This window comes from Engystomops pustulosus, chromosome 7 (assembly GCF_040894005.1).
Source record: "Engystomops pustulosus chromosome 7, aEngPut4.maternal, whole genome shotgun sequence".
Lineage (NCBI taxonomy): Eukaryota > Metazoa > Chordata > Amphibia > Anura > Leptodactylidae > Engystomops > Engystomops pustulosus.
This window is the reverse complement of record NC_092417.1, coordinates 181,011,407-181,153,866: the sequence shown is the minus strand read 5'-3', so window position 1 is coordinate 181,153,866 and position 142,460 is coordinate 181,011,407. Positions and strand designations below refer to the sequence as shown.

Here is a 142,460-nt window from a genome sequence, read left to right as displayed (position 1 = left end):
CGTGGATCACAGGGACACCCGGGAAATATGTTAGAAATGATTAGACCCTTTAAAGGTTAAAATACAGTTGGGGGTCTAAAAAATAGTAATAAAATTAATATATAAATAACTAAAGTAAAACTTCAAATCGCTCCCTTTCACTAGAACTGATAATAAGAAATAAACAAATAAAATCATTTACATGTTAGGTATCACTATGTTTAAAAAGTCCCAATCTAATAAAATATAAAAACTTAAATGTCCAAAATGCTATTTTTTCACCATTTAGAATTTTATAAAAAGTTATCAAAAGGTTGTACACTAGTAGAAAAGCAAAAGCTAGTGGGGGTCATTTACTAAAGGCCCGATTCGCGTTTTCCCGACGTGTTACCTTAATATTTCCGATTTGCGCCGATTGTACCTGAATTGCCCTGGGATTTTGGCGCACGCGATCGGCGCCGGCATGCGCGCGACGTAAACCGGGGGGCGTGGCCGAACGAAAACCCGACGTATTCGGAAAAACCGCCACATTTAAAAAACGAAAAAGTGTCGCTTGGGAAGCGCTTACCTTCACCTGGTCCAGCTCCGTGCATTCCGGTGCGTTCAGATGATTTTCAGCGCAGCAGCGCCACCTGGTGGACGGCGCAGGAACTACCTTCATATCCCGTCCGGACCCGAATCCTGTGCAAAGAACGCGGCGCTGGATCGCGAATGGGCCGGGTAAGTAAATCTGCCCCATTGTGTACAGGCTCAAAAAGCTTACAATTTTATTACACATAATACAGACAAATTGATGACACGCATCAGATATAATAAAAATCATTTAACAAATGTAGAAAAAGTGTCAAAAATGCATAAGGACCTGAGCTGATAAAAAAGGTCTACATTCCGCCACAAGTAAAGTCAAGTGAGAGACTGGTAGAAAAAAACATAATGGGGCAGATTTATCAAGCTGTCTGAAAGTCCCAGCCGAAGGAGCTCACCCGAAGTGCATTGTCCGTTTATTAATCCCTAAGATTGTGCGTCCTATATCCTGCATGTGTTGCTTCCCCGCTCAGGTCCCCGGAGTTCACCTTCTTTTTCCTGGTGTATGTAATTGCATTGTCCGTGTATAATGCGCTGTGTGGGGAGTCACTAAGATCCTGCGCCCGATATCCTGCATGTGTCGCTTCCCCGCTCACGTCCCCGGAGTTCACCTTCTTCTTCCTGGTGCATGTAAGTGCATTGTCCGTGTATAATACGCTGTGCGGGGAGTCACTAAGGTCGTGCATCCGATATCCTGCATGTGTCGCTTCCCCGCTCAGGTCCCCAGAGTTCACCTTCTTCTTCCTGGTGCATGTAAGTGCATTGTCCGTGTATAATGCGCTGTGCGGGGAGTCACTAAGATCCGGCGCCCGATATCCTGCATGTGTCACTTCCCCGGTCAGGTCCCTGGAGTTCACCTTCTTCTTCCTGTTGCATGTAAGTGCATTGTCCGTGTATAATGTGCTGTGCGGGGAGTCACTAAGATCGTGCATCCGATATCCTGCATGTGTCGCTTTCCCGCTCAGGTCCCTGGAGTTCACCTTCTTCTTCCTGGTGCATGTAAGTGCATTGTCCGTGTATAATGTGCTGTGCGGGGAGTCACTAAGATCCTGCACCCGATATCCTGCATGTGTCGCTTCCCCGCTCAGGTCCCTGGAGTTCACCTTCTTCTTCCTGGTGCATGTAAGTGCATTGTCCGTGTATAATGTGCTGTGCGAGGAGTCACTAAGATCCTGCACCCGATATCCTGCATGTGTCGCTTTCCCGCTCAGGTCCCTGGAGTTCACCTTCCTCTTCCTGGTGCATGTAAGTGCATTGTTTGCAACACAATTTGAATATTAAATCCAGTGCTCAATCCAAATCAGTCAGATCGATTGTGTCGTATGAAAGCCGGTGCCGATGCGCCAAAATCCAATCGCATGCGAAACAATCCCTTTCTAAATAGCTGTCACAGTGGCGAAAAATGCTGAAAATTTCCAATATCCTACGAAAGTGCGTTCCTCAGACCCTAAGTAAATAAGCCCCATCGTCTCAAGCTTATGGCTGGAGGCAGCCTGCGTGTTACGTCGCAGCCATGCGACTTCCTCAGGGTTACATTCCACAACATGGTGGCAATGACATTATAGACTGGTCCGTACACCAAAGCATGAAAAATTTGTGTCAGAATATGGAAAAATGAAAAAAAAATTTTTTGCACAGAAGTTAATTAAAAAAATATATATATATTAAAACATAAAACAACCTCTATAAGTGTTATATTCCTGCCATTACAGCGACGGAAGGAATAAACCAGAGGTGTCACTCGGAGGTCACAGTGAAAGCAGAAAAAGCTGTGAACATGAAAATGCGCCATATACGTTTTTCTACATTTTCACTGCACTGCATCGTTATCACTAGGAAGTGCAATGTGTTAGGCAGAAAACAAGCCCTCCTACAGCTCCTTACATGGAAAAATAAAAATTAGTGAAAAATGGAAATGCAAAAAGAGTAAATCTGGATCTTCAAGGTTTAACATTGAATTATTATTTTTTTTAATATAAATGCATCAGAGATCAATACATTCATCTAGGGATGTGTGAGGGATTGTTTTTTAGGCAGTGAGTTCTATTTTTCAATGTTACTGTTTCAGAAAATACAATTTACATTACTGTAAATGTTTTATGAACTTTTGACTTTCTTTTCTGAGGGGAAGTTTTGTCTTTTTTACAGCAAAACTGTTGAGTTTTTCCCCTTTCTTTTAAAATGGCTTACAAAATCTCTAGTGCATTATACATATGGAAAAATGTGCAGATAATCCTTAACTTCTATTTTTATTTTCTCTTTTTCAGATAGTAAAGATTGCATGAAATGTCCAGAAGATTCGTGGCCCAATGAGAACAGAACATCCTGTGTATTGAAAGACTTAGAATATTTATCTTATGCCGAGGATATCATTTCCATCGCTCTTTCTTGTTTATCACTTTTCTTCTGTATTATGACTGTTTTATTACTTTTAATTTTTGTTTTTTTTCATAACACCCCCATAGTGAGAGCCAATAACAAGAACCTGAGCTTCATTCTCCTGGTCTCCATCATGCTGAGCTTCCTCTGTGTCTTCTTGTTCCTCGGTCGTCCTGTGGATATAACCTGCATGTTACGTCAGATCTCTACTGGAATATTCCTCTCAGTGTCCATCTCCTCATTGTTGGCCAAGACCATCATGGTTTACATCGCCTTCAAAGCCACCAGGCCTGGAAGTGTGTGGAGAACATGGACTGGAGTGAGACTCCCTAATTGTGTGCTCCTGATCTGCTCCTCGGTCCAGGTTGTCCTCTGTATGAGTTGGGTGACCCTCTCTCCTCCCTTCCAGGAGCTGGACACACACTCTTATAAGGAGAAGGTCGTAGTTCAGTGTAATGAAGGGTCAGATCTTTGGTTCTACTCTGTCCTGGGTTATATGGGGGTTCTGGCTGCGGTTAGTTTTATTACAGCTTTCTTAGCCAGGACATTACCGGACAGTTTTAATGAGGCCAAGTACATCACCTTCAGCATGCTGATGTTCTGCAGTGTCTGGATCGCCATGATCCCGGCTTATCTCAGCACCAGAGGGAAATACATGGTGGCCGTGGAGATATTTGCCATCCTGACCTCTAACGCTGGGCTGCTGGGATGTATTTTCCTCCCAAAATGCCTTATAATTATTTTTAAGCCTGAACTTAATACAAGAAAATATATTTTGAATAATTAGCTTGATAGTCATCATGAATGAGACAGATATATAGATAGATAGGAGATAGATAGATATGAGATAGATAGATAGATAGATAACAAAAAGAAAGTCCAAGCGGCACAAACCACGTGTGTGGAGTTGGGTGCAGGCGCCCTAGGACTGGGCCATGAGTCCTCTAATTAGATAGATAGATAGGTAGATAGATAGATAGGAGATAGATAGATAGATAGATAGATAGATAGATAGATAGGAGATAGATAGATAGGAGATAGATAGATAGGAGATAGATAGATAGATAGATAGATAGATAGATAGATAGATAGATATGAGATAGATAGATAGATAGATAGATAGATAGATAGTAGATAGATAGATAGATAGATAGATAGATAGATAGATAGGAGATAGATAGATAGGAGATAGATAGATAGATAGATAGATAGATAGATAGGAGATAGATAGATAGATAGATAGATAGATAGGAGATAGATAGATAGATAGATAGATAGATAGATAGATAGATAGGAGATAGATAGATAGATAGATAGATAGATATGACATGTATGGATTATTTTCTAAACTTTCCTATTTAGCAAAATTATTTATAAGTAGAGATGAGCGAACATGCTCGTCCGAGCTTGATGCTCGTTCGAGCATTAAGGTACTCGAGACGGCTCGTTGCTCGGACGAGTATTTCCCCTGCTCGAGATCGAGCATTTAATTAAAAAAACACAGTGAAGAACAATGAAGAATAGAATAAAAACAGTGAACACAGTGAACACAGGATCATTTAAGTGAAAAACACAGTAAAGAACACAGTGAAGAATAGATTACAGATGTTCGGCACATCTGCTTACTTGTCGGAAGATACGCGCGGAACGGTGCGAACAAAATAGTATGTGAAGAACAATATATATGTGTGAAGAAGACATTGCAGAACACGGTGAGCAGGACGGAGACACAAGGGAGCAGCACAGAGACACCGGGGAGCAGCACAGAGACATCGGGCAGCGGCACGGAGACATCGGGGAGCGGCACGGAGACATCGGGGCACGGAGACATCGGGGCACGGAGACATATGGGCACGGAGACATATGGGCACGGAGACATATGGGCACGGAGACATCGGGGCACGGAGACATCGGGGCACGGAGACATCGGGGCACGGAGACATATGGGCACGGAGACATCGGGGCACGGAGACATATGGGCACGGAGACATATGGGCACGGAGACATATGGGCACGGAGACATCGGGGCACGGAGACATATGGGCACGGAGACATCGGGGCACGGAGACATATGGGCACGGAGACATCGGGGCACGGAGACATCGGGGCACGGAGACATAGGGGCACGGAGACATATGGGCACGGAGACATCGGGGCACGGAGACATATGGGCACGGAGACATCGGGGCACGGAGACATATGGGCACGGAGACATCGGGGCACGGAGACATCGGGGCACGGAGACATATGGGCACGGAGACATATGGGCACGGAGACATCGGGGCACGGAGACATCGGGGCACGGAGACATCGGGGCACGGAGACATATGGGCACGGAGACATCGGGGCACGGAGACATCGGGACACGGAGACATATGGGCACGGAGACATCGGGGCACGGAGACATCGGGGCACGGAGACATATGGGCACGGAGACATATGGGCACGGAGACATATGGGCACGGAGACATATGGGCACGGAGACATATGGGCACGGAGACATCGGGGCACGGAGACATATGGGCACGGAGACATATGGGCACGGAGACATCGGGGCACGGAGACATATGGGCACGGAGACATATGGGCACGGAGACATCGGGGCACGGAGACATATGGGCACGGAGACATATGGGCACGGAGACATCGGGGCACGGAGACATATGGGCACGGAGACATATGGGCACGGAGACATATGGGCACGGAGACATAGGGGCACGGAGACATCGGGGCACGGAGACATCGGGGAGACTTCAGTGGAAGAAGAGCAGCGGATCCCGGGACAGCGTATCTCCCGACAAGTAAGCAGATGTGCAGAACATCTGCAATCTATTCTTCACTGTGTTTTTCACTTAAATGATCATGTGGTCACTGTTTTTATTCTATTCTTCACTGTTCTTCACATCTGTTAACTTGTCGGGAGATAATATACGCGCGGAACAGTGAAGAATAGATTGCAGATGTTTGCATACATCTGCTAACTTATCAGAAGACATTCTTTTTCAATTAATTAACACATTTTATTACCGAACCATGGTCCCTTTGAAAAATGCTCGAGTCTCCCATTGACTTCAATGGGGCTCGTTATTCGAGACGAGCACTCGAGCATCTGGAAAAGTTCGTCTCGAATAACGAGCACTCGAGCATTTTAGTGCTCGCTCATCTCTATTTATAAGTTATTGTAACATGAATGAAGAGATTGTTCTAAGTCTCCACATGATATGTATTATAATTCTGCATAGAAAATAAGATGATATATTGGGTTTGAGAGAACATCTAATGCTAATCAGAGGGTTTCATGTAAGGTCGTGTCACCACGTTCAGTTGGATATAAATAAATGTAACCATAGACATTTATAGACCTGATCCCACAAAACTGACAGAATATTATGTAATTCATGTTATTTGGGTTGCGTTATTCTTCTGGATCATTAAGCATTTAAAGTGCAGTCAGATGGAGAATTTTGTAGTTTACCATTACTGTAAATACTCAAGTATAAGCCGAGTTTTTCAGCACAAGAAATGTGCTAAAAAAACCCTAACTCAGCTTATGCTCGAGTATAAAACAAAAAAAAAAGAGTGTACTCACCTACAGATGCCCCCCGGATGGTCCTTTTCTGTCCAACAATGTTCCGGGTCCCTCTGTCTGTGGGGTGCCGTCGCTCGAGCTGTGACGAGAAACTCTCTGACATCACAGTGTGTGCTGAAGGCAACATCCGGAACATCGTTGGACTGAAGAGGACCTCCCAGGGGGGAGGGGGCGGGCATCCGAAAGTGAGTGCACTTTTTTCTTTTTCTTATAGGCTGGACAGGGGCTGTATACTGGGTGAAGGGCTGTTTATTGGGGGATGCAGGCTGTATACTAGGGACAGGGGGCTGCAGGCTGTATACTAGGGACAAGAAACTTCTGGTTATATACTAGGGACAGGGAGATACAGGCTGTATACAAGGGACAGGGGACTGCTGGCTGTATACTAGGGACAGGGAGATGCAGACTATATACAAGGGACAGGGGGCAACTGGCTGTATACTAGGGACAGGGGGCTGCAGGCTGTGTACTAGGGACAGGAAACTTCTGGCTATATACTAGGAACAGGGAGATGCAGGCTGTATACAAGGGACAGGGGGATGCTGGCTGTATACTAGGGACATGGGACTTCTGGCTGTATACTAGGGACAGGGGTCTGCTGGTTGTATACTAAGGACAGGATACTGCTGGCTGTATACTAAGGGCAAGGCGCTGATGGCTGTATACTAGGGACAGGAGACTTCTGGCTGTATGCTAGGGACAAGGGGCTGCAGGCTCTATACTAAGGACATGGGGCTGCTGGCTTTATACTAGTGACAGGGAACTGCTGGCTATATACTAGGGACAGGGGGCTGCAGGCTGTATACTAGGCACAGGGGGATACTGGCTGTATACTAGGGACAGGGGACTGCTGGCTCCATACTAGGGACAGGGGACTGCTTGCTTCATACTAGGGACAGGGGACTGCTGGCTATATACTAGGGACAGGGGGATTCTGGCTGTATACTAGGGACAGGGGGCTACTGGCTGTATACTAGGGACAGGGGACTGCTGGCTCTATACTTGGGACAGGGGGCTGCTGGCTGTATACAAGGGACATGGGGCTGCAGGTTGTATACTGGGGGCAGGGACTGCATTCTGAGGGGCAGGGGCTACATACTGGGGGCAGGGGATGTAGGGTTTATAATGGTGGCGGGGCTACAGGCTGTAAACTGGGGGAAAAGGCTGCAGGTTGTATACTGGGGGGGCATGCACCGGCTGGCTGTATACGGGGGCAGCCTGGGACTAATGCATTTCCTACCCTTGGCTTATACTCGAGTCAAAATTAGAGTTTAAATTTAGGTACTTCGGCTCATACTCGGGTCGGCTTATACGTGAGTATATAAGGTATCTTATTTTAAGAGAAAAAGGTGGGCAGTGGGCAGGCAATAGAGTAAAGTTCCCCAGGGAAGGTCTTCACCTGGAGGCCACGTGATTGTTAAACATAAACCAATGTAGGTGTCCCTGGAGAAAATGCATGTGGCAAACTGTTTAACAAGGATGGCTTGGGGACAGGGTTACTTACTGGCTCCCCTAACAAACTCCAGAGAGGAGGTCAGAGAGATGAGTTCTACAGCCAAATAAACTTAGAAATGTCAATGCAACTATGTAATAAAAAGTTTATTGCAAATAAAATAAAAAGGATGATTCATTTTGTTCTTACATTCCCTTCCTGAAACAATACAGATTGTTCACTCCAGGACACATATATACAATTATTCACCAAAACAGCCAAATGGAGTCGAGATGTCCAAAGGTTGTTCCTTCTTCATGTTCTGTAAGACAATTCCTACATGAGGCATGGTGGAACCGTTTTACAAGTTCACAAATCATAGGAAAAATTTGTCAAACTGTGCAGAGACCGACTATTCCTTCGGGATACAGCATATAAAGAGTGATTGATGATTCCAATAGCACAAGCAGGTCTACACAAACTGGAAGTGCTGCAGTAAGAAAATAGACTGAGGAACTACTGGTTGCAGTGATAATAATAGACAGAGCACTGACTGCTGGTAGTTAATACACTAGACTGGTCATTGACAGGTGGTAATGATTATACTAGACAGAGGACTAACAGGTGGTAGTGGTTACAATAGACTGAGCACTAACTGGTGGCAGGGATTATACTAGACGGATGACTGACTGGTGGTACGGATTATACTAGACAGATGACTGACTGGTGGTAGGGATTATACTAGATGGATGATTGACTGGTGGTAGGGATTATACTAGAATGAGGACAGACTCATGGTACTGGTTACACTAGACTCAGAACTGATTGGTGGTAGTGGTTACACTAGATAGAGGACCGACAGGTCTTAGTGATTATACTAAATTGAGGACATACTGGTGGTAGGTAATACACTAGACTGAGCTCTGACTGGTGGTAGTGATAACACTAAACTTTGGAATGACTGGTGGTAGTGATTACAATAGACTGAGGACTGACCGGTGGTAGTGATTACAATAGACTGAGGACTGACCGGTGGTAGTGATTACAATAGACTGAGGACTGACCGGTGGTAGATATTACACTAGACGGATGATTGACTGGTGCTAGTGATTGCACTAGAGTGAGGATGGACTCATGGTAGGTATTACACTAGACCGAGGACTGGTTTATGGTACAGATTACAGTAGACTGAGAACTTAGTGGTAGGGATTACACTAGTCTGATGACTGACTGGTGGCAGTGAATACAATTTTTGATTCATCTCACCCTTAAGACCTGGTCCTTACTGGGATATTCACAAATTTGATGTGCTTTAATAAAGCTTCTTCAACATCCCCCACCGGAGCCTAGCCTTTTCATGTGGGCCTGGAGGCAGCCGGGGCCCAGAATTCCAGAGTTGCTGGCTTTTGTGGCCTAAGGCATGCTGATGTCACGGTGCTTGGTATGGGTACTGGAGGGCTGTTCTACAGCCTGGCAGGTCTCCAACAGGTGGTGTGTACAAAATTAAGGAGGGAGAGGCTGATGTACTGATTTCTCCCTGGGGCAACACTTCAGTGTCTGTAGGATGAGTCCCTGGGTAATGGTTAAGAAAGCCCGTGGTGGTGACAGCGGTATTCAAAGATCAGACGGAGGCAACGTTGTGCAAATCAATTTACAGTTTTGAATTGAACTTCAAACAGCAGGCAACAGCCAAACGATAACACGGCAGATTCTGGTTACTGGAGTGGTCATGGAGAGCGGTACGCAGGAATGGTGCACCAGCCTGATAGTAGATGCAGGCTGGGATAGTTGAGGTAGAGCTGTGTCCGAATTGTGAAAACTGCAGCTCTGGACTAGAGTCTCCAGACTTGCCCCTAGGGTCAGGCAGTGAGCCTGAGGCACTATATGTTCCTGGGAATAGTATCTGTGGTGTGAAGGTGTGCTGCACACACAGTCTCTCTCTTCACTCTGACTAAGAACCAACTGCTGACAGACCATGTGCTCTCACTAAGCAGGAGTTTTATACTCCCCTTGGTCAGGTGGTAGCACCCCTCCAATCACACTCCAGCTAACAATACAGCCACATCATTGGATAATTACTTACTCCAATATAATAATTTATTCAACCATTAATTTTTAATGTATTCATTTTTATATATTTTATTTCATTTCAATGTAATCTCCTTATTATCGCCATTTTATTTAATTGCATTTTTTCATTGACCTTGTTGTATTCAATTTTAACCCCTTCTTGTGTAAGCCATTTCAGGGCAATTTTTAAAATTTTTGTGAAAATCACAAAACCCTTACTTAGAGGCACCCTGTAAATTAAGCCATTTTATAAACTACACCCTTCAATGTGCACAAAATAAAACTTAAGAAGTGTGTTAACCCTTTTTTGTTTTTTACTGTATTATTTTATCCCAGTTTGGGACATGAACAACTGAGCATTTGATCACTTGTTCATTGTAATAACATACTGCAATACTAATGTCTTATTAGTATTGCAGTAAGGTTATTACCTAGTCAGCCTATGCATTCAGCACAATCGTAACCAGCTGCTACTGAAGGCAGCCATGGGGTCCTTATCGGACCACAGGGTTGCCATGGCAATGATCAGCACCACTGTGGCCTGCACGGAGGGTGCCGGTCGTCGAGGCAATCTATCCACTATTTAGGGTGGGACAGGCAATAGATTGGTCACAGTGCTCAAAGTTTCTTTCTGCGTCTCAGTCCAATTGCAGCTCCTGCATTACAGAATTATTTATTTTTCACAAGGAAATAAAATAAAAAAGACTTACAAAGAATTTAACAAAGAAATAAATTAATTAAAAAAAGTAAATTATTATCAGTAATTTTACCATGAATTACAATACAACATTCGGCATTGATAAAGTTAATAAGTTAAGATCATGAATTTCTCTTCTGCCAGCGACATCTGTCACCTCAGGGATTTTACAGTGTTAGCAGCTAATGATGGATTCAATGATGTTCTCACCTGTAAAGTCTCATTACGGTGACATCATCTTCCCTCCCGGATAATTACACAGCGTGAAAAATAGTCATCAAGAAATTCAGAATAAACTGTGTAGTCACCAGAGAAAAGACAGAGAGAAATCTATCATTATCCACAATAAGAACAGAGAGCAAAGAAAATCAGGAATATAATATCAATATCAACAACTATCTATGTGTTAGGTTTTAGGTTAAAGTCTTAATATAAGCTCCATATGGTATTGGCCTCAAAATAACAGGAACATATGTTTTTTTAATTCTATTATCTGGCACTAGTGTGAGCTCTACCTTATTCCATTACTTGCTTCTTTAGGGAACCTGTCACTATAGTATCCTGTGCTCATAATGTTCTTAGCTAAAAATGTGCAGTTCCTATCCCCAGAAAATAAAGTTTGTAAACTTACCCGACACACTGCCTGAATGATCAGGGTGTCCCAAGTGTGTGTGCTATCATGCAAGGCTGTGTGTCTCTCAGGTCACATCTGATCTTCCTCGCTCCTGTAGTGTAGAGCAGACCCTGAATCATAAACCCAAGGGAGGGAGAGGAGGAACTTGAAACAACTGGGGGTTTCTATCTTTAGTGCTCACTGCCCTGCTTTGGTGGGGGAGTGGTCATCTTTGGTAAAAGTTTTTGATCCTTCTGGGATATGTATTCTGAATCAGACCATGTAGAGCTTTTGGAAATCCAACTCCTAAACATGCCACACAATATCATATGGAGAACCGTAAACATGGTGTGATGCTGGGGCAGTGTGGGGTTTCCTTTAAAGAACCAGTTAAAGATATCAGGTTAGTAATCCTGACCCCTGTTCAGTAGGAAAGGCCATGGTTCTGGAAGTCAGAATAGACTGTAGCTTTAGGAACAAATGCAGTAGTTATTGATTGTTCTTCTGTTTCCCTCCCCCGGCTACCTCCAAACAAGAACCATTGCAATTAGGGGCTGTGGATGCTGAGGCCAGGAGAGAACATCACTTCACCACCACCAGACCCATGTAATCATCAGAAAGACTCTAGTACCTGAATAGCAGTGGGGGAAACCACTCAAGCAATACACTTTAAATCTGTTACTAAAGTTTTGCTGCAAGTTTCTTTGTGTTCTGGGTTTCAGTATTTTTCAATGAAAACCCAGATAGATTCTGGGGCTGTGACTTAATTTATGGATTTGGAATTTGTTTTCGCATTGGGCCTGGAAGAAATGGATCTGGTTTCTCCTTTCATCGTTACCGTATTAAACACCATTTAGAAGAGAGAATTAACTTGCAGCTCTGGGGACCTGGGTTCAAGTTCCACCCAGTTCAACATCTGCAAAGAGTTTGTACATTCTCTCTGTGTTTGTGTGGGTTTCCTACGTGTCCTCAGGCTTTCTCCCACACCCCAAATCATACTGGCTAAAAAACAAGGAAAAATAATAGTCAGCTCACCTGGTTGCCGAAGACGTTGATTTCTTCCGTGAATGTAGTGAGCACGGACAATCCTCAGCTCCAAGTATACTTAGACAAAAGATGCAAACGAAGTCCAGCTTCAAACGAAGTCCACATGAAGTAAAATCATGGCATTTTATCAGACAACTTTAAAACAGGTTGCAACACAGCATGTGAACATGGATATAAGCATAGGGGAGTGAGGAGATCGGGTAATCGCCTACTCATTTTGGAAAAATACTTTTCGTATTCATGGATGAGCCATGGCTGAGCCATGAATAAGGAAACTATTTTCTGAAACGCATGGATCCCATGGATTACAAATGGGATTTGGCAGGTTAAAGGGGTTTGGGTGGGTGTTTCTGTTAGACTTTTACTAAACTACCTTGAATGTTCTGTGTATTTGTTAAAGATGCTGAAGTGAATGCAGTTGCAACTGTGGTAAATTCTGGTGTAAACCACTGTTTGTTCACTACAGAGCACATGGCATTTTTAAACAGGTGGTTTGGACCGTGAGTAGTTTGAGCCATCAGAGGGTACAAGGACCTTGGTAGACATGTCCTCACCCCTATCTTCTACATTGCAGATTCTTCCCAAACTCCAGCTTTTGACCGGACCTCCCTTTCTTCCCTGGTGGCTTGCCGAGTCAAGGCACGTAAGATAATTAAATCAACCTGGTTATGCTTGGTACTCATCATAACCTGTTCTGATAATCTTGAGGCTTCTGTTTTCCTTGGCTTACTTTCCACTTCTTTAGCTGCTTTGTCTGCCTTGTCATGGGTGAGTGTTTTATTTGAATTAAGCTTTGTATGTTCTCTTACATTCCACAGAAGTAGCAAGGGCTTCATTAGTTGCTTGTTTAATAGGGGAGCTTGTTGATGTGAGGTAATCTCTAGCTTTCCAAATTGGGCCGTTTATTTTTTGATAACTCAACGTCATCTCATCTGGCATAGCAGTGTGCTTTCATTGTTGGCTAGAAAATAGCCATAGGAGAATCCAAACGGCTTACTTAGGCCTACAATAGCGTTATATATTTTATTTTTGGTTGCTTTGCTGGTGGCTGGCCTTGCTGTAGTGCAGCTAGTACCATATTGTGAGGAATTTGCAGGGAGACTTGCGACCGGTGTGTTTATCGTGTAGTGACACACATATCCATCTCAAACACCGAAGTGGGACAATTTATTAGGAGTTTGATTTTAATTAGGCACAGTCTGCAGATTTATTTTTTTTTACGTTTATTTTTTGATAACTCAGCGTCATCTCATCTGGCATAGCAGTGTGCGTTCATTGTTGGCTAGAAAATAGCCATAGCAATAGGATAGCATCGTTTTGTTTTAAAAACAAAAAAAACACAAAAAAACACAAAAAAAAAATAAAAAAAAAATTACAGTTACAACTTTAATTTTGAAAATGTTTAACCCGAGGGCTAGGGATAGAGGACGAGGGCGGGGACGTGGGCATCCAACTACTGCAGGGGTCAGAGGACGTGGTCCTGGGCGGGGTGAGACACCACCTGCTGAAGAGGGAGCAGGGGAACGCCGCAGAGCTACACTCCCTAGGTTCATGTCTGAAGTTACTGGGACTTGTGGTAGAGCACTGTTGAGGCCAGAACAGTGCGAAGAGGTGATGTCGTGGATTGCGGACAATGCTTCTAGATATTTGTCCACCAGTCAGTCTTCCACGCAGTCCACCCATGTCACCGAAATCGGCAATCCTCCAGCTCCTGCACCTCAGCCTCCTTCCCCCCAGTCTGCCCCCTCCCAGGAAAATTTGGCATTTGAACCGGCATACTCTGAGGAACTGTTTTCTGGACCCTTCCCACAGTCACAAACCACTTGTCTGGTTGCTGCTGAGCTCTTTTCCGATGCCCAGGTTTTCCACCGGTCGCAGTCTGTGGGTCATGATGACCTTCTTGACGTAGTGGAAGAAGCGTCTAAAGAGGTGTCCGACGATGAGGAGACACGGTTGTCAGACAGTGGTGAAGTTGTTGTCAGGGCAGGAAGTCCGAGGGGGAACCAGACTGAGGGATCGGAGGATGATGAGGTGACAGACCCAAGCTGGGTTGATAGGCCGGGTGAACACAGTGCTTCTAAGACGGAGGCGAGTCCTATACCAGAACAGGTTGGAAGAGGCAGTGGTGGGGCCAGACGGAGAGGCAGGGCCAGAGCTGGTGCGTCAGCGCCAAATGTTTCACGCAGTGAAGCTCCCGTGGCGAGGGCTAGATTTTCAGAAGTCTGGAGGCTCTTTAAAGAAACACCGGATGACCGACGGACTGTGGTGTGCAACCTGTGCCAAACCAGGATCAGCAGGGGTTCCACCACTACTAGCTTAACTACCACCAGTATGCGCAGGCATATGAATGCTAAACACCCCACTCAGTGGCACCAAGCCCGTTCACCTCCGGCCAGGCACACCACTGCTCCTTCCCCTGTGTCATCTGCTAGTCAGCCCCCTGCCCAGGACCCTGGCCCAAAAACCTCATCTTCGCCTCCACGATCCTCCACAGCATCCACCAGCGTTCAGCTCTCCATACCCCAGACGCTGGAGCGCAAAAGGAGGTATAGTGCAACCCACCCACACGCCCAAGCCCTCAACGTCCACATCTCTAGATTACTTAGACTGGAGATGCTGCCCTGTAGGCTGGTAGAGACCGAGGCCTTTCGCAATCTCATGGCGGCGGCCGCCCCTCGGTATTCGGTCCCCAGCCGCCACTACTTTTCCCGATGTGCCGTCCCAGCCCTGCACCAGCACGTGTCAGACAACATCATCCGTGCCCTGACCAACGCCGTTTCTGACAAGGTCCACCTGACCACGGACACGTGGACGAGTGCTGCCGGGCAGGGCCACTATATATTGCTGACGGCACATTGGGTTAACTTGGTGGAGGCTGGGACCGAGTCTGACCCTGCGGCTGGTCATATACTGCCGACGCCGAGGATTGCGGGGCCTACCTCGGTCCAGGTCTTTCAGGCCAACTATGCCTCCTCCTCCTCCCACCCCTCCTCCATCTCCTCCTCCGAACTACCATCCGTGGGCATGGCGCCATCAGTCGGTAGCTCTAGGCACAGCAGCAGTGCCGTCGCTAAGCGACAGCAGGCGGTGCTCAAACTGCTGAGCCTAGGCGATAAAAGGCACACCGCCCAAGAGCTATTACAGGGCATCACGGCACAGACTGATCTGAAGCCAGGCATGGTTGTGTGTGACAACGGCCGTAACCTGGTGGCGGCTCTGCAACTCGGCAGACTGACACATGTCTCATGCCTGGCCCATGTGTTAAATCTGATAGTTCAGCGGTTCCTCAAGACATACCCCAATCTGTCTGATTTGCTCAAGAAGGTTCACCGCATCTGTGCGCATTTCAGGAAGTCCAGCACAGATGCTGCCACTCTCAGGGCAGCGCAGCGCCGCCTCCAACTCCCCGCTTACCGACTGTTGTGCGACGTGCCCACGAGGTGGAATTCAACATTAACCATGTTATCCAGAGTTTACCAGCAGCGCAGAGCGATTGTAGACTGCCAGAAGTCAACTTCCACCAGAACTGGTAGTCAGATCAGTCAGCTTCCTCAAGTCTACAATGAGGAATGGACGTGGATGTCTGATATCTGTCAGGTGCTGAGTAACTTTGAGGAGTCAACACAGATGGTCAGTGGCGATGCCGCCATCATCAGCCTCACCATCCTGTTGCTTGGCCTGTTGAAAAACTCTCTGGTCAGCATGAAGTCGGAAGCTTTGCGCTCGGCAGATTCCCTTGTTGATAGCCAAAGCACCCTCAGGTCTGTTTCTCAGCGCATATCGGAGGAGGCGGAGGAGGATGCGGAGGAAGAGGAGGAGAATGTTGGCGAGACACAAGAGGGGACCATTGCTCAGTCCTTCACTGTTCAGCGTGTATGGGCAGAAGAAGAGGAGTTGGAGGAGTTGGAGGAGGAGGAAATGGAGAGTCAGGCCAGTGAGGGGAGTGAATTCTTGCGCGTTGGTACTCTGGCGCATATGGCAGATTTCATGCTAGGCTGCATATCCCGTGACCTTCGGGTTCAAAGAATTTATTCCAGCACCGATTACTGGGTATTCACTCTCCTGGACCCACGGTACAAGCAAAATCTTTCCACTCTTTTCCCTGGAGAGGAAAGGAGAGTGAGAATGCATGAATACCAGCAGGCCCTGGTGCACAAGCTGAAACAGTATTCCCCTTCTGACAGCGCTAGCGGCAGAGTGCGTACTTCTGCGGGACCAGTAGCGAGGGAGAGTAGGCGAGCTGGCAGCTTGTCCAGCACTGGCAGGGGTATGCTTTACAAGGCCTTTGCCAGTTTTATGTCACCCCAGCAAGACACTGTCACCTGTCCCCAGTCTCGGCAGAGTAGGGCTGATCTTTACAGAAAGATGGTGAGGGAGTACGTAGCTGACCATACCATCGTCCTAAATGATCACACAGCTCCCTACAACTACTGGGTTTCAAAGCTGGACACGTGGCATGAACTGGCGCTGTACGCCTTGGAGGTTCTTGCCTGCCCTGCCGCTAGCGTGTTGTTCGAGCAGGTTTTCAGTGCAGCTGGTGGCATCATCACCGATAAGCGTACACGCCTGTCGACTGACAGCGCTGACAGGCTGATGCTTATCAAGATGAATAAAGCCTGGATTTCTAAGAATTTCCATTCTCCACCAGGTGAAGGAAGCTCAACCTGAATAATTTATCCACTCCTCCTCCTCCTCATTTTCCTCCTTTACCTCCTCTTTGTACACGAAAGCAGAGGAAACTGGCTATTTTTTGACAGGGCCCACTGGCTCTAGCTATAGTACTTCATGCATTTAATTTTTCTGGAGGGCCACCTAACCGGTCCTCTGTTTTAAACAATTTTTGGGAGTGCCACATACAGGCACTCAATCTATTCAATTTTTCTGGAGGGCCACCTACCTGCTTCTCTGGTTTGAAAATTTTTTTTGGACTGCCACATACAGGCACTCAATCTATTTAATTTTTCTGGAGGGCCACATACCTGCTCCTCTGGTTTGAAAACTTTTTTGGACTGCCAAATACAGGCACTCAATCTATTTAATTTTTCTGGAGGGCCACCTACCTGCTTCTCTGGTTTGAAAATTTTTTTGGACTGCCACATACAGGCACTCAATCTATTTAATTTTTCTGGAGGGCCACATACCTGCTCCTCTGGTTTGAAAACTTTTTTGGACTGCCACATACAGGCACTCAATCTATTTAATTTTTCTGGAGGGCCACCTACCTGCTCCTCTGGTTTGAAAACTTTTTTGGACTGCCACATACAGGCACTATCCAAATTAAATTGTCTCCATAGCAGCCTCCACACGTTGTCTCCATTGCTACCTCCACACGTCATCTCCATAGCTGCCTCCAAAAGTCATCCATATAGCTGCCTCCATACATCGTCCCCTTATCAAACGAGCTGTGTCAGGCAGAAATTTGGGTTGTTTTTATGGCTTCCACATCAAACTTGTTAACTTTGTCGCCACCCTGCTGTGTTATCCACAAAATATACTGGCAAACTTTTATGATTTACCGATATTATTTCAGCGCTTCTTGCGCATCTGTTTACATTCCCCTCACCCGCCATAACCCAAACTTATAAGAACGCTACTACACTTGATCTTATACAAAAGGTTCTTAGAGGTGCTGTTTGGGGAGGAGCCGAGAGACAGGGGCATGGACAGGCGAAAGCTCGCCTGGCAGCGGAGCGCCAGCTCCATCCCAATATCCAACTAACATAGTTTTAACTGCAGCACCTTTAATCTACTACTACTTCACTGCCTCCATACATCGTCCCCTTATCAAACGAACTGTGTCAGGCAGAAATTTGGGTTGTTTTCATGGCTTCCACATCAAACTTGTTAACTTTGTCGACACCCTGCTGTGTTATCCACAAAATATACTGGCAAACTTTTATGATTTACCGATATTATTTCAGCGCTTCTTGCGCATCTGTTTACATTTCCCTCACCCGCCATAACCCAAACTTATAAGAACGCTACTACACTTGATCTTATACAAAAGGTTCTTAGAGGTGCTGTTTGGGGAGGAGCCGAGAGACAGGGGCATGGACAGGCGAAAGCTCGCGCCAGCTCCATCCAAAAATCCAACTAACATAGTTTTAACTGCAGCACCTTTAATCTACTACTACTTCACTGCCTCCATACATCGTCCCCTTATCAAACGAGCTGTGTCAGGCAGAATTTTCGGGTGTTTCACCAGATACATAGTGGAACTCGGCCCATCTGTCGCCGCCATGCTGGAGACCTGCAGTTGCAATCATAGCAGCGCAATATGGATGCCCCATACTGTCGCTCTTAATCATGGAAGTCGTCTCCATGGCTGCCTCCACATGTCGTCCCCTTATCAAACGAGCTGTGTCAGGCTCATTTTTCGGGTGTTTCACCAGATACTTTATGGAACTTGGTCACTATGTCGCCACCATGCTGTGTTATCGACTAAATATACCGTCAACATTTTGTTCACAGAGGAAATCATTTCAGCGCTTCTTGCTCACCTCCTTTGGTTCCTCTCTGCCACCTATTGGTTTGAAGCCTGAGTCCATTTAGGGTATGTCGTCATGCCACTCTCTAGCCTGCCGCTGCTGCCGCTGCCTCTGCATGCCATCCCCTATAGTGTCAGGGTCAATTATTGGATGTTTTAGATGCTATCTAGCCTCATTCTCTCACTCTGTCATGGCCATGCTGTTGCCCATAATTTTTGCATAATGGTGCATTTAAGCTGCCTCAGAGGCATCCATGCATGCTGCCCCTGCTGTTTTCTGTCCATTTCCGTGGTGTTTCCATCATTTTCTGAGGTTTCCAGGTGTTTGGCCAAGTTTCCCTGTGCAGAGCCTTGGTCCCCTTGAAAAATGCTCGAGTCTCCCATTGACTTCAATGGGGCTCGTTATTCAAGACGAGCACTCGAGCATCGGGAAAAGTTGGCCTCGAATAACGAGCACCCGAGCATTTTAGTGCTCGCTTATCTCTAATGCTAAGCCATGCCTGTGGCCCTCAGCAGCTGAAGAAGCCTTCGCAAAGTTAAAGTCCGCCTTTGCCATGGCTCCAGTTCTCTCTAGACTCAATACGGAGAAGCCTTTTATCCTGGAGATGGACACATCTTCTGTCGGTGCAGGGGCTCTGCTCACCCAGAAGGGGCCTAGGGGCCAAACGCTCACATGCGGCTTCTTTACCAAAACTTTTTCTCCCGCAGAGAAGAACTACTCTATTGGAAATAGAGAACTTTTGGCTATCAAACTTGCCCTGGAAGAATGGCAATATCTTTTGGAGGGAGCTCACCATCCAGTCTGTGTATACACAGATCATAAGAACCTCTCGTACCTGCAGACAGCTCAAAGTCTTAATCCCAGGCAAGGCCGTTGGTCACTATTCTTCTCCTGTTTCAACCTGATGATCCACTTCTGACCTGCAGTGAAGAATATCAAGGTGGATGCCCTTTCCCCTGCCTCAGATGTCGTTGGAGAAGAGCCGGTTCCTCAGCATATCATCTCTCTGGAACAGTTGGTTGCTGCTGCTCCAGTGGATCTTCGGCAGCTTACCCCTGGCAAGACGTATGTCCGACCTGCTCTGCAGAAGAGGATTTTGTTATGGGGACATTCTTCACGCCTGGCTGGGCACCCTGGGGTGCAACGCTCCGTGGAACTCATTTCCATCTACTATTAGTGGCCTGACTCGGTCAAAGAGTTTCGGGACTTTGTGGGATCCTGCACCTCCTGTGCGCGTAATAAGCCTTCTTGTCTAAAGCCAGTTGTTCTCTTGCTTCCGTTGCCAATACCCAGTCGCCCGTGGTCAAACATGGCTATGGATTTTGTCACGGACCTTCCATCCCCCTTGGGCAATACCGTCATCTGGGTGGTGACAGACCGCTTTTCGAAGATGTCTCATTTTGTCCCTCTTCCAGGTCTATCGTCTGCTCCACATCTCGGCAGCCTCTCCTTCCAACATATCTTCCGGCTACATGGTCTTCCGCTGCACATCGTCTCTGAGGGTGGAGTTCAGTTTGTTTCCCGCTTCTGGCGTTCTCTCTGCAGCCAACTGCAGGTAAAGTTGGTTTTCTCTTCAGTTTACCACCCTCAGTCCAATGGACAAGTGGAGAGGCTTAACCAGGGCTACCTTCGTCATTTTGTTTCTGCCCATCAGGACGACTGGTCCACTTTATTGCCGTGGCCAGAGTTCTCCTACAACTCTCTGGACTCGAAATCTGCTGGTGCAGCCCCATTCTTTGTTGTCTACGGAAGAAATCCACACCCACTGCTTCCTCTTTCAGTTCCCTCGGATGTTCCTGTGATGGAAGAATTTGTGCAGGACCTCAGTTCCCTCTGGGAACAGACTTATCAATCCCTACTTCTGGCGTCCACCTGCACCAAAATCCAGGCCGACAAGAGACGCAGCCCTCCTCCCATCTTCTCTTCTGGGGACAAGGTCTGGTTATCCTCCGGGTACATCCGGCTGAAGATACCCGGGTACAAGCTTGGTCCTAGATTCTTGGGTCCCTTTGAGGTCCTGACTCGTATCAATCCAGTATCCTACAAGTTGCGCCTTTTTCCCACCATGTGCATCCTGAACTCCTTCCATGGCTCCCTTCTCAAGCCTGTCATCCTAAAATGCTTCTCCCGGCAAGTACCTCCTCCCACCCGTGTCTGACTCCACTGACACCTATGAGGTAAAGGACATCCTTGACATGAAGACGGTAAGGGGAAGCGGTTCTTCTTGGTCGACTGGAAGGGGTTCAGGCCGGAACAGAGGTCATGGGAGCAGGTGGAAAATATCCTGGCCAATGATCTCCTGCAGAGATTCCTCCAGCCCAAGAAGAGGGGGAGGCTGAATGGGGGGGGTACTGTCAGGGGTGGTCCCGCAACCCATATCGTGGGTCACGAGCTCATCCATGCCCCTCGCTCCCAGCGCCAGCGCCACATACTTGTCCCAGCTCCTGAGTCCTGGCCTCAGAAGATTTAAGGGGCCAGCGCACCGTTAATTGGCGCTGGCCATTTTCCCATAGGGCTATTTAAAGCTGCCTCTCCGATCACACCCTGCTGGATCTTTGTGCCTTGAGCCTTTGAGAAAGCTGTTTTGATGCCTTGCGCTGTTTCTGAGAATTTCTGTTGTGACCCTGGTTCCGTTTCTGACTTCGCTCCTTTGCCGCCTGCCCTGACCTGTTGCTATGACTCTGACTTCAATCCTGTGCTGCCCATCCTGACCTCCTGCCTGTCCCCGACTACGAGATTGCCTTGCCTGCAGAAAAGTCACACCTGTGGAACGACTTGGTGGTACCACACCGCAGCAAGTCCAACCCGCTTTGCGGTGTGTCTGGTGAAAACCGGGTGCCACTTACACTCCTTTCCCAGGTAGTGGCTTGTGTTATCTTCCGCAGTGGCTCAGAGGATCCACAAGCTCTAAGCCTGAAAAGTCCTTAACTGAGCCCCCCAAAACTGTCACCTGCCTACTTCCCTCACGTGTCCTAGGATGATACAAGACAACCACAAAGACGGTCCCTCCCTAAGGCACAGTGCAAACACAAAACAAGACTCACAAACAAATAACACAGAAGAATCCGGAGCATTCCAAGTCACAATAGAGAGGGCATCGAAGATGTGAAAGGGATGGTCAGTATACGAAAGATAATCAGAGATAACAGAAGAATGTAGAGCTGAATCTAGAACTGAAGCTAGCTACTAAATGTAGAATCTACAACAGAGAATACATATATAGCCACTGCCAGTCTAACTGTGCATGAAGACTAAATAGGTGGTGAGTTGAGTAGAAGTGAGTAGAGCAGAGGTCTATCCATCAAGGCTAGTTCCTGGACAGAGCCAAACTGCAAGGAACTGGATGTGGTGCAATAAGTGTAACTCAGCAGCAACTTTAGGAACAGTTCACACACACAAGAACATGGATAATAATTAATGCCTTCTAAGCTGCATTCCACGGACAGAAGACGATGCTGTCGCAGATATTCCAGTAATATAATCATCTTTAAGTCAAAAGAAAATTCAGGACTGGGAAATAATTAGAGATGAGCGAGCACTAAAATGCTCGAGTGCTCGTTATTCGAGACGAACTTTTCCAGATGCTCGAGTGCTCGTCTCGAATAACGAGCCCCATTGAAGTCAATGGGAGACTCGAGCATTTTTCAAAGGGACCATGGTTCGGGAATAAAATGTGTTAATTAATTGAAAAAGAATGTCTTCTGATAAGTTAGCAGATGTATGCAAACATCTGCAATCTATTCTTCACTGTTCCGCGCGTATATTATCTCCCGACAAGTTAACAGATGTGAAGAACAGTGAAGAATAGAATAAAAACAGTGAACACAGGATCATTTAAGTGAAAAACACAGTGAAGAATAGATTGCAGATGTTCTGCATATCTGCTTACTTGTCGGGAGATACGCTGTCCCGGGATCCGCTCCTCTTCTTCCACTGAAGTCTCCCCGATGTCTCCGTGCCCCTCGATGTCTCCGTGCCCCTCGATGTCTCCGTGCCCCTCGATGTCTCCGTGCCCCTCGATGTCTCCGTGCCCCTCGATGTCTCCGTGCCCCTCGATGTCTCCCCGTGCCCCTCGATGTCTCCCCGTGCCCCTCGATGTCTCCCCGTGCCCCTCGATGTCTCCCCGTGCCCCTCGATGTCTCCGTGCCCCTCGATGTCTCCGTGCCCCTCGATGTCTCCGTGCCCCTCGATGTCTCCGTGCCCCTCGATGTCTCCGTGCCCCTCGATGTCTCCGTGCCCCTCGATGTCTCCGTGCCCCTCGATGTCTCCCCGTGCCCCTCGATGTCTCTGTGCTGCTCACCGTGTTCTTCACACATATATATTGTTCTTCACATACTATTTTGTTCGCACCGTTCCGCGCGTATCTTCCGACAAGTAAACAGATGTGCCGAACATCTGTAATCTATTCTTCACTGTGTTCTTCACTGTGTTTTTTACTTAAATGATCCTGTGTTCACTGTGTTCACTGTTTTTATTCTATTCTTCATTGTTCTTCACTGTGTTTTTTTAATTAAATGCTCGATCTCGAGCAGGGGAAATACTCGTCCGAGCAACGAGCCGTCTCGAGTACCTTAATACTCGAACGAGCATCAAGCTCGGACGAGTATACTCGCTCATCTCTAGAAATAATCCTATGAATGTAGCCTTAAAATAAATAACTACCACCCATACTCAAAGATAGATAGATATGACATGGACAGAATATGACGTGATCATTGTGGAATCGATCAATGTTCATTGGATTCTTCTTTCATTAAAATCTACTTAGACTCCTAATCACGATTGATTACAATTGAGTTGTCAGACAAATTATGACTTTTTAATGGTGCGAAACCAGTGAAGGAACCAGCAAACATCACTTTTTCTTAAGCTTCTATGGGTCGAGTCCCACCTCACATAATGGTTGTTGTCAGGATCTGAGGTAATGGATCCTCTGTACCACCGCGAGTGATGGTGTAAGCCAACACCTGGGAGCGGAGTATAAGTGGCACCTGGTTTTCACCAAAAGTGGGATGGACTTGCAGTGGCAAGGTATCACCAGGTCTTTTTACAGACGCGACTTTGCCCGCAGTGGTGGCCAAGGGGTGGTACAAAGTTGTGAGGCAGAATCATGGTCAGGGACCGGCAGCACGGGATCAACGTCAGGAACAAAGCAGGAGGTTAAACGAGGCACGGAACGAGGCATGGGTGTACCAGTGACCCAAGATGTAGGTCACGGGGACACCTGTGACAGTTTTGAAAGCCATTTGGAATTTTACCCCAAGCATCAAATTCTATAGAATTTCTAGAAGACAGTAAACCCCTTCATGCGAGAGATCAGGAAATGTTCTTGGAGAATATGACTCCGTCTCTGCAAGTGTTAATGAAATCATTTGACAATTTTTCGTATTCCTGTTTTAATTATAACCTCTATTTCTGATGAGTGAAGAACATTTCCAGAAATCACAGATGAGATCTGGGAATAAATTTAGAGCGCAGTGTGGTACAGTTCTCCGCACTCCCTATAAAAGATGGGGAGATTCAGCTCCGGCTGCATTGACACTAAGATGCTACAGAAGTTACTGTCAGTCACCACATTACTCAATGCAGCTGCTCCGGGGTTACTCCTTGTTATTCTAGGATGTTTTACTCTTTTCTTCATATTATCATCTTCAGCTTCAGCAGAATCATCTTCACTGAAAACTCTGCTGTGTGTGTTCTTCCTGTGTCTGTCGCCTTGTATCTTCACCGGGCAGACTCCAGCTCCAGCCTGTAGACTAAACATTGAAGAATTGTGGGAAGATTATGAATATGTTAAGGATGGAGATGTTATGATCGGAGGAGTTGTCTCTGTCAACCTTGCTGTTTTTGATCTTGCATTACTTTTTAATGGCTACAGGAGCTTATTATTTTGTGATAAGTAAGTGTTAGGACATGATATCAGGGGCCTGGGCTGGATGTGCAGGTCGGGGACGGTATATATTATATTATTGCTTTACTAGAACTGCAGAGTGTGAACCAGGAATGGCTTCAGATTCTTCAGTTTTCCATAATAACAGACAAGTAACAGGTCCATGCAGATTCCATTTTCTTTGTAGAAATGTTATTTTTCAGAGGAAACTCATGTGATCACAAAATTCCAGGATCCAGGTTACTATGGGTTCCACCACCAAGCTCCAGGGCTGAAGCTTCACAGTCTTTATGATAACGGAGTGGAGACACTGACCATAAATGGTAAAAGTACAAGTGTGGACCCGGACCCTGCTATGTTATGTTAGGATATTGGTTCACTGCACAAATTCTAATGACACTGTTGACTTACAGGGGCCCACATTTGTAGAAAATATCTTACATGTGATCTGAACAATGATTTTTATAATAAGTAGAAAAACTATGTCCCTTCCATGAGCCTCAGTGGGGCTCATTCACTAAGGGTCCGTCGGACCAATTATCGTCGGTTTTCCAGAATATTTCCGTTTTGCGCCAAATTGCCCCGGGATTTTGGTGCATGCGATAGGATTTTGCCGCACCGGCGCCAGCTTGCACGCGACAGCAATCGGGGGGCGTGCCGTTGGACAACCCGACGGATTTGGAAAACGCGCTCGATTTAAAAATTAGAAATGTGTCGCAAGATCAAGCACTTACAAACACCGGGAAGAAGAAGGTGAACTCCGGCAGACCTCAGCGCAGAAGCGACGGATGCAGGAACTCGGGCGCACGAGCTGCGTGAATCGCGCCGGACCCAAATCCTCGTCGGACAACGCACCGCGGGATTGCAACAGGACCGGGTAAGTAATTCTGCCCCAATGTCTTTTCAGTTGATTCCTGTGACTTTATGTTCCTTGTTAGCAGCTTCCCGACTCTGGTTCTTAAAGTTAAGTTCACAGTCTCTCAATGTCTCAGGGGTTCTTTTTTAAAAAACAAATATTTCAGTATTTATTACTGTGAGATGGTGATGGGGAAAGTCATTGAGGGAAGATATGTTTCCCCTAGGTTTATCTTACGTGTAGGGAAGTTGTTTTGTGTAATGGAAAGCAGAGACTTTCCAAGGCTGGGATTTTGTATAAAGGGGCCCTAGAACTGGATTGGGAGAAGAGATGAAGGGTTTTCCAATCCCTGGTCAATTTTAGGATTTTTGCATCAGGTGCATAAAAATATGACTGTGGGTCTCTGTATCCTGGTGCTGAATGTGAGAGCTGAGACCACAAAGTCTGGGACTGTAAACACTGATGTGAGCTTTGCCATCCTAGGGCCGGGTTCTGCTATAGTCAGGTGTGACTTGTGTTGAGTTAGAGCTCGTACAAGCACGGAGTGTTCATGGACAAGCTCGGACTGTTCATGGTATTCAGGATTTGTGCCCCTGTGACAGGGATTTAGATGGGGATTGTGTGGCACGAGATCAGATTTTGGCGCAGCAGCGACGGCTTTCATTCGACACAAATCGAGGGGTGGGCCGTCAGACTATCAGACAGACTGAGCACGGAATTTAAGATGAAAATGGTGTCAAAACCAATGCACTTATATGCACCAGGAAGAAGAAGGTGAACTCCAGGGACCTGAGCGGGGAAGTGACACATGCCGGATATTGGGCGCACAATCTTAGTGACTCCCCGCACAGGGCATTATACACGGACAATGCACTTACATGCACCAGGAAGAAGAAGGTGAACTCCTGGGACCTGAGCGGGGAAGTGACACATGCAGGATATCGGGACACGATCTTAGTGACTCCCCGCACAGCGCATTATACCCGGACAATGCACTTACATGCACCAGGAAGAAGAAGGTGAACTCCGGGGACCTGAGCGGGGAAGTGACACATGCAGGATATCGGACACACAATCTTAGTGACTCCCCATACAGCGCATTATACACGGACAATGCACTTACATGCACCAGGAAGAAGAAGGTGAACTCTGGGGACTTGAGTGGGAAAGCGACACATGCAGGATATCGGGTGCAGGATCTTAGTGACTCCCCGCACAGAGCATTATACACGGACAATGCACTTACATGCACCAGGAAGAAGAAGGTGAACTCCAGGGACCTGAGCGGGGAATCAACACATGCAGGATATCGGGTGCAGGATCTTAGTGACTCCCCGCACAGAGCATTATACACGGACAATGCACTTCCATGCACCAGGAAGAAGAAGGAGAACTCCATGGACCTGAGCGGGGTGAGTGACACATGCAAGATATCGGGCGCAGGATCTTAGTGACTCCCCTCACAGCGCATTATACACGGACAATGCACTTACATGCACCAGGAAGAAGAAGGTGAACTCCTGGGACCTGAGCGGGGAAGTGACACATGCAGGATATCGGGACACGATCTTAGTGACTCCCCGCACAGCGCATTATACACGGACAATGCACTTACATGCACCAGGAAGAAGAAGGTGAACTCTGGGGACCTGAGCGGGGAAGTGACACATGCAGGATATCGGACACACAATCTTAGTGACTCCCCATACAGCACATTATACACGGACAATGCAGTTACATGCACCAGGAAGAAGAAGGTGAACTCCAGGGACCTGAGCGGGGAAGCGACACATGCAGGATATCGGGCGCACGATCTTAGCGACTCCCCGCACAGCGCATTATACACAGACATGGCACTTACATGCACCAGGAAGAAGAAGGTGAACTCTGGGGACCTGAGCGGGGAAGCGACACATGCAGGATATCGGGCGCAGGATCTTAGTGACTCCCCGCACAGCGCATTATACACGGACACTGCACTTACATGCACCAGGAAGAAGAAGGTGAACTCCAGGGACCTGAGCAGGGAAGCGACACATGCAGGATATCGGGCGCAGGATCTTAGTGACTCCCCGCACAGTGCATTATTCACGGACAATGCAGTTACATGCACCAGGAAGAAGAAGGTGAACTCCAGGGACCTGAGCGGGGAAGTGACACATGCAGGATATCGGACGCACAATGTTAGTGAATCGCGGCACAGTACATTGTCGTCGGACAATGTACTTTCGGGAACTCCTCCGAACGGGTAAGTAAATGTGCCCCTATGTTCCTGTTAGACCCCATTTTCCTGCCTCTACCAAAGCTAATCCTCTACAATACATACATTTGCTTTTGGTTTTGATGATGCACCAAAATCACTTGGTACTCTAAACCCTTTCATAACATAATACTATCCTGTTCTGTAATCTTTCCTCTCCAGAGCTTAGTATTAAGTACAAATTTAAGTCTAAAATTTTGCCTTCATTTTTTTACATTTGCATTTTTTTTTCTTCCATATAGTCATACAAGAGCTTGGGAAAAGCATTATTTACTCTAAGATATTATTCAGTGCCCCATATAATGTACTGTGACATAGCTAAATAAAAGAAAATTTAAAAAGAACACGAAAAAACTTTTTACCTTTACATGGTTTCATTTTTTAATGTCATGCAAAGAAGTAAGATTTATTTTGAATTTTTTGAGATTTTTTTTTAAACTTTATTTCTTTGTTTTACACAAATCTTAAGAAATCTTCACTATCACCTACCTGTATGGCAAGTATTTGTTTCTCTTGAGGGTCACAGCCTTCCCTTCACACCTAGAAAATTATATTTCCCTTCCCTTCCTTGGTTGAACTTGATGGACAAGTGTCTTTTTTCAACCCTATAAACTATAAAACTGTGAAACTATGAAACTATAAACCATTGTATCTAAAGGATAAATGATGCAAATCAGTCCTTTCTTTCAATGATCTTGGCTGTTGAGTGGGATTTCCCGGAGTATTACATGTTAGTTTAAAAGCAGGGGTTAAAATAACAAGAAGCTTCTACAGTATCTCAGGAGGAACAATTCAACAACTGACACCAAGCTTCCAGAGTGGACACAGAGACCACTGGGCGATAGGCCCTCCAGCTCTCCTTATGAGCTCCATGGACACTGCCCTCCGTTTACCCAACAATATTGTTATTGTTCACCTCCCCTAAAAGCAATGTTTTTAGAAGATGCTCTTTTGAGTAGAAACATGTCAGGGCCAGTCTTAGGAACTTGTCAGGGCAGGAGCAATTTAGGGGACTTGTTATAGTATATACTTTCTATCCCTCCACCTTCGGTAACTGACTACCCGATTCTCTCCATGACTCCATACGACACAGGTGAGAAGGACCATGCTTATCCAGAGATCTGGTAAGATGTATGATTCCCTTTCCTTGTATTATTGCCTTACACTGGATTTCTGTATTAACTCATTTTTCTTTATTGACATATATGGACATTCCACCCAGTTGATTTCTATTGGTTTGGTCCTGATATTCCAAAAATTACTTAAAAATAAGGACCAGACGATTAAACAGTGGGTGCAATCTCTGAGATCCAAACCCTCGTCACTGCTGTAGAGGCTCATGGAAAATAATCATCCGTCATTGTACTGCACGGGCATTAGTCTCCCCCCGGCCGGGTTGGTACATTATACATTACATAACTGTTTTACCTTTACTCTACAGCCGCCACCACAAAAAAAATTCTAAATTACACTGCACATTTTTATTACAAAATTACCCTATAGGTGAGGAGTGCGACTGCATGGAGAGCATCAACCTCCAACACATATCTATGTCCTACATGCAGATGGTGTCCTCCCGACACTTCTTTACCTACTTTTAGGCTTTTCACATTCTTCCTTTATTTTGCAGTCTCCACGCTCCTTACTATAAGAATCTTGTGTCTTTCTTTTACGCTGTTGATGAAATCAATAAAAATCCTTTAATTCTCCCAAACCTGACTCTGGGATATCACATCTATGACTCATGTTCAAACCCCAAGAAGGCGATAAGGAGCATAATACAAATATTATCTGGACCCGGAAATGCTGTCCCTAATTATTCCTGCACCCGGAAGAAGGCTGTAGGTTTTATCGGAGATCATTTCTCATCCAACACTTTACCAATAGCTCAGCTCCTGGGGATATATCCGTACACACAGGTCAGTCATATGGTCATGTTTGATGTAAATTAATATGTACAACAATATATTATATGACTTCTCCGGTACTGATCCAAAGTTACAGCCTCCTATCAGCTCCTCTTAGCTCTTAGCAGAATCATACAGAACATTAAGGGCAATTAATGACAGGTACTGATGTGTATAAAGCACTTGGGGTGAGATAGAAACTCCCTATAATCTCCTGCATCATCTGTGTCTCAGATAGGACATTATAGTCAAGTACTTTATAAAAGTTCAGTTACTCTTTAGTCTTTAGTTTATCCCAGTCTCATGAAGACCTAAATTATATTTTTAGCCTTTGTTCACTCCTTGCTTGGGATGTATTTTATCTTAAAAGAAATCTATAACTGTGAATCAACTTACTGCAGTGGACCCCATGGTAGATTCATTATGGCTGTATCTTCCCTAAACTGTGTTTTATATACCCCAGTAAGGAGTCTTTGTCCTCAAAAAAACCTTATTTTATTTATATGTAAATTACCAGCAGAGGTGTGGAGGAGCCTCTGTGAGGTACGAAGGCTAAGACTATTCCATACCCCGAGTAGTCCTGGAGAACCACCGTCCTGCATGCCCATGCTGCTTGTGAATGTGGTGGCGGTGAATAAGTAGAAGCTCATGTTCCCCTTCTGACTTCACAAAGACTCCCTAAGACACCAGCAGCCACTGCATCTTCATGGTCCATGCAGCCCCATTCACATGGCCCATGAACACACAGGGAGGTGAGTCTGCAGGGCTACTTGGACTATAGAATAGTCTTTGGGTCTGGAGCTCACAGAGGATGTTCCAGGCCCCGTGTAGCCTCTGCAAGCTTAGGGTTGATGCAACCATGAGGAATCTACCATGGGATCTCCATTAGTAAGTAAATTATTGATGCTAGATTTTCTTTCAGTAATCTTGCTGTTTGTATTTTATCATGGGGGGGGGGGTTAAAATCTCATCAAATTCTTTATGATGTTTACTATGTTGGTGTATATATTTTTAGTTGAAAACTTTTTGTCAACCACCTTGAATTTAACTTTGGTCCAATTGAACTTATGTCTGATAAAACTCAGAACTCAGATTATCAAATCCATTGTTTTAATTCCATCATCAAATTCCATGAGTAGATAAAACTGATTGGTCATTTAAGGTTACTAGATGTCATATATAGAGAACAACAAACTCCAACTTTTCATTAATGCAGAAGACAACCTATTGAACAAGTAAAAGTATGTTTCACCTACGTTTATAGAGGAGACTCCTATTATTAGGGACAGGAGGAAATCTTCAATAATTGCCCTTTTTAGGGCATTTTAAAGTACTGCAGTAGGCTTCTAATATACTGCTGTAGTGCAGAGATATTTAGTACAGTAATACTTGGAAAGACCACACAGCAATATTTACTGCATCATCAAGCAAGATCCTGAATGTCTTATCTCTGTACAAGTTGCAAATTGCCATCAAACATATTTTGATTTGTAAAAATGCTTCTGTCAGTGAATCGTGTGCATCAATACGTGGTTCATAAATTTGTTGTTGTCAGTGTATAACAGTAATACCTTGATCCTAAAGATGCTATCACAGTATAGTTTGGTACTGGTGGTGGCCAGGAAGAAACATCAGCGAGAAGAACAAGCAAAAGTGGCAGGGTGCAGCATTCAGCAAGTAGCCACCTCATCGTCTTCTACTGCCCATGTCCGGGCATCCAGGAAACAAAGGCCACTCCACAGGTTGGCTGCAGTGTGGCATTTTTTCTCACAGAATTCAGACGACAGTACAAGAGTCATTTTAATGCTGTGCCACCAGTCCATAGAGAATGGCCAAGGTCTTAGCAATCTGAGCACCTCATGTATGACCAGGCACCTGCAGAGTAAACATGAGCTGCATAGGCTGATACATTGAAAAAAACCTGGAAACACCTATCACTGGCCTAACCTTTTCCATAGTCTTCCAGTTCACAAGGCTACTTGTCTCCACACTAAGGAAGGATGTGACACCTCCAACACTGGTAGAACTACCATTAAAAAGCCTGTCCACCCCATCCAATTAGCTCTTCATCCTTAAAATCGTGGAGAGAAAGCAAACGTTTGGCCCATCCCACAAGCTCAGGTCCTGGTGGTGTGCAAGAGCCGCCAGAACCTTGTGGAAGCTTTGGGTTTGGCCATTTTGACACAAGGGGTTCATTTACTAGGGGCCCAATTCGCGTTTTCCTGACGTGTAGAGATGAGCGAGCACTAAAATGCTCGGGTACTCGTTATTCGAGACGAACTTTTCCCGATGCTCGAGTGCTCGTCTCGAATAACGAGCCCCATTGAAGTCAATGGGAGACTCGAGCATTTTTCAAGGGGACCAAGGCTCTGCACAGGGAAGCTTGGCCAAACACCTGGGAACCTCAGAAAAGGATGGAAACACCACGGAAATGGACAGGAAACAGCAGGGGCAGCATGCATGGATGCCTCTGAGGCTGCTTAATCGCACCATTATGCCAAAACTATGGGCAACAGCATGGCCATGACAGAGTGACAGAATGAAGCTAGATAGCATCTAAAACATCCAATAATTGACCATGACACTATAGGGGACGGCATGCAGAGGCAGCGGCAGCAGCGGCAGGCTAGAGAGTGGCATGGAGACATACCCTAAATGGACTCAGGCTTCAAACCAATGGGTGGCAGAGAGGAACCAAAGGAGGTGAGCAAGAAGCGCTCAAATAATATCGGTACATGATAAAAGTTTGCCAGTATATTTTGTGGATTACACAGCAGGGTGGCGACAAAGTTAAAATGGAAGCCATGAAAACAACCCAAAATTCTGCCTGACACAGCTCGTTTGATAAGGGGACCATGTATGGAGGCAGTGAACTAGTAGTAGATTAAAGGTGCTGCAGTTAAAACTATGTTAGTTGGATCTTGGCATGGAGCTGGCGCTCCGCTGCCAGGCGAGCTTTCGCCAATCCAAGCCCCTGTCTCTAGGCTACTCCCCAAACAGCACTTCTAAGAACCTTTTGTATAAGATCAAGTGTAGTAGCGTTCTTATAAGTTTGGGATATGGCGGGTGAGGGGAATGTAAACAGATGCGCAAGAAGCGCTGAAATAATATTGGTAAATGATAAAAGTTTGCCAGTATATTTTGTGGATAACACAGCTGGGTGGCGACAAAGTTAACAACTTTGATGTGGAATCCATGAAAACAACCCAAATTTCTGCCTGACACACCTCGTTTGATAAAGGGACGATGTATGGAGGCAGCTATATGGACGACTTTTGGAGGTAGCAATGGAGACAACGTGTGGAGGCTGCTATGGAGACAATTTAATTTGGATAGTGCCTGTATGTGGCAGTCCCAAAAAGTTTTCAAACCAGAGGAGCAGGTAGGTGGCCCTCCAGAAAAATGAAATAGATTGAGTGCCTGTACGTGGCAGTCCCAAAAAGTTTTCAAACCAGAGGAGCAGGTAGGTAACCCTCCAGAAAAATGGAATAGATTGAGTGCCTGTATGTGGCAGTCCAAAAAAGTTTTCAAACCAGAGGAGCAGGTATGTGGCCCTCCAGAAAAATGGAATAGATTGAGTGCCTGTATGTGGCAGTCCAAAAAAGTTTTCAAACCAGAGGAGCAGGTAGGTGGCCCTCCAGAAAAATGGAATAGATTGAGTGCCTGTATGTGGCAGTCCAAAAAAGTTTTCAAACCAGAGGAGCAGGTAGGTGGCCCTCCAGAAAAATGGAATAGATTGAGTGCCTGTATGTGGCACTCCCAAAAATTGTTTAAAACAGAGGACCGGGTCGGTGGCCCTCCAAAAAAATTAAATGCATAAAGTACTATAGCTAGAGCCAGTGGGCCCTGTCAAAAAATAGCCAGTTTCCTCTGCTTTACTGTACAAAGAGGAGGAGAAGGAGGAAAATGAGGAGGAGGAGGAGTGGATCAATTATTCAGGTTGAGCTTCCTTCACCTGGTGGAGATTGGAAATTATGAGAAATCCAGGCTTTATTCATCTTAATAAGCGTCAGCCTCTCAGCGCTGTCAGTCGACAGGCGTGTACGCTTATCGGTGATGATGCCACCAGCTGCACTGAAAACCCGCTCGGACAAGACGCTAGCGGCAGGGCAGGCAAGAACCTCCAAGGCGTACAGCGCCAGTTCGTGCCACATGTCCAGCTTTGAAACCCAGTAGTTGTAGGGAGCTGTGTGATCATTTAGGACGATGGTATGGTCAGCTACGTACTCCCTCACCATCTTTCTGTAAAGATCAGCGCTACTCTGCCGAGACTGAAGACAGGTGACAGTGTCTTGCTGGGGTGACATAAAGCTGGCAAAAGCCTTGTAAAGCGTACCCTTGCCAGTGCTGGACAAGATGCCTGCTCGCCTACTCTCCCTCGCTACTTGTCCCGCAGAACTACGCACTCTGCCGCTAGCGCTGTCAGAAGGGAAATACTGTTTCAGCTTGTGCACCAGGGCCTGCTGGTATTCATGCATTCTCACACTCCTTTCCTCTCCAGGGATGAGAGTGGAAAGATTTTGCTTGTACCGTGGGTCCAGGAGAGTGAACACCCAGTAATCGGTGCTGGAATAAATTCTTTGAACGCGAGGGTCACGGGATAGGCAGCCTAGCATGAAATCTGCCATATGCGCCAGAGTACCAACGCGTAAGAATTCACTCCCCTCACTGGCCTGACTGTCCATTTCCTCCTCCTCCAACTCCTCTTCTTCTGCCCATACACGCTGAACAGTGAAGGACTCAACAATGGTCCCCTCTTGTGTCTCGCCAACATTCTCCTCCTCTTCCTCCTCATCCTCATCCTCCTCCACCTCCAACTCCTCCGATATGCGCTGAGAAACAGACCTAAGGGTGCTTTGGCTATCAACAAGGGAATCTTCTTCCCCCGTCTCTTGTGACGAGCGCAAAGCTTCCGACTTCATGCTGATCAGATAGTTTTTCAACAGGCCAAGCAGCGGGATGGTGAGGCTGATGATGGCGGCATCGCCACTGACCATCTGTGTTGACTCCTCAAAGTTACTCAGCACCTGACAGATATCAGACATCCACGTCCACTCCTCATTGTAGACTTGAGGAAGCTGACTGACCTGACTACCAGTTCTGGTGGAAGTTGACATCTGGCAGTCTACAATCGCTCGGCGCTGCTGGTAAACTCTGGATAACATGGTCAGTGTTTAATTCCACCTCGTGGGCACGTCGCACAACAGTCGGTGAGCGGGCAGTTGGAGGCGGCGCTACACTGCCCTGAGAGTGGCAGCATCTGTGCTGGACTTCCTGAAATGCGCACAGATGCGGTGCACCTTCGTGAGCAAATCTGACAGATTGGGGTATGTCTTGAGGAAACGCTGAACTATCAGATTTAACACATGGGCCAGGCATGGCACATGTGTCAGTCTGCCGAGTTGCAGAGCCGCCACCAGGTTACGGCCGTTGTCACACACAACCATGCCTGGCTTCAGGTTCAGCGGTGCCAGCCACAGATCAGTTTGCGCCGTGATGCCCTGTAATAGCTCTTGGGCGGTGTGCCTTTTATCGCCTAGGCTCAGCAGTTTGAGCACCGCCTGCTGTCGCTTAGCGACGGCACTGCTGCTGTGCCTAGAGCTACCGACTGATGGCGCCATGCCCACGGATGGTAGTTCGGAGGAGGAGGTGGAGGAGGGGTGGGAGGAGGAGGAGGCATAGTAGGCCTGAAACACCTGGACCGAGGTAGGCCCCGCAATCCTCGGCGTCGGCAGTATATGACGCAGGGTCAGACTCGGTCCCAGCCTCCACCAAGTTAACCCAATGTGCCGTCAGCGATATATAGTGGCCCTGCCCGGCAGCACTCGTCCACGTGTCCGTGGTCAGGTGGACCTTGTCAGAAACGGCGTTGGTCAGGGCATGGATGATGTTGTCTGACACGTGCTGGTGCAGGGCTGGGACGGCACATCGGGAAAAGTAGTGGCGGCTGGGGACCGAATACCGAGGGCTGGCCGCCGCCATGAGGTTGCGAAAGGCCTCGGTCTCTACTAGCCTATAGGGCAGCATCTCCAGGCTAAGCAATCTGGAGATGTGGACATTAACGGCTTGGGCGTGCGGGTGGGTTGCACTATATTTGCGTTTCCGCTCCAGCGTCTGGGGTATGGAGAGCTGAACGCTGGTGGATGCTGTGGAGGATCGTGGAGGCGACGATGGGGTTTTTGTGGCAGGGTCCTGGGCAGGGGGCTGACTATCAGCTGACACAGGGGAAGGAGCAGTGGTGTGCACGGCCGGAGGTGAACGGGCTTGTTGCCACTGAGTGGGGTGTTTAGCATTCATATGCCTGCGCATACTGGTGGTAGTTAAGCTAGTAGTGGTGGAACCCCTGCTGATCCTGGTTTGGCAAATGTTGCACACCACAGTCCGTCGGTCATCCGGTGTTTCCTTAAAGAACCTCCAGACTTCTGAAAATCTAGCCCTCGCCGCAAGAGCCCTCGCCACGGGAGCTTCACTAGTTGACACATTTGGCGCTGATGCACCAGCTCTGGCCCTGCCTCTCCGTCTGGCCCCACCACTGCCTCTTCCAACCTGTTCTGGTCGAGGACTCTCCTCCGTCTCAGAAGCACTGTGTTCACCCGGCCTATCAACCCAGCTTGGGTCTGTCACCTCATCATCCTCCGATCCCTCAGTCTGCTCCCCCCTCGGACTTCCTGCCCTGACAACAACTTCCCCACTGTCTGACAACCGTGTCTCCTCATCGTCGGACACCTCTTTACACACTTCTTCCACTACGTCAAGAAGGTCATCATCACCCACAGACTGTAACTGGTGGAAAACCTGGGCATCGGAAAATTGCTCAGCAGCAACCGGACAAGTGGTTTGTGACTGTGGGAAGGGTCCAGAAAACAGTTCCTCAGAGTATGCCGGTTCAAATGCCAAATTTTCCTGGGAGGGGGCAGACTGGGGGGGAGGAGGCTGAGGTGCAGGAGCAATCCACGACATCACCTGTTCGCACTGTTCTGGCCTCAACAGTGCTCTACCACGAGTCCCAGTAACTTCAGACATGAACCTAGGGAGTGTAGCTCTGCGGCGTTCCCCTGCTCCCTCATAAGCAGGTGGTGTCTCACCCCGGCCAGGACCACGGCCTCTGAGCCCTGCAGTAGTTGGACGCCCACGTCCCCGCCCTCGTCCTCTACCCCTAGCCCTCGGGTTAAACATTTTTAAAATGAGAGTTATAACTTTAATTTTTTTTAAACTTTTTTTTGTGTTTTTTGTTTTTTTTTGTGTTTTTGAGTTTTTAAAACCAAACGATGCTATCCTATTGCTATGGCTATTTTCTAGCCAAGTATGAAAGCACACTACTATGCCAGATGAGATGACGCTGAGTTATTAAACAAAATGAACGTAAAATAAAAAAGGAAATGGCAGACTGTGCCTAATTGAAATCCAACCCCTAATAAATTTTCCCACTTCGGTCTTTGCGATGGATATGTGCGTCACTAAGCGCAAAACACAGCGGTCGCAAGTCTCACTACAAATTGCTCACAATTGGCTAGTAGATGCACTGCAGCAAGTATAGCCACCAGCAGATCAACCAGAAATCAAATATATAACGCTACTGTAGGCGTAAGTAAGCCGTTTGGATTCTCCTATGGCTATTTTCTAGCCAAGTATGAAAGCACACTACTATGCCAGATGAGATGACGCTGAGTTATTAAAAAAATAAACGTAAAATAAAAAAGGAAATGGCAGACTGTGCCTAATTGAAATCCAACCCCTAATAAATTTTCCCACTTCGGTCTTTGCAATGGATATGTGCGTCACTAAGCGCAAAACACAGCGGTCGCAAGTCTCACTACAAATTGCTCACAATTTGCTAGTAGATGCACTGCAGCAAGTACAGCCACCAGCAGATCAACCAGAAATCAAATATATATAACGCTACTGTAGGCGTAAGTAAGCCGTTTGGATTCTCCTATGGCTATTTTCTAGCCAAGTATGAAAGCACACTACTATGCAAGATGAGATGACACTGAGTTATTAAAAAAATAAACGTAAAATAAAAAGTAAATGGCAGACTGTGCCTAATTGAAATCAAACCCCTAATAAATTTTCCCACTTTTTTGTTTGAGGTGGATATATGTGTCACTAAGAGCTAAACACAACGGTAGCAAGTCCCCCTGCAAATTCCTCACAATATGGTACTAGCTGCAAATAAAAAAAAAAAGTATAACGTTATTGTAGCCCTAAGAAGGGCTGTTGGGTTCTTGGAGAATCACTCCTGCCTAACAGTAAGCTAATAGAACACCCTAACGCTTTCCCTGACCAGCAGCAGCTCTCTCCCTAGCGGCATCCAGACACAGAATGATCCGAGCAGCGCGGGCAGCGGCTAGTCTATCCCAGGGTCACCTGATCTGGCCAGCCAACCACTGCTATCGACGTGTAAGGGTACCACGTCATGCTGGGTGGAGTGCAGAGTCTCCTGGCTTGTGATTGGCTCTGTTTCTGGCCGCCAAAAAGCAAAACGGCGGGAGCTGCCATTTTCTCGAGCGGGCGAAGTATTCGTCCGAGCAACGAGCAGTTTCGAGTACGCTAATGCTCGACCGAGCATCAAGCTCGGACGAGCATGTTCGCTCATCTCTACTGACGTGTTACCCGAATATTTGCGATTTGTGCAGATTTTCCCTGAATTGCCCGGGGATGTTGGTGCACGCATTTGGATTTTGGCGCATCGGCGCCGGCATGCACGCAACGGAAATCGGGGGCGTGGCCGAACGAAAACCCGACGGATTCGGAAAAAACGCCGCATTTAAAACAAAAAATGTGTTGCGAAAATTACACTTACCTTCACTAGGTATTGGCTGGTGAATTTCAGGGCATTCCAGCGCACCTCCTGGGAACTTCAGCGCAGCAGCGCCACCTGGTGGACGGCGGAGGAACTACCTTAGTGAATCCCGGCCAGACCCGAATCCACCGCAGAGAACGCGCCGCTGGATCGCGAACGGACCGGGTAAGTAAATCTGCCCCAAGTTGTTATCAACTTGGTGGTGCAAAGGTTCCAGACCAATTTGTAACAGCTGCAGCTTCAAATGCGTGCAATTTGTTTGCATTTTTGGTGTTCATACACTGCTGCTGTTCATCTATCTGCACTGTAGAAAAACTTTGACATGTCCCCCACTACCTTATTTGCAATGTACCAACTAGTTGAACACAGCAGCAGGCAATTGTGGAATACCAGCTCCAAAACACACAGGTGAGTAGAAGGAGTGACTTTACCATCAACTGGACCTGTATGAGGAACATTTACTTGGTGCTGCACAGCTTCCAATATTCCACCAAATTGGTGGCATATGACATATGGTTAGAGACGATGATGCCATTGTCGTCTCTACCATACCCAACTTTCATCTCCTTAAAAATCTCTTTAGGCTATGACAAAGGAAGTCATGGTGGCAGACTAGGTACATGAGGAGGAAAGGTTGCCAAAAATTTGAAGTGCACTATAATGTGGATACTACTGGGGAGTTTCCATTGCACATTGAGAGCTCAGTTGCAACACTAGGAGGTGATGAACCTGAATTTCCACCAACTCACTCATCTATAGTTGTGGAACATAAAAAGAATTTAGCACTGAAGTCCAGCTCTTCCTGCCGTGAAATGCTCAAAAAGATTCCACTCACTGTAATTTACATCCCTACACCCAGGGACACTAGTTACCTCCTCTCCTGCAGTCTGGTGTGTGATATCAATCACAGCAGATGCTTGTAGTGGCTGGGCGGATAGGAAGCTTTATTACAGGGCTAAATACTCCGCCTACATGACTTTATACAACTACATCTCACTTAAGTCAGTTTTCTAGGTGTTGCCACCATACTAGGCCCTGAGAGAAACATGATCAGAAAGGTGTTTAGCTACTTGGTACTGGGCAAAATACAGGTACCGGTTTGTTAGGTCAATTTCTGCTGCCAGGTTCCTATATAAGGTACTGTGAGGGAATAGAATCCATTTTCTCTTTTGTTCTCACACCATGTCTTTACAAAGACCCCTATGCTTAGTACCATCCCCCGCGCACACAGATCATTTTACTATGATACATCTTGTTCAAGGCAATTGGAATGCGATCATGCTCAGTAAGTTTCTTTGTCCCAAGAACCTATAAAAACTCTCTCTGCTACCTAAATAAAGTGGAATGCTCAAACACATGAGGGTCACCGAGCAGCTCGTACTATACAATGATATGGACCAACATCACATCAGAGATGGGGATATTTCCATAACAACCTGGTGCCGAGAAACCCGGGATGAGACTGGACCACTGCTTGAAGCTTACCAGACAATTTAGGGATCATCCTTTCAGGACAGACAGACCATGCAGCTGCACAAACAAAAGGTAAGAAGCTTACTCTTACAATTTGCTCTGTCTCTCCTTGTTTGGATTGTCCCACGTCCAGTGAGTTGCATGCCTATATTGCCCAGTCCAAAGAATCTTGTTATTTTATTTTGAAAACTCCATGTGATGTGTGGTAGGGTATATGGGTATTGTGTGAGTTTGAACATATGTGTTTGATAGCGCTTTATTGTGATACTGTACTGTACTGGTTTTAGGAATGTAACATCCTAGAATAGCCCTTACCTAAAGAGTCAGCCTTGAAAAGTAGTGGGAGATATAATATAAAGAAAATAAAACTTAGCTTTTATTTCTTAAGTTTAAAATAAATAAGACAGAACTCTAAGTGCACATTCAATTGTTCCTCTATTCCACTGCTAATCCTTGTGCATGCACATAAGTGTATTGCTGCACTATATGGATAAAGAATAGCAGGGGATAGATAACAGGAACGACAGCAGGGATGTGATTATAGATTTGCTCACAACCTTGCTGTTTAGTGAGGCAGTGTAGATACTACTATTTGCAATATTCTTTTTGCAGAATAGTAGATGCCAGATTCCTGCAGGTTGGTGTCCTGCCTAATCCAATCTACAAAAGTAGTTTGTGTATAGATTGGAAATTGGTATACTGACTGCCACTACTGGCTAACAGTGTAGATGACCAGAGTACCGATCGGACAGATTGATATTCTATCCTCAGTTTATTCCCAGCTACTATAGGCTGACTGAGCTATATTCATACTGTCTGAACTCACTGTCGCTATGAGTGGCTAGACTGCCACTGTGGTTCTGACTGCCTCACTACTAAATAACCCTAGGACCCGACGCGTTTCTTTTGCCATTATCATCAGGGGTCTTAAAGTTTGGCATGATATATTAGGGTTTAAAACATGAAGCTGCGTGCGGTGTGCACGCCCGGCATAGTCGTGGCCGTGGCGCGCGCCCATATGGCTCCGCCTAAATACAAAATCCTGAGCCCGTCATCGCTAGCGAGCCCCCTTCGTTGTCCAATCGGGTGTCTATGCGTCACTCATGACGCGTCATATATGGGTGTTCCAGCTTAACCAATCGGGCACTAGGGGAGGTCCCAGTCTCTCCCGGACACTCCTCTCTCCGTGAAACGATCCATAGAATTACTGTACAGGTCCTAGTGACATGTCGGCGATACAGATATCGCGCGTGTGTGCAGCCGCACATGTAGATACAGGTCCTGTTGTCATGGGGACCGGAGTACTGTGACCGGACCTTAACAGTATGTATTTCTTCTTCTATATAGTGTGCATTACTTCTACACGTGCCGGATCTTCCCAACTAATAAGACATCCTATGGTAACAGTATCAAGGGTTCATATCTGATTTTGTAAAACATTTAATAATTGGAATAGCACTGCTTCCAGTGCCTTTATTGCAGGTTCACTGGCTGTCATATAGCAATATTTTAGGTCATAGATTGGCTCTTGAGATGTGTTTAAGTTTTATTTATTTGTTCAATGTTAGCTGTAAGATCTTGTATGAGACAATTGTGTATATGATTTACTTGTCACATCTAGGGAGATATTGGTTAGATTCCAAGTTTAGGAGTCTACTGCCAGTTAAACCGTAGCCCATATTAAGAAGTATATGGAGTATATTAAGGCATACCGGCAGAACCGTAGGGTGACTGTACGAGCAGACAGACAGATCCTCATGTTAATTAGATGGTTGAAGGGCTCCGGGACTGTGACCACTTGTATATAGTGGAGACCCCACAGCTTCATTCAATAAAGCTGGCATAGGATATAAAGTCGTTAATCCCATGGGGTTTCACACACTCCACTCTAAAAGTCCACTGAGCTTCTTTCTTAAGGATCATCTTGTCCCAGTCCCCGCCTCTAGCTGAGGGTCTAATTTCCTCAATACCTCTAAAAGATATAGCTTTTTGATCCCCCTGATGTCGCAGCCACATATGTCTAGCTATGGGGGTGTCTTTGTTATACTTGATATCTAGCATGTGTTCCTGAATTCTTTTCTTAAATTGTCTGAATGACTAGAGCAGTTATACTTGATGGGGAAAAGTTTAGGAAAAAATAAAAATAAAATAAAAGTGGTTAAAACTGCCCTAGGGAAGAGAGACTGTGAGTGTGTGCCGCCACTAGAGATATATAGAAAATTTTGGGAAAAATTGCTAGGTAGGATGAGAGGCAATTCAGAGGGAAACCAGCAGTACAGATCGTGAAAGAGAGAGAGGGAAAAGAGGCTGTAAAAGGATGTCGGAGAATGTAGAAAAGGGCAAGTATGCCAAAAGATGGTAGTTTGTGTGTTAGTAAATGGAAAGGTTCTTAAAAGAACAAAGGTAGGTTTCAGGATAATGATACAAGGGAAATTGCAAGTGGATAGAAGAAAGTGACCAGAGTAGGTTATAAAGAAACAGCCATAGGAAATTGTGTGAGTGTTATGACGATGACGGACAAAAATGTTGGACAGACAAAAGACTAAGACAAAATTCAGGAAAAGTTCTACCTCCACCCTAAAATGGTGGATGAATTGCAGAGTGTATGGAAACAAACGCCCAGACTGGGGGGAGACATGTGTAGTGTGGCACCTAGACCCAACCCCCACACTGGAATATATCCGGTCATGACTAGATTAGAAAAAGTGGGGGGTCTGGAATGTCTCCCCACAGAACAAAGAAATAGTCTTCAGATGTTTCTCCTGTAGAGGGCATCCCAACTTGATATACATTAGTAGACCAGTTGTATGGTGAATAATGCATTGCCTAAAGATCTTTTGATTTGCACCCCCAGTCAGCTCAGCTGTATTTAACTGTATTTGGCTATTGCTGTAACTTTAAAGAACAACTAAGATATAGTACCAAGGGAATAAATGTGGGAGACTGTGCCTGCTTATCTAAGAGTCACCTCTCAGAACTTCAAAGTCCAAAAACCCGGGTAGTAACATATATGTTACAGATCTTGGACTTCTGTGGGGAGAACTCCTGGACGGTTGTGCAGTCCCAATTGGGTTCCCTGAGCTGACCCTTGCCAGATACTGTAGGTGTTATATGAGTTAATTCCATTATACAGTCCTGTAGATTATGGCAAAGGTATAAGATTTGTTTTGTCTATGTCATGTATAGTGCTAATGGTATTTCATCAGAGTTACCAGATGTGAGGAAAGTCCAGCACACAATTGTGGACATTGTTTATTGCAGGTTTTGACCTGAGAAATCTTGTGATGTACAGGCGGTCCCCTACTTAAGAACACTCGACTTACATACGACCCCTAGTTACAAACGGACCTCTGGATATTGGTAATTTATTGTGCTTTAATCCTAGACTACAATCATCAGCTGTAACAGTTATCAAAGGTGTCTATAATGAAGATTTAGTGTTAATCCTGATTCTTATGACAACCCAACATTTTTTTAAATCCAATTGTCACAGAGACCAAAAAAGTCCTGGCTGGGATTACAATGAAAAAATATACAGTTCCGACTTACATACAAATTCAAATTAAGAACAAACCTACAGACCCTATCTTGTATGTAACCCGGGGACTGCCTGTATGTTCAATTAATATCAGAAATGTAGTGTAAAACTTTATAAATACACCTAAAGTTTGAAGGGTGTGGTCAAAAGTTTTAGCAATTTGTGTAGGATGATACAGTGAACTTAGATGTTACAATGGTGTGTTAGATTCCTTCTTTGTTATCCTGGTATGCTGAGACACATAGTACCCCTTGTCTTGGACTCGGTGAACACAGGAGGGGGGAGGGGGACAAGTGTTAGAATGTTAAGAGACAAAAGGAACAATGAGAATGTGTGTTTATTACTGAGGACTGATAACCCTGATGGCCCTAAGCAGATTTTGGGTTTAATTCGCTGCAATTCCTGTAATTGTAATGGTTTAACCAGGAGTAAAACCTTCCCATGATCCTATACTATCAGTCCTATTCAGCAGCTATGATGGAGATGATTATTAGGAGCTTTTTAGGCAGAAGCTATAACACCCCTAGAAGCCTCCTACGTCACTGTCTCTAGTGATGCTTCTGCTCAGTAACACTGTCCTCAGTATGTGCCCCCAGTATAACTGTATAGGTTTATAATAAGGTCTAAGGAATTTGTATGTCTCCTATTATACAGAATTGATACATCAGCATTGGTACCAAAACTGTGTTCTTCTGGAGTATATTGTTCATTTTCTATTGTTTTCATTTAAGTTTAAGCCAAGCACCTCACAGAGGAGAGGAGACAGGCCGGAAGCTCTGCTGACCGTGTGTAACAGGACAACCTGGACCCTTCTTGGTTTTGTATCCTTCTGCTGCCTGTGTAGAAAAAGCTTCTGTAGTAGTTTTGGACTATCCTGATAGTATTTCACCTCTTCATGACTAGAAACCTTGGTTATAATGTGCCCTCTTTATGATGTATTACATTGAATCCAGCTCCACTACTTTTGCTAGATTCAAAGGGGGGGGGGGAGACATGAGGTAGACAGGTTGTATCTAAAATTTTCTATTATTTTAATGATAAATGAACTAGTTAGCTTTTAAAATTTTGTAACTGAATATATCACTAATCTGCATTTTGAGTTTTTTGTAGATGGCTTTAGAAACCAGGAATGAGGTTAATTCTACATCAGATACGCAGTGGTCACACAACATGAGGTAACAAAAGCAGAACCACTCCTAACCTACCTGTCTGTACAGGAGGCAGAGGTGAAGGCACTGATGGAGGGGTGTAAAGTGGCAGAGGGTTAGAATGTGAGTCTTTTGGGATTCCTTATGATTCCTGACTAGAGATGAGCGAGCACTAAAATGCTCGGGTACTCGTTATTCGAGACAAACTTTTCCCGATGCTCGAGTGCTCGTCTCGAATAACGAACCCCATTGAAGTCAATGGGAGACTCGAGCATTTTTCAAGGGGACCAAGGGTCTGCACAGGGAAGCTTGGCCAAACACCTGGGAACCTCAGAAAAGGATGGAAACACCACGGGAATGGACAGGAAACAGCAGGGGCAGCATGCATGGATGCCTCTGAGGCTGCTTACTCGCACCATTATGCCAAAATTATGGGCAACAGCATGGCCATGACAGAGTGACCGAATGAGGCTAGATAGCATCTAAAACATCCAATAATTGACCCTGACACTATAGGGGACGGCACGCAGCGGCAGTGTCAGCAGGCTAGAGAGTGTCATGGCGACATACCCTAAATGGACTCAGGTTTCACCAAAGGAGGTGAGCAAGAAGCGCTGAAATGATTTCCTATGTGAACAAAAGGTTGACGGTATATTTAGTCGATAACACAGCATGGTGACGACATAGTGACCAAGTTCCATAACGTATCTGGTGAAACACCCGAAAAATTAGCCTGACACAGCTCTTTTGATAAAGGGACGACATGGGGAGGCAGCCATGGAGACGACTTCCATGATTAAGAGTGACTACTGGGGCATCCATATTGCTTCTATGATTGAAACTTCAGGTCTCCAGCATGGTGACAGATGGGCCGAGTTCCACTATGTATCTGGTGAAACACCTGAAAATTCCGCCTGACACAGCTCGTTTGATAGGGGGATGATGTGCTGCATATCCTCTCGTGCTCCAGCGTCTGTGGTATAGACAGTTGAAAGTTGCACAAGGAGACATTGGTGGACGCTGTGGAGGATCGTGGAGGCGAAATGGACAGGAAACAGCAGGGACAGCATGCATGGATGCCTCTGAGGCTGCCTAATTTTGGGATGGAGCTGGCGGTCCGCTGCCAGGCGAGATTTTGCCTGTCCAAGCCCCTGTCTCTCGGCTCCTCCCCACCCAAAATGGGCCTGGGGGCCAGAAGCGTTTACTTTGAAAAAATTATAATTTTCAAAGCAGGCCGGGTCGTTTGAATTTTTCACCTAGGAATAATGGAATAGCATAGTGGTTCTATTTTTAATTGTTTTTACGGAAATGGTTCCATGATTAAGAGCGACCATACTGTCGCTCTTAATCATGGAACCATTTCCGTAAAAACAATTAAAAATTGCAATCATATTGCGCTGCTATGATTGCAACTTCAGGTCTCCAGCATGGCGGCGACAGATGGGCCGCGTTCCACTATGTATCTGGTGAAACACCTGAAAATTCTGCCTGACACAGCTCGTTTGATAAGGACCATGTATGGAGGCAGTGAACTAGTAGTAGATTAAAGGTGCTGCAGTTAAAACTATGTTAGTTGGATCTTGGAATGGAGCTGGCGCTCCACTGCCAGGCGAGCTTTCGCCAATCCAAGCCCCTGTCTCTAGGCTACTCCCCAAACAGCACTTCTAAGAACCTTTTGTATAAGATCAAGTGTAGTAGCGTTCTTATAAGTTTGGGATATGGCGGGTGAGGGGAATGTAAAAAGATGCGCAAGAAGCGCTGAAATAATATCGGTAAATGATAAAAGTTTGCCAGTATATTTTGTGGATTACACAGCAGGGTGGCGACAAAGTTAACAAGTTTGATGTGGAATGCCCTGTAATAGCTCTTGGGCGGTGTGCCTTTTATCGCCTAGGCTCAGCAGTTTGAGCACCGCCTGCTGTCGCTTAGCGACGGCACTGCTGCTGTGCCTAGAGCTACCGACTGATGGCGCCATGCCCACAGATGGTAATTCGGAGGAGGAGGAGGTGGAGGAGGGGTGGGAGGAGGAGGAGGTAAAGTAGGCCTTTGAGACCTGGACCGAGGTAGGCCCCGCAATCCTCGGCATCGGCAGTATATGACCAGCCCCAGGGTCAGACTCGGTCCCAGCCTCCACCAAGTTAAGTGTAGTAGCGTTCTTATAAGTTTGGGATATGGCGGGTGAGGGGAATGTAAACAGATGCGCAAGAAGCGCTGAAATAATATCGGTAAATGATAAAAGTTTGCCAGTATATTTTGTGGATTACACAGCAGGGTGGCGACAAAGTTAACAAGTTTGATGTGGAATCCATGAAAACAACCCAAAATTCTGCCTGACACAGCTCGTTTGATAAGGGGACCATGTATGGAGGCAGCTATATGGACGACTTTTGGAGGCAGCTATGGCGATGACGTGTGGAGGTAGCAATGGAGACAACGTGTGGAGCCAGCTAAAAAGACGACATGTGGAGGCTGCTATGGAGACAATTTAATTTGGATAGTGCCTGTATGTGGCAGTCCAAAAAAGTTTTCAAACCAGAGGAGCAGGTAGGTGGTCCTCCAGAAAAATTAAATAAATTGAGTGCCTGTATGTGGCACTCCCAAAAATTGCTTAAAACAGAAGACCGGGTAGGTGGCCCTCCAGAAAAATTAAATACATAGAGTACTATAGCTAGAGCCAGTTGGCCCTGGCAAAAAATAGCCAGTTTCCTCTGCTGTAGTGTACAAAGAGGAGGAGAAGGAGGACAATGAGGAGGAGGAGTGCATACATTATTCAGGTTGAGCTTCCTTCACCTGGTGGAGAATGAAAATCCGGAGAAATTCAGGCTTTATTCATCTTGATAAGCGTCAGCCTGTCAGCGCTGTCAGTCGACAGGCGTGTACGCTTATCGATGATGATGCCACCAGCTGCACTGAAAACCCGCTCGGACAACACGCTAGCGGCAGGGCAGGCAAGAACCTCCAAGGCGTGTAGCGTCAGTTCGTGCCACGTGTCCAGCTTTGAAACCCAGTAGTTGTAGGGAGCTGTGTGATCATTTAGGACGATGGTATGGTCAGCTACGTACTCCCTCACCATCTTTCTGTAAAGATCAGCGCTACTCTGCCGAGACTGGGGACAGGTGACAGTGTCTTGCTGGGGTGACATAAAACTGGCAAAGGCCTTGTAAAGCGTACCCCTGCCAGTTCTGGAAAAGCTGCCTGCTCGCCTACTCTCCCTCGCTACTTGTCCCGCAGAAGTACGCACTCTGCCGCTAGCGCTGTCAGAAGGGAAATACTGCTTCAGCTTGTGCGCCAGGGCCTGCTGGTATTCATGCATTCTCACACTCCTTTCCTCTCCAGGGATGAGAGTGTAAAGATTTTGCTTGTACCGTGGGTCCAGGAGAGTGAATACCCAGTAATCGGTGCTGGAATAAATTCTTTGAACGCGAGGGTCACGGGATAGGCAGCCTAGCATGAAATCTGCTATATGCGCCAGAGTCCCAACGCGCAAGAATTCACTCCCCTCACTGGCCTGACTGCCCATTTCCTCCTCCTCCAACTCCTCCAACTCCTCTTCTTCTGCCCATACACGCTGAACAGTGAAGGACTGAACAATGGTCCCCTCTTCTGTCTCGCCAACATTCTCCTCCTCTTCCTCCTCATCCTCCTCCACCTCCTCCGATATGCGCTGAGAAACAGACCTAAGGGTGCTTTGGCTATCAACAAGGGAATCTTCTTCCCCCGTATCTTGTGACGAGCGCAAAGCTTCCGACTTCATGCTGACCAGAGAGTTTTTCAACAGGCCAAGCAGTGGGATGGTGAGGCTGATGATGGCGGCATCGCCACTGACCATCTGTGTTGACTCCTCAAAGTTACTCAGCACCTGACAGATATCAGACATCCACGTCCACTCCTCATTGTAGACTTGAGGAAGCTGACTGACCTGACTAGCAGTTCTGGTGGAAGTTGACATCTGGCAGTCTATAATCGCTCTGCGCTGCTGGTAAACTCTGGATAACATGGTTAATGTTGAATTCCACCTCGTGGGCACGTCGCACAACAGTCGGTGAGCGGGCAGTTGGAGGCGGCGCTGCGCTGCCCTGAGAGTGGCAGCATCTGTGCTGGACTTCCTGAAATGCGCACAGATGCGGCGCACCTTCGTGAGCAATTCAGACAGATTGGGGTATGTCTTGAGGAAACGCTGAACTATGAGATTTAACACGTGGGCCAGGCATGGCACATGTGTCAGTCTGCCGAGTTGCAGAGCCGCCACCAGGTTACGGCCGTTGTCACACACAACCATGCCTGGCTTCAGGTTCAGCGGTGCCAGCCACAGATCGGTCTGCGCCGTGATGCCCTGTAATAGCTCTTGGGTGGTGTGCCTTTTATCGCCTAGGCTCAGCAGTTTGAGCACCGCCTGCTGTCGCTTAGCGACGGCACTGCTGCTGTGCCTAGAGCTACCGACTGATGGCGCCATGCCCACGGATGGTAATTTGGAGGAGGAGGAGGCATAGTAGGCCTTTGAGACCTGGACCGAGGTAAGCCCCGCAATCCTCGGCGTCGGCAGTATATGACCAGCCCCAGGATCAGACTCGGTCCCAGCCTCCACCAAGTTAACCCAATGTGCCGTCAGCGATACAAAGTGGCCCTGCCTGGCAGCACTCGTCCACGTGCCCGTGGTCAGGTGGACCTTGTCAGAAACGGCGTTGGTCAGGGCACGGATGATGTTCTCTGACACGTGCTTGTGCAGGGCTGGGACGGCACATCGGGAAAAGTAGTGGCGGCTGGGGACCGAATACCGAGGGGCGGCCGCCGCCATGAGGTTTCGAAAGGCCTCGGTCTCTACCAGCCTATAGGGCAGCATCTCCAGGCTAAGCAACTTGGAGATGTGGACGTTGAGGGCTTGGGCGTGTGGGTGGGTTGCGCTATACTTCCTTTTGCGCTCCAGCGTCTGGGGTATGGAGAGCTGAACGCTGGTGGATGCTGTGGAGGATCGTGGAGGCGAAGATGGGGTTTTCGGACGGGAGGTGTTTGGGCCGTGGTCCTGGGCAGGGGGCTGACAAGCAGATGACACAGGGGAAGGAGCAGTGGTGTGCCCAGCCGGAGGTGAACGGGCTTGGCCCCATTGAGTGGGGTGTTTAGCATTCATATGCCTGTGAATACTGGTGGTAGTTAAGCTAGTAGTGGTGGAACCCCTGCTGATCCTGGTTTGGCAAAGGTTGCACACCACAGTCCGTCGGTCATCCGGTGTTTTTTTAAAGAACCTCCAGACTTCTTAAAATCTATCCCTCGCCACGGGAGCTTGACTACGGGCAACATTTGGTGCTGATGCACCAGCTCTGGCCCTGCCTCTCCGTCTGGCCCCACCACTGCCTCTTTCAACCTGTTCTGCTATAGGACTCGCCTCCGTCTCAAAAGCACTGTGTTCACCCGGCCTATCAACCCAGCTTGGGTCTGTCACCTCATCATCCTCCGATCCCTCAGTTTGCTCCCCCCTCGGACTTCCTGCCCTGACAACATCTTCACCACTGTCTGACAACCGTGTCTCCTCATCGTCGGACACCTCTTTACACACTTCTTCCACTACGTCAAGAAGGTCATCATGACCCACAGACTGCGACCGGTGTAAAACCTGGGCATCAGAAAAGAGCTCAGCAGCAACCGGACAAGTGGCTTGTGACTGTGGGAAGGGTCCAGAAAACAGTTCTTCAGAGTATGGCGGTTCAAATGCCAAATTTTCCTGGGAGGGGGCAGACTGGGGGGAAGGAGGCTGAGGTGCAGGAGCTGGAGGAGTGCCGATTTCAGTGACATGGGTGGACTGCGTGGAAGACTGACTGGTGGACAAATTGCTAGAAGCATTGTCGGCAATCCACGACATCACCTGTTCGCACTGTTCTGGCCTCAACAGTGCTCTACCCAGTAACTTCAGACATGAACCTAGGGAGTGTAGCTCTGCGGCGTTCCCCTGCTCCCTCATCAGCAGGTGGTGTCTCACCCCGCCCAGGACCACGGCCTATGACCCCTGCAGTAGTTGGACGCCCAAGTCCCCGCCCTCGTCCTCTACCCCTAGCCCTCGGGTTAAACATTTTGAAAATGAAAGTTATAACTGTAAATTTTTTTTTTTTTTGTGTTTTTTTTTGTTTTTTTTTTGTGTTTTTTTGTTTTTAAAACCAAACGATGCTATCCTATTGCTATGGCTATTTTCTAGCCAACTATGAAAGCACACTGCTATGCCAGATGAGATGACGCTGAGTTATCAAAAAATAAACGTAAAATAAAAAGAAACTGGCAGACTGTGCCTAATTGAAATCAAACCCCTAATAAATTGTCCCACTTTGGTGTTTGAGATGGATATGTGCGTCACTAAGCGCTAAACACAACGGTCCCAAGTCTCACTGCAAATTCCTCACAATATGGTAGTAGATGCACTACAGCAAGGCCAGCCACCAGCAAATCAGCCAAAAATCAACTATATAACGCTATTGTAGGCCTAAGTAAGCCGTTTGGATTCTCCTATGGCTATTTTCTAGCCAACTATGAAAGCACACTGCTATGCCAGATGAGATGACGCTGAGTTAACAAAAAATAAACGTAAAATAAAAAGTAAATGGCAGACTGTGCCTAATTGAAATCAAACCCCTAATAAATTGTCCCACTTCGGTGTTTGAGATGGATATGTGTGTCACTAAGAGCTAAATACAATGGTAGCAAGTCTCCCTGCAAATTCCTCACAATATGGTACTAGCTGCACTACTAATGCCAGCAAGCCCAGCCACAAGAAAACAAAAAAAAGTAAAATAAAACGTTATTGTAGCCCTAAGAAGGGCTGTTGGGTTCTTGTAGAATCACTCCTGCCGAACACTATTCTAATAGAACAGCCTAACGCTTTCCCTGACCAGCAGCAGCTCTCTCCCTAGCGGCATCCAGACAGAGAATGATCCGAGCAGCGCAGGCAGGGTCACCTGATCTGGCCAGCCAACCACTGCTATCGACGTGTAAGGGTACCACGTTATGCTGGGTGGAGTGCAGAGTCTCCTGGCTTGTGATTGGCTCTGTTTCTGGCAGCCAAAAAGCAAAACGGCGGGAGATGCCATTTTCTCGAGCGGGCGAAATACTCGTCCGAGAAACGAGCAGTTTCGAGTACGCTAATGCTCGAACGAGCATCAAGCTCGGACGAGTATGTTCGCTCATCTCTATTCCTGACGTGATCTAGTAAGTTCATCAACAACTATGAGACTTAGAAATAGCTGATAGAGGTTTTAGTGTTACAATAAAGGTCCATCCTAGAAGGTAAAACCTATAAAGCTCCAATACATGAAGTGACCATACTGGTTACCAGAAAGCCTAGGGGAAAGGAGCCTGGATCAGTACAGTCCGTGACCCTCGCTGTCCTAGTAGGGTTATCTATACTTCTATCTTTATAGAAACCGGCTACACGGGTGAGGAAGCAAGACTGGAGGAAAACTGGGACCCATGGATGGAGGGTGGACTACAGCAAAGAGGTGACAAGCAATGTCTGCCAATGCCCCCTTACCCTATGATGGTTCAGTGCACCCACAGGTTGAGACACCAGTCTAAGACTCTATATGCTCCGGGTGGATAAGTATTGAGTATCACTTAGATTCACTTTTGCTACTGTCCATTTACACAAATATGTTTATATATGCTTAGTACAATGTAGGGAGAGTAGTGAAAACCCTCATATATACACTCCGAAGCTGCTTTGGCAAAGTACAGCTGCCAAAGGTAAGTAGCTATGAACATGTGCTTGTGTGTGTGGACCTCTTTTCTGGGTAATCTGAACACTATCCTGTAACTAAAGCAACTGTAAAAACTACAGCCAGGGATCGAGGAATATGTTAGTCCACCTTTTCTAGAGACTAAAGTAAAAATCTCTATTGGGAGTAATATAATTGATGACAGCTCTAGGGATTAACTACTGAGGTTGTTTTATAGAATTGCCCCATGGATGAACATATACTTCCCTAAGGTTGTTCAGAGGTGTCATAGAGAATTGGTAGGATGTCCAAAACCTGCAGAAACATTTTCCTGCATAACCAAGTATCTGTTTTAGTTCCAGTACCTGATAAAGTAGCTAGAGCACAGGACCTGCACCTATAAAAACTCTTTCTGCTACCTAAATAAAGTGGAATGCTCAAACACATGAGGGTCTGAGTGGTTCACTGAGCAGCTCGTACTATACAATGATTTGGACCAACATCACATCAGAGCTAAGGGATATTTCTCTAACATTACAACGGATTCCAGAGTACTTGGAATTTTCTCTCTTGCCTACACTATTCCCAAGCGATCAATGTCAATTATCAGATTACAGATACATGAGCCGTGCAAGAAAGAGATTATACATAAAGCCTTATAGTTCAGGCAAAAACAGAAAATAACAGAATTCTTATGTATTTTGCCGTTTAGGTGAGGGGGGTTTAGTGGGAGGAGCTTCCTTTGGATCACCAAATTTTATCATATTAGCTTTCTATAGTGCAAATTTACACCTGCTATTATCAGTTTTATTCTCTGGCACATGCGCAGACACAGAATTATCTAAGAAGTGTATTATGAGCCAAACCTGATGAACAATAACATTTACATCTACAGTGGTAATTTTCCAACAATGAATAAAGTCAGAATGCAGAAAAATAATAACCCCTTATATAGAGCGGTTCAATAAGTGTTTGACGACATAGGGCGTTCCTGAGGGAAGTTGGTGTTACAACGGCAAAACAAATTGCAGACTGATTGATTGGTTGGTTTGGATTTGGCAGCCATTTGAGTAAAAGGTGTTTGGTGATTTTCGGTAAGATGAATAAAGAGCAGTATCGTTCGGTAATTCGCCTTTTAATTTTGGATGGGAAAAAATGTGAGGAGATAAAAGCAAATTTGGATGCTGTTTAGGGGGACACTTTGCCATCTATGACTACAGTTAGATATTGGTTCAAGGAATTTAAACATGGGCAAACATCTGTTGTTGATGATGGGCGACCAGGACGCCCGGCAGACGTGGTTTCTGAGGAAATTATTCAAAAAGTCGATGACATGATACCCGCTGATCGACGAAAGAAAGTGCGTGAAGTAGCAGAGGTCGTAGGGGTGTCGACCAGAACGACAATTAATATTTTACATGATAAGTTGGCGGCCGCATTTGGAAAAAATGAAGGTGCTGTTTCACTACGATAATGTACCCCCAGTATACACCCGTTCTGGCTCCATGCAACTTTTTCTTGTTCCCTGAAGAAATGGGTCACAGGAAAAAAGTTTAGCTCAAACGAGGAAGTCATTGCCGAGACAGAGTCGTATTTTGGAGAGTTCGACAAATCCTATTTTTTAAAGAGGTTAAAAAAATGGCTGTAACGTTGGGAGAAGTGTATCTTTCTATGAGGGGACTATGGTGAAAAATAAATTTTTTTTTTTGAAAAGACAGGTACTTATTGAACCGCCCTCGTACATTGATGATGTTCTTATTCCATATCACTAGAGATGAGCGAGTATACCCGTCCGAGCTTGATGCTCGTTCGAGTATTAGAGTACTCGGAACGGCTCGTTGCTCGGATGAGTATTTCCCCTGCTCGAGATCGAGCATTTAATTAAGAAAAGACAGTGAAGAACAGTGAAGAATACAATTAAAACAGTGAACACAGTAAACACAGGATCAATTAAGTGAAGAACACAGTGAAAAACACAGTGAAGAACAGATTGCAGATGTTCGGAACATCTGCTCACTTAGCAGACACGAGCGCCGCTGGATCAGGCATGCAGGAGCGGAGGCTGAAGTGGAGCGGGGGTGGAGTAGGCATCACAGAGCGGGACTGGAGCAGGCATCACGGAGCAGGGCTGGAGCAGGCATCACGGAGCGGGGCTGGAGCAGGCATCACGGAGCAGGGCTGGAGCGGGCATCACGGAGCAGGGCTGGAGCGGGCATGGAGGATTGGAGTGGGGCTGGAGCGGGCATGGAGGATCGGAGCGGGGGCTGAAATGGAGGCTGGAGCAGAGCGGGGCTGGAGCAGGACCAACACCACAGAAAGAACACTGCAATGTGTTCTTCACTGTGTTCTTTCAATGTGTTATTTCAGTGAAAACAACTGCAAACATCTGCAATGTGTTCTTCTTTAGTGTTCTTTCAATCTGTTCTTTCAGTGAAAAATGCTCGAGTTTCCTATTGACTTCAATGGGGCTCGTTATTCGAGACGAACACTCAAGCATCGGGAAAAGTTCGTCTCGAATAACGAGCACCCGAGCATTTTAGTGCTCGCTCATCTCTACATATCACTGATAATAAATGTCCTTTTTTAACAATACAGATCAGTTATGGAGCTACAGACACATTGCTGAGTGATAGGAATCTGTTCCCGTATTTTTTCCGGACCGTTCCTGATGACAACGCAACTTATTCCGTCATATCTCATTTTATTGAGTACATTGGATGGAACTGGGTTGGAATTATCGCCTCGGAGGATGAGGCTGGGGATAGAGAGACACGATTACTGACAGATCTTCTCGCCAGTCGTGGCATCTGTGTGGACTTTGTCTTACAATGTGGACATCCATTCAAATATTTAGAAAAGGAAAAGGAAGAAATATACAGGGAGAAGATAAGGAAGTCTTCTGCCAAGATCATTATATTATGTGGAACTCATTCTAATCATATACTAAGTATTCTCAGTAGACTCGCAGATGTGATAGAGGACAGAACCTTCATATTAAATCCAAACTTCTCTCCACTTTCTTTCTTTAACAAGTTTGATAATATGCCGGTAGTTAATCTCAGTTTATCTTTTACCCTGGACCAAGGGAAAGTTATAGACCTGGAAAGTTACTTAGTGAATTCCTCTGTCTTGAAGAATCCTGAGGACCTTCTACTTCGAGATGTTTCTATTGAATTGTTTAATTGCTCAACTGCATCAAAGTTAAAAAATGAAAAGTATGAACATGCACATCAAACGCGCCTTAAAAAATGTAAAGGAACAGAACCGTGGTTACAATTATTTAAGTGCATGTTGTATGACAACACTTTAAGTATGTATCAGGCTGTCCAGTCCCTGGCTACTGCCTTACAAAATATGTCCATCTCTCATGGCCACCAAACAGACCATCAGATGCATTATCCTCCACACAAGGTGAATCTATAGAAATATTCTACAAATAACCTCAATGCTCTTATCTCTCCTGGATAGATGATTGGCAATCTGATTAGCTGGTTTGTCGAAATTTGGGTTTATCAAGCCGGTCCGAACATCGGGAAAATTTTTTTCGGGAAACCAACAAACCCTTCCTCTTACTGTGGTGTAACTTCTTCAATATTTGAGAGATTTGAATTTTAAATTCAATGAATATGGATTTTAAGATTTTAAATGTTCCATACAGAGATAAGAAATGGTAGAGGAGGTGTTACCTTTACCATACATGTAGTGCATTCTCTACACCACAGAAAGAGGAGGTTTTATCATCATTATAGAATCCAGTACACCTAGAAGTATTGGTTTCTATCATCACCCCAGACAGCGGCTATCCTTTACGCCTAGAGGAGAAATGTTTCTGTCATCAAAATCAACAGGGACATCCTCTACACCTAGAGGAGAGGAGGTTCTACAATCACCATAGACAGTGGGCATCCTCTACACCTAGAGGAGTGGTGCATCTATTATCACTAAAAACAGGGGGTATCCTCTACACCTAGAGGAGTGAAGGTTCTACCATCACCATAGACAAGGGGCATTCTCTACACCTAGAGGAATGAAGGTTCTACCATCACCATAGACAGGTGGCATCCTCTACACCTAGAGGAGAGGAGGTTCTACCATCACAATAGACAGGGGGCATCCTCTACACCTAAAGGAAAGGAGGTTCTACCAACACCATAGACAAGGGGCATCCTCTACACCTAGAGGAGTGAAGGTTCTACCATCACCATAGACAAGGGGCTTCCTCTACACCTAGAGGAGAGGAGGTTCTACCATCACCATAGACAGATGACATCCTCTACACCAAGAGGAGAGGGGTTTCTACCATCACCATAGACAAGGGGCATCCTCTACACCTAGAGGAGAGGAGGTTCTACCATCACCATAGACAGAGGCCATCCTCTACACCTAGAGAAGAGGAGGTTCTACAATCACCATAGACAGAGGGCATCCTCTACACCTAGAGAAGAGGAGGTTCTACAATCACCATAGACAGGGGGCATCCTCTACACCTAGAGGAGTGAAGGTTCTACCATCACCATAGACAAGGGGCTTCCTCTACACCTAGAGGAGAGGAGGTTCTACCATCACCATAGACAGATGACATCCTCTACACCAAGAGGAGAGGGGTTTCTACCATCACCATAGACAAGGGGCATCCTCTACACCTAGAGGAGAGGAGGTTCTACCATCACCATAGACAGAGGGCATCCTCTACACCTAGAGAAGAGGAGGTTCTACAATCACCATAGACAGGGGGCATCCTCTACACCTAGAGGAGTGAAGGTTCTACCATCACCATAGACAGGGGACATCCTCTACACCCAGAGGATCCTCAATGGTCTCCATCTACATCTTATTTATGACATTATAGTAATAAACAGACTAAAAACCTGTTACAAGAGAGCTCTGGCTCTTATATGCTTGTGGCCTCTAGGTCATGGGCTCATGAACCTGGCATGAATATTATGACCACTTTGTAAGGAGTTAACTCTCTGCATAAATTTATACTCCCATTTTTTCTCTGTGTCTTACAATGTTTCATTAAAGCAGTAATTGACAAACCCTTTATAGTGTGGTCCACTCTGGAGAAATGTGCGGCTACTGGGCGATTTTTCCTATTGGGGTCACGGCCTGTGGTTGGACACTGCTCACACAAAATAAGGTATATCACATTAGAAGACCTGCAAGGAAATGTCCCCATGATCTTATGTACCTGCTGTGATTGTAGCACAAGTACATGGTCAGGTGAGATGCTATTTTTTGATGGTGGCCTCAGTGCACTACAGACAACAAGTTGTTAAAGGTGTGGTGGTTGCTGGAAAAAAAGAAGAGAGGGGACTAAGAATATTTCTTTTAGTCCCGTGTCTTTATGGATATCCCTAGCAATTCAACGTAAAATCTCCAGTTAGGGTTTATTTTGGGATTATTTTTTTTATTTTCTTGGTAATATTACTTTCAGTTTCCACTTTTGTTGCCTTTATATGTTTTTTACAAGATTTATTTTCCTCTCTACAATCCTGTTATGCCTCATCGCTACCTTCTTGCTTTAGTAGCTTTAATGCTTTATCTTTCTTGTTTATTGCTCGCTTTACAGTACTAGTACATAGTTTTTTTTTCCACAATCAAAATCAGCAGCCTCTCCCTAGCCCTGACTACTGTCTGTAAAGGTGCCCGGACATGTGACCTTGCCTATTATACAGAAAGGTCACATGTTTAAACTAGCCAATCACAGCTTTGCTCAAACTAGCTCATTGCTGTGGTTGCGAAGAGGCTGCCACGGTTTATTAGCCGAGATATATTATTGTGTCTGCAACAGTTTTTTGTCTATATTTGCACGGAAAAAGCTATTGAGGTTTATTAAGCTTGCACATGTATTTATTATGTGTTTGCGTCACAGTTGCATTTTCTCAGAAACTTTAGAAGTCTGGAACTTCATCTAAAGGGAGTGGTAGTGCTTAGTCGCAGTTTGCAACACGCTTTTGTTTTTTGAGGGGAGGGGCGAATATGCTTTAAATGAAATGGCACATAAATCTCCACCTCTTTACTGGACCCGTACCCCAGTTTGGGCATCTCAGGGCAGGGTGTGGGCAGGGAGTGTGACAGGCATGGGTTGGCCATGGGCTTGAACTATAGACTCTGCAAGAAAACTAGCCTAGGCTATAGCAGGAAACTCAACCACATCAGACCTGGTCTTAGTTCCAAACTGGGGGAGTTTGCTCCCCATTTACTAAGAGGCTGGAGCCATATAGTAAATACGGGAGAAGCAGTGGTTTTTAATTCCAGTCTTAATAAATTTGCCCAATCTTTAATGAGTAAAAACTCAATATCATCTGGAAGTTAAAGCTTTTCAATGTTATAACCTTGTGTCAGATTTTTAAAATGGGCCATGTCAGTAAAATGGCAAAAAGTTATTAATTTTATGACTTCGACTATATTAAAAATAATTTTACTAACTAATTTTCTTTATGGAAGGTCCACCGTTATCTACAATCAATGATGCAGCTGAATGATTCCGGGATGCAACTTCAAGGGAACTCTGACGAAGGACAAACAGAAATCGCCTACATCGTTAAAAATGTTATTGTAACGAATGGGTTGATCCTAAATACGGTTGGAGGCTACAAAATAAGCTCAATGGACGGCTTGACAATTTGGGTTCATACAAAAAATATAATGTGGAAAAATAATGGAGAAGAAGTGAGTTGTGGGAGGATTTCTATCCTTATTACTGGAATATTTCATGCCAGGGGGGAATGTGGAAAGACGGCAGTCGTAATCATGATGGAGAACTTGTATATGAATCTTGTCTGCTTTCTGCAGATCCCCATCTCTCGATGCTCACCAAGATGTTTACCTGGAGAGAGGAAAGTGACAGGTTCTGACATACACCTTTGCTGTTACCAATGTGCCCCATGTGCAGAAGGGGAAATATCTAATACGTCAGGTAGATCTGATGGACCATCTATTGTCTACACATGACAGGTCATGTGTAAAAAATTATATATATGAATAGTCTGGGCTCAGGGTCAATGAACCCCATGGACCACCACGGATGATCACACAACCTGACACCTGGGACGGGAATCTAAGTGGCAATCGATCTTTTCCAGATCCTGCCGCAAGGTCGTTCCACAGGTGCGACTTCCCATGGTGGCAGCCAAGGTCGGGGTCCAGGAACACAAGGCAGTCTCGGAGTCAGGAACAGGCAGATAGTTAGAACAGGCAGCTGAGATGCTAGGTCAGGTCCAGGGTTACAACGGGAGATACGAACAGGAACAAAGAACGCAGAAGGAAGCTTTCTCATAAGCAATAAGCACTATGATCCGGCAGTGGTTGCTGGGAGAAACACCAGAAGTGGCCAGCGCCGATCAGCGGCGTGCTGGCCCTATAAATCCGTGATTGCCGTGCGTGCGCCCTAGTGAGCAGGGATGCACATGCTGGTGCGTAATGGGAACATGAGCATGGAGAGGTAAATGAGCGTGGGTGCCACCACGGAGTGGGGCATGGGTGTGTCTGTGATCCTAAATGTGGATAACAGGGACACCCGGGAAATATGCTAGAAATGATTAGACCCTTTAAAAGTTAAAATACAGTTAGGGGGTCTGAAAAATAGTAAGAAAGGGAGAAAAATAGTAATAAAATTAAAATATAAATAACAAAAGTAAAACTTCAAATCGCTCCCTTTCACTAGAACTGATAATAAGAAATAAACAAATAAAATCATATACATGTTAGGTATCACTATGTTTCAAAAGTCCCGATCTTTTAACATTTAAAAACTTAAATGTCCAAAATGCTATTTTTTGACCATTTAGAATTTTATAAAAAGTTATCAAAAGGTTGTATAGTAGTAGAAAAGCAAAAGCTAGTGCATATGGGCTCAAAAAGCTTACAATTGTATTACACATAATACAGACAAATTGATGACACGCATCAGATATAAAAACATTTAAAAAATGTTGAAAAAGTGTCAAAAATGCAAGGACCTGAGCTGATAACAAAGGTCCACATTCAGCCATCAGTAAAGTCAAGTGAGAGACTGGTAGAAAAAAACATAATGGGGCAGATTTATCAAGCTGTCTGAAAGTCCCAGCCGAAGGAGCTCACCCGAAGGGCATTGTTTGTTTATAATGCCCTAAGATTGTGCGTCCGATATCCTGCATGTGTCGCTTCCCCGCTCAGGTCCCCGGAGTTCACCTTCTTTTTCCCTGTGCATGTAAGTGCATTGTCCGTGTATAATGTGCTGTGCGGGGAGTCTCTAACATCCTGCGCCCGATATCCTGCATGTGGCGCCTCCCCACTCAGGTCCCCGGAGTTCACCTTCCTCTTCCTGGTGCATGTAAGTGCATTGTCCGTGTATAATGCGCTGTGCGGGGAGTCACTAAGATCCTGCGCCCAATATCCTGCATGTGTCGCTTCCCCGCTAAGGTGCGCCGGAGTTCGCCTTCTTCTTCCTGGTGCATGTAAGTGCATTGTGCATGTATAATGCGCTGTGCGGGGAGTCACAAAGATCCTGCGCCCGATATCCTGCATGTGTCACTTCCCCGCTCAGGTTCCCGGAGTTCACCTTCTTCTTCCTGGTGCATGTAAGTGCATTGTCCGTGTATAATGGGCTGTGCGGGGAGTCACTAAGATCATGCGCCCGATATCCTGCATGTGTCGCTTCCCCACTCAGGTCCCTGGAGTTCACTTTCTTCTTCCTGGTGCATGTAAGTGCATTGTCCGTGTATAATGCGCTGTGCGGGGAGTCACTAAGATCGTGTGTCCGATATCCTGCATGTGTCGCTTCCCCGCTAAGGTCCCCGGAGTTCACCTTCTTCTTCCTGGTGCATGTAAGTGCATTGTCCTTGTATAATGCGCTGTGCAGGGAGTCAATAAGATCCTGCGCCTGATATCGTGCATGTGTCGCTTCCCCGCTCAAGTCCCCTGGGTTCTCCTTCTTCTTCCTTGTGCATGTAAGTGCATTGTCCATGTATAATGCGCTGTGCGGGGAGTCTCTAGGATCCTGCACCCGATATCCTGCATGTGTCGCTTCCCCGCTCAGGTCCCCAGAGTTCACCTTCTTCTTCCTGGTGCATGTAAGTGCATTTTCCGTGTATAATGCGCTGTACGGGGAGTCACTAAGATCCTGCGCTCGATATCCTGCATGTGTCGCTTCCTCGCTCAGGTCCGCCGGAGTTTGCCTTCTTCTTCCTAGTGCATGTAAGTGCATTGTGCATGTATAATGCGCTGTGCGGGGAGTCACTAAGATCCTGCACCCGATATCCTGCATGTGTCACTTCCCCGCTCAGGTCCCCTGAGTTCACCTTCTTCTTCCTTGTGCATGTAAGTGCATTGTCCGTGTATAATGGGCTGTGCGGGGAGTCACTAAGATCGTGCGCCCGATATCCTGCATGTGTCGCTTCCCCGCTCAGGTCCCTGGAGTTCACCTTCTTCTTCCTGGTGCATGTAAGTGCATTGTCTGTGTATAATGCGCTGTGAGAGGAGTCACTAAGATCCTGCGCCCGATATCCTGCATGTGTCGCTTCCCCACTCAGGTCCCTGGAGTTCACCTTCTTCTTTCTGGTGCATGTAAGTGCATTGTCCGTGTATAATGTGCTGTGCGGGAAATCACTAAGATCGTGCATCCGATATCCTGCATGTGTGGCTTCCCCGCTCAGGTTCCCGGAGTTCACCTTCTTCTTCCTGGTGCATGTAAGTGCATTGTCCGTGTTTAATGGGCTGTGCGGGGAGTCACTAAGATCCTGCGCCCGATATCCTGCATGTGTCGCTTCCCCACTCAGGTCCCTGGAGTTCACCTTCTTCTTCCTGGTGCATGTAAGTGCATTGTCCGTGTATAATGTGCTGTGCGGGGAGTCACTAAGATCCTGCGCCCGATATCCTGCATGTGTGGCTTCCCCGCTCAGGTCCCCGGAGTTCACCTTCTTCTTCCTGGTGCATGTAAGTGCATTGTCCGTGTTTAATGGGCTGTGCGGGGAGTCACTAAGATCGTGCGCCCGATATCCTGCATGTGTTGCTTCCCCGCTCAGGTCCCTGGAGTTCACCTTCTTCTTCCTGGTGCATGTAAGTGCATTGTCCGTGTATAATGCGCTGTGCGGGGAGTCACTAAGATCCTGCGCCCGATATCCTGCATGTGTCGCTTCCCCGCTCAGGTCCCCGGAGTTCACCTTCTTCTTCCTGGTGCATGTAAGTGCATTGTTTGCAACACAATTTGAATATTAAATCCTGTGCTCAGTCCGAATCAGTCAGATCGACCGACGGCCCATCTGCCAATTTGTGTCGTATGAAAGCCGGCGCCGATGTGCCAAATGCATGCGAAACAATCCCTTTCTAAATAGCTGTCACAGTGGTGCAAATCCTGAAAATTTCAAAAATCCTGCATTCCTCGAACCCTAAGTAAATAAGCCCCATCGTCTCAAGCTTATGGCTGGAGGCAGCCTGCGTGTTACGTCGCAGACATTCCTCAGGGTTACATTCCACGACATGGTGGCAATGAAAGCAGCTTCACTTCCCACAAAAAATGACATTATAGACTGGTCCGTACACCAAAGCATGGAAAATTTGTGTCAGAATATGGAAAAATGAAAACATTTTTTTTGCACAAAAGTTAATAAGAAAAAATAAAAAAATCTATTAAAGCATAAAAAAATCTCTATAAGTTTGATATTCCTGCCATTGCAGCGACGGAAGGAATAAACCAGAGGTGTCACTCGGAGGTCTCAGTGAAAGCCGAAAAAGCTGTGAACATGAAAATGCTGCATATACGTTTTTCTACATTTTCACTGCACATCGTTATCACTAGGAAGTGCAATGTGTTAGGCAGAAAACAAGCCCTCCTACAGCTCCTTACATGGAAAAATAAAAATTAGTGAAAATGGAAATGCAAAAAGAGTAAATCTGGATCTTCAAGGTTTAACATTGATTTTTTTTTTTAATATAAATGCATCAGAGATCAATACATTCATCTAGGGATGTATGAGGGATTGTTTTTTAGGCAGTGAGTTCTATTTTTAATGTTACTATTTCAGAATATACAATTTACATTACTGTATATGTTTTATGAACTTTTGACTTTTTTTACAGCAAAACTGTTGAGTTTCCCCCTGGCTTACAAAATCTCTAGTGCATTATACATATGGAAAAATGTGAAGATAATCCTTAACTTTTATTTTTATTTTCTCTTTTACAGATAGTAAAGATTGCATGAAATGTCCAGAAGATTCGTGGCCCAATGAGAACAGAACATCCTGCGTATTGAAAGACTTAGAATATTTATCTTATGCTGAGGATATCATTTCCATCACTCTTTCTTGTTTATCACTTTTCTTCTGTATTATGACTGTTCTATTACTTTTAATTTTTGTTTTTTATCATAACACCCCCATAGTGAGAGCCAATAACAAGAACCTGAGCTTTGTTCTCCTGGTCTCCATCATGCTGAGCTTCCTCTGTGTCTTCTTGTTCCTCGGTCGTCCTGTGGATATAACCTGCATGTTACGTCAGATCTCTACTGGAATATTCCTCTCAGTGTCCATCTCCTCATTGTTGGCCAAGACCATCATGGTTTACATCGCCTTCAAAGCCACCAGGCCTGGAAGTGTGTGGAGAACATGGACTGGAGTGAGACTCCCTAATTGTGTGCTCCTGATCTGCTCCTCGGTCCAGGTTGTCCTCTGTATGAGTTGGGTGACCCTCTCTCCTCCCTTCCAGGAGCTGGACACACACTCTTATAAGGAGAAGGTCGTAGTTCAGTGTAATGAAGGGTCAGATCTTTGGTTCTACTCTGTCCTGGGTTATATGGGGGTTCTGGCTGCGGTTAGTTTTATTACAGCTTTCTTAGCCAGGACATTACCGGACAGTTTTAATGAGGCCAAGTACATCACCTTCAGCATGCTGGTGTTCTGCAGTGTCTGGATCGCCATGATCCCGGCTTATCTCAGCACCAGAGGGAAATACATGGTGGCCGTGGAGATATTTGCCATCCTGACCTCTAACGCTGGGCTGCTGGGATGTATATTCCTCCCAAAATGCTTTATAATTATTTTTAAGCCTGAACTTAATACAAGAAAATATATTTTGAATAATTAGCTTGATAGTCAACATGAATGAGATAGATAGGAATAGATAGGAGATAGATAGATAGATAGATAGATAGATAGATAGATAGATAGATAGATAGATAGATAGATAGGAGATAGATAGATAGATAGATAGATAGATAGGAGATAGATAGATAGATAGATAGATAGATAGATAGATAGATAGATAGATATGACATGTATAGATTATTTTCTAAACTTTCCTTTTTAACAAAATTATTTATAAATTATTGTAACATGAATGAAGAGATTGTTCTAAGTCTCCACATGATATGTATTATAATTCTGCATAGAAAATAAGATGATATATTGGGTTTGAGAGAACATCTAATGCTAATCAGAGGGTTTCATGTAAGGTCGTGTCACCACATTCAGTTGGATATAAATAAATGTAACCATAGACATTTATAGACCTGATCCAACAAAACTGACAGAATGTTATGTATTTCATGTTATTTGGGTTGCGTTATTCTTCTGGAACGTTAACCATTTAAAGTGCAGTCAGATGGAGAATTTTGTAGTTTACTATTACCGTATATACTCGAGTATAAGCCGAGTATGTCCAACAATGTTCTGGGTCCCTCTGTCTGTGGGGTGCCATTGCACGAGCTGTGACGAGAAACTCTCTGACATCACAGTGTGTGCTGAAGGCGCCGCACACACTAGAACATCAGCGAGCCGCTGACGTCACAGCTTGAGCAGCTCGAGAGAGAGGGAGCAACATCCGGAACATCGTTGGACTGAAAAGCACCTCCCAGGGGGGAGGGGGCGGGCGTTCGAAAGTGAGTACACTTTTTATTTTTCTTATAGGCTGGACAGGGGCTGTATACTGGGTGAGGGGCTGTTTATTGGGGGATGCAGGCTGTATACTAGGGACAGGGGGCTACTGGCTGTATACTAGGGACAGGAAACTTCTGGCTATATACTAGGGACAGGGAGATGCAGGCTGTATACAAGGGACCTGGGACTGCTGGCTGTATACTAGGGACAGGGTGATGCTGGCTGTATACTAGGGACATGGGACTTCTGGCTGTATACTAGGGACAGGGGGCTCCTGGCTGTATACTAGGGACAAGGCGCTGCTGGCTTTAAACTAGGGACATGGAAATGCTGGCTGAATACAAGGGACATGGGGCTGCTGGCTTTATACTAGGGACAGGGGACTGCTAGCTGTATACTAGGGACAGGGGGCTGCAGGCTGTATACTAGGGACCAGAGACTTCTGGCTGTATGCTAGGGACAAGGGGCTGCAGGCTGTATACTAACGACATGGGGCTGCTTGCTTTATACTAGGGACAGGGGACTGCTGGCTATATACTAGGGACAGGGGGCTTCTGGCTGTATACTAGGGACAGGGGGCTACTGGCTGTATACTAGGGACAGGGGACTGCTGGCTCTATACTAGGGACAGGGGGCTGCTGGCTGTATACAAGGGACATGGGGCTGCAGGTTGTATACTGGGGGCAGGAATTGCATACTGAGGGGCAGGGGCAGGGTTTATAATCGTGGCGGGGCTGCAGGCTGTATACTGGGGGAAGAGGCTGCAGGTTGTATACTGGGGGGCATGCACTGGCTGGCTGTATACGGGGGGAAGCCTGGGACCAATGCATTTCCTACCCTCGGCTTATACTCGAGTCAAAATTAGAGTTAAAATTGAGGTACTTCTGCTTATACTCGGGTCGGCTTATACGTGAGTATATAAGGTATCTTATTTTAAGAGAAAAAGGTGGGCAGTGGGCAGGCAATAGAGTAAAGTTCCCCAGGGAAGGTCTTCACCTGGAGGCCACGTGATTGTTAAACATAAACCAATGTAGGTGTCCCTGGAGAAAATGCATGTGGCAAACTGTTTAACAAGGATGGCTTGGGGACGGGGTGACTTACTGGCTCTCCTAACAAACTCCAGAGAGGAGGTCAGAGAGATGAGTTCTACAGCCAAATAAACTTAGAAATGTCAATGCAACTATGTAATAAAAAGTTTATTGCAAATAAAATAAAAAGGATGATTCATTTTGTTCTTACATTCCCTTCCTGAGGCATTACAGATTGTTCACTCCAGGACACATATATACAATTATTCACCAAAACAGCCAAATGGAGTCGAGATGTCCAAAGGTTGTTCCTTCTTCATGTTCTGTAAGACAATTCCTACATGAGACATGGTGGAACCGTTTTACAAGTTCACAAATCATAGGAAAAATTTGTGAAACTGTGCAGAGACTGACTATTCCTTCGGGATACAGCATATAAAGAATGATTGATGATTCCAATAGTACAAGCAGGTCTACACAAACTGGAAGTGCTGCAGTAAGAAAATAGACTGAGGAACTACTGGTTGCAGTGATAATAATAGACAGAGCACTGACTGCTGGTAGTGAATACACTAGACTGGGCATTGACAGGTGGTAATGATTATACTAGACAGAGGACTAACAGGTGGTAGTGGTTACAATAGACTGAGCACTAACTGGTGGCAGGGATTATACTAGACGGATGACTGACTGGTGGTACGGATTATACTAGACAGATAACTGACTGGTGGTAGGGATTATACTAGATGGATGATTGACTGGTGGTAGTGATTGCACTAGAATGAGGACAGACTCATGGTACTGGTTACACTAGACTCAGAACTGATTGGTGGTAGTGGTTACACTAGATAGAGGACCGACAGGTCTTAGTGATTATACTAAATTGAGGACATACTGGTGGTAGGTAATACACTAGACTGAGCTCTGACTGGTGGCAGTGATAACACTAAACTTTGGAATGACTGGTGGTAGTGATTACAATAGACTGAGGACTGACCGGTGGTAGTGATTACAATAGACTGAGGACTGACCGGTGGTAGTGATTACAATAGACTGAGGACTGACCGGTGGTAGATATTACACTAGACGGATGATTGACTGGTGCTAGTGATTGCACTAGAGTGAGGATGGACTCATGGTAGGTATTACACTAGACCGAGGACTGGTTTATGGTACAGATTACAGTAGACTGAGAACTTAGTGGTAGGGATTACACTAGTCTGATGACTGACTGGTGGCAGTGAATATAATAAACGGAGGACTGACAGGTGGCAAGGAAAAGAAAGCTAAATTTTGATTCATCTCACCTTTAAGACCTGGTCCTTACTGGGATAGTCACAAATTTGATGTGCTTTAATAAAGCTTCTTCAACATCCCCCACCGGAGCCTAGCCTTTTCATGTGGGCCTGGAGGCAGCCGGGGCCCAGAATTCCAGAGTTGCTGGCTTTTGTGGCCTAAGGCATGCTGATGTCACGGTGCTTGGTATGGGTACTGGAGGGCTGTTCTACAGCCTGGCAGGTCTCCAACAGGTGGTGTGTACAAAATTAAGGAGGGAGAGGCTGATGTACTGATTTCTCCCTGGGGCAACACTTCAGTGTCTGTAGGATGAGTCCCTGGGTAATGGTTAAGAAAGCCCGTGGTGGTGACAGCGGTATTCAAAGATCAGACGGAGGCAACGTTGTGCAAATCAATTTACAGTTTTGAATTGAACTTCAAACAGCAGGCAACAGCCAAACGATAACACGGCAGATTCTGGTTACTGGAGTGGTCATGGAGAGCGGTACGCAGGAATGGTGCACCAGCCTGATAGTAGATGCAGGCTGGGATAGTTGAGGTAGAGCTGTGTCCGAATTGTGAAAACTGCAGCTCTGGACTAGAGTCTCCAGACTTTCCCCAAGTGTCAGGCAGTGAGCCTGAGGCACTATATGTTCCTGGGAATAGTATCTGTGGTGTGAAGGTGTGCTGCACACACAGTCTCTCTCTTCACTCTGACTAAGAACCAACTGCTGACAGACCATGTGCTCTCACTAAGCAGGAGTTTTATACTCCCCTTGGTCAGGTGGTAGCACCCCTCCAATCACACTCCAGCTAACAATACAGCCACATCATTGGATAATTACTTACTCCAATATAATAATTTATTCAACCATTAATTTTTAATGTATTCATTTTTATGTATTTTATTTCATTTCAATGTAATCTCCTTATTATCGCCATTTTATTTAATTGCATTTTTTCATTGACCTTGTTGTATTCAATTTTAACCCCTTCTTGTGTAAGCCATTTCAGGGCAATTTTTAAAATTTTTGTGAAAATCACAAAACCCTTACTTAGAGGCACCCTGTAAATTAAGCCATTTTATAAACTACACCCTTCAATGTGCACAAAATAAAACTTAAGAAGTGTGTTAACCCTTTTTTGTTTTTTACTGTATTATTTTATCCCAGTTTGGGACATGAACAACTGAGCATTTGATCACTTGTTCATTGTAATAACATACTGCAATACTAATGTCTTATTAGTATTGCAGTAAGGTTATTACTAGAGATGAGCGAACATGCTCGTCCGAGCTTGATGCTCGGTCGAGCATTAGGGTACTCGAAACTGCTCGTTACTCGGACGAATACTTCGCCCGCTCGAGAAAATGGCAGCTCCCGCCGTTTTGCTTTTTGGCGGCCAGAAACAGAGCCAATCACAAGCCAGGAGACTCTGCACTCCACCCAGCATGACGTGGTACCCTTACACGTCGATAGCAGTGGTTGGCTGGCCAGATCAGGTGACCCTGGGATAGACTAGCCGCTGGCCGCGCTGCTCGGATCATTCTGTCTCTGGATGCCGCTAGGGAGAGAGCTGCTGCTGGTCAGGGAAAGCGTTAGGGTGTTCTATTAGCTTACTGTTAGGCAGGAGTGATTCTCAAAGAACCCAACAGCCCTTCTTAGGGCTACAATAACGTTCTACTTTTTTTATTTTAATTTGCATCTATTACCATTTTGTGAGGAATTAGCAGGGGGACTTGCTACCGTTGTGTTTAGCTCTTAGTGGCACACATATCCATAGCAAAGACCGAAGTGGGAAAATTCAGTAGGGGTTGGATTTCTATTAGGCACTAACTCAGTGTCATCTCATCTGGCATAGTAGTGTGCTTCCTTTGATACTTGGCTAGAAAATAGCCATAGGAGAATACAAACAGCTTCTTGAAGCCTACAGTAGCGTTCTATATATTTGATTTCTGGTTGATCTGCTGGTGGCTGTAGTTTCTGCAGTGCATGTACTTGCCAATTCTGAGCAATTTGTAGTGAGACTTGCGACCGCTGTGTTCTGCGCTTAGTGGCGCACATATCCATAGCAAAGGCCGAAGTGGGAAAATTCAGTAGGGGTTGGATTTCTATTAGGCAATAACTCAGTGTCATCTCATCTGGCATAGTAGTGTGCTTCCTTTGATACTTGGCTAGAAAATAGCCATAGGAGAATACAAACAGCTTCTTGAAGCCTACAGTAGCGTTCTATATATTTGATTTCTGGTTGATCTGCTGGTGGCTGTAGTTTCTGCAGTGCATGTACTTGCCAATTCTGAGCAATTTGTAGTGAGACTTGCGACCGCTGTGTTCTGCGCTTAGTGGCGCACATATCCATAGCAAAGGCCGAAGTGGGAAAATTCAGTAGGGGTTGGATTTCTATTAGGCAATAACTCAGTGTCATCTCATCTGGCATAGTAGTGTGCTTCCTTTGATACTTGGCTAGAAAATAGCCATAGGAGAATACAAACAGCTTCTTGAAGCCTACAGTGGGAAAAATGCAAATAAGTTTTCCAAGGTGTTAAATGGAAAACAATACCTCCTGTTGCTACCTTGAAAGGCAGCCCCCTTAACATCAAGTATGACCTACAAGAAGTCTAAAAACATGATGTGGGATTAAGCCAAACCAGTATATCTATTCCATAAGGAACAGACTCCCAACTGTAGGTGGCCTTAATTGGCATTGTCTCCTTAAGGAGAACACCTACTGTCTGAAGCCTACAGTAGCGTTCTATATATTTGATTTCTGGTTGATCTGCTGGTGGCTGTAGTTTCTGCAGTGCATGTACTTGCCAATTCTGAGCAATTTGTAGTGAGACTTGCGACCTCTGTGTTCTGCGCTTAGTGGCGCACATATCCATAGCAAAGGCCGAAGTGGCAAAATTCAGTAGGGGTTGGATTTCTATTAGGCACTAACTCAGTGTCATCTCATCTGGCATAGTAGTGTGCTTCCTTTGATACTTGGCTAGAAAATAGCCATAGCAATAGGATAGGATTGTTTGGTTTTAAAAACTCAAAAAAAAAAAAAAACACAAAAAAAAAAAAAAAACACAAAAAAACACAAAAAAAAACAAAAAGAAGTAAAAAAAAAAAAAAAGTTATAACTCTCATTTTAAAAATGTTTAACCCGAGGGCTAGGGGTAGAGGACGAGGGCGGGGACGTGGGCGTCCAACTACTGCAGGGGTCAGAGGCCGTGGTCCTGGGCGGGGTGAGACACCACCTGCTGATGAGGGAGCAGGGGAACGCCGCAGAGCTACACTCCCTAGGTTCATGTCTGAAGTTACTGGGACTCGTGGTAGAGCACTGTTGAGGCCAGAACAGTGCGAACAGGTGATGTCGTGGATTGCTGACAATGCTTCGAGCAATTTGTCCACCACCAGTCAGTCTTCCACGCAGTCCACCCATGTCACCGAAATCCCCACTCCTCCAGCTCCTGCACCTCAGCCTCCTCCCCCCCAGTCTGCCCCCTCCCAGGAAAATTTGCCATTTGAACCGGCATACTCTGAGGAACTGTTTTCTGGACCCTTCCCACAGTCACAAACCACTTGTCCGGTTGCTGCTGAGCAATTTTCCGATGCCCAGGTTTTCCACCAGTCACAGTCTGTGGGTGATGATGACCTTCTTGACGTAGTGGAAGTGTGTAAAGAGGTGTCCGACGATGAGGAGACACGGTTGTCAGACAGTGGGGAAGTTGTTGTCAGGGCAGGAAGTCCGAGGGGGGAGCAGACTGAGGGATCGGAGGATGATGAGGTGACAGACCCAAGCTGGGTTGAGAGGCCGGGTGAACACAGTGCTTCTGAGACGGAGGAGAGTCCTCGACCTGAACAGGTTGGAAGAGGCAGTGGTGGGGCCAGACGGAGAGGCAGGGCCAGAGCTGGTGAAGCTCCCGTGGTGAGGGCTCTTGCGGCGAGGGCTAGATCTTCAGAAGTGTGGAGGTTCTTTAAGGAAACACCGGATGACCGACGGACTGTGGTGTGCAACATTTGCCAAACCAGGCTCAGCAGGGGTTCCACCACTACTAGCTTAACTACCACCAGTATGCGCAGGCATATGAATGCTAAGCACCCCACTCAGTGGCAACAAGCCCGTTCACCTCCGGCCGTGCACACCACTGCTCCTTCCCCTGTGTCAGCTGCTAGTCAGCCCCCTGCCCAGGACCCTGGCACAAAAACCCCATCGTCGCCTCCACGATCCTCCACAGCATCCACCAGCGTTCAGCTCTCCATACCCCAGACGCTGGAGCGGAAACGCAAATATAGTGCAACCCACCCGCACGCCCAAGCCCTTAATGTGCACATCTCCAGATTGCTTAGCCTGGAGATGCTGCCCTATAGGCTAGTAGAGACCGAGGCCTTTCGCAACCTCATGGCGGCGGCCGCCCCTCGGTATTCGGTCCCCAGCCGCCACTACTTTTCCCGATGTGCCGTCCCAGCCCTGCACCAGCACGTGTCAGACAACATCATCCGTGCCCTGACCAACGCCGTTTCTGACAAGGTCCACCTGACCACGGACACGTGGACGAGTGCTGCCGGGCAGGGCCACTATATATCGCTGACGGCACATTGGGTTAACTTGGTGGAGGCTGGGACCGAGTCTGACCCTGGGGCTGCTCATATACTGCCGACGCCGAGGATTGCGGGGCCTACCTCGGTCCAGGTGTTTCAGGCCTACTATGCCTCCTCCTCCTCCCACCCCTCCTCCACCTCCTCCTCCGAACTACCATCCGTGGGCACGGCGCCATCAGTCGGTAGCTCTAGGCACAGCAGCAGTGCCGTCGCTAAGCGACAGCAGGCGGTGCTCAAACTGCTGAGCCTAGGCGACAAAAGGCACACCGCCCAAGAGCTATTACAGGGCATCACGGCGCAGACTGATCTGTGGCTGGCACCGCTGAACCTCAAGCCGGGAATGGTTGTGTGTGACAACGGCCGTAACCTGGTGGCGGCTCTGCAACTCGGCAGACTGACACATGTGCCATGCCTGGCCCATGTGTTAAATCTGATAGTGCAGCGTTTCCTCAAGACATACCCCAATCTGTCTGATTTGCTCACGAAGGTGCGCCGCATCTGTGCGCATTTCAGGAAGTCCAGCCCAGATGCTGCCACTCTCAGGGCAGCGCAGCGCCGCCTCCAACTGCCCGCTCACCGACTGTTGTGCGACGTGCCCACGAGGTGGAATTCAACACTGACCATGTTATCCAGAGTTTACCAGCAGCGCAGAGCGATTGTAGACTGCCAGATGTCAACTTCCACCAGAACTGGTAGTCAGGTCAGTCAGCTTCCTCAAGTCTACAATGAGGAGTGGACGTGGATGTCTGATATCTGTCAGGTGCTGAGTAACTTTGAGGAGTCAACACAGATGGTCAGTGGCGATGCCGCCATCATCAGCCTCACCATCCCGCTGCTTGGCCTGTTGAAAAACTCTCTGGTCAGCATGAAGTCGGAAGCTTTGCGCTCGTCACAAGAGACGGGGGAAGAATATTCCCTTGTTGATAGCCAAAGCACCCTGAGGTCTGTTTCTCAGCGCATATCGGAGGAGGTGGAGGTGGAGGAGGATGAGGAGGAAGAGGAGGAGAATGTTGGCGAGACACAAGAGGGGACCATTGTTGAGTCCTTCACTGTTCAGCGTGTATGGGCAGAAGAAGAGGAGTTGGAGGAGTTGGAGGAGGAGGAAATGGACAGTCAGGCCAGTGAGGGGAGTGAATTCTTACGCGTTGGTACTCTGGCGCATATGGCAGATTTCATGCTAGGCTGCCTATCCCGTGACCCTCGCGTTCAAAGAATTTATTCCAGCACCGATTACTGGGTGTTCACTCTCCTGGACCCACGGTACAAGCAAAATCTTTCCACTCTCATCCCTGCAGAGGAAAGGAGTGTGAGAATGCATGAATACCAGCAGGCCCTGGTGCACAAGCTGAAACAGTATTTCCCTTCTGACAGCGCTAGCGGCAGAGTGCGTAGTTCTGCGGGACAAGTAGCGAGGGAGAGTAGGCGAGCAGGCAGCTTGTCCAGCACTGGCAAGGGTATGCTTTACAAGGCTTTTGCCAGCTTTATGTCACCCCAGCAAGACACTGTCACCTGTCCCCAGTCTCGGCAGAGTAGGGCTGATCTTTACAGAAAGATGGTGAGGGAGTACGTAGCTGACCATACCATCGTCCTAAATGATCACACAGCTCCCTACAACTACTGGGTTTCAAAGCTGGACATGTGGCACGAACTGGCGCTGTACGCCTTGGAGGTTCTTGCCTGCCCTGCCGCTAGCGTCTTGTCCGAGCGGGTTTTCAGTGCAGCTGGTGGCATCATCACCGATAAGCGTACACGCCTGTCGACTGACAGCGCTGACAGGCTGACGCTTATTAAAATGAATAAAGGCTGGATTTCTCAGAATTTCCAATCTCCACCAGGTGAAGGAAGCTCAACCTGAATAATTGATCCACTCCTCCTCCTCCTCCTCATTTTCCTCCTTCTCCTCCTCTTTGTACAGTAAAGCAGAGGAAAATGGCTATTTTTTGACAGGGCCCACTGGCTCTTGCTATAGTACTTCATGCATTTAATTTTTCTGGAGGGCCACCTACCCGGTCCTCTGTTTGAAACAATTTTTGTGAGTGCCACATACAGGCACTCAATCTATTCCATTTTTCTGGAGGGCCACCTACCCGGTCCTCTGTTTTAAAAAATTTTTGGGACTGCCACATACAGGCACTCAATCTATTCCATTTTACTGGAGGGCCACCTACCTGCTCCTCTGGTTTGAAACATTTTTGGGACTGCCACATACAGGCACTCAATCTATTCCATTTTACTGCAGGGCCACCTACCTGCTCCTCTGGTTTGAACAATTTTTGGGACTGCCACATACAGGCACTCAATCTATTCCATTTTACTGGAGGGCCACCTACCTGCTCCTCTGGTTTGAAACATTTTTGGGACTGCCACATACAGGCACTCAATCTATTCCATTTTACTGCAGGGCCACCTACCTGCTCCTCTGGTTTGAACAATTTTTGGGACTGCCACATACAGGCACTCAATCTATTCCATTTTACTGGAGGGCCACCTACCTGCTCCTCTGGTTTGAAACATTTTTGGGACTGCCACATACAGGCACTCAATCTATTCCATTTTACTGCAGGGCCACCTACCTGCTCCTCTGGTTTGAAGAATTTTTGGGACTGCCACATACAGGCACTCAATCGATTCCATTTTACTGGAGGGCCACCTACCTGCTCCTCTGGTTTGAAGAATTTTTGGGACTGCCACATACAGGCACTCAATCTATTCCATTTTACTGGAGGGCCCCCTACCTGCTCCTCTGGTTTGAAACATTTTTGGGACTGCCACATACAGGCACTCAATCTATTCCATTTTACTGGAGGGCCACCTACCTGCTCCTCTGGTTTGAAAAATGTTTGGGACTGCCACATACAGGCACTATCCAAATTAAATTGTCTCCATAGCAGCCTCCACACGTTGTCTCCATTGCTACCTCCAAAAGTCGTCCATATAGCTGCCTCCATACATCGTCCCTTTATCAAACGAGGTGTGTCAGGCAGAAATTTGGGTTGTTTTCATGGATTCCACATCAAAGTTGTTAACTTTGTCGCCACCCTGCTGTGTTATCCACAAAATATACTGGCAAACTTTTACCATTTAGGGATATTATTTCAGCGCTTCTTGCGCATCTGTTTACATTCCCCTCACCCGGCATATCCTAAACTTATAAGAACGCTACTACACTTGATCTTATACAAAAGGTTCTTAGAAGTGCTGTTTGGGGAGTAGCCTAGAGACAGGGGCTTGGATTGGCGAAAGCTCGCCTGGCAGCGGAGCGCCAGCTCCATGCGCATCATGCGCTTCTTGCGCATCTGTTTACATTCCCCTCACCCGCCATATCCCAAACTTATAAGAACGCTACTACACTTAACTTGGTGCAGGCTGGGACCGAGTCTGACCCTGGGGCTGCTCATATACTGGCGACGCAGAGAATTGCGGGGCCTACCTCGGTCCAGGTCTCAAAGGCCTACTATACCTCCTCCCACCCCTCCTCCACCTCCTCCTCCTCCGAATTACCATCCGTGGGCATGGCGCCATCAGTCGGTAGCTCTAGGCACAGCAGCAGTGCCGTCGCTAAGCGACAGCAGGCGGTGCTGAAACTGCTGAGCCTAGGCGATAAAAGGCACACCGCCCAAGAGCTATTACAGGGCATTCCACATCAAAGTTGTTAACTTTGTCGCCACCCTGCTGTGTAATCCACAAAATATACTGGCAAACTTTTACCATTTAGGGATATTATTTCAGCGCTTCTTGCGCATCTGTTTACATTCCCCTCACCCGGCATATCCTAAACTTATAAGAACGCTACTACACTTGATCTTATACAAAAGGTTCTTAGAAGTGCTGTTTGGGGAGTAGCCTAGAAACAGGGGCTTGGATTGGCGAAAGCTCGCCTGGCTGCAGAGCGCCAGCTCCATCACAAGATCCAACTAACATAGTTGCAGCACCTTTAATCTACTACTAGTTCACTGCCTCCATAATAATAATAATCTTTATTTATATAGCGTCATCATATTCTGCAGCGCTTTACAAATCATAGGAAACAAATACAAATGTAATGTAACAGAGCACAACATTTGTATGGAACAACAGGAGTGAGGTCCCTGCTCGCCAGAGCTTACGGTTTATGAAGATGATGGGGTAACACGAGGTAAAAGAATATTTAATGGTCAAGCCATTCTTCTTAGGGAATAGAAAAAAATATAATAAATGGAATTGCTGTCGCTTGAAACACTCAGCCGTCATCTTATATACCAGGTCCAGGGTGAATGGGACTGCAGAGAAGTCTGGTGCCTGTTGGTTGCTGGATAACAGATGGGAGGACGACACAGGACGGGTTAGTAGAAGAGTTAAAACTTCATGCAGTTAATGAGTGTTATAGGCTTGCCTAAAGAAATGGGTTTTAAGAGCACGTTTGAAACTTTGGAGGTTAGGTATTAGTCTGATAGTCCGGGGCAGAGCATTCCATAGAATTGGTGCAGCTCTAGAGAAGTCTTGGAGACGCGAGTGGGAGGTCCGCACTAGGGTAGAGGTTAATCTAAGATCACTGGCGGATCTAAGAGCACGGGTTGGGCGATAGACTGAGATAAGAGAGGAGAGGTAGGGGGGTGCAGCATTATACAGAGCTTTATGGATGAGGGTTATTATTATTTTAAACTATTCGAAAGGAGACTGGCAGCAAGTGCAGCGACTGGCATGAACTGTAAGCATACATGGTCCCCTTATCAAACGAGCTGTGTCAGGCAGAATTTGGGGTTGTTTTCATGGCTTCCATGTTAACTTTGTCGCCACCCTGCTGTGTAATCCACAAAATATACTGGCAAACTTTTATCATGTAGCGATATTATTTGAGCGCTTCTTGCTCACCTCCTTTGGTTCCTCTCTGCCACCCATTGGTTTGAAGCCTGAGTCCATTTAGGGTATGTCGCCATGCCACTCTCTAGCCTGCCGCTGCTGCCGCTGCCTCTGCATGCCGTCCCCTATAGTGTCAGGGTCAATTATTGGATGTTTTAGATGCTATCTAGCTTCATTCTGTCACTCTGTCATGGCCATGCTGTTGCCCATAATTTTGGCATAATGGTGCGATTAGGCAGCCTCAGAGGCATCCATGCATGCTGCCCCTGCTGTTTCCTGTCCATTTCCGTGGTGTTTCCATCCTTTTCTGAGGTTCCCAGGTGTTTGGCCAAGCTTCCCTGTGCAGAGCCTTGGTCCCCTTGAAAAATGCTCGAGTCTCCCATTGACTTCAATGGGGTTCGTTATTCGAGACGAGCACTCGAGCATCGGGAAAAGTTCGTCTCGAATAACGAGTACCCGAGCATTTTAGTGTTCGCTCATCTCTAGTTATTACCTAGTCAGCCTATGCATTCAGCACAATCGTAACCAGCTGCTACCACAGGGTTGCCATGGCAATGATCAGCACCACTGTGGCCTGCACGGAGGGTGCCGGTCGTCGAGGCAATCTATCCACTATTTAGGGTGGGACAGGCAATAGATTGGTCACAGTGCTCAAAGTTTCTTTCTGCGTCTCAGTCCAATTGCAGCTCCTGCATTACAGAATTATTTATCTTTCACAAGGAAATAAAATAAAAAAGACTTACAAAGAATTTAACAAAGAAATAAATTAATTTTAAAAAGTAAATTATTATCAGTAATTTTACCATGAATTACAATACAACATTCGGCATTGATAAAGTTAATAAGTTAAGATCATGAATTTCTCTTCTGCCAGCGACATCTGTCACCTCAGGGATTTTACAGAGTTAGCAGCTAATGACGGATTCAATGATGTTCTCACCTGTAAAGTCTCATTACGGTGACATCATCTTCCCTCCCGGATAATTACACAGCGTGAAAAATAGTCAGCAAGAAACTGTGTAGTCACCAGAGAAAAGACAGAGAGAAATCTATCATTATCCACAATAAGAACAGAGAGCAACGAAAATCAGGAATATAATATCAATATCAACAACTATCTATGTGTTAGGTTTTAGGTTAAAGTCTTAATATAAGCTCCATATGGTATTGGCCTCAAAATAACAGGAACATATGTTTCTTTAATTCTATTATCTGGCACTAGTGTGAGCTCTACCTTATTCCATTACTTGCTTCTTTAGGGAACCTGTCACTATAGTATCCTGTGCTCATAATGTTCTTAGCTAAAAATGTGCAGTTCCTATCCCCAGAAAATAAAGTTTGTAAACTTACCCGACACACTGCCTGAATGATCAGGGTGTCCCAAGTGTGTGTGCTATCATGCAAGGCTGTGTGTCTCTCAGCTCACATCTGATCTTCCTCGCTCCTGTAGTGTAGAGCAGACCCTGAATCATAAACCCAAGGGAGGGAGAGGAGGAACTTGAAACAACTGGGGGTGTCTATCTCTAGTGCTCACTGCCCTGCTTTGGTGGGGGAGTGGTCATCTTTGGAAAAAGTTTTTGATCCTTCTGGGATATGTATTCTGAATCAGACCATGTAGAGCTTTTGGAAATCCAACTCCTAAACATGGCACACAATATCATATGGAGAACCGTAAACATGGTGTGATGCTGGGGCAGTGTGGGGTTTCCTTTAAAGAACCAGTTAAGGATATCAGGTTAGTAATCCTGACCCCTGTTCAGTAGGAAAGGCCATGGTTCTGGAAGTCAGAATAGACTGTAGCTTTAGGAACAAATGCAAAGCTAGATTAGATATTGATTGTTCTTCTGTTTCCCTTCCCCGGCTACCTCCAAACAAGAACCATTGCAATTAGGGGCTGTGGATGCTGAGGCCAGGAGAGAACATCACTTCACCACCACCAGACCCATGTAATCATCAGAAAGACTCTAGTACCTGAATAGCAGTGGGGGAAACCACTCAAGCAATACACTTTAAATCTGTTACTAAAGTTTTGCTGCAAGTTTCTTTGTGTTCTGGGTTTCAGTATTTTTCAATGAAAACCCAGATAGATTCTGGGGCTGTGACTTAATTTATGGATTTGGAATTTGTTTTCGCATTGGGCCTGGAAGAAATGGATCTGGTTTCTCCTTTCATCATTACCGTATTAAACACCATTTAGAAGAGAGAATTAACTTGCAGCTCTGGGGACCTGGGTTCAAGTTCCACCCAGGTCAACATCTGCAAAGAGTTTGTACATTCTCTCTGTGTTTGTGTGGGTTTCCTATGTGTCCTCAGGCTTTCTCCCACACCCCAAATCATACTGGCTAAAAAACAAGGAAAAATAATAGTCAACTCACCTGGTTGCCGAAGACGTTGATTTCTTCCGTGAATGTAGTGAGCACGGACAATCCTCAGCTCCAAGTATACTTAGACAAAAGATGCAAACGAAGTCCAGCTTCAAACGAAGTCCACATGAAGTAAAATCATGGCATTTTATCAGACAACCTTAAAACAGGTTGCAACACAGCATGTGAACATGGATATAAGCATAGGGGAGTGAGGAGACCGGGTAATCGCCTACTCATTTTGGAAAATACTTTTCGTATTCATGGATGAGCCATGGCTGAGCCATGAATAAGGAAACTATTTTCTGAAACGCATGGATCCCATGGATTACAAATGGGATTTGGCAGGTTAAAGGGGTTTGGGTGGGTGTTTCTGTTAGACTTTTACTAAACTACCTTGAATGTTCTGTGTATTTGTTAAAGATGCTGAAGTGAATGCAGTTGCAACTGTGCTAAATTCTGGTGTAAACCACTGTTTGTTCACTACAGAGCACATGGCATTTTTAAACAGGTGGTTTGGACGGTGAGCAGTTTGAGCCATCAGAGGGTACAAGGACCTTGGTAGACATGTCCTCACCCCTATCTTCTACATTGCAGATTCTTCCCAAACTCCAGCTTTTGACCGGACCTCCCTTTCTTCCCTGGTGGCTTGCCGAGTCAAGGCACGTAAGATAATTAAGTCAACCTGGTTATGCTTGGTACTCATCATAACTAGAGATGAGCGAACATGCTCGTCCGAGCTTGATGCTCGGTCGAGCATTAGGGTACTCGAGACGGCTCGTTGCTCGGACGAGTATTTCCCCTGCTCGAGATCGAGCATTTAATTAAAAAAAACACAGTGAAGAACAATGAAGAATAGAATAAAAACAGTGAACACAGGATCATTTAAGATAAAAACACAGTGCAGAACACATTGCAGAATAGATTACAGATGTTCGGCACATCTGCTTACTTGTCGGGAGATACGCGCGGAACGGCGCGAACAAAATAGCATGTGAAGAACAATATATATGTGTGAAGAACACATTGCAGATGTATTTAAACATCTGAAATGTGTTCTTCACACACATATATATTGTTCTTCACATGCTATTTTGTTCGCGCCGTTCCGCGCGTATCTCCCGACCAGTAAGCAGATGTGCCGAACATCTGTAATCTATTCTGCACTGTGTTCTGCACTGTGTTTTTATCTTAAATGATCCTGTGTTCACTGTGTTCACTGTGTTCACTGTATTTATTCTATTCTTCACTGTTCTTTACATCTGCTAACTTGTCGGGAGATAATATACGCGCGGAACAGTGAAGAATAGATCGCAGATGTTTGCAAATTATCAGAAGACATTATTTTTCAATTAAATAACACATTTTATTCCTGAACCATGGTCCCTTTGAAAAATGCTCGGGTCTCCCATTGACTTCAATGGGGCTCGTTACTCGAAACGAGCACTCGAGCATCTGGAAATGTTCGGCTCGAGTAACGAGCACCCGAGCATTTTAGTGCTCGCTCATCTCTAATCATAACCTGTTCTGATAATCTTGAGGCTTCTGTTTTCCTTGGCTTACTTTCCACTTCTTTAGCTGCTTTGTCTGCCTTGTCATGGGTGAGTGTTTTATTTGAATTAAGCTTTGTATGTTCTCTTAAATTCCACAGAAGTAGCAAGGGCTTCATTAGTTGCTTGTTTAATAGGGGAGCTTGTTGATGTGAGGTAATCTCTAGCTTTCCAAATTGGGCCGTTTATTTTTTGATAACTCAGCGTCATCTCATCTGGCATAGCAGTGTGCTTTCATTGTTGGCTAGAAAATAGCCATAGGAGAATCCAAACGGCTTACTTAGGCCTACAATAGCGTTATATATTTTATTTTTGGTTGCTTTGCTGGTGGCTGGCCTTGCTGTAGTGCATCTAGTACCATATTGTGAGGAATTTGCAGGGAGACTTGCAACCGGTGTGTTTATCGCGTAGTGACACACATATCCATCTCAAACACCAAAGTGGGACAATTTATTAGGAGTTTGATTTGAATTAGGCACAGTCTGCAGATTTATTTTTTTTTACGTTTATTTTTTGATAACTCAGCGTCATCTCATCTGGCATAGCAGTGTGCGTTCATTGTTGGCTAGAAAATAGCCATAGCAATAGGATAGCATCGTTTTGTTTTAAAAACAAAAAAAACACAAAAAAACACACAAAAACACAAAAAAAAAATAAAAAAAAAATTACAGTTACAACTTTAATTTTGAAAATGTTTAACCCGAGGGCTAGGGGTAGAGGACGAGGGCGGGGACGTGGGCATCCAACTACTGCAGGGGTCAGAGGACGTGGTCCTGGGCAGGGTTAGACACCACCTGCTGAAGAGGGAGCAGGGGAACGCCGCAGAGCTACACTCCCTAGGTTCATGTCTGAAGTTACTGGGACTTGTGGTAGAGCACTGTTGAGGCCAGAACAGTGCGAAGAGGTGATGTCGTGGATTGCGGACAATGCTTCTAGCTATTTGTCCACCAGTCAGTCTTCCACGCAGTCCACCCATGTCACCGAAATCGGCACTCCTCCAGCTCCTGCACCTCAGCCTCCTTCCCCCCAGTCTGCCCCCTCCCGGGAAAATTTAGCATTTGAACCGGCATACTCTGAGGAACTGTTTTCTGGACCCTTCCCAGAGTCACAAACCACTAGTCCGGTTGCTGCTGAACTCTTTTCCGATGCCCAGGTTTTCCACCGGTCGCAATCTGTGGGTCATGATGACCTTCTTGACGTAGTGGAAGAAGCGTGTAAAGAGGTGTCCGACAATGAGGAGACACGGTTGTCAGACAGTGGTGAAGTTGTTGTCAGGGCAGGAAGTCCGAGGGGGAACCAGACTGAGGGATCGGAGGATGATGAGGTGACAGACCCAAGCTGGGTTGATATGCCGGGTGAACACAGTGCTTCTAAGACGGAGGCGAGTCCTATACCAGAACAGGTTGGAAGAGGCAGTGGTGGGGCCAGACGGAGAGGCAGGGCCAGAGCTGGTGCATCAGCGCCAAATGTTTCACGTAGTGAAGCTCCCGTGGCGAGGGCTAGATTTTCAGAAGTCTGGAGGCTCTTTAAAGAAACACCGGATGACCGACGGACTGTGGTGTGCAACCTGTGCCAAACCAGGATCAGCAGGGGTTCCACCACTACTAGCTTAACTACCACCAGTATGCGCAGGCATATGAATGCTAAACACCCCACTCAGTGGCACCAAGCCCGTTCACCTCCGGCCAGGCACACCACTGCTCCTTCCCCTGTGTCATCTGCTAGTCAGCCCCCTGCCCAGGACCCTGGCCCAAAAACCCCATCTTCGCCTCCACGATCCTCCACAGCATCCACCAGCGTTCAGCTCTCCATACCCCAGATGCTGGAGCGCAAAAGGAGGTATAGTGCAACCCACCCACACGCCCAAGCCCTCAACATCCACATCTCTAGATTACTTAGACTGGAGATGCTGCCCTATAGGCTGGTAGAGACCGAGGCCTTTCGCAACCTCATGGCGGCGGCCGCCCCTCGGTATTCGGTCCCCAGCCGCCACTACTTTTCCCGATGTGCCGTCCCAGCCCTGCACCAGCACGTGTCAGACAACATCATCCGTGCCCTGACCAACGCCGTTTCTGACAAGGTCCACCTGACCACGGACACGTGGACGAGTGCTGCCGGGCAGGGCCACTATATATTGCTGACGGCACATTGGGTTAACTTGGTGGAGGCTGGGACCGAGTCTGACCCTGCGGCTGGTCATATACTGACGACGCCGAGGATTGCGGGGCCTACCTCGGTCCAGGTCTTTCAGGCCAACTATGCCTCCTCCTCCTCCTCCCACCCCTCCTCCATCTCCTCCTCTGAACTACCATCCGTGGGCATGGCGCCATCAGTCGGTAGCTCTAGGCACAGCAGCAGTGCCGTCGCTAAGCGACAGCAGGCGGTGCTCAAACTGCTGAGCCTAGGCGATAAAAGGCACACCGCCCAAGAGCTATTACAGGGCATCACGGCACAGACTGATCTGAAGCCAGGCATGGTTGTGTGTGACAACGGCCGTAACCTGGTGGCGGCTCTGCAACTCGGCAGACTGACACATGTCTCATGCCTGGCCCATGTGTTAAATCTGATAGTTCAGCGGTTACTCAAGACATACCCCAATCTGTCTGATTTGCTCAAGAAGGTTCACCGCATCTGTGCGCATTTCAGGAAGTCCAGCACAGATGCTGCCACTCTCAGGGCAGCGCAGCGCCGCCTCCAACTGCCCGCTCACCGACTGTTGTGCGACGTGCCCACGAGGTGGAATTCAACATTAATCATGTTATTCAGAGTTTACCAGCAGCGCAGAGCGATTGTAGACTGCCAGAAGTCAACTTCCACCAGAACTGGTAGTCAGGTCAGTCAGCTTCCTCAAGTCTACAATGAGGAGTGGACGTGGATGTCTGATATCTGTCAGGTGCTGAGTAACTTTGAGGAGTCAACACAGATGGTCAGTGGCGATGCCGCCATCATCAGCCTCACCATCCTGTTGCTTGGCCTGTTGAAAAACTCTCTGGTCAGCATGAAGTCGGAAGCTTTGCGCTCGGCAGATTCCCTTGTTGATAGCCAAAGCACCCTCAGGTCTGTTTCTCAGCGCATATCGGAGGAGGCGGAGGAGGATGCAGAGGAAGAGGAGGAGAATGTTGGCGAGACACAAGAGGGGACCATTGCTCAGTCCTTCACTGTTCAGCGTGTATGGGCAGCATATCCCGTGACCTTCGGGTTTAAAGAATTTATTCCAGCACCGATTACTGGGTATTCACTCTCCTGGACCCACGGTACAAGCAAAATCTTTCAACTCTCTTCCCTGTAGAGGAAAGGAGAGTGAGAATGCATGAATACCAGCAGGCCCTGGTGCACAAGCTGAAACAGTATTCCCCTTCTGACAGCACTAGCGGCAGAGTGCGTACTTCTGCGGGACCAGTAGCGAGGGAGAGTAGGCGAGCAGGCAGCTTGTCCAGCACTGGCAGGGGTATGCTTTACAAGGCCTTTGCCAGTTTTATGTCACCCCAGCAAGACACTGTCACCTGTCCCCAGTCTCGGCAGAGTAGGGCTGATCTTTACAGAAAGATGGTGAGGGAGTACGTAGCTGACCATACCATCGTCCTAAATGATCACACAGCTCCCTACAACTACTGGGTTTCAAAGCTGGACACGTGGCACGAACTGGCGCTGTACACCTTGGAGGTTCTTGCCTGCCCTGCCGCTAGCGTGTTGTTCGAGGGGGTTTTCAGTGCAGCTGGTGGCATCATTACCGATAAGCGTACACGCCTGTCGACTGACAGCGCTGACAGGCTGATGCTTATCAAGATGAATAAAGCCTGGATTTCTAAGAATTTCCATTCTCCACCAGGTGAAGGAAGCTCAACCTGAATAATTTATGCACTCCTCCTCCTCATTTTCCTCCTTCTCCTCCTCTTTGTACACTAAAGCAGAGGAAACTGGCTATTTTTTGACAGGGCCCACTGGCTCTAGCTATAGTACTCTATGCATTTAATTTTTCTGGAGGGCCACCTAACCGGTCCTCTGTTTTAAGCAATTTTTGGGAGTGCCACATACAGGCACTCAATCTATTCAATTTTTCTGGAGGGCCACCTACCTGCTCCTCTGGTTTTAAAACTTTTTTGGACTGCCACATACAGGCACTCAATCTATTTAATTTTTCTGGAGGGCCACCTACCTGCTCCTCTGGTTTGAAAACTTTTTTGGACTGCCACATACAGGCACTATCCAAATTAAATTGTCTCCATAGCAGCCTCCACACGTTGTCTCCATTGCTACCTCCACACGTCATCTCCATAGCTGCCTCCAAAAGTCATCCATATAGCTGCCTCCATACATCGTCCCCTTATCAAACGAGCTGAGTCAGGCAGAAATTTGGGTTGTTTTCATGGCTTCCACATCAAACTTGTTAACTTTGTCGCCACCCTGCTGTGTTATCCACAAAATATACTGGCAAACTTTTATGATTTACCGATATTATTTCAGCGCTTCTTGCGCATCTGTTTACATTCCCCTCACCCGCCATATCCCAAACTTATAAGAACGCTACTACACTTGATCTTATACAAAAGGTTCTTAGAGGTGCTGTTTGGGGAGGAGCCGAGAGACAGGGGCATGGACAGGCGAAAGCTCGCCTGGCAGCAGAGCGCCAGCTCCATCCCAAGATCCAACTAACATAGTTTTAACTGCAGCACCTTTAATCTACTACTACTTCACTGCCTCCATACATCGTCCCCTTATCAAATGAGCTGTGTCAGGCAGAAATTTGGGTTGTTTTCATGGCTTCCACATCAAACTTGTTAACTTTGTCGACACCCTGCTGTGTTATCCACAAAATATACTGGCAAACTTTTATGATTTACCGATATTATTTCAGCGCTTCTTGCGCATCTGTTTACATTTCCCTCACCCGCCATAACCCAAACTTATAAGAACGCTACTACACTTGATCTTATACAAAAGGTTCTTAGAGGTGCTGTTTAGGGAGGAGCCGAGAGACAGGGGCATGGACAGGCGAAAGCTCGCCTGGCAGCGGAGCGCCAGCTCCATCCCAAGATCCAACTAACATAGTTTTAACTGCAGCACCTTTAATCTACTACTACTTCACTGCCTCCATACATCGTCCCCTTATCAAACGAGCTGTGTCAGGCAGAATTTTCGGGTGTTTCACCAGACACATAGTGGAACTCGGCCCATCTGTCGCCGCCATGCTGGAGACCTGCAGTTGCAATCATAGCAGCGCAATATGGATGCCCCATACTGTTGCTCTTAATCATGGAAGTCGTCTCCATGGCTGCCTCCACATGTCGTCCCCTTATCAAACGAGCTGTGTCAGGCTCATTTTTCGGGTGTTTCACCAGATACTTTATGGAACTTGGTCACTATGTCGCCACCATGCTGTGTTATCGACTAAATATACCGTCAACATTTTGTTCACAGAGGAAATCATTTCAGCGCTTCTTGCTCACCTCCTTTGGTTCCTCTCTGCCACCTATTGGTTTGAAGCCTGAGTCCATTTAGGGTATGTCGTCATGCCACTCTCTAGCCTGCCGCTGCTGCCGCTGCCTCTGCATGCCATCCCCTATAGTGTCAGGGTCAATTATTGGATGTTTTAGATGCTATCTAGCCTCATTCTCTCACTCTGTCATGGCCATGCTGTTGCCCATAATTTTGGCATAATGGTGCGATTAAGCAGCCTCAGAGGCATCCATGCATGCTGCCCCTGCTGTTTTCTGTCCATTTCCGTGGTGTTTCCATCATTTTCTGAGGTTTCCAGGTGTTTGGCCAAGATTCCCTGTGCAGAGCCTTGGTCCCCTTGAAAAATGCTCGAGTCTCCCATTGACTTCAATGGGGCTCGTTATTCAAGACGAGCACTCGAGCATCGGGAAAAGTTCGCCTCGAATAACGAGCACCCGAGCATTTTAGTGCTCGCTTATCTCTAATGCTAAGCCATGCCTGTGGCCCTCAGCAGCTGAAGAAGCCTTCGCAAAGTTAAAGTCCGCCTTTGCCATGGCTCCAGTTCTCTCTAGACTCAATACGGAGAAGCCTTTTATCCTGGAGATGGACACATCTTCTGTCGGTGCAGGGGCTCTGCTCACCCAGAAGGGGCCTAGGGGCCAAACGCTCACGTGCGGCTTCTTTACCAAAACTTTTTCTCCCGCAGAGAAGAACTACTCTATTGGAAATAGAGAACTTTTGGCTATCAAACTTGCCCTGGAAGAATGGCAATATCTTTTGGAGGGAGCTCACCATCCAGTCTGTGTATACACAGATCATAAGAACCTCTCGTACCTGCAGACAGCTCAAAGTCTTAATCCCAGGCAAGGCCGTTGGTCACTATTCTTCTCCTGCTTCAACCTGATGATCCACTTCTGACCTGCAGTGAAGAATATCAAGGTGGATGCCCTTCCCCCTGCCTCAGATGTCGTTGGAGAAGAGCCGGTTCCTCAGCATATCATCTCTCTGGAACAGTTGGTTGCTGCTGCTCCAGTGGATCTTCGGCAGCTTACCCCTGGCAAGACGTATGTCCGACCTGCTCTGCAGAAGAGGATTTTGTTATGAGGACATTCTTCACGCCTGGCTGGGCACCCTGGGGTGCAACGCTCCGTGGAACTCATTTCCAGCTACTATTGGTGGCCTGACTCGGTCAAAGAGTTTCGGGACTTTGTGGGATCCTGCACCTCCTGTGCGCGTAATAAGCCTTCTTGTCTAAAGCCAGTTGTTCTCTTGCTTCCGTTGCCAATACCCAGTCGCCCGTGGTCAAACATGGCTATGAATTTTGTCACGGACCTTCCATCCCCCTTGGGCAATACCGTCATCTGGGTGGTGACAGACCGCTTTTCGAAGATGTCTCATTTTGTCCCTCTTCCAGGTCTATCGTCTGCTCCACATCTCGGCAGCCTCTCCTTCCAACATATCTTCCGGCTACATGGTCTTCCGCTGCGCATCGTCTCTGAGGGTGGAGTTCAGTTTGTTTCCCGCTTCAGGCGTTCTCTCTGCAGCCAACTGCAGGTAAAGTTGGTTTTCTCTTCAGTTTACCACCCTCAGTCCAATGGACAAGTGGAGAGGCTTAACCAGGGCTACCTTCGTCATTTTGTTTCTGCCCATCAGGACGACTGGTCCACTTTATTGCCGTGGCCAGAGTTCTCCTACAACTCTCTGGACTCGAAATCTGCTGGTGCAGCCCCATTCTTTGTTGTCTACGGAAGAAATCCACACCCACTGCTTCCTCTTTCAGTTCCCTCGGATGTTCCTGTGATGGAAGAATTTGTGCAGGACCTCAGTTCCCTCTGGGAACAGACTTATCAATCCCTACTTCTGGCGTCCACCTGCACCAAAATCCAGGCCGACAAGAGACGCAGCCCTCCTCCCATCTTCTCTTCTGGGGACAAGGTCTGGTTATCCTCCGGGTACATCCGGCTGAAGATACCCGGGTACAAGCTTGGTCCTAGATTCTTGGGTCCCTTTGAGGTCCTGACTCGTATCAATCCAGTATCCTACAAGTTGCGCCTTTTTCCCACCATGCGCATCCTGAACCCCTTCCATGGCTCCCTTCTCAAGCCTGTCATCCTAAACCGCTTCTCCCGGCAAGTACCTCCTCCCACCCGTGTCTGACTCCACTGACACCTATGAGGTAAAGGACATCCTTGACATGAAGACGGTAAGGGGAAGCGGTTCTTCTTGGTCGACTGGAAGGGGTTCAGGCCGGAACAGAGGTCATGGGAGCCGGTGGAAAATATCCTGGCCAATGATCTCCTGCAGAGATTCCTCCAGCCCAAGAAGAGGGGGAGGCTGAATTGGGGGGGGGTACTGTCAGGGGTGGTCCCGCAACCCATATCGTGGGTCACGAGCTCATCCATGCCCCTCGCTCCCAGCGCCAGCGCCACATACTTGTCCCAGCTCCTGAGTCCTGGCCTCAGAAGATTTAAGGGGCCAACGCACCGTTAATTGGCGCTGGCCATTTTCCCATAGGGCTATTTAAAGCTGCCTCTCCGATCACACCCTGCTGGATCTTTGTGCCTTGAGCCTTTGAGAAAGCTGTTTTGATGCCTTGCGCTGTTTCTGAGAATTTCTGTTGTGACCCTGGTTCCCTTTCTGACTTCGCTCCTTTGCCGCCTGCCCTGACCTGTTGCTATGACTCTTACTTCAATCCTGTGCTGCCCATCCTGACCTCCTGCCTGTCCCCGACTACGAGATTGCCTTGCCTGCGGAAATGTCACACCTGTGGAACGACTTGGTGGTACCACGCCGCAGCAAGTCCAACCCGCTTTGCGGTGTGTCTGGTGAAAACCGGGTGCCACTTACACTCCTTTCCCAGGTAGTGGCTTGTGCTATCTTCCGCAGTGGCTCAGAGGATCCACAAGCTCTAAGCCTGAAAAGTCCTTAACTGAGCCCCCCAAAACTGTCACCTGCCTACTTCCCTCACGTGTCCTAGGATGATACAAGACAACCACAAAGACGGTCCCTCCCTAAGGCACAGTGCAAACACAAAACAAGACTCACAAACAAATAACACAGAAGAATCTGGAGCATTCCAAGTCACAATAGAGAGGGCATCGAAGATGTGAAAGGGATGGTCAGTATACGAAAGATAATCAGAGATAACAGAAGAATGTAGAGCTGAATCTAGAACTGAAGCTAGCTACTAAATGTAGAATCTACAACAGAGAATACATACCGTATATAGCCACTGCCAGGCTAACTGTGCATGAAGACTAAATAGGTGGTGAGTTGAGTAGAAGTGAGTAGAGCAGAGGTCTATCCATCAAGGCTAGTTCCTGGACAGAGCCAAACTGCAAGGAACTGGATGTGGTGCAATAAGTGTAACTCAGCAGCAACTTTAGGAACAGTTCACACACACAAGAACATGGATAATAATTAATGCCTTCTAAGCTGCATTCCATGGACAGAAGACGATGCTGGCGCAGATATTCTAGTAATATAATCATCTTTAAGTCAAAAGAAAATTCAGGAATGGGAAGTAATCCTATGAATGTAGCCTTAAAATAAATAACTACCACCCATACTCAAAGATAGATAGATATGACATGGACAGAATATGACGTGATCATTGTGGAATCGATCAATGTTCATTGGATTCTTCTTTCATTAAAATCTACTTAGACTCCTAATCACGATTGATTACAATTGAGTTGTCAGACAAATTATGACTTTTTAATTGTGCAAAACCAGTGAAGGAACCAGCAAACATCACTTTTTCTTAAGCTTCTATGGGTCGAGTCCCACCTCACATAATGGTTGTTGTCAGGATCTGAGGTAATGGATCCTCTGTACCACCGCGAGTGATGGTGTAAGCCAACACCTGGGAGCGGAGTATAAGTGGCACCTGGTTTTCACCAAAAGTGGGATGGACTTGCAGTGGCAAGGTATCACCAGGTCTTTTTACAGACGCGACTTTGCCCGCAGTGGTGGCCAAGGGGTGGTACAAAGTTGTGAGGCAGAATCATGGTCAGGGACCGGCAGCACGGGATCAACGTCAGGAACAAAGCAGGAGGTTAAACGAGGCACGGAACGAGGCATGGGTGTACCAGTGACCCAAGATGTAGGTCACGGGGACACCTGTGACAGTTTTAAAAGCCATTTGGAATTTTACCCCAAGCATCAAATTCTATAGAATTTCTAGAAGACAGTAAACCTCTTATTGCGAGAGATCAGGAAATGTTCTTGGAGGATATGACTCCGTCTCTGCAAGTGTTAATGAAATCATTTGACAATTTTTCGTATTCCTGTTTTAATTATAACTAGAGATGAGCGAACATGCTCGTCCGAGCTTGATGCTCGGTCGAGCATTAGGGTACTCGAAACTGCTCGTTACTCGGACGAATACTTCGCCCGCTCGAGAAAATGGCAGCTCCCGCCGTTTTGCTTTTTGGCGGCCAGAAACAGAGCCAATCACAAGCCAGGAGACTCTGCACTCCACCCAGCATGACGTGGTACCCTTACACGTCGATAGCAGTGGTTGGCTGGCCAGATCAGGTGACCCTGGGATAGACTAGCCGCTGGCCGCGCTGCTCGGATCATTCTGTCTCTGGATGCCGCTAGGGAGAGAGCTGCTGCTGGTCAGGGAAAGCGTTAGGGTGTTCTATTAGCTTACTGTTAGGCAGGAGTGATTCTCAAAGAACCCAACAGCCCTTCTTAGGGCTACAATAACGTTCTACTTTTTTTATTTTAATTTGCATCTATTACCATTTTGTGAGGAATTAGCAGGGGGACTTGCTACCGTTGTGTTTAGCTCTTAGTGGCACACATATCCATAGCAAAGACCGAAGTGGGAAAATTCAGTAGGGGTTGGATTTCTATTAGGCAATAACTCAGTGTCATCTCATCTGGCATAGTAGTGTGCTTCCTTTGATACTTGGCTAGAAAATAGCCATAGGAGAATACAAACAGCTTCTTGAAGCCTACAGTAGCGTTCTATATATTTGATTTCTGGTTGATCTGCTGGTGGCTGTAGTTTCTGCAGTGCATGTACTTGCCAATTCTGAGCAATTTGTAGTGAGACTTGCGACCGCTGTGTTCTGCGCTTAGTGGCGCACATATCCATAGCAAAGGCCGAAGTGGGAAAATTCAGTAGGGGTTGGATTTCTATTAGGCAATAACTCAGTGTCATCTCATCTGGCATAGTAGTGTGCTTCCTTTGATACTTGGCTAGAAAATAGCCATAGGAGAATACAAACAGCTTCTTGAAGCCTACAGTAGCGTTCTATATATTTGATTTCTGGTTGATCTGCTGGTGGCTGTAGTTTCTGCAGTGCATGTACTTGCCAATTCTGAGCAATTTGTAGTGAGACTTGCGACCGCTGTGTTCTGCGCTTAGTGGTGCACATATCCATAGCAAAGGCCGAAGTGGCAAAATTCAGTAGGGGTTGGATTTCTATTAGGCAATAACTCAGTGTCATCTCATCTGGCATAGTAGTGTGCTTCCTTTGATACTTGGCTAGAAAATAGCCATAGGAGAATACAAACAGCTTCTTGAAGCCTACAGTAGCGTTCTATATATTTGATTTCTGGTTGATCTGCTGGTGGCTGTAGTTTCTGCAGTGCATGTACTTGCCAATTCTGAGCAATTTGTAGTGAGACTTGCGACCGCTGTGTTCTGCGCTTAGTGGCGCACATATCCATAGCAAAGGCCGAAGTGGGAAAATTCAGTAGGGGTTGGATTTCTATTAGGCAATAACTCAGTGTCATCTCATCTGGCATAGTAGTGTGCTTCCTTTGATACTTGGCTAGAAAATAGCCATAGGAGAATACAAACAGCTTCTTGAAGCCTACAGTAGCGTTCTATATATTTGATTTCTGGTTGATCTGCTGGTGGCTGTAGTTTCTGCAGTGCATGTACTTGCCAATTCTGAGCAATTTGTAGTGAGACTTGCGACCGCTGTGTTCTGCGCTTAGTGGCGCACATATCCATAGCAAAGGCCGAAGTGGGAAAATTCAGTAGGGGTTGGATTTCTATTAGGCAATAACTCAGTGTCATCTCATCTGGCATAGTAGTGTGCTTCCTTTGATACTTGGCTAGAAAATAGCCATAGGAGAATACAAACAGCTTCTTGAAGCCTACAGTAGCGTTCTATATATTTGATTTCTGGTTGATCTGCTGGTGGCTGTAGTTTCTGCAGTGCATGTACTTGCCAATTCTGAGCAATTTGTAGTGAGACTTGCGACCGCTGTGTTCTGCGCTTAGTGGCGCACATATCCATAGCAAAGGCCGAAGTGGCAAAATTCAGTAGGGGTTGGATTTCTATTAGGCAATAACTCAGTGTCATCTCATCTGGCATAGTAGTGTGCTTCCTTTGATACTTGGCTAGAAAATAGCCATAGGAGAATACAAACAGCTTCTTGAAGCCTACAGTAGCGTTCTATATATTTGATTTCTGGTTGATCTGCTGGTGGCTGTAGTTTCTGCAGTGCATGTACTTGCCAATTCTGAGCAATTTGTAGTGAGACTTGCGACCGCTGTGTTCTGCGCTTAGTGGCGCACATATCCATAGCAAAGGCCGAAGTGGGAAAATTCAGTAGGGGTTGGATTTCTATTAGGCAATAACTCAGTGTCATCTCATCTGGCATAGTAGTGTGCTTCCTTTGATACTTGGCTAGAAAATAGCCATAGCAATAGGATAGGATTGTTTGGTTTTAAAAACTCAAAAAAAAAACAAAAAACACAAAAAAAAAAAAAAAACACAAAAAAACACAAAAAAAAACAAAAAGAAGTAAAAAAAAAAAAAAAAGTTATAACTCTCATTTTAAAAATGTTTAACCCGAGGGCTAGGGGTAGAGGATGAGGGCGGGGACGTGGGCGTCCAACTACTGCAGGGGTCAGAGGCCGTGGTCCTGGGCGGGGTGAGACACCACCTGCTGATGAGGGAGCAGGGGAACGCCGCAGAGCTACACTCCCTAGGTTCATGTCTGAAGTTACTGGGACTCGTGGTAGAGCACTGTTGAGGCCAGAACAGTGCGAACAGGTGATGTCGTGGATTGCTGACAATGCTTCGAGCAATTTGTCCACCACCAGTCAGTCTTCCACGCAGTCCACCCATGTCACCGAAATCCCCACTCCTCCAGCTCCTGCACCTCAGCCTCCTCCCCCCCAGTCTGCCCCCTCCCAGGAAAATTTGCCATTTGAACCGGCATACTCTGAGGAACTGTTTTCTGGACCCTTCCCACAGTCACAAACCACTTGTCCGGTTGCTGCTGAGCAATTTTCCGATGCCCAGGTTTTCCACCAGTCACAGTCTGTGGGTGATGATGACCTTCTTGACGTAGTGGAAGTGTGTAAAGAGGTGTCAGACGATGAGGAGACACGGTTGTCAGACAGTGGGGAAGTTGTTGTCAGGGCAGGAAGTCCGAGGGGGGAGCAGACTGAGGAATCGGAGGATGATGAGGTGACAGACCCAAGCTGGGTTGAGAGGCCGGGTGAACACAGTGCTTCTGAGACGGAGGAGAGTCCTCGACCTGAACAGGTTGGAAGAGGCAGTGGTGGGGCCAGACGGAGAGGCAGGGCCAGAGCTGGTGCATCAGCGCCACTGTCAACTAGTGAAGCTCCCGTGGTGAGGGCTCTTGCGGCGAGGGCTAGATCTTCAGAAGTGTGGAGGTTCTTTAAGGAAACACCGGATGACCGACGGACTGTGGTGTGCAACATTTGCCAAACCAGGCTCAGCAGGGGTTCCACCACTACTAGCTTAACTACCACCAGTATGCGCAGGCATATGAATGCTAAGCACCCCACTCAGTGGCAACAAGCCCGTTCACCTCCGGCCGTGCACACCACTGCTCCTTCCCCTGTGTCAGCTGCTAGTCAGCCCCCTGCCCAGGACCCTGGCACAAAAACCCCATCGTCGCCTCCACGATCCTCCACAGCATCCACCAGCGTTCAGCTCTCCATACCCCAGACGCTGGAGCGGAAACGCAAATATAGTGCAACCCACCCGCACGCCCAAGCCCTTAATGTGCACATCTCCAGATTGCTTAGCCTGGAGATGCTGCCCTATAGGCTAGTAGAGACCGAGGCCTTTCGCAACCTCATGGCGGCGGCCGCCCCTCGGTATTCGGTCCCCAGCCGCCACTACTTTTCCCGATGTGCCGTCCCAGCCCTGCACCAGCACGTGTCAGACAACATCATCCGTGCCCTGACCAACGCCGTTTCTGACAAGGTCCACCTGACCACGGACACGTGGACGAGTGCTGCCGGGCAGGGCCACTATATATCGCTGACGGCACATTGGGTTAACTTGGTGGAGGCTGGGACCGAGTCTGACCCTGGGGCTGCTCATATACTGCCGACGCCGAGGATTGCGGGGCCTACCTCGGTCCAGGTGTTTCAGGCCTACTATGCCTCCTCCTCCTCCCACCCCTCCTCCACCTCCTCCTCCGAACTACCATCCGTGGGCACGGCGCCATCAGTCGGTAGCTCTAGGCACAGCAGCAGTGCCGTCGCTAAGCGACAGCAGGCGGTGCTCAAACTGCTGAGCCTAGGCGACAAAAGGCACACCGCCCAAGAGCTATTACAGGGCATCACGGCGCAGACTGATCTGTGGCTGGCACCGCTGAACCTCAAGCCGGGAATGGTTGTGTGTGACAACGGCCGTAACCTGGTGGCGGCTCTGCAACTCGGCAGACTGACACATGTGCCATGCCTGGCCCATGTGTTAAATCTGATAGTGCAGCGTTTCCTCAAGACATACCCCAATCTGTCTGATTTGCTCACGAAGGTGCGCCGCATCTGTGCGCATTTCAGGAAGTCCAGCCCAGATGCTGCCACTCTCAGGGCAGCGCAGCGCCGCCTCCAACTGCCCGCTCACCGACTGTTGTGCGACGTGCCCACGAGGTGGAATTCAACACTGACCATGTTATCCAGAGTTTACCAGCAGCGCAGAGCGATTGTAGACTGCCAGATGTCAACTTCCACCAGAACTGGTAGTCAGGTCAGTCAGCTTCCTCAAGTCTACAATGAGGAGTGGACGTGGATGTCTGATATCTGTCAGATGCTGAGTAACTTTGAGGAGTCAACACAGATGGTCAGTGGCGATGCCGCCATCATCAGCCTCACCATCCCGCTGCTTGGCCTGTTGAAAAACTCTCTGGTCAGCATGAAGTCGGAAGCTTTGCGCTCGTCACAAGAGACGGGGGAAGAATATTCCCTTGTTGATAGCCAAAGCACCCTGAGGTCTGTTTCTCAGCGCATATCGGAGGAGGTGGAGGTGGAGGAGGATGAGGAGGAAGAGGAGGAGAATGTTGGCGAGACACAAGAGGGGACCATTGTTGAGTCCTTCACTGTTCAGCGTGTATGGGCAGAAGAAGAGGAGTTGGAGGAGTTGGAGGAGGAGGAAATGGACAGTCAGGCCAGTGAGGGGAGTGAATTCTTACGCGTTGGTACTCTGGCGCATATGGCAGATTTCATGCTAGGCTGCCTATCCCGTGACCCTCGCGTTCAAAGAATTTATTCCAGCACCGATTACTGGGTGTTCACTCTCCTGGACCCACGGTACAAGCAAAATCTTTCCACTCTCATCCCTGCAGAGGAAAGGAGTGTGAGAATGCATGAATACCAGCAGGCCCTGGTGCACAAGCTGAAACAGTATTTCCCTTCTGACAGCGCTAGCGGCAGAGTGCGTAGTTCTGCGGGACAAGTAGCGAGGGAGAGTAGGCGAGCAGGCAGCTTGTCCAGCACTGGCAAGGGTACGCTTTACAAGGCTTTTGCCAGCTTTATGTCACCCCAGCAAGACACTGTCACCTGTCCCCAGTCTCGGCAGAGTAGGGCTGATCTTTACAGAAAGATGGTGAGGGAGTACGTAGCTGACCATACCATCGTCCTAAATGATCACACAGCTCCCTACAACTACTGGGTTTCAAAGCTGGACATGTGGCACGAACTGGCGCTGTACGCCTTGGAGGTTCTTGCCTGCCCTGCCGCTAGCGTCTTGTCCGAGCGGGTTTTCAGTGCAGCTGGTGGCATCATCACCGATAAGCGTACACGCCTGTCGACTGACAGCGCTGACAGGCTGACGCTTATTAAAATGAATAAAGGCTGGATTTCTCAGAATTTCCAATCTCCACCAGGTGAAGGAAGCTCAACCTGAATAATTGATCCACTCCTCCTCCTCCTCCTCATTTTCCTCCTTCTCCTCCTCTTTGTACAGTAAAGCAGAGGAAAATGGCTATTTTTTGACAGGGCCCACTGGCTCTTGCTATAGTACTTCATGCATTTAATTTTTCTGGAGGGCCACCTACCCGGTCCTATGTTTGAAACAATTTTTGTGAGTGCCACATACAGGCACTCAATCTATTCCATTTTTCTGGAGGGCCACCTACCCGGTCCTCTGTTTTAAAAAATTTTTGGGACTGCCACATACAGGCACTCAATCTATTCCATTTTACTGGAGGGCCACCTACCTGCTCCTCTGGTTTGAAACATTTTTGGGACTGCCACATACAGGCACTCAATCTATTCCATTTTACTGCAGGGCCACCTACCTGCTCCTCTGGTTTGAACAATTTTTGGGACTGCCACATACAGGCACTCAATCTATTCCATTTTACTGGAGGGCCACCTACCTGCTCCTCTGGTTTGAAACATTTTTGGGACTGCCACATACAGGCACTCAATCTATTCCATTTTACTGCAGGGCCACCTACCTGCTCCTCTGGTTTGAAGAATTTTTGGGACTGCCACATACAGGCACTCAATCTATTCCATTTTACTGGAGGGCCACCTACCTGCTCCTCTGGTTTGAAGAATTTTTGGGACTGCCACATACAGGCACTCAATCTATTCCATTTTACTGCAGGGCCACCTACCTGCTCCTCTGGTTTGAAGAATTTTTGGGACTGCCACATACAGGCACTCAATCTATTCCATTTTACTGGAGGGCCACCTACCTGCTCCTCTGGTTTGAAGAATTTTTGGGACTGCCACATACAGGCACTCAATCTATTCCATTTTACTGGAGGGCCACCTACCTTCTCCTCTGGTTTGAAACATTTTTGGGACTGCCACATACAGGCACTCAATCTATTCCATTTTACTGGAGGGCCACCTACCTGCTCCTCTGGTTTGAAAAATGTTTGGGACTGCCACATACAGGCACTATCCAAATTAAATTGTCTCCATAGCAGCCTCCACACGTTGTCTCCATTGCTACCTCCAAAAGTCGTCCATATAGCTGCCTCCATACATCGTCCCTTTATCAAACGAGGTGTGTCAGGCAGAAATTTGGGTTGTTTTCATGGATTCCACATCAAAGTTGTTAACTTTGTCGCCACCCTGCTGTGTTATCCACAAAATATACTGGCAAACTTTTACCATTTAGGGATATTATTTCAGCGCTTCTTGCGCATCTGTTTACATTCCCCTCACCCGGCATATCCTAAACTTATAAGAACGCTACTACACTTGATCTTATACAAAAGGTTCTTAGAAGTGCTGTTTGGGGAGTAGCCTAGAGACAGGGGCTTGGATTGGCGAAAGCTCGCCTGGCAGCGGAGCGCCAGCTCCATGCGCATCATGCGCTTCTTGCGCATCTGTTTACATTCCCCTCACCCGCCATATCCCAAACTTATAAGAACGCTACTACACTTAACTTGGTGCAGGCTGGGACCGAGTCTGACCCTGGGGCTGCTCATATACTGGCGACGCAGAGAATTGCGGGGCCTACCTCGGTCGAAGTCTCAAAGGCCTACTATACCTCCTCCCACCCCTCCTCCACCTCCTCCTCCTCCGAATTACCATCCGTGGGCATGGCGCCATCAGTCGGTAGCTCTAGGCACAGCAGCAGTGCCGTCGCTAAGCGACAGCAGGCGGTGCTGAAACTGCTGAGCCTAGGCGATAAAAGGCACACCGCCCAAGAGCTATTACAGGGCATTCCACATCAAAGTTGTTAACTTTGTCGCCACCCTGCTGTGTAATCCACAAAATATACTGGCAAACTTTTACCATTTAGGGATATTATTTCAGCGCTTCTTGCGCATCTGTTTACATTCCCCTCACCCGGCATATCCTAAACTTATAAGAACGCTACTACACTTGATCTTATACAAAAGGTTCTTAGAAGTGCTGTTTGGGGAGTAGCCTAGAAACAGGGGCTTGGATTGGCGAAAGCTCGCCTGGCTGCAGAGCGCCAGCTCCATCACAAGATCCAACTAACATAGTTGCAGCACCTTTAATCTACTACTAGTTCACTGCCTCCATAATAATAATAATCTTTATTTATATAGCGTCATCATTAGAGATGAGCGAACATGCTCGTCCGAGCTTGATGCTCGGTCGAGCATTAGGGTACTCGAAACTGCTCGTTGCTCGGACGAATACTTTGCCCGCTCGAGAAAATGGCAGCTCCCGCCGTTTTGCTTTTTGGCGGCCAGAAACAGAGCCAATCACAAGCCAGGAGACTCTGCACTCCACCCAGCATGACGTGGTACCCTTACACGTCGATAGCAGTGGTTGGCTGGCCAGATCAGGTGACCCTGGGATAGACTAGCCGCTGGCCGCGCTGCTCGGATCATTCTGTCTCTGGATGCCGCTAGGGAGAGAGCTGCTGCTGGTCAGGGAAAGCGTTAGGGTGTTCTATTAGCTTACTGTTAGGCAGGAGTGATTCTCAAAGAACCCAACAGCCCTTCTTAGGGCTACAATAACGTTCTACTTTTTTTATTTTAATTTGCATCTTTTACCATTTTGTGAGGAATTAGCAGGGGGACTTGCTACCGTTGTGTTTAGCTCTTAGTGGCACACATATCCATAGCAAAGACCGAAGTGGGAAAATTCAGTAGGGGTTGGGTTTCTATTAGGCAATAACTCAGTGTCATCTCATCTGGCATAGTAGTGTGCTTCCTTTGATACTTGGCTAGAAAATAGCCATAGGAGAATACAAACAGCTTCTTGAAGCCTACAGTAGCGTTCTATATATTTGATTTCTGGTTGATCTGCTGGTGGCTTTAGTTTCTGCAGTGCATGTACTTGCCAATTCTGAGCAATTTGTAGTGAGACTTGCGACCGCTGTGTTCTGCGCTTAGTGGCGCACATATCCATAGCAAAGGCTGAAGTGGCAAAATTCAGTAGGGGTTGGATTTCTATTAGGCAATAACTCAGTGTCATCTCATCTGGCATAGTAGTGTGCTTCCTTTGATACTTGGCTAGAAAATAGCCATAGGAGAATACAAACAGCTTCTTGAAGCCTACAGTAGCGTTCTATATATTTGATTTCTGGTTGATCTTCTGGTGGCTTTAGTTTCTGCAGTGCATGTACTTGCCAATTCTGAGCAATTTGTAGTGAGACTTGCGACCGCTGTGTTCTGCGCTTAGTGGCGCACATATCCATAGCAAAGGCTGAAGTGGGAAAATTCAGTAGGGGTTGGATTTCTATTAGGCAATAACTCAGTGTCATCTCATCTGGCATAGTAGTGTGCTTCCTTTGATACTTGGCTAGAAAATAGCCATAGGAGAATACAAATAGCTTCTTGAAGCCTACAGTAGCGTTCTATATATTTGATTTCTGGTTGATCTGCTGGTGGCTGTAGTTTCTGCAGTGCATGTACTTGCCAATTCTGAGCAATTTGTAGTGAGACTTGCGACCGCTGTGTTCTGCGCTTAGTGGCGCACATATCCATAGCAAAGGCTGAAGTGGGAAAATTCAGTAGGGGTTGGATTTCTATTAGGCAATAACTCAGTGTCATCTCATCTGGCATAGTAGTGTGCTTCCTTTGATACTTGGCTAGAAAATAGCCATAGGAGAATACAAATAGCTTCTTGAAGCCTACAGTAGCGTTCTATATATTTGATTTCTGGTTGATCTGCTGGTGGCTGTAGTTTCTGCAGTGCATGTACTTGCCAATTCTGAGCAATTTGTAGTGAGACTTGCGACCGCTGTGTTCTGCGCTTAGTGGCGCACATATCCATAGCAAAGGCTGAAGTGGCAAAATTCAGTAGGGGTTGGATTTCTATTAGGCAATAACTCAGTGTCATCTCATCTGGCATAGTAGTGTGCTTCCTTTGATACTTGGCTAGAAAATAGCCATAGCAATAGGATAGGATTGTTTGGTTCTAAAAACTCAAAAAAAAACAAAAAACACAAAAAAAAACAAAAAACACAAAAAAACACACAAAAAAAAAAAAAAAAAGTAAAAAAAAAAAAAAAGTTATAACTCTCATTTTAAAAATGTTTAACCCCAGGGCTAGGGGTAGAGGACGAGGGCGGGGACGTGGGCGTCCAACTACTGCAGGGGTCAGAGGCCGTGGTCCTGGGCGGGGTGAGACACCACCTGCTGATGAGGGAGCAGGGGAACGCCGCAGAGCTACACTCCCTAGGTTCATGTCTGAAGTTACTGGGACTCGTGGTAGAGCACTGTTGAGGCCAGAACAGTGCGAACAGGTGATGTCGTGGATTGCTGACAATGCTTCGAGCAATTTGTCCACCACCAGTCAGTCTTCCACGCAGTCCACCCATGTCACCGAAATCCCCACTCCTCCAGCTCCTGCACCTCAGCCTCCTCCCCCCCAGTCTGCCCCCTCCCAGGAAAATTTGCCATTTGAACCGGCATACTCTGAGGAACTGTTTTCTGGACCCTTCCCACAGTCACAAACCACTTGTCCGGTTGCTGCTGAGCAATTTTCCGATGCCCAGGTTTTCCACCAGTCACAGTCTGTGGGTGATGATGACCTTCTTGACGTAGTGGAAGTGTGTAAAGAGGTGTCCGACGATGAGGAGACACGGTTGTCAGACAGTGGGGAAGTTGTTGTCAGGGCAGGAAGTCCGAGGGGGGAGCAGACTGAGGGATCGGAGGATGATGAGGTGACAGACCCAAGCTGGGTTGAGAGGCCGGGTGAACACAGTGCTTCTGAGACGGAGGAGAGTCCTCGACCTGAACAGGTTGGAAGAGGCAGTGGTGGGGCCAGACGGAGAGGCAGGGCCAGAGCTGGTGCATCAGCGCCACTGTCAACTAGTGAAGCTCCCGTGGTGAGGGCTCTTGCGGCGAGGGCTAGATCTTCAGAAGTGTGGAGGTTCTTTAAGGAAACACCGGATGACCGACGGACTGTGGTGTGCAACATTTGCCAAACCAGGCTCAGCAGGGGTTCCACCACTACTAGCTTAACTACCACCAGTATGCGCAGGCATATGAATGCTAAGCACCCCACTCAGTGGCAACAAGCCCGTTCACCTCCGGCCGTGCACACCACTGCTCCTTCCCCTGTGTCAGCTGCTAGTCAGCCCCCTGCCCAGGACCCTGCCACAAAAACCCCATCGTCGCCTCCACGATCCTCCACAGCATCCACCAGCGTTCAGCTCTCCATACCCCAGACGCTGGAGCGGAAACGCAAATATAGTGCAACCCACCCGCACGCCCAAGCCCTTAATGTGCACATCTCCAGATTGCTTAGCCTGGAGATGCTGCCCTATAGGCTAGTAGAGACCGAGGCCTTTCGCAACCTCATGGCGGCGGCCGCCCCTCGGTATTCGGTCCCCAGCCGCCACTACTTTTCCCGATGTGCCGTCCCAGCCCTGCACCAGCACGTGTCAGACAACATCATCCGTGCCCTGACCAACGCCGTTTCTGACAAGGTCCACCTGACCACGGACACGTGGACGAGTGCTGCCGGGCAGGGCCACTATATATCGCTGACGGCACATTGGGTTAACTTGGTGGAGGCTGGGACCGAGTCTGACCCTGGGGCTGCTCATATACTGCCGACGCCGAGGATTGCGGGGCCTACCTCGGTCCAGGTGTTTCAGGCCTACTATGCCTCCTCCTCCTCCCACCCCTCCTCCACCTCCTCCTCCGAACTACCATCCGTGGGCACGGCGCCATCAGTCGGTAGCTCTAGGCACAGCAGCATTGCAGTCGCTAAGCGACAGCAGGCGGTGCTCAAACTGCTGAGCCTAGGCGACAAAAGGCACACCGCCCAAGAGCTATTACAGGGCATCACGGCGCAGACTGATCTGTGGCTGGCACCGCTGAACCTCAAGCCGGGAATGGTTGTGTGTGACAACGGCCGTAACCTGGTGGCGGCTCTGCAACTCGGCAGACTGACACATGTGCCATGCCTGGCCCATGTGTTAAATCTGATAGTGCAGCGTTTCCTCAAGACATACCCCAATCTGTCTGATTTGCTCACGAAGGTGCGCCGCATCTGTGCGCATTTCAGGAAGTCCAGCCCAGATGCTGCCACTCTCAGGGCAGCGCAGCGCCGCCTCCAACTGCCCGCTCACCGACTGTTGTGCGACGTGCCCACGAGGTGGAATTCAACACTGACCATGTTATCCAGAGTTTACCAGCAGCGCAGAGCGATTGTAGACTGCCAGATGTCAACTTCCACCAGAACTGGTAGTCAGGTCAGTCAGCTTCCTCAAGTCTACAATGAGGAGTGGACGTGGATGTCTGATATCTGTCAGGTGCTGAGTAACTTTGAGGAGTCAACACAGATGGTCAGTGGCGATGCCGCCATCATCAGCCTCACCATCCCGCTGCTTGGCCTGTTGAAAAACTCTCTGGTCAGCATGAAGTCGGAAGCTTTGCGCTCGTCACAAGAGACGGGGGAAGAATATTCCCTTGTTGATAGCCAAAGCACCCTGAGGTCTGTTTCTCAGCGCATATCGGAGGAGGTGGAGGTGGAGGAGGATGAGGAGGAAGAGGAGGAGAATGTTGGCGAGACACAAGAGGGGACCATTGTTGAGTCCTTCACTGTTCAGCGTGTATGGGCAGAAGAAGAGGAGTTGGAGGAGTTGGAGGAGGAGGAAATGGACAGTCAGGCCAGTGAGGGGAGTGAATTCTTACGCGTTGGTACTCTGGCGCATATGGCAGATTTCATGCTAGGCTGCCTATCCCGTGACCCTCGCGTTCAAAGAATTTATTCCAGCACCGATTACTGGGTGTTCACTCTCCTGGACCCACGGTACAAGCAAAATCTTGCCACTCTCATCCCTGCAGAGGAAAGGAGTGTGAGAATGCATGAATACCAGCAGGCCCTGGTGCACAAGCTGAAACAGTATTTCCCTTCTGACAGCGCTAGCGGCAGAGTGCGTAGTTCTGCGGGACAAGTAGCGAGGGAGAGTAGGCGAGCAGGCAGCTTGTCCAGCACTGGCAAGGGTACGCTTTACAAGGCTTTTGCCAGCTTTATGTCACCCCAGCAAGACACTGTCACCTGTCCCCAGTCTCGGCAGAGTAGGGCTGATCTTTACAGAAAGATGGTGAGGGAGTACGTAGCTGACCATACCATCGTCCTAAATGATCACACAGCTCCCTACAACTACTGGGTTTCAAAGCTGGACATGTGGCACGAACTGGCGCTGTACGCCTTGGAGGTTCTTGCCTGCCCTGCCGCTAGCGTCTTGTCCGAGCTGGTTTTCAGTGCAGCTGGTGGCATCATCACCGATAAGCGTACACGCCTGTCGACTGACAGCGCTGACAGGCTGACGCTTATTAAAATGAATAAAGGCTGGATTTCTCAGAATTTCCAATCTCCACCAGGTGAAGGAAGATCAACCTGAATAATTGATCCACTCCTCCTCCTCCTCCTCATTTTCCTCCTTCTCCTCCTCTTTGTACAGTAAAGCAGAGGAAAATGGCTATTTTTTGACAGGGCCCACTGGCTCTTGCTATACTTCATGCATTTAATTTTTCTGGAGGGCCACCTACCCGGTCCTCTGTTTGAAACAATTTTTGTGAGTGCCACATACAGGCACTCAATCTATTCCATTTTTCTGGAGGGCCACCTACCCGGTCCTCTGGTTTGAACAATTTTTGGGACTGCCACATACAGGCACTCAATCTATTCCATTTTACTGGAGGGCCACCTACCTGCTCCTCTGGTTTGAAGAATTTTTGGGACTGCCACATACAGGCACTCAATCTATTCCATTTTACTGGAGGGCCACCTACCTGCTCCTCTGGTTTGAAACATTTTTGGGACTGCCACATACAGGCACTCAATCTATCCCATTTTACTGGAGGGCCACCTACCTGCTCCTCTGGTTTGAAACATTTTTGGGACTGCCACATACAGGCACTCAATCTATCCCATTTTACTGGAGGGCCACCTACCTGCTCCTCTGGTTTGAAACATTTTTGGGACTGCCACATACAGGCACTCAATCTATTCCATTTTACTGCAGGGCCACCTACCTGCTCCTCTGGTTTGAACAATTTTTGGGACTGCCACATACAGGCACTCAATCTATTCCATTTTACTGGAGGGCCACCTACCTGCTCCTCTGGTTTGAACAATTTTTGGGACTGCCACATACAGGCACTCAATCTATCCCATTTTACTGGAGGGCCACCTACCTGCTCCTCTGGTTTGAAAAATGTTTGGGACTGCCACATACAGGCACTATCCAAATTAAATTGTCTCCATAGCAGCCTCCACACGTTGTCTCCATTGCTACCTCCAAAAGTCGTCCATATAGCTGTCTCCATACATCGTCCCTTTATCAAACGAGGTGTGTCAGGCAGAAATTTGGGTTGTTTTCATGGATTCCACATCAAAGTTGTTAACTTTGTCGCCACCCTGCTGTGTAATCCACAAAATATACTTGCAAACTTTTACCATTTAGGGATATTATTTCAGCGCTTCTTGCGCATCTGTTTACATTCCCCTCACCCGCCATATCCTAAACTTATAAGAACGCTACTACACTTGATCTTATACAAAAGTGCTGTTTGGGGAGTAGCCTAGAGACAGGGGCTTGGATTTGCGAAAGCTCGCCTGGCAGCGGAGCGCCAGCTCCATGCGCATCATGCGCTTCTTGCGCATCTGTTTACATTCCCCTCACCCGGCATATCCTAAACTTATAAGAACGCTACTACACTTGATCTTATACAAAAGTGCTGTTTGGGGAGTAGCCTAGAGACAGGGGCTTGGATTGGCGAAAGCTCGCCTGGCAGCGGAGCGCCAGCTCCATGCGCATCATGCGCTTCTTGCGTATCTGTTTACATTCCCCTCACCCGGCATATCCTAAACTTATAAGAACGCTACTACACTTGATCTTATACAAAAGTGCTGTTTGGGGAGTAGCCTAGAGACAGGGGCTTGGATTGGCGAAAGCTCGCCTGGCAGCGGAGCGCCAGCTCCATGCCAAGATCCAACTAACATAGTTTTAACTGCAGCACCTTTAATCTACTACTAGTTCACTGCCTCCATACATGGTCCCCTTATCAAACGAGCTGTGTCAGGCAGAATTTTGGGTTGTTTTCATGGCTTCCATGTTAACTTTGTCGCCACCCTGCTGTGTAATCCACAAAATATACTGGCAAACTTTTATCATGTACCGATATTATTTGAGCACTTCTTGCTCACCTCCTTTGGTTCCTCTCTGCCACCCATTGGTTTGAAGCCTGAGTCCATTTAGGGTATGTCGCCATGACACTCTCTAGCCTGCTGCCGCTGCCTCTGCATGCCGTCCCCTATAGTGTCAGGGTCAATTATTGCATGTTTTAGATGCTATCTAGCTTCATTCTGTCACTCTGTCATGGCCATGCTGTTGCCCATAATTTTGGCATAATGGTGCGTTTAAGCAGCCTCAGAGGCATCCATGCATGCTGCCCCTGCTGTTTCCTGTCCATTTCCGTGGTGTTTCCATCCTTTTCTGAGGTTCCCAGGTGTTTGGCCAAGCTTCCCTGTGCAGAGCCTTGGTCCCCTTGAAAAATGCTCGAGTCTCCCATTGACTTCAATGGGGTTCGTTATTCGAGACGAGCACTCGAGCATCGGGAAAAGTTCGTCTCGAATAACGAGTACCCGAGCATTTTAGTGTTCGCTCATCTCTAGTCATCATATTCTGCAGCGCTTTACAAATCATAGGAAACAAATACAAATGTAATGTAACAGAGCACAACATTTGTATGGAACAACAGGAGTGAGGTCCCTGCTCGCCAGAGCTTACGGTTTATGAAGATGATGGGGTAACACGAGGTAAAAGAATATTTAATGGTCAAGCCATTCTTCTTAGGGAATAGAAAAAAATATAATAAATGGAATTGCTGTCGCTTGAAACACTCAGCCGTCATCTTATATACCAGGTCCAGGGTGAATGGGACTGCAGAGAAGTCTGGTGCCTGTTGGTTGCTGGATAACAGATGGGAGGACGACACAGGACGGGTTAGTAGAAGAGTTAAAACTTCATGCAGTTAATGAGTGTTATAGGCTTGCCTAAAGAAATGGGTTTTAAGAGCACGTTTGAAACTTTGGAGGTTAGGTATTAGTCTGATAGTCCGGGGCAGAGCATTCCATAGAATTGGTGCAGCTCTAGAGAAGTCTTGGAGACGCGAGTGGGAGGTCCGCACTAGGGTAGAGGTTAATCTAAGATCACTGGCGGATCTAAGAGCACGGGTTGGGCGATAGACTGAGATAAGAGAGGAGAGGTAGGGGGGTGCAGCATTATACAGAGCTTTATGGATGAGGGTTATTATTATTTTAAACTATTCGAAAGGAGACTGGCAGCAAGTGCAGCGACTGGCATGAACTGTAAGCATACATGGTCCCCTTATCAAACGAGCTGTGTCAGGCAGAATTTGGGGTTGTTTTCATGGCTTCCATGTTAACTTTGTCGCCACCCTGCTGTGTAATCCACAAAATATACTGGCAAACTTTTATCATGTAGCGATATTATTTGAGCGCTTCTTGCTCACCTCCTTTGGTTCCTCTCTGCCACCCATTGGTTTGAAGCCTGAGTCCATTTAGGGTATGTCGCCATGCCACTCTCTAGCCTGCCGCTGCTGCCGCTGCCTCTGCATGCCGTCCCCTATAGTGTCAGGGTCAATTATTGGATGTTTTAGATGCTATCTAGCTTCATTCTGTCACTCTGTCATGGCCATGCTGTTGCCCATAATTTTGGCATAATGGTGCGATTAGGCAGCCTCAGAGGCATCCATGCATGCTGCCCCTGCTGTTTCCTGTCCATTTCCGTGGTGTTTCCATCCTTTTCTGAGGTTCCCAGGTGTTTGGCCAAGCTTCCCTGTGCAGAGCCTTGGTCCCCTTGAAAAATGCTCGAGTCTCCCATTGACTTCAATGGGGTTCGTTATTCGAGACGAGCACTCGAGCATCGGGAAAAGTTCGTCTCGAATAACGAGTACCCGAGCATTTTAGTGTTCGCTCATCTCTAATTATAACCTCTATTTCTGATGAGTGAAGAACATTTCCAGAAATCACAGATGAGATCTGGGAATAAATTTAGAGCGCAGTGTGGTACAGTTCTCCGCACTCCCTATAAAAGGTGGGGAGATTCAGCTCCGGTTGCATTGACACTAAGATGCTACAGAAGTTACTGTCAGTCACCACATTACTCAATGCAGCTGCTCCGGGGTTACTCCTTGTTATTCTAGGATGTTTTACTCTTTTCTTGATATTATCATCTTCAGCTTCAGCAGAATCATCTTCACTGAAAACTCTGCTGTGTGTGTTCTTCCTGTGTCTGTCAGCTTGTATCTTCACCGGGCAGACTCCAGCTCCAGCCTGTAGACTAAACATTGAAGAATTGTGGGAAGATTATGAATATGTACAGGATGGAGATGTTATGATCGGAGGAGTTGTCTCTGTCAACCTTGCTGTTTTAGATCTTGCATCACTTTTTAATATCTACGGTCACTTTTTATTTTGTGATAAGTAAGTGTCAGGACATGATATCAGGAGCCTGGGCTGGATGTGCAGGTCGGGGACGGTATATATTATATCATTGCTTTACTAGAACTGCAGAGTGTGAACCAGGAATGGCTTCAGATTCTTCAGTTTTCCATAATAACAGACAAATAACAGGTCCATGCAGATTCCATTTTCTTTGTAGAAATGTTTTTGTGAAATTCATCACAAAATTCCAGGATCCAGGTTACTATAGGTTCCACCACCAATCTCCAGGGTGGAAGCTTCACAGTCTTTATGATAACGGACCATAAATGGTAATAGTACAAGTGTGGACCCGGACCTGCTTTGTTATTTTAGGATATTGGTTCACTGCACAAATTCTAATGACACTGTTGACTTACAGGGGCAAACATTTGTATAGTATATCTTACATGTGATCTGAACAATGATTTTTATAATAAGTAGAAAAACTATGTCCCTTCCATGAGCCTCAGTGGGGCTCATTCACTAAGGGTCCGTCGGACCAATTATCGTCGGTTTTCCAGACGATTTCCGTTTTGCGCCAAATTGCCCCGGGATTTTGGTGCATGCGATAGGATTGAGCCGCACTGGCACCAGCTTGCACGCGACAGCAATCGGGGGGCCTGCTGTTGGACAACCTGACGGATTCGGAAAACGTGCGCAATTTAAAAATTAGAAATGTGTCACAAGATCAAGCACTTACAAGCACCGGGAAGAAGAAGGTGAACTCCGGCAGACCTCGCGCAGAAGCGACGGATGCAGGAACTCGGGCGCACGAGCTACGTGAATCGCGCCGGACCCAAATCCTCGTCGGACAACGCACCGCGGGATTGCGGCAGGACCGGGTAAGTAATTCTGCCCCAATGTCTTTTCAGTTGATTCCTGTGACTTTATGTTCCTTTTTAGCAGCTTCCCGACTCTGGTTGTTAAAGTTAAGTTCACAGTCTCTCAATGTCTCAAGTTCTTTTTTAAAAAAACAAATATTTCAGTATTTATTACTGTGAGATAGTGATGGGGAAAGTCATTGAGGGAAGATATGTTTCTCCTAGGTTTATCTTACGTGTAGGGAAGTTGTGTTGTGTAATGGAAAGCAGAGACTTTCCAAGGCTGGGATTTTGTATAAAGGGGCCCTAGAACTGGATTGGGAGAAGAGATGAAGGGTTTTCCAATCCCTGGTCAATCTCAGGATTTGTGCACCAGGCGCATAAGAATATGACTGTGGGTCTCTGTATCCTGGTGCTGAATGTGAGAGCTGAGACCACAAAGTCTGGGACTGCAAACCTGCCTCTACCAAAGCTAATCCCTTACAATACATACATTTGCTTTTGGTTTTGATGATGCACCAAAATCACTTGGTACTCTAAACTCTTTCATAACATAATACTATCCTGTTCTGTAATCATTCCTCTACAGAGCTTAGTATTAAGTACAAATTTACGTCTAAAATTTTGCCTTCATTTTTTTACCTTTGCATTTTTTTTGCTTCCATATAGTCATACAAGAGCTTGGGAAATTATTTACTCGAAGATATTATTCAGTGTCCCATATAATGCACTGTTACATAGCTAAATAAAAGAAAATTAAAAACGAACACAAAAAACTTCTGTTTTTTTACCTTTGCATGGTTTCATTTTTTTAATGGCATGCAAAGAAATAAGATTTCTTTTGAATTTTTTGAGATTTTTTTTTACTTTATTTCTTTGTTTTACACAAATACTAAGAAATCTTCACTATCACCTACCTGTATGGTAAGTATTTGTTTCTCTTGAGGGTTACAGTATATTTTTCAATATTCCGATTTTACATACAATTAAAAAACACTTTTGGATTTTGTAAAATTTATCCTGAAATGCTAAACATATTAATTATAGTTAAGTAAAATACAATTTCACTGCTCATGTATTGAACTCAAACTTTGTCAGAGTAAAACAACTTCTGAGGGGGGTCTAAACGTAGACGTGACAACACATCATGGATTTCTGAGACATTCAATCAGGTGAATGAGATGGAGCCTTCTCTTCACACCTAAATGATATGCTATGAGAACTATAAACCATTGTATCTGAAGGATAAATGATGCAAATCAGTCCTTTCTTTCAATGATCTTGGCTGTTGAGTGGGATTTCCCGGAGTATTACATGTTAGTTTATAAGCAGGGGTTAAAATAACAAGAAGCTTCTACAGTATCTCAGGAGGAACACTTCAACAACTGACACCAAGCTACCAGAGTAGACACAGAGACCACTGGGCGATAGGCCCTCCAGCTCTCCTTATCAGCTCCATGGACACTGCCCTCTGTTTACCCAACAATATTGTTATTGTTCACCTCCTCTAAAAGCAATGTTTTTTCTTGCTCCCCCTGAAGATGCTCTTTTGAGTAGAAACATGTCAGGGCCAGTCTTGGGAACTTGTCAGGGCAGGATGAATTTAGGGGACTTGTTATAGTACACACTTTCTATCCCTCCACCTTCGGTAACTGACTACCCGATTCTCTTATGACTCCATACGACACAGCTGAGAAGGACCATGCTTATCCAGACATCTGGTAAGATGTATGATTCCCTTTCCTTGTGTTATTGCTTTACACTGGATTTATGTATTAACTCATTTTTCTTTATTGACATATATGGAAATTCCACCCAGTTGATTTCTATTGGTTTGGTCCTGACATTCCAAAAATTACTTGAAAATAAGGACCAGATGATTAAACAGTGGGTGCAATCTCTGAGATCCAAACCCTCGTCACTGCTGTAGAGGCTCATGGTAAATACCCATCCGTCATTGCACTGCACGTGCATTAGTCTCCCCCCGGCCGGTTTGATACATTATACATTACATTAGTGTTTTACCTTTACTCTACAGCCGCCACCACAAAATAATATTATAAATTACGCTACACATTTTATTACAAAATTACCCTATAGGTGAGGCGTGCGACTGCATGGAGAGCATCAACCTCCAACAGATGTTGTCTATGTCCTACATGGAGATGGTGTCCTCCTGACACTTCTTTACCTACTTTTAGGCTTTTCACATTCTTCTCTTTATTTTTCAGTATCCACGTTCCTTACTATAAGAATCTTGTGGCTTTCTTTTACGCTGTTGATGAAATCAATAAAAATCCTTTAATTCTCCCAAACCTGACTGTGGGATATCACATCTATGACTCGTGTTCAAACCCCAAGAAGGCGATAAGGAGCATAATACAAATATTATCCGGACCCGGATACCTTGTCCCTAATTATTCCTGTACCCGGAAGAAGAAGGTTGTAGGTTTTATCGGAGATCATTTCTCATCCACCACTTTACGGATAGCTCAGCTCCTGGGGATATATCCGTACACACAGGTCAGTCATATGGTCATGTTTGATGTAAATTAATGTACAACAATATATTATATGACTTTTCCGGTACTGATCCAAAGTTACAGCCTCCTATCAGCTCCTCTTAGCTCTTAGCATCAGCAGAATCATACAGAACATTAAGGGCAATTATTGACAGGTACTGATGTGTATAAAGCACTTGGGGTGAGATAGAAACTCCCTATAATCTCCTGCATCATCTATGTCTCAGATAGGACATTATATTCAAGTACTTTATAAAAGTTCAGTTACTCTTTGATCTTTAGTTGATCCCAGTCTCATGAAGACCTAAATGATTGTTTAGCCTTTGTTCACTCCTTGCTTGGGATGTATTTTATCTTAAAAGAAATCTATAACTGTGAATCAACTTACTGCAGTGGACCCCGTGGTAGATTCATTATGGCTGTATCTTCCCTAAACTGTGTTTTATATACCCCAGTAAGGAGTCTTTGTCCTCAAAAAAACCTTATTTTATTTATATGTAAATTACCAGCAGAGGTGTGGAGGAGCCTTTGTGAGGTACGAAGGCTAAGGCTATTCCATACCCCGAGTAGTCCTAGAGACTGCCATGTTCCCCTTCTGACTTCACAAAGACTCCCTAACACACCAGCAGCCACTGCATCTTCATGGTCCATGCTGCCCCATTCAAATGGCCCATGAACACACAGGGAGGCGAGTCTGCAGGGCTACTTGGACCAAAGAATAGTCTTTGGGTCTGGAGCTCACAGAGGATATTCCAGGCCCTGTGTAGCCTCTGCAAGCTTAGGGTTGATGAAACCATGAGGAATCTACCATGAGATCTCCTTTAGTAAGTAAATTATAGAAACTAGATTTTCTTACGGTAATCTTGTTGTTTGTATATTATCATGGGGGGGGGGGTTAAAATCTTGTCAAATTCTTTATGATGTTTACTATTTTGGTGTATATATTTGTTGTGGAAAAAAATTTTGTCAATCACATTGAATTTAACTTTGGTCCAATTGAACTTATGTATGATAAAACTCAGAACTCAGATTATCAAATCCATTGTTTTAATTTAATCACCAAATTCCATGAGTAGATATAACGGATTGGTCATCTATGGTTACTAGATGTCATATAAAGAGAACAATAAACTCCAAATCTTTTCATTAATGCAGAAGACAACCTATTTAACCAGTAAAAGTATGTTTCACCTAGGTTTATAGAGGAGACTCCTATTATTAGGGACAGGAGAAAATCTTCAATAATTGCCCTTTTTAGGGCATTTTAAAGTACTGCAGTAGGCTTCTAATATACTGCTGTAGTGCAGAAATATTTAGTACAGTAATACTTGGAAAGACCATACAGCAATATTTACTGCATCATCAAGCAAGATCCTGAATGTCTTATCTCTGTACAGGTTTGAGCTTCAGAAAAATCGTAAATTGCCATCAAACATATTTTGATTTGTAAACATGCTTCTGTCAGTGAATAGTTTGCATCAATACGTGGTTCATAAATTTGTTGTTATCAGTGTATAACAGTAATACCTTGATCCTAAAGATGCTATCACAGTATAGTTTGGTACTGGTGGCGGCCAGGAAGAAACATCAGCGAGAAGAACAAGCAGAAGGGGCAGGGTGCAGCGATCAGCAAGTAGCCACCTCATCGTCTTCTACTGCCCATGTACGGGCATCCAGGAAACAAAGGCCAGTCCACAGGTTGGCTGCAGTGTGGCGTTTTTTCTCACAGAATTCAGACGACAGTACAAGTGTCATTTTAATGCTCTGCCACCAGTCCATAGAGAATGGCCAAGGCCTTAGCAATCTGAGCACCTCATGTATGACCAGGCATCTGCAGAGTAAACATAAGCTGCAGTGGCTGTTACATTGAAAAAAACCTGGAAACACCTATCACTGGCCTAACCTTTTCCATCGTCTTCCAGTTCACAAGGCTACTTGTCTCCACACTAAGGAAGGATGTGACACCTCCAACACTAGCAGAACTACCGCCAGAACCTTGTAGAAGCTTTGGGTTTGGCCATTTTGACACAAGTTGTTATCAACTTGGTGGTGCAAAGGTTCCAGACCAATCTGTGAGAGCTGCAGCTTCAAATGCGTGCAATTTGTTTGCATTTTTGGTGTTCATACACTGCTGCTGCTCATCTATCTGCTCTGTAGGGAAACTTTGACATGCCCCCCACTACCTTATTTGCAATGTAATAACTAGTTGAAGACAGCAGCAGGCAATTGTTGAATACCAGCCCCAGAACACACAGGTGAGTAGAAGGAGTGACTTTACCATCAACTGGACCTGTATGAGGAACATTTACTTGGTGCTGCACAGCTTCCAATATTCCACCATATTGGTGGCATATGACATATGGTTAGAGACGATGATGCATATTGTCGTCTCTACCATCGCCAACTTTCATCTCTTTCCATCTCTTTAGGCTATGACAGAGGAAGTCATGGTGGCAGACGAGGAACATGAGGAGGAAGAGTTGCCAAAAAGTCAAAGTGCACTATAATGTGGATACTACTGGAGAGTTTACATTGCACATTGAGAGCTCAGTTGCAACACTAGGAAGCGATGAACCTGAATTTCCACTAACTCACTCCTCTCTAGTTGTGGAATGTAAAAAGAATTTAGCACTGAAGTTCAGCTCTCCCTGCCTCGAAAAGCTCAAAAAGATTCCACTTGCACCCAGGGACACTAATAACCTCCTCTCCTGCAGTATAGTGTGTGATGTCAATCACAGCAGATGGTTGTAGTGGCTGGGGGGATAGGAAGCTTTATTACAGGGCTAAATACTCCGCCTACATGACTTTATACAACTACAACATCTCACTTAAGTCAGTTTTCCAGGTGTTGCCACCACACTAGGTCCTGAGAGAAACATGATCAGAAAGTTGTTTAGCTACTTGGTACTGGGCAAAATACTGGTACTGGTTTGTTAGGTCAATTTCTGCTGACAGGTTCCTACATAAGGTGCCACTGATTCCAGAGTACTTGGACTTTTCTCTTTAGCCAACACTATTCCCAAGCAATCAATGTCAATTATCAGATTACAGATACATGAGCCGTGCAAGAAAGAGATTATACATAAAGCCTTCTACTTCAGGCAAAAACAGAAAATAACAGAATTCTAATGTATTTTGCCATTTAGTGGTTTAGTAGGAGGAGATTCCTATGGATCACCAAATTTTATCATATTAGCTTTCTATAGTGCAAATTTACACCTGCTATTAGCAGTTTTATTCTCTGGCACATGGGCAGCCACAGAATAAGCTGAGAAGTGTATTAAGAGCCAAACCTGCTGAAGTGCGGCAGATCCCATCCTCTAACATTTACATCTACAGTGGTAATTTTCAAATAATGAATAAAGTCAGAATGCAGAAGATTAATAACCCCCTATATAGCGGTTCAATAAGTCCCCGTGTTTGACGACAGATGACGTTCCTGAGGGAAGTCGGTGCTATTATCGTCTGCTGCCATCTATCAAACAACGGCAAAACAAATTGCAGACTGATTGATTGGTTAGTTTGATTTTGGCAGCCATTTGAGTAAGACGTGTTTAGTGATTTTCGGTAAGATGGATAAAGAGCAGTATCGTCTGGTAATTTGCTTTTTGTTTTTGGATGGGAAAAAATGTGAGGAGATAAAAGCAAAGTTGGATGCTGTTTATAAGGACACTTCGCCATCTATGAGCACAGTTAGATATTGGTTCAATGAATTTAAACATGGGCAAACATCTGTTGTAGATGAGGAGCGACCAGGATGCCCGGCAGACGTGGTTTCTGAGGAAATCAAAATCATTCAAAAAGTCGATGACATGATACCCGCTGATCGACGAAAGAAAGTGCGTGAAGTAGCAGAGGCCGTAGGGGTGTCGACCAGAAGGGCAATTAATATTTTACATGATAAGTTGGCGGCCGCATTTGGCAAAACAGAAGGTGCTGTTTCACTAGGATAACGCACCCCCCGTATTCACCCGATCTTGGTCCATGCGACTTTTTCTTGTTCCCTGAATAAATGGGTCACAGGAAAAAAGTTTAGCTCAAATGAGGAAGTCATCGCCGAGACAGAGGCGTATTTTGGAGAGTTCAACAAATCCTAATTTTTAAAGGATGAAAAAGGTTAAAAAAATGGCAGTAACGTTGGGAGAAGTGTGTCTTTCTATGAGGGGACTATGTTGAAAAATAAAAAAAAAAATTTTTTTAAAATGGTGTCTTCATTTCTAACACGGATACTTATTGAACCGCCCTCGTACATTGATGATGTTCTTATTCCATATCACAGATAATAAATGTCTTTTTCTAACGATACAGATCAGTTATGGAGCTACAGACGCATTGCTGAGTGATAGGAATCTGTTCCCGGCTCTTTTCCGGACCGTTCCTGATGACTTCACAACTTATTCCGTCATATCTCATTTTTTTAACTACCTTGGATGGAACTGGGTTGGAATTATTGCCTCGGAGGATGACGCTGGGAATAGAGAGACACGATTACTGACCAATCTTCTCGCCAGTCGTGGCATCTGTGTGGCCTTTGTCTTACAATGTGGAGATCCATTGAAATATATAGAAAAGGAAAAGGAAGAAATAATCAGGGAGGAGATAAGGAAGTCTTCTGCCAAGATCATTATATTATGTGGAACTCATTCTGATCATATACTAAGTTTTCTCAGTAGATTCGCAGATGTGATAGAGAACAGAACCTTTATATTAAATCCGAACTTCTCTCCACTTTCTTTCTTTAACAAGTTTAATAATATACCGGTAGTTAATCTCAGTTTATCTTTTGCCCTGGACCCAGGGAAAGTTTTAGACCTGGAAAGTTACTTAATGAATTCCTCTGTCTTGAAGAATCCTGAGGACATTCTACTTCGAGATGTTTCTATTGAATTGTTTAATTGCTCAACTGCATCAAAGTTAAAAAATGAAAAGTACGAACATGTACATCAAACACGTCTTAAGAAATGTAAAGGAACAGAACCGTGGGTACCAGCTTTTAAATTCATGTCATACGACAATACTTTAAGTATGTATCAGGCTGTCCAGTCCCTGGCTAGTGCCTTACATGATATGTCCATCTCTCATGGCCACCAAACAGACCATCAGATGCATCTTCTTCCACACAAGGTGAATCTATAGAAATAATCTACTCATAACCTCCAAGCTCTTATCTCTCCTGGGTAGATGATTGGTAATCTGATGAGCTGGTTTGTCAAAATTTGGGTTTATCAAGCTGGTCCGAACATCGGGAAAAAATTTTGTTTGAGATACAGACCTAAAACAGACTGTAAACCCAAACACAAACCCCATTGAAGCCGGTGGGGATCCAAATTATTACACCCAAAATATCTGAAAAATGAGGGTAGTAAGGAACAGAGGATTTAAAAAGGATGCAACAGGGAAGTTGAAGGGAAAGGGAAGGGAAAATATTAAAAAAATTAGATAACATTAAAAATTAAAGGTAAAAATAAATTTAAAAAATGTATAAAAATCATGTCAATGTTATTGAAGTAAAAGACGCTTTGGATGCCCTGATGACAGTACAAGAACCAATGGGAAAACCACAAACCATTCCTCTTACTGTGGTTTAACTTCTGCAGTATTTGACAGATTTGAATCTTAAATCCAGTAAATATGGATTTTAAGAGTTTAAATGCTCCGCACAGAGATCAGAGGTGGTAGAGGAGGTTGTACCTTCACCATACACATGGTGCATCCTCTGCACCCGAGAAGAGGCGGTTTTATCATCATTATAGAATGGGGACATCCAGTACACCTAGAAGTAGTGGTTTCTATCATCACCACAGACAACGGCTATCCTTTACACCTAGAGGAGAAATGTTTCTGTCATCAAAATCAACAGGGACATCCTCTACACCTAGAGGAGAAGGGAATCTACCATCACCATAGACAGGGACATCCTCTACACCTAGAGGAGAGGAGGTTCTACCATCACAATGCACAGGGGAAATCCTCTACACCTAGAGGAGAGGAGGTTCTACCATCGCCATAGACAGGGGGCATACTCTACACCTAGAGGAGAGGAGGTTCTACCATCACTATAGACAGGGGGCATCCTCTACACCTAGAGGAGAGGTAGTTCTACCATCACCATAGACAGGGGACATCCTCTACACCTAGAGGAGAGGTTGTTCTACCATCACCATAGACAGGGGACATCCTCTACACCTAGAGGAGAGGACATTCTTCCATCACCATAGACAAGGGGCATCCTCTACACCTAGAGGAGAGGAGGTTCTACCATCACTATAGACAGGGGGCATCCTCTACACCTAGAGGAGAGGAGGTTCTACCATCACTATAGACAGAGGGCATCCTCTACACCTAGAAGAGAGGAGGTTCTACCATCACCATAGACAGGGGACAACCTCTACACCTAGAGGAGAGGACATTCTTCCATCACCATAGACAAGGGGCATCCTCTACACCTAGAGGAGAGGAGGTTCTACCATCACTATAGACAGGGGGCATCCTCTACACCTAGAGGAGAGGAGGTTCTACCATCACCATAGACAGAGGGCATCCTCTACACCTAGAGGAGAGGAGGTTCTACCATCACCATAGACAAAGGGCATCCTCTACACCTAGAGAAGAGGAGGTTCTACCATCACCATAGACAGGGGACAACCTCTACACCTAGAGGAGAGGACATTCTTCCATCACCATAGACAAGGGGCATCCTCTACACCTAGAGGAGAGGAGGTTCTACCATCACTATAGACAGGGGGCATCCTCTACACCTAGAGGAGAGGAGGTTCTACCATCACCATAGACAGAGGGCATCCTCTACACCTAGAGGAGAGGACATTCTTCCATCACCATAGACAAGGGGCATCCTCTACACCTAGAGGAGAGGAGGTTCTACCATCACTATAGACAGGGGGCATCCTCAAAACCTAGAGGAGAGGAGGTTCTACCATCACCATAGACAGAGGACATCCTCTACACCTAGAGGAGAGGAGGTTCTACCATCACCATAGACAGGGGACAACCTCTACACCTAGAGGAGAGGACATTCTTCCATCACCATAGACAAGGGGCATCCTCTACACCTAGAGGAGAGGAGGTTCTACCATCACTATAGACAGGGGGCATCCTCTACACCTAGAGGAGAGGAGGTTCTACCATCACCATAGACAGAGGGCATCCTCTACACCTAGAGGAGAGGAGGTTCTACCATCACCATAGACAGGGGACAACCTCTACACCTAGAGGAGAGGAGGTTCTACCATCACCATAGACAGAGGGCATCCTCTACACCTAGAGGAGAGGAGGTTCTACCATCACCATAGACAGGGGGCATCCTCTACACCTAGAGGAGAAATGTTTCTGTCATCGCAATCAACAGGGACATCCTCTACACATAGAGGAGAGGAGGTTCTATCATCACCATAGACAGGGGGCATCATTTTCACCTTGAGGAGAGGAGGATCTACCATCACCATAGACAGTGGGCATCCTCTACAGCTAGAGGACAGGAGGTTGTACCATAACTATAAACAGGGGGCATCCTCTACACCTAGAGGAGAGGCGGTTCTATCATCATCATAGACAGGGGACATCCTCTACACCTATAGCAGAGGAGGTTCTACCATCACCATAGACAGGGGGCATCCTCTACACCTAGAGGAGAGGAGGTTCTACCATCACCATGGACAGGGGGCATCCTCTACACCAAGAGGAGAGGATGCTCTACCATCACAATGGACAGGGTATGGGCTCATGAACCTGGCATTAATATTATGACCACTTTGTAAGGTGTTAACTCTCTGCATAAATTTATACTCCCATTTTTTTCCTCTGTGTCTTGAAATGTTTCATTAAAGCAGTAATTGACAAACCCTTTACAGTGCGTTCCACTCCAAATGTGCGGCTACTGGGCGATGTTTCCTACTGGGGGAACGGCCTGTGGTTGGACACTGCTCACACAAAATAAGGTACATTACATTAGAAGACCTGCAGGAAAATGATCCCCATGATCTTATGTACGTGCTGTGTCTGTGGCACAAGTACATGGTCAGGTGAGATGCTATTTTTTGATGGTGGCCTCATGGCACTACAGACAACAAGTTGTTAAAGGTTTGATGGTTACCAGAAAAAAAAGTAGAGAGGGGGCTGAGAATATTTTTTTTAGTTCCGTGTGTTTTTGTAGAACAGGTTGGATATCCCTAGCAATTCAACGTAAAATCTCCAGTTAGGGTTTATTTTGGGATTATTTTTTTATTTTCTTGGTAATATTACTTTCAGTCTCCACTTTTGTTGGCTTTATATGTTTTTTTACAAGATTTAGTTTCCTCTCTATAATCCTGTAATGCCTCATCGCTACCTTCTTGCTTTAGTAGCTTAAATGCTTTATCTTTCTTGTTTATTGCTCACTTTACAGTACTAGTACATAGTTTTTTTTCCACAATCAAAATCAGCAGCCTCTCCCTAGCCCTGTCTACTGTCTGTAAAGGTGCCCGGACATGTGACCTTGCCTCTTATACAGAATGGTCACATGTTTAAACTAGCCAATCACAGCCTTGCTCAAACTAGCTCATTGCTGTGGTTGTGAAGAGGCTGCCACGGTTTATTGGCCAAGATATATTATTGTGTCTGCAACAGTTTTTTGTCTATATTTGCACGGAAAAAGCTATTGAGGTTTATTTAGCTTGCACATGTATTTATTATGTGTTTGCGTCACAGTTGCATTTTCTCGGAAACTTTAGAAGTTTTAAACTTCATATAAAGGGAGTGGTAGTGCTTAGTCGCAGTTTGCAACACGTTTTTGTTTTTTGGGGGGAGGGGCGAATATGCTTTAAATGAAATGGCACATAAATCTCAACCTCTTTACTGGACCCGTACCCCAATTTGGGCATCTTAGGGCAGGGTGTGGGCAGGGAGTGTGACAGGCATGGGTTGCCCATGGGCTTGAACTATAGACTCTGCAAGAAAACTAGCCTAGGCTATAGCAGAAAACTCAACCACATCAGACCTGGTCTAAGATTCAAACTGGGGGAGTTTGCTCCTGATTTACTAAGAGGCCAGAGCCATATAGTAAATACGGGAGTGGCAGTGGTTTATATTGCCAGTCGTAATAAATTCCCCCAATGTTTCACGAGTAAAAAATCCCAATATCATCTGGAAGTTAAAGCTTGTAAATGTTATAACCATGTGTCAGATTTTTAAAATGGGCCATGTCAGCAAAATGGCAAAAAGTTATTAAGAGGATAATTTTATGACTTCTACTATATTAAAAATAATATTTCTTTATGGAAGGTCCACCGTTATCTACAAGCAATGATGCAACTGAATGAATCCGGGACACAACTTCAAGGTTTCCCTGACAAAGGACAAACAGAAATCACCTACAGCGTTAATAATGTTATTGTAACGAATAGGTTAATCCTGAACACGGTTGGAGGCTACAAAATAAGCTCAATGGACGGCTTGACAATTTGGGTTCATACAAAAAACATAATGTGGAAAAATAATGCAGAAGAAGTGAGTTGTGGGAGGATTTCTACCCTTACTTTCTCAGGACGTTTATTACTGCAATATTTTATGGCAGGGGGGAATGTGGAAAGAGAAAATACAGGGATCTTGGTCTCTTACATTAGGGCAGCCGTAATCATGATGGAGAACTTGTATATGAATGTTGTCTGCTTTCTGCAGATCCCCATCTCTCGATGCTCACCAAGATGTTTACCTGGAGAGAGGAAAGTGACAGGTTCTGACATACGCCTGTGCTGTTACCAATGTGCCCCATGTGCAGAAGGGGAAATATCTAATACGTCAGGTAGATCTGATGGACCATCTATTGTCTACACATGACAGGTCATGTGTAAAAAAAAATATATATATATTGTCAGGGCTCGGGTTCAATGCCATGGACCACCACGGATGATCACACAACCTGACACCTGGAACCGGAATCTAAGTGGCAATCGATCTTCTCCAGTGCCTGCCACAAAGCAGGTTGGTCTTGCTGTGGTGTGGTTCCACCAGGTCATTCCACTGGTGCGACTTGCTCATGGTGGCAGCCAAGGTCGGGGTACAGGAACACAAGGCGGTCTCAGAGTCAGGAACAGGCAGATAGTCAGGACAGGCAACAGAGATGCTAGGTCAGAGTCTGGTCCAGGGTTACAACGGGAGATAGGAGCAGGAACAAGGAACGCAGAAGGAAGCTTTCTCATAAGCAATAAGCACTCAGATCCGGTAGGGGTTGCTGGGAGAAGCGGGCTTATAAAGACAACCAGGAAGTGGCCAGCGCCAATCAGCGGCACACTGGCCCTTTAAATCCGTGAGTGCCGTGCGTGCGCCCTAGTGAGCAGGGATCCACGTGCTGGCACGTGATAGGAGCATGAGCATAGAGAGGTAAGTGAGCTCAGGTACCACCACGGAGAGGGGCATGGGTGTGCCTGCGATCCGATACGTGGATCACAGGGACACCCAGGACATATGTTAAAAATGATTAGACCCTTTAAAGGTTAAAATACAGTTGGGGGTCTAAAAAATAGTAAGAAAGGAGAAAAATAGTAATAAAATTAATATATAAGTAAAGTAAAACTTTAAATCGCTTCCTTTCACTAGAACTGATAATAAGAAATAAACAAATAAAATCATTTACATGTTAGTTATCACTAGGTTTCAAAAGTCCCGATCTAATAAGATATAAAAACTTAAATGTTCAAAATGCTATTTTTTACACCATTTAGAATTTTATAAAAAGTTTTCAAAAGGTTGTACAGTAGTAGAAAAGCAAAAGCTATTGTGTACAGGCTCAAAAAGCTTACAATTTAAATTGATGACACGCATCAGATATAATAAGAAAGCATTTAAAAAGTGTACAAATACACATCAAAAATGCATAAGGACCTGAGCTGATAACAAAGGTCCACATTCAGCCACAAGTAAAGTTAAGTGAGAGACTGGTAGAAAAAAAACTTAATGGGGCAGATTTTTCAAGTTGTCTGAAAGTCAGAATATTCTTAGTTGCTCATGGCAACCAATCACAGCTCCCCTTTAAAATATTCATGGGCACTGGTGAAATGAAAACTGAGCTGCAATTGGTTGCAATGGGCAACTAAGAATATTCTGACTTTTAGACAGCTTGAAAAATCTGCCCCAATATGTGCAATAAAGTTGTCTATCCTGGAAAGTAATACAAAGTACTGAGCACAATCAGGCTCAAAGGTAAGCATAAAAGCATTAAATGGGAAACTCCTATCAGAGAAGAATCGAATATAATACATGTATATGGTAAAAAGCAAGTCTCCCTAATGCTAGAGTAATGATCCCGACCCCAAGATACTAAATAACCAATCAGACTGTAAAACAGAAGAAAGACACCGGGGCTACCCGGCCGACAGAGTTTACCCAAAGTCCATTGTCCGACCGGCATGCCCTGGTCCCCGGAGTTCACCTTCTTCTTCCTGGTGCATGTAAGTGTATTGTCCATGTATAATGCACAGTGCGGCGAGCCACTGAGATCGTGCACCCGATATTCTGCATGTGTCGCTTCCCCTCTCAAGTCCCTGGAGTTCACCTTCTTCTTCCTGGTGCATGTAAGTGCATTGTCCTGGTATAATGCGCTGTGGCGTAATTCACAAAGATCGTACTCCCGATATCCTGCATGTGTGTTTCCCCGCTCAGGTCCCCGGAGTTCACCTTCTTCTTCCTGGTGCATGTAAGTGCATTGTCCGTGTTTAATGCACTGTGCGGGGAGTCACTAAGATCGTGCGCCCGATATCCTGCATGTGTCGCTACCCCGCTCAGGTCCCCGGAGTTCACCTTCTTCTTCCTGGTGCATGTAAGTGCATTGTCTGTGTATAATGCACTCTGCCGCCATTCACTAAGATCCTGCGTCCGATATCCTGCATGTGTCGCTTTCCTGCTCAGGTCCCCAGAGTTCACCTTCTTCTTCCTGGTGCATGTAAGTGCATTGTCCGTGTATAATGCGCTGTGCGGGGAGTCACTGAGATCGTGCGCCCGATATCCTGCATGTGTCACTTCCCCGCTCAGGTCCCCAGAGTTCACCTTCTTCTTCCTGATACAATTTGAATGTTAAATCCCACGCTCAGTCTGAATCAGTCAGATTGTCCGACGGCTCGCCAATTTCTGTCGCATGAAAGCTGGTGCCGATGTGCCAAAATCCAATCGTGTGTGACACAATCCCTTTCTAAATAGCTGTCACAGCAGCGCAAATCTCAAAAATTTCCAAAATTCAACGAAAGTGCGTTCCTCAGACCCTTAGTAAATAAACCTCATCGTCTCAAACTTATGGCTGGAGGCACCCAACGCGTTACATCAGGGGTAAGGTTGTACATTCCACAACCTGGTGGTAATAAAAGCAGCTTCACTGCCCACAAAAAATGACATTATGGACAGGTCCGCACACCGAAGCATGAAAATTTTATTTGTGTCAGAATAAGGAAAAATGGAAACACTTCTTTTGCACAGAAGTAATTTTTTCTATCTATAAAGACATAATGGAGCAGATTTATCAAGCTGTCTGAAAGTGAGAATATTTCTAGTTGCCCATGGCAACCAATCACAACTCCCCTTTAAAATATTCATGAGCACTGTTAAAACGAAAGCTGAGCTGTGATTGGTTGCCATGGGCAACTAGAAATATTCTCACTTTCAGACAGCTTGATAAATCTGCCCCAATATAACCTATATATGGTAAGTTTGATATTCCTGCCATTGCAGCGACCGAAGGAATAAACCAGAGGTGTCAATCGGTGTTCACAGTGAAATTCGAAAAACTGTGCACAAGAAAATGTTACTTATGTGTTTTTCTAAATTTTCGCTGCAAGTCGTTATCACTAGGAAGTACGAGACAGATTTACTTACCCGGTCCATTCGCAAACCCACGGCGCGCTGTCTGGCGAGGATTCGGGTCTGCCGGGATTCACTAAGGTCCGTGCGCCCGATAAGGTCTGCCGGAGTTCACCTTCTTCTTCCCGATGCATTTGAGCACTGATCTTGTGACAATTAATTTTTTAAAAATCCGCGTTTTTTCCGAATCCGTCGGGTAACCCTAAGGTGATGGCCACGACCCCCCAATTTCTGTCCCGTGAAAGCCGGCACCGATGCACCACAATCCGATCGTGTGCGCCAAAATCCCTGGGCAATTTGGCGCAAAATGGAAAAATTCGGGAGCGCCCGATGAAAGTGCGGCGTTTGGACTCTTAGTAAATGAGCCCCAATGTGTTAGGCAGAAAACAAGCCCTCCTACAGCTCCTTAGATAGAAAAATAAAAAGTTATGGATTTATAAAGATGGGGAGTGAAAAATGGAAATGCAAAAAAAGTAATTCTGGATCTTAAAGGTTTAACATTGAATTAATATATTTTTTATATAAATTCATCAGAGATCTATACATTCAAATAGCGATGTATGAGGGATTGTTTTTTAGGCAGTGAGTTCTATTTTTTAATATTACCTTTTCAGAAAATACAATTTACAATGAATGTTTTATGAACTTTTGACTTTCTTTTTTGAGGGAAAATTTTGTCTTTTTTTTTACTGCAAAACTGTTGTATTTCCCCCTTTCTTTTAATTGGGTCACAAAATTCCTAGTGCATTATACATATAGAAAAATATGGGGCTAATCCTCAACTTTTATTTTTGTTTTCACTTTTGCAGATAGTAAAAATTGCATGAAATGTCCAGAAGATTCGTGGCCCAATGAGAACAGAACATCCTGCGTATTGAAAGACTTAGAATATTTATCTTATGCTGAGGATATCATTTCCATCGCTCTTTTTTGTTTATCACTTTTCTTCTGTATTATGACTGTTTTATTTCTTTTAATTTTTGTTTTTTATCATAACACCCCCATAGTGAGAGCCAATAACAAGAACCTGAGCTTTGTTCTCCTGGTCTCCATCATGCTGAGCTTCCTCTGTGTCTTCTTGTTCCTCGGTCGTCCTGTGGATATAACCTGCATGTTACGTCAGATCTCTACTGGAATATTCCTCTCAGTGTCCATCTCTTCATTGTTGGCCAAGACCATCATGGTTTACATCGCCTTCAAAGCCACCAGGCCTGGAAGTGTGTGGAGAACATGGACTGGAGTGAGACTCCCTAATTGTGTGCTCCTGATCTGCTCCTCGGTCCAGGTTGTCCTCTGTATGAGTTGGGTGACCCTCTCTCCTCCCTTCCAGGAGCTGGACACACACTCTTATAAGGAGAAGGTCGTAGTTCAGTGTAATGAAGGGTCAGAGCTTTGGTTCTACTCTGTCCTGGGTTATATGGGGGTTCTGGCTGCGGTTAGTTTTATTACAGCTTTCTTAGCCAGGACATTACCGGACAGTTTTAATGAGGCCAAGTACATCACCTTCAGCATGCTGGTGTTCTGCAGTGTCTGGATCGCCATGATCCCGGCTTATCTCAGCACCAGAGGGAAATACATGGTGGCCGTGGAGATATTTGCCATCCTGACCTCTAACGCTGGGCTGCTGGGATGTCTATTTCTCCCAAAATGCCTTATAATTATTTTTAAGCCTGAACTTAATACAAGAAAATATATTTTAAGTAATTAGCTTGATAGTCAACATGAATGATAAAGATAGACACATATGACATGTATAGATTATTTTCTAAACTTTCCTATTTAACAAAATTATTTATAAGTTATTGTGACATGAATGAAGAGATTGTTCTCCACATGATATGTATTATAATTCTGCATAGAAAATAAGATGATATATTGGATTGAGAAAATTCTAACTCTTAGGGTTTCACTTAAGGTCGTGTCACCACGATTAAAATGTAACCATAGACCTTAATAGACCTGATCCAACAAAACTGACAAAATTTTATGTAATTCATGTTATTTGGGTTGCGTTATTCTTCTGGAACATTAACCATTTAAAGTGCGGTCAGATGGAGAATTTTGTAGTTTATTATTACCGTATATACTCGAGTATAAGCTGAGATTTTCTGCACAAAAAATGTGCTTAAAAACCCTAACTCGGCTTATTCTAAAGCCTATAAAAAAAGGGAGGTCCTCTTCTGTTGAAGGATGTTCCGGCTCCCTCTCTCCTTGCGGTGCGATCGGTCGAGCTGTGACGAGCAGCTCTCCAACATTACAGTTTGTGCAGAAGGCAGCGGACACACTGGAACGTCACAGCTCAAGCGACGGCACAGCATGGAGAGAGGTTGCTACATCCGGGACATCGTTGGACAGAAGAGGACCTCCGGGGGTGGGGGGGTTGGGGGGTCAAGGTATGCCGGTGGGTGAGTACACTTTTTTCTTTGTCTTATTGCCTGGGCAGGGGCTGTGTACTAGAGACAGGGTGCTGCAGGCTGTATAGAGGACTGCCGGCTGTATACTAGAGACAGGGGGCTCAAGGCTGTATACTAGGGACAGGAGGCTGTGGGCTGTATACTAGGGACAGGGAGCTGTTGGCTGTATGCAAGTGACAGGGAGCTGTTGGCTGTATACTAGGGACAGTGGGTTGTTGGCTGTATAATAGGGACAGGGGGCTGCTGGCTGTAGACTAAGGACAGAGGACTGCAGTCTGTATACTAGGGACAGGGGACTGCAGGCTGTATACTAGGGACAGGAGTTTGCAGGCGGTATACTAGGGAAATGGGGCTGCTAGCTAGATACTAGGGACAGGGGACTGAAGGCTGTATACTAGAAACAGGGGACTGCTGGCTGTATACTAGGGACAGTGGGCTGCTGGCTGCATACTAGGGACAGGGGGGCCACTGGCTGTATAAAAGGGACATGGGGATGCTGTCTATATTCAAGGGACATGGGGCTGCAGGCTGTATACTAGTGACAGAGGGCTGCAGGCTGTATACTAGGGACAGAGGACTGCAGGTACTATACTAAGGTCATGGGGCTGCAGGCTTTATACTAGGGACAGGAGGCTGCTGGCTGTATACAAGGGACAGGGGGCTGCTGGCTATAAACTAGCGAAAGGAGACTGCTGGCTATATACTAGGGACAGGGAACTTCTGGTTGTATAGTAGGGACAGAGGGATGCAGGATATATACTAGGGAAAGGGGGCTGCAGGCTGTATACTAGGGACAGAGGGATGCAGGCAATATACTAGGGACAGGGGGCTGCAAGCTGTATACTACGGACAGGGGGCTGCAGGCTGTATACTACGGACAGGAGGCTGCTGGCTGTATACCAGGGACAGGGGGCTGCAGGTTGTATACTAGGGACATCATGCTGCAAGCTTTATACTACGGACAGGAGGCTGCTAACTGTATACTAGGGACAGGGGGCTTCTGGCTATATACTTGGGACAGCTGGCTGCAATCTATAACCTAGGGACAGAGGGATGCTCTGTATATACTTGGGAAAGTGGGCTGTTGGCTGTATAGTAGGGACAGAGGGATGCAGGCTATATACTAGGGACAGGGGGCTGCAGGCTGTATACTAGGGACAGGGGGCTGAAGGCTGTATACTAGGGACAGCAGACTGCTGGCTATATACTAGGGATAGGGGGCTGCAGGCAGTATACTAGGAACAGAGGGCTCTTGGCTGTATACTAGGGACATGGGGCTGCTGGCATTATACTAGGGACAGGGGGCTGCAGGCTGTATACTACGGAGAGGAGGCTGCTGGCTGTATACTAGGGAAAGGAGAGTGCTGGCTATATACTAGGGACAGGGGGCTTCTGGCTGTATATTTGGGTCAGGGGGCTGCAGTCTGTAAACTAGGGACAGGGGGCTGCTGTCTGTATACTTGGGAAAGTGGGCTGTTGGCTGTATAGTAGGGACAAAGGGCTACAGGCTGTATACTAGGGACAGGGGACTGATGGCTATATACTAGGGATAGGGGACTGCTGGCTGTATACTAGGGACAGAGGGCTGAAGGCTGTAAACTAGGGACAGAGGGCTGCATGCTGTATACTCGGGACATGGGGATGCTGGCTGTACAAGGGACATGGGGCTACTGGCTGTATACTAGGGGCAGGGGGCTGCAGACTGTATAATAGGAACAGAAGACTGCAGGCACTGTACTAGGGACAGGGGGCTGCAGACTGTATACTACGGACAGGGGGCTGCAGGCTGTATACTACAGACAGGAGGCTTCTGGCTGTATTCTAGGGACAGGGGGCTGCAGGTTGTATACTAGGGACATCATGTTGCAGGCTTTATACTAGGGACAGGGGACTGCAGGCTGTATAACAGGGACAGGGGACTGCTGGCTGTATCCTATGAACAGGGGCAGCAGGCTGTATGCTAGGGAAAAGGGGGCTGCTGGCTGTATAGTAGGGACAGAGGGCTGCAGGCTGTATAGTAGGGACATGGTACTGCTGGCTATATATTCGGGACAGAGGGCTGCTGGCTTTATACTAGGGACAGAGGACTGCTGGCTGTATACTATGGAGAGGGTGCTGCAGGCTGTATACTAGGGACAGGAGCTACAGGCTGTATACTAGGGACAGGGGGCTGCTGGCAGTATACTAGGGACAGGGGGCTGCTGGCTTTATACCAGGGACGGGGGACTGCTGGCTGTATACTAGGGACAGGGAGCTGATGGCTATACAATAGGGATAGGGGCTGCAGGCAGTATACTAGGGACAGATGGCTGTTGGTTTATACTTAAGACAGAAGGGTGTTGGCTGTATACTAGGGACATGGACTGCTGGCTTTATAACAGGGACATGGGGCTGCTGGCTTTATACTCGGGACAGGGGGCTGCAGGCTATATATTAGGGACAGGGGACTGCATGCAGTATACTAGGGACAGATGACTGCAGGCTGTATACTAGGGACAGGGGGCTGCAGGCTGTATACTAGGGACAGGGGGTTGCTGTCTATATACTTGGGAAAGTGGGCTGTTGGCTTTATAGTAGGGACAGAGGGATGCAGGACAAATACTAGGGACATAGGGCTGCAGGCTGTATACTAGGGACAGGGGGCTGAAGGCTTTATACTAGGGACAGGGGACTGATGGCTATATACTAGGGATACGGGACTGCTGGCTATATACGAGGGACAGAGGGCTGAAGGCTGTATACTAGGGACAGAGGGCTGCAGGCTGTATATTCGGGACATCGTGCTTCAGGCTTTATACTAAGGACAGTGCACTGCAGGCTGTATACCAGGGACAGGGGACTGCTGGCTGTATCCTATGGATAGAGGGCTGCAGACTGTATGCTAGGAACAATGGGGCTGCTGGCAGTATAGTAGGGACATGGGCTGCTGGCTGTGTAACAGGGACATGGGACTGCTGGCTGTATACTAGAGACAAGTGGCTGCTGGCTGTATATTAGGGACAGGGGACTGCTGGCTGTATACTTGGGACAGGGGGCTACAGGTTATATATTAGGGACAGGGGACTGCATGCAGTATACTAGAGATAGAGGATGCAGGCTGTATACTAGGGACAGAGGAATGTAGGCACTATACTAGGGACATGGGGCTGCAGGTTGTACACTAGGGACATCATGCTTCAGGCTTTATACTAGGGACAGGGGACTGCAGGCTGTATACAAGGGACAGGGGACTGCAGGCTGTATACAAGGGACAGGGGACTGCTGGCTGTATACTAGGGAGAGGTGACTGCTGGTTGTATAATAGGGAGAGGGTGCTGCAGGCTGTATACTAGGGACAGGAGCTGCAGGCTGTATACTAGGGAAAGGGGGTTGCTGGCAGTATACTAGTGAAAGGGGGCAGCAGGCTATATACCAGGGACAGGGGACTTCTGGCTGTATACTAGGGACAGGGAGCTGCAGGCTGTATACTAGGGACAGAGGGCTGCAGGCTGTATACTAGGGACATGGGACTGCAGGCTGTATACTAGGGACAGAGGGCTTCAGGCTATATACAAGAGACAGAGGGCTTTTGGCTGTATACTAGGGACAGGTGGCTTTTGGCTGAATACTAGGGCCATGGGGCTGCTGGCTGTATTCTAGGGACACAGAGCTGCTGGCTGTATACTAGGGACATGGGGCTGCTGGCTGTATATTAAGGACAAGACACTGCTGGCTGTATACTAGGGACATGGGGCTGCTGGCTGTATATTAAGGACAAGACACTGCTGGTTGACTACTAGGGATAGGGTGATGCAGGCCGTATAATAGGGACAGGAGGCTGCTGGCTACATACTAGAGACAGGGGGCTGCAGGTTGTATACTAGTGAGAAGGGGCTGCTGGCTATATACTAGGGACAGGGGACTGCTGGCTGTTTACTAAGGAGAGGGGACTGCTGGCTGTAAACTAGGGACAGGAGCTGCAGGCTGTATACTAACGACATGGGACTGCAGGCTGTATACTAGGGACAGAGGGCTTCAGGCTGTATACTAGGGACAGAAGGCTTTTGGCTCTATACTAGGGACAGAGGGCTTTTGGCTAAATACCAGGGCCATGTTGCTGCTTGCTGTATACTAATGACATGGAGCTGCTGTATACAAGGTACATGGGGCTGCTGGCTGTATACAAGGTACATGGGGCTGCTGGCTGTATACTAGGGACACGGAGCTGCTGGCTGTATACAAGGGACATGGGGCTGCTGGCTGTATGTTAGGGACAAGACACTGCTGGCTGTCTACTAGGGATAGGAGGCTGCTGGCTACATACTAGAGACAGGGGGCTGCAGGTTGTATACTAGGGACAAGGGGCTGCTGGCTATATACTAGGGACTGGAGACTGCTGGCTATATAATAGGGACATGGGACTGCAGGCTATATACTAGGGACAGAGGACAGCAGGCTGTATACTAGGGACAGGGCAATACACTCTGTATACTAGGGACATCGGGCTGCATGCTGCATACTAGCTCAGGGGACTGAAGGCTATTAACCAGGGACATGGGGATGCTGGCTGTATACTAGGGACAGGAGCTGCAGGCTGTATACTAGGGACAAGGGGCTGCTGGAAGTATACTAGGGACAGGTGGCTGCAGGCTATATACCAGGGACAGGGGACTGCTGGCTGTATACTAGGGACAGGGAGCTGCAGGCTGTATACTAGGGACAAAGGGGTGCAGGCTGTTTACTAAGGACATGGGACTGCAGGCTGTACACTAGGGACAGAGGGCTGCAGGCTGTATACTAGGGACATAGGGCTTTTGGCTGTATACTAGGGACAGGGGGCTGCAGGCTATATACCAGGGACAGGGGACTGCTGGCTGTATACTAGGGACAGGGAGCTGCAGGCTGTATACTAGGGACAAAGGGCTGCAGGCTGTTTACTAAGGACATGGGATTGCAGGCTGTATACTAGGGACAGAGGGCTGCAGGCTATATACCAGGGACAGGGGGCTGCAGGCTATGTACAATGGACAGGGGACTTCTGGCTGTATACTAGGGACAGGGAGCTGCAGACTGTATACTAGGGACAGAGGGCTGCAAGCTGAATACTAGGGACATAGGGCTTTTGGCTGTATACTAGGGACAGAGGGCTGCAGGCTGTATACTAGGGACAGAGGGCTTTTGTCTGTATACTAGGGACAGAGGGCTTTTGGCTGAATACTAGGGTCATGGGGCTGCTGGCTGTATACTAGGGACACGGAGCTGCTGGCTGTATACAAGGGACATGGGGCTGCTGGCTGTATGTTAGGGACAAGACACTGCTGGCTGTCTACTAGGGATAGGAGGCTGCTGGCTACATACTAGAGACAGGGGGGTGCAGGTTGTATACTAGGGACAAGGGGCTGCTGGCAATATACTAGGGACTGGAAACTGCTGGCTATATAATAGGGACATGGGACTGCAGGCTATATACTAGGGACAGAGGACAGCAGGCTGTATACTAGGGACAGGGCAATACACTCTGTATACTAGGGACATCGGGCTGCATGCTGCATACTAGCTCAGGGGACTGAAGGCTATTAACCAGGGACATGGGGATGCTGGCTATATACTAGGGACAGGAGCTGCAGGCTGTATACTAGGGACAAGGGGCTGCTGGAAGTATACTAGGGACAGGTGGCTGCAGGCTATATACCAGGGACAGGGGACTGCTGGCTGTATACTAGGGACAGGGAGCTGCAGGCTGTATACTAGGGACAAAGGGGTGCAGGCTGTTTACTAAGGACATGGGACTGCAGGCTGTACACTAGGGACAGAGGGCTGCAGGCTGTATACTAGGGACATAGGGCTTTTGGCTGTATACTAGGGACAGGGGGCTGCAGGCTATATACCAGGGACAGGGGACTGCTACCTGTATACTAGGGACAAAGGGCTGCAGGCTGTTTACTAAGGACATGGCATTGCAGGCTGTATACTAGGGACAGAGGGCTGCAGGCTATATACCAGGGACAGGGGGCTGCAGGCTATGTACAATGGACAGGGGACTTCTGGCTGTATACTAGGGACAGGGAGCTGCAGACTGTATATTAGGGACAGAGTGCTGCAAGCTGAATACTAGGGACATAGGGCTTTTGGCTGTATACTAGGGACAGAGGGCTGCAGGCTGTATACTAGGGACAAAGGGCTGCAGGTTGTATACTAGGGACAAAGGCCTGCTGGCTATAAACTAGGGACAGGAGACTGCTGGCTATATAATAGGGACATGGGACTGCAGGCTATAAACTAGGGACAGAGGACTGCAGGCTATATACTAGGGACAGGGCGCTACAGGCTGTATACTAGGGACATCGGGCTGCAGGCTGTATCCTTGGTCAGTGGACTGAAGGCTATTTACCAGGGACATGGGGATGCTGGCTTTATACTAGGGACAAATGGGCAGCTGGCTGTATACTAGGGACAGGGGACTGATGGCTGTATACTAGGACAGAGGACTGCAGGCTGTATACTAGGGACAGGGGGCTGCTGGCTATATACCAGGGACAGGGGGATGCAGGCTATGTACTAGTGACAGGGGACTGCTGGCTGTATACCAGGGACGACAGGGGGCTGCAGGCTGTATACCAGGGACAGGGGACTGCTGGCTGTATACTATGGACAGGGGACTGCAGGCTGTATGCTAGGGACAATGGGGCTGCAGGCTGTATAGTAGAAGCAGAGGGCTGCAGGCTGTATAGTAGGGACATTGGGACTGCTGACTTTGTATTTGGGACAGGGGGCCGCTGGCTTTATACTAGGGACAGGGGACTGTTGGCTGTATACTAGGGAGAAGGTGCTGCAGGCTGTATACTAGGGACAGGAGCTGCAGGCTGCATACGAGACAGGGGGCTGCTGGCAGTATAATTTGGACAGGGGGCTGCTGGCTATATACCAGGACCAGGGACAGGGGGCTGCAGGCTATGTACCAGGGACAGGGGACTGCTGGCTGTGTACTAAGGACAGGGAGCTGAAGGCTGTATACTAGGGACAGAGGGCTGCAGGCTGTATACTAGGGACATAAGACTGCAGGCTATATACTAGGGACAGAGGTCTGCAGGCTGTAAACTAGGGACAAAGGGCTGTAGTCTTTATACTAGGAACAGAGTGCTTTTGGCTGTATACTAGGGCCATGAGGCTGCTGGCTGTATACTAGGGACATGGAGCTGCTGGCTGTATACTAGGGACATGGGGCTGCTGGCTGTATATTTGGGACAGGAGACTGCTGGCTGTATTCTAGGGACAAAGGGCTGCAGTCTGTATACTACGGACAGAGAGCTTTTGGCTTTATACTAGGGCCATGGGGCTGCAGGCTGTATACTAGGGACAGAGGAATGTAGGCACTATACTAGGGACAGGGGGCTGCAGGTTGTACACTAGGGACATCATGCTTCAGGCTTTATACTAGGGACAGGGGACTGCAGGCTGTATACAAGGGACAGGGGACTGCTGGCTGTATACTAGGGAGAGGTGACTGCTGGTTGTATAATAGGGAGAGGGTGCTGCAGGCTGTATACTAGGGACAGGAGCTGCAGGCTGTATACTAGGGAAAGGGGGTTGCTGGCAGTATACTAGTGAAAGGGGGCAGCAGGCTATATACCAGGGACAGGGGACTTCTGGCTGTATACTAGGGACAGGGAGCTGCAGGCTGTATACTAGGGACATGGGGCTGCAGGCTGTATATTAGGGACAGGAGACTGCTGGCTGTATTCTAGGGATAGGGGGCTGCAGGCTGTATACTTGGGACCGGAGGCTGCTGGCTACATACTAGGGATAGGGCTCTGCGTCCTATATACAAGGGGCCAGTGGCTGCTGGCTGTATACTAGGAGAGGGGACTGCTAGCTATATACTAGGGACAGGGGGCTACTGGCTGTATACTAAGTACAGGCTGTATACTAGGGACATGGGACTGCACACTATATACTAGGGACAGAGGGCTGCAGGCTGTAAACTAGGGACAAAGGACTGCAGTCTGTATACTAGGGCCATGGGGCTGCTGGCTGTATACTAGGGACATGGAGCTGCTGGTTGTATACTAAGGACCGGGGCTGCTGGCTGTATATTAGGGACAGGAGACTGCTGGCTGTATTCTAGGGACATAGGGCTGCAGTCTGTATACTAGGGTCAGAGGGCTTTTGGCTGTATACTAGGGCCATGGGGCTGCTGGCTACATACTAGGGATAGGGCTCTGCTGGCTGTATTCTAGTTACAGGGGACTGCTGCCTATAAACTAGGGACCAGTGGCTGCTGGCTGTACACTAGGGAGAGGGAACTGCTGGCTGTATACTAGGGACAGGGTGCTACTGGCTGTATACTAGGTACAGGTGGCTGCTGGCTGTATACTGGGGGCAGGGGAATGCATGCTACATACTTGGGACAGGGGACTGCAGGCTGTATACTAGGGAAAGAGGGTTGCATGCTGCATACTAGGGACAGAGGGCTGCAGGCTTTATACTAGGGACAAAGGGTCTTTTGGCTGTATACTAGGGACAGAGGGCTGTTGGGTGTATACTAGGGACAGAGGGCTGTTCGGTGTATACTAGGGTCATGGGGTGTTAGCTGTATACTAGGGACATGGGGCTGCTGGCTGTATGCTACGGACATGGGGATGCTGGCTCTATATTAGGGACAGGAGACTGCTGTATGTATACTGGAGACAGGAGGCTGCTGGCTGCATACTATGGACAGGGGGCTGCTGGCTGTATACTAGGGACAGGAGGCTGCTGGCAGTATACTAGGGACTTGGTCCTGTAGGCTGTATACTATGAGGCTGCTGGCTATATACTAGGGACTTGGGGCTGCTGGCTTTATTCTAGGGACAGAAGACTTCAGGCTGTATACTAGGGAAAGAAGGCTGCTGGCTGTATAATAGAGACAGAGGACTGCAGGCTGTATACTAGGGATGGAGTGTTGCAGGCTGTATACTAGGGTCAGGGGGCTGCAGGCTCTATACTGGGGCCATTGGCTGCTGGCTGTATACTAGAGGCAGGGGAATGCAGGCTGTATACTGGGGGTCAGGGGCTGCAGGCTGTATCCTAGAGACAGGGGGCTGCTAGCTGCTATATACTAGGGACATGGGGCTGCTGGCTGTATACTAGGGACAGTGGGCTGCAGGCTTGGGGCAGGCGCTGTATTTTTGGGGGCAGGGGCTATATACAGGGGGCAGGGTTAACAGGCTGTATATTGGTGGCAGGGGCTGCAGGTTGTATACTTGGGGTAGGGGCTGTATACTGGGTGGCAGGGGCTACATACTTTGGGCATGGGATGAAGGCTGTATACTGGTGGCAGGGGATGAAGATTGTATAATGGTGGCAGGGGATTCCGGCTGTATACTGGGGGCAAAGGCTCTAGGCTGTATTCTGGGGGCAGAGGCTGCAGGCTTTATACTGGGGGCAGGGGCTGCAGGTTGTTCACTGGGGGGCATGCTCTGACTGGCTGTATTCAGGGGGCAGCCTGGGACCAATGCATTTCCTACCCTCGGCTTATACTCGAGTCAAAATTAGAGTTAAACGAGGTACTTCGGCTTATACTCAAGTATATACTCTTATTTTAAGTGAAAAAAGTGGGTAGTGTGCAGGTAATAGAGTAAAGTTACCCAGGGCAGGTCTTTTCCTGGAGGCCATGTGATTGTTAAACAGAAAACAATCTAGATGCCCCTGGACAAAATGCATGTGGCAAACTGTTTAACAAGGATGGCATGGGAACAGGGTGACTTACTGGCTCCCCTAACAATCTCCAGAGAGGAGGCAGAGAGATGAGTTCTACAGCCAAATAAACTTAGAAATGTCAATGCAACTATGTAATAAAAAGTTTAATGCAAATAAAATAAAAAGGATGATTCATTTTGTTCTTACATTCCCTTCCTGAAACAATACAGATTGTTCACTCCAGAACACATATATACAAATGTTCACCAAAACAGCCAAATGGATGCTAGCTGTTCAAAGGTTGCCCCTTCTTCATGTTCTGGAAGACATTTCATACATGAGACATGGTTGAGTGGTAGGTATTACACTAGACTGAGGATTGACCGGTGGTAGTGGTTACAATAGACTGAGGACTGACCGGTGGTCGTGATTATACTACACCAAGGACTAACAGGTGGTAGAGATTACACTAGACAGATGACTGACTGGTGCTAGTGATTGCACTAGAATGAGGACGGACTGGTGTTAGTGGTTACACTAGATAGAGGACCGACAGCTGTTAGTGATTATACTAAATTGAGGAAACATTGGTGGTAGGTATTACACTAAGCCCTGGTCCTGACTGGGATAGTCCCAAAATTGATGGGCTTTAATAAAGCTACTTCAACATCCCCCACCAGAGCCTAGTCTTTTCGCGTGGATGGCTATTGTGGCCTAGGGCACGGTGCTTGGTTTGGGGACCGGTGGGCTGTCCTATAGTCTGAATGGTCTCCAGCAGGTGGTGTGTATAAAACAAAAGGAGGGAGAGGCTGATGTACTGGTTCTCCCTTGGGGCAATCCTTCAGTGTCTGTAGGATGAGTCCCTGGGTAATGGATGGGGAAGCCCGTGGTGGAAAGTAGCCGTATCCAGAGATCAGACGGAGGCAACGTCGTACAAATCAACTTACAGTTCTTTATTGAACTTCAAACAGCAGGCAACAGTCAAACGATAACACAGCAGATTCTGGTTACTGGAGTGGTCATGGAGAGTGGTCCGCAGGAATGGTGCACCAGCCTGATAGTACATGCAGGCTGGGATAGTGGAGGTGGAGCTGTGTCCAAATTGTGGAAGCTGCAGCTCTGGACTAGAGTCTCCAGACTCGCCCCAAGTGTCAGGAAGTAGGCCTGAGGCATTATATGTTCCTGGGATTAGTATCTGTGGTGTGAAGGTGTGCTGCACACACAGTCTCTCTCTTCACTCTGACTAAGAACAGACAGCTGACAGACCCTGTGCTCTCAGTAAGCAGGGGTTTTATACTCCCCCTGGTCAGGTGGTAGCACCTCTCCAATCACACTCCAGCTAACAATACAGCCACATCATTGGATAATTATTTGCACCAAGATAATAATTTATCTAACCATCACTCCCCTGATTTAGGTTTTATTTTACATTTTCTAATGTATTCATTTTAATGTATTTTATTTCATTTCAATTTAATCTCCTTAGTTATTACCCCCATTTTATTTCATTGCATTTTTTCATTGACCTTCTTGTATTCAAATTTAACCCCTTCTTGTTTAAGCCATTTCGGGGCAGTTTTTCAAATTTTTATGAAAATCGCCAAAACCCTTATTTAGAAGCACCTGTTCAGCGTGAAGTGACTTTGAGAGGCCTAAATAGCAGTAAAACCCTGTAAATTATGCCTTTTTTTTTATAAACTACACCCTTCAAAATGGAGGTGAAATTTACAAGCTGTAATTTTTTTCGGACAATACTGTGATTTTGGTCATAAATTAAACAAAGTATTAAATGATGAAAAACTCCACAAAGTTTGATACCCAATTTCTTCAGAGTATGAGGATCTCCCATATATGGTGGTAACTGCTGTACAGGAACACGGCCGGACATAGAACGGAAGCAGCTCCATTCAGAGTAGATCTGCATCGTCACATTGTAAAGGCTATAAAATTATTATTTTTATTGTAATTTGGACATACGGGGAATTTTTTTTTTCGTGTATGAGATCCTCTTATCAGGTACATCATTTCTAGGGGGTTCAATAGCTAATATTCAGATTTTATTAACTATTTCTTGGTGATGGTTAAAACTAATTAATTCTTGTTTATGGTTTTTAGAATTTTGTTCCTGGATGTTCACCGTACCATAAAAATAATGTGTTTTCTTTATTCTATGGGTCATCGCGATTACTGCGATACCACATTTCTAGAGCTTTTTTATGGTTAACTTATTTTGCAGAATATAGAATATAGAACTTATTTTGTGAGAAATTTGCTTGTTTTTGCATGTTTTAAAGCTTATTTTTTGCAGGACAAGGTGAAATTTTTCTTGGTATCATGTCGGGGTAAATGTTACTTTTTGATCACTTTTTATGCTGTTTTTATGAGATAAGATGTGAAAATCTTTACGGCATTCACCATACAGGTTCAGTGACAATTTCATTTTATTGTACGGGTTTTTACGGACGTGGTGATACCTAATATGTTGTGGATTTTATGGTGATTTTCACTTTTTATGTTGTATTTGATTTTTATATAGGATGGGACTTCAGGGGACTTTTATTCTTTGTTTAATAATTTTTTTTTAATTGCACTTTTTTGTTTTTTACTGTATTATTTTGTCCGATTTTGGGACATGAACAAGTGATCATTTGATCACTTGTTCATTGTAATAATATACTGCAATACTAATGTCTTGCAGCTTATTACCTAGTCAGCCTATGCATTCAGCACAATCCTAACCGGCTGCTGCTGTGGCAGCCATGGGGTTCTTATCGGACCTCAGGGTTGCGATGGCAATGATCACCACTACTGTGACCTGCACGGAGGCTGCTGATCGTCGAGGCAATCTATCCACTGTTTAGGGTGGGACAGGCAATAGCTAGGGGGGGGGGGGGATTGGTCTCACTGCTCACAGTTTCTTTGCAAATCCTGCATTACAAATTCATTTATTTTTCACAAGGCAAAAAAAAAGTATAACTTACAAAGAATGTAACAAAGAAATTAATAAAAACAGTAAATTATTCAATTTCTACAGTAATTTTACCATGAATCACAATACAACATTCGGCATTGATAAAGTTAATAAGTAGAGATGAGCGAGTATACTCGTCCGAGCTTGATGCTTGTTCAAGTATTAAGGTACTCGAAACGGCTCGTTGCTCGGACGAGTATTTCCCCTGCTCGAGATCGAGCATTTAATTAAAAAAACACAGTGAAGAACAATGAAGAATAGAATAAAAACAGTGAACACAGTGAACACAGGATCATTTAAGTGAAAAAGACAGTGAAGAACACAGTGAAGAATAGATTACAGATGTTCGGCACATCTGCTTACTTGTCGGAAGATACGCGCGGAAAGGCAGCAGGGAGACATCAAGCACCAGGGAGACATCAAGCAGCACGGGGAGACATCGGGCAGCACGGGGGAGACATCGGGCAGCGGGGAGACATCTGGCAGCACGGGGGAGACATCGGGCAGCACGGGGAGACATCGGGCAGCACGGGGGAGACATCGGGCAGCACGGGGGAAACATCGGTCAGCACGGGGGAGACATCGGGCAGCACGGGGAGACATCGGGCAGCACGGGGGAGACATCGGGCAGCGCGGGGAGACATCGGGCAGCACGGGGAGACTTCGGGCAGCACGGGGGAGACATCGGGCAGCACGGGGAGACATCGGGCAGCACGGGGAGACTTCAGTGGAAGAAGAGGAGCGGATCCCGGGACAGCGTATCACCCCGACAAGTAAGCAGATGTGCCGAACATCTGTAATCTATTCTTCACTGTGTTTTTCACTTAAATGATCATGTGTTCACTGTTTTTATTCTATTCTTCACTGTTCTTCACATCTGATAACTTGTCGGGAGATAATATACACGCAGAACAGTGAAGAATAGATTGCAGATGTTTGCATACATCTGCTAACTTATCAGAAGACATTCTTTTTCAATTAAATAACACATTTTATTCCTGAACCATGGTCCCTTTGAAAAATGCTCGGGTCTCCCATTGACTTCAATGGGGCTCGTTATTCGAGACGAGCACTCGAGCATCTGGAAAAGTTCGTCTCGAATAACGAGCACCCGAGCATTTTAGTGCTCGCTCATCTCTATTAATAAGTAAAGATCATGAATTTCTCTTCTGCCAACAACATCTGTCACCTCAGAGTTAGCAGCTAATGATGGATTCAATGATGTTCTCACCTGTAAAGTCTCATTACGGTGACATCATCCTCCCTCCTGGATAAATACACAGCGTGAAAAATAGTCACCAGGAAATTCAGAATAAACTGTGTAGTCACCAGAGAAAAGACAGAGAGAAATCTATCATTATCCACAATAAGAACTGTGAGCAACGAAAATCAGGAATATAACATCAATATCAACATCTATCTATGTGTTAGGTTTTAGGTTACAGTCTTACCATGAGCTCCATATGATATTGGCCCCAACATAACAGGGACATATGTTTCTTTAATTCTATTATCTGGCACTAGTGTGAGCTCTACCTTATTCCATTACTTGCTTCTTAAGGGAACCTCTCACCTGGTTTTAACCAATAAGCCTAATGACAAGTTTCTACAAATTCCTGTAGTAACCTGTGCCTACACTGTTCTTAGCTAAAAATGTGCAGTTCCTTTCCCCAGAAAAAAAAGTTTGTAAACCTACCTTGCACCCTGCCTGAAGGATTAGGGTGTCCCAAGGGTGTGTGCTGTCATGCAAGGCTGTGTGTCTCTCAGCTAACATCTGATCTTCCTTCCTCCCATAGTGTAGAGGACATCCGGAATCATCAACCCAAGGGAGGGGGAGAAGGAACTTGCCAGCAAACATGAGGTGAGAGACACACAGCTTTGCCTGAATAGCACACGCCCTTAGGACACCATGATTCTTCAAGCAGGGTGCCAGTTAGGCTTACAATCTACTGCCTAGGGTAAAATAGGTAATTATGTTGAAACAACTAGGGGTGTCTATATTTAGTGCTCACTGTCCTGCTTTGGTGGGGGAGTGGTCATCTTTGGAAAAAGTTTTTGATCCTTTTGGGCTATGTATTATGAATGAGACAAGGTAGAGCTTTTGGAAATCCAACTCCTAAATATGGCACAAAATATCATATGGAGAACCGTAAACATGGTGTACTGCTGGAGCAGTGTGGGTTCTGCTTTTAAGAACCAGTTAACGATATCAGGTTGGTCATCCTGACCCCTGTTCAGTAGGAAAGGCCATGGTCCTTCCTGGCAATCAGCATAGATTGTAGCTTTAGGAACAAATACAAAGCTAGAGTAGATCTTGATAGTTCTTCTGTTTTCTCTCCCACTGATACATCCAAACAAGAACTATTGCAATTAGGGGCTGTGGATCCTGTGGCCAGGAGAGAACATCACTTCACCACCACCAGACCCATGTGATCATCAGAAAAACTTAAGTACCTGAATAAATGTGAGGGAAACCACTCTAGCAATACGTTTTAAACCTGTTACTAAAGTTTTGCTGTAAGTTTCTTTGTGTCCTGGGTTTAAGTATTTTTCAATGAAAACCCAGATAGATTCTGGGGCTGTCACTTCATTTATTGATTTGGAATTTGTTTTGGCATTGGGCCTGGAAGTGGTTTCTCCTTTCCTTGTTACCATATTCAACACCATTTAGAAGAGAGAATCAACTTGCAGCGCTGGTTCAAGTCCCACCCAGGTCAACATCTGCAAAGAGTTTGCATGTTCTCTCTGATTTTGTTTGGGTTTTCTACATGTCCTCCGGTTTTCTCCCACACTCCAAATCCTACTGGTGAAAAAGTAGGAGTCTGCTCACCTGGACGCTGAAGATGTTGATTTCTTCCATGAATGTAGTGTAGCTCTAAGTATACTTAGACAAAAGATGCAAACAAAGTCCTGCTTCAAACGGAGTGCACGTGAAGTAAAATCATGGCATTTTATTGGACAATTTTAAAACAGGTTGTAACACAGCATGTGAACATGTATATAAGCATTGGGTATTAAGGAGACCGGGTAATTGCCTACTCATTTTGGAAAATACTTTCCGTATTCATGACTGAGCCATGGTTGAGCCATGAATAAGGAAACTATTTTCCAAAATGCATGGATTAAGACCATAGATTACAAATAGGTTTTGGCAGGTTAAAGGGGTTTTGTTGGGTGTTTCTGTTAAGCGTTTACTAAACTACCTTT

General features: G+C 46.5%; 3 protein-coding genes across 3 annotated transcripts in view; all 3 read left to right on the top strand.

Annotated features, from left to right (window-relative positions):
- Positions 1 to 3,730, top strand: part of LOC140070293 (vomeronasal type-2 receptor 26-like) — a 21,132-nt gene extending 17,402 nt beyond the window's left edge. Inside the window, exon 6 of the mRNA XM_072116646.1 lies at positions 2,832 to 3,730. Within this exon, the coding sequence (XP_071972747.1) occupies positions 2,832 to 3,730 (899 nt within the window). The remainder of the gene's footprint in view (positions 1 to 2,831) is intronic.
- Positions 3,731 to 28,959: 25,229 nt separating this feature from the next.
- On the top strand, positions 28,960 to 64,514 carry LOC140070292 (vomeronasal type-2 receptor 26-like). The gene is made up of 6 exons (XM_072116645.1): positions 28,960 to 29,009; positions 29,516 to 29,804; positions 55,044 to 55,859; positions 58,899 to 59,036; positions 59,247 to 59,370; positions 63,616 to 64,514. Exons 1-6 carry the CDS (start codon positions 28,960 to 28,962, stop codon positions 64,512 to 64,514), a joined length of 2,316 nt encoding a protein of 771 aa, XP_071972746.1.
- Positions 64,515 to 77,887: 13,373 nt separating this feature from the next.
- LOC140070291 (vomeronasal type-2 receptor 26-like) lies at positions 77,888 to 125,919 on the top strand. The gene is made up of 9 exons (XM_072116644.1): positions 77,888 to 77,975; positions 79,994 to 80,062; positions 86,894 to 87,004; positions 87,797 to 87,893; positions 111,081 to 111,372; positions 115,680 to 116,495; positions 120,648 to 120,872; positions 121,044 to 121,167; positions 125,021 to 125,919. The coding sequence occupies exons 1-9, from the start codon at positions 77,888 to 77,890 to the stop codon at positions 125,917 to 125,919; spliced, it is 2,721 nt and encodes a 906-aa protein (XP_071972745.1).
- Positions 125,920 to 142,460: the final 16,541 nt, after the last annotated feature.

What these genes read in the sequence shown, in the direction of transcription:
- LOC140070292 (XM_072116645.1), top strand. Translation starts at nt 28,960, where the DNA reads ATGACTCCATACGACACAGGTGAGAAGGACCATGCTTATCCAGAGATC. An exon ending in CATGCTTATCCAGAGATCTG is followed by an intron (nt 29,010 to 29,515) that starts GTAAGATGTATG and finishes TTTATTTTGCAG; the next exon opens with TCTCCACGCTCCTTACTATA. An exon ending in TGCATTATCCTCCACACAAG is followed by an intron (nt 55,860 to 58,898) that starts GTGAATCTATAG and finishes TCTTTATGGAAG; the next exon opens with GTCCACCGTTATCTACAATC.
- LOC140070291 (XM_072116644.1), top strand. Translation starts at nt 77,888, where the DNA reads ATGAATTTCTCTTCTGCCAGCGACATCTGTCACCTCAGGGATTTTACA. An exon ending in GATGGACACATCTTCTGTCG is followed by an intron (nt 87,005 to 87,796) that starts GTGCAGGGGCTC and finishes TCCCTCTTCCAG; the next exon opens with GTCTATCGTCTGCTCCACAT. An exon ending in TGCATCTTCTTCCACACAAG is followed by an intron (nt 116,496 to 120,647) that starts GTGAATCTATAG and finishes TCTTTATGGAAG; the next exon opens with GTCCACCGTTATCTACAAGC.